The following is a 144,179-nucleotide window of genomic DNA, read 5'->3' as shown; positions in this document are numbered from 1 at the left end:
ACGGGCAGTTGGGGTCATTAACAGTTTGGGCTATGTGAAATGGCATGACTGGAATAATACTTTATAAAGGGAATACAAACACTTTAAAACATTCCTAAATACTGAAGTCTGTGGAGTTTCAGCTTCTGGTAACTTAGAGATATTTTTTTCCTGCCTTACCTCATCTTATACTGCACTTCAATAAAATGGACCTTTTCATTTGAGTAGTAAAATTCGGTCTATATTACTTGTAAAATTTGAGGATGTATCCTTACAAGGCATAGACTAAGAAAGGAGACAGCATGAACCAGGTCCTTGAAGAGAATCAGAAGGTTGGTGACTAGACAGCCTCTGAAAAATGCATTAATTTCTATTTTTACTCCAAGTGGACTTTGGAAGAGAAGGCAGTGAGACCAGGGATGAGCCAGAGATGTGCCCTTTGCTGACAGAACTTGAAGGTCCTGGCCGTAGATTCTGAATAAACCTGTCATGCTAATTATCATGTTCTGATTCTCTGGAAGAAGGCACAAAATTTAAGGGTAGGTCCATGTCATTTTATATAAAATAATATAAGAGAAATGAGGGAGAAGAGATGAGTTGAAAAATAATGGTGCCAACACATTTATTATAACCATTAGAGGGAAAAGTTTAATTTTCCCAGGTGAAGTGAAACCAGAAAATGAGTCTTCCTTGTACATTTGTGCTGCCTCCTTTTTCTTTTGTGGTAGAGAAATAACAGTATGGGGAGAGTCATATGGCCATGGGCTCCACAGAGTTTGTCTTGATGAACTTTCCTATTTGATCCAGCAAGCGTAGGTAGCCAATACTGCTTCTCTTCCTGCCTCTCCAGTGTCTCCTCTCCATCCCTGGAAACAGACCGAGAAGTTATAGTTTTGTTCCCTAAATCCTTCATATCTGTTTTCCTGCTGTGTCTGTTATATATATGAGTCATTTTCCAAATGTTTAAAAGACAAAAATATTGTGTCAGAGCTCATTGCAGCATCTTGAAATTCCTTGAGAAGGCTGAAGCCTCTAATGGAAACCATCTTGGACCAAGAGCCTTGATATTAGCCTTCTAGTTTACTTTGTCACTCCCTTGCTGCAGGAACTTGGACAAAGCAATGTGTATCTCTGGACTTTAGCTTATAGGCCTCTGTTGTAACGAGGGGATCAAATCAGATTAACTCTAATCATGTTTTATAGTTTGTTTGTTTGTTTGGGGTTGTTTTTTTTTTGTTTTAAAAATTTGTTTGGTTTTTGCTTGTTTCTTTGTTTGTTTGCTTTGTTTTTGTTTTTGTTTTTTGTATATGTGAGGACCCTTACTGAACTTTGCTGGTACACTTAGGGACTATAAACATACCAACAAAGAACTTATCATTCCAGAACTATTCACAGAAAGCAACTGAGAGGGAAAAAAAGAAGGAAGAAAGGAGGAGCAGAACCAATCCTAGACTCTAGGTCATGTGACTCCTCTTAGTATCTGAACTTTATTTGGACCAAATCAGATACTTCATTTGCAATATTGTATCAATCAGCTTAAACTAGATTATGCTCAATAATAAGTGACCCCCAAATTATCAGGGCTGTACACCAGCAACAATGAATTTTTCTTCAAATTTAAATTAAACATCCAGCATGGTTTGGTTTTGCGTCTGCTTCACATTTTTTTAATGTGAAGACTGAAGGAGCAGCCTCTATGAAGGATATGTCATCCTTAAAGGAAAAGAGCAAAAGGTGAAACCACCTGAGGATTTTTTAAGCTTAAAAAAAAAAAAAAGCACTCTTTCCTTCCACTCCCATTTATTGGCCCAAACGAATCACATGGCTAAGTCTGAATTCGATGGGACAAGAAATACAAGCCTCTTATAGAGAAAGTATCACATAACTAGTGACAAAACCAATCAATTACAGTAATATTTTTATGAGAATGTAACAAAGCAGTGGTATCATAAGAAAAATAATCAGCTTCTGGCTGATGACAGTCCGATCGTGTCATACCCAAGTATCATTATTGACTGGCTCTCTTTATATAGAGGAAAGAAAGTAGTGTTAAATGCTAGTCCAGCTTTCCTACAAACTCTGGCTAAATTTATACCACTTAAAACAACAGAACCACCATATTCTGTTCACTGGATTGTCCTCAACTGTACAACAACCTCTGCCAAGATTGTCCCTCACTTCCTCCCAATAGATCATGACTGTTCTCACTTCTCTCTTAACCCGCACAACTAATCTGGGTTATGTGCACAATTTTTTAAACTTGAAGTTCCACCTTTTAAAAGAGGCTGTAAAGCATGGTATTTGTTCAATACATGGGCATGAACTTGGCTTTCTGCAAAACAATAACAAATTAGCCCCCATAGGAAAGCTAACACTTCTGTAAATGGAAAATGTGTCACTTGTTTTGCATATCATTATTTCAGTCTTGCAGTATTTGAGTTTCTTGAACGTTGATATCACACCTGCGCTACTTAAAATATTTAAATAATCTAGGGCACGTTAGCTTTATAGCCTTCCAAAGACTTAAGTTCCTTAGTTGAAGGAGAGGAAAAAAATTGTACTAGAGGAAAATGAACTTACAGTTTTGCTACATATTTAAAACCAACTAATGATGGTCTTCCAATGTTTGTTGTGGCTTTGTTTTGTTTTTTAAGCAGGAAGGAACTTACACATAAACACATACATACTCTAGAGAGCATTCTTAATAGGGCTTTTTAATACTGCTTTAATTATGTACATAAAGTCTAAGTCTTCTACTCAACCTATATTAAAATCTCATTATCTTTTCATTAGCCAGTTAAGAATTGGGAATGATCAGAAATTAACCACTTTTATAAAGCGATTCTCTAGAAGAAGCAGGATTGGAGACCATTAGAGAGTCTTGCTCCTTCCTCTCTGTCACCTGATATTTAAAAAGCCCCACTGACACAGTTTTGGGGGAGTATATATGTAAACTTTCTGCTGATTATGATTATTTTGCAATCTCTCTTTTACTGTCTCCTTTCTCATCCTCTTTATGCATCTACTCCTGAAGATGCATTTTGAAAATGATCAGCAAACAAAATAATCTCACCCTTTCCCCAATTTCATCTTATTCTTTTCCCTGACCATGTTTTTGGTATTTGAAGTATGCTGCCCATGCAGCCAAGGTCAGAGACTGACTCATTGGAAGACTCCCTCCAGTAAAGCATTTCCAACTGTTATTTCTGACCACTCTTCATTACTTGCTGGCTTTATTGTGTTAAGATTCTGTTTTGAACTTCCTCATAATGATTTGTTACTTGTGGCTATTTTAGCCGTGTGATCTTGGGCCAGTTATTTAAATTCTCTTTGTCCTACTTTTCTTATCTGTATAGTGAGCAAAGTATGAGTATCTACTCATTTGTGTTGTTAGAAAAATAAATTAAACTATTGCTAACAAAGCTTTTGAAATAGTAAGTGTTCAATAAATGTTAACTATTACTATGGAGGCAAACACATGTAATAATCTCAAGCTTTAGAATTTGACTACCTTTCCACTAATGCTTTTGGAAATAAAAATATTTCCAGTAATATGATAAATAGTAATAAATATGTTTAACAATTTTATTTATAACACACTTTGCCTGGAATGATTTTGGTGAGATCCATGAAAGTAGGAATCCCTGGCTTCCTGTCTTGGTTACTGTGATGAGATGTGTCTTGGCATCTGTTGGCTGCATGAATAATAGAAAAATATTTTATCCTTGCAACCCTGGGTCTTCCGAAGAAATAATGATATATTAAACCAGTTATATTAGTTTGGTAGCACTACTTAGTGAAGTACGCTAACTGGGTGCTGAAACGACAAAAATTTATTTTCTCACAATTCTAGAGGCTAAAAGTCCAAGATCAAGGTGTCAGAGGTGTTGGTTTCTTCCAAAGCCTCTCTCCTTGGTTTAGAGATGGCTGCCTTGTCCCCATGTCTGTACACTGTCTTTCTTGTGCGTGTCTGTGTCCTAATCTCCTCTTCAAATAAGGACACCAGTCATATTGGATTATGGTCTGCCCTAAAGGTCTCATTTTAAATATAATCACCTCTTAGAAGGCCCTGTCTTCAAATACATTTCGGGGCACTAGGGAGGGGTAGGACTTCAGCGCATGAATCTGGTGGGAGGGGTTGCTATTCAGCCCGAAATACCAGGTAACACTCTCGCATTAGAGTCGCACATAGAACCGGATCTCTTTAGTCCACAGGCTCATTTTTCCTCCCTCCAAATGTTCTTTATCCTGGTAGCAGGTGCATGGATGGGCAAACATTTAGCAAAACAAGGTGTGGGATTAGAGACAAATCAAAATAAAGACCTGTAGGAAGAAAAATTACACAAAAGGCATAAAATGAGAGGAAGTAAGTAAGAAAAAAGGAAGAAAAGCAAAGACCAGCTAGAAAAGAAATTCATCCTCTGTTTTCAGAATATTCTTTTGCTTTCTTTTTTTTTCTTCCCTTACTGGCTAATTCCATGCAACATGAAAAGAAAGGTTATTTATTATCTGCCATTAATCCAAGAATTAGGGGAAAATGTAACTTTGGTCGTGAAATGTTCACCATCTTTCCCTATGATTAATCCTTTGCTACTTTAGAATCCCACGCAAACCATTTCTGTTATTATACATATCTCAGTCTGAAAGAACTGAATAAATTCATTAAAAAAGAAAAAATTTATATACACCGAACTCTCAACAAGCAAACAAAAGCAAAACTCATTTGTAGGAGTTTTATTAACTGACTCCATGTCGGCCAGCATCCTGTCAAAACCACCACAACTGTGATGTTCAAATCATACAGCTGAAAGCCTCAGCCTTGAACCAGTGTTCTCCACACTGCTTCTGCATTAATCCATGAACTTAATAAGCACTTGTCTCCCCAGTGGTGCCTCGCTGTCTAACTGAACTACTTATATCCTGTAAATTTGCAGTCTGTTTGACTTCTAGAAAACAAAGCAGTCAGGCTTGCCTGATCTCATCAGTTTAATCTCAGAATATCTAAGCTACTCAACAACCCATGTATCTTTATGTTAAAAAAAAATTGGCACAACGAGAGCTGTTATTAGAGACATGTGTTCCAGGCTGTGATCAGAAACTATTAGTCTTTCTGGAAGAACATGAAAATATGAAATTAATATATTAAAAATGAATGTGGCTAGTGAATTACCATGCGCTGAAATTACCACAGTCATCTGTAGTATGACGTCGTTGGGGTGTTAGCATTAGACAGAAAATGCATTTTGCAAGGAAAATGATTAGTCAGGCAAGTCCATAATCTGTCAGATAACCCAAGGGAATGAGTATATGCGAGTGCTTCTGATATATTCATTATACCTATCTTAAAAGTTTCTTAGCTTTGCTAATTTAAGTCTGAGAAGTGAGGAAATAAGATACATTAACCAAGGAGGCTTGATCCCAGAGATATCTGTGAACAAACTTGTACCTTTTCCTGAACTGCATCTTTAGTGACTTGTACCTTCTTGGTACCAAGCAAATGGTACTGTTGTCATAGAATATTACAGGAAGGTGGGACCTTATGTGGAAAGAGTATCATTCATTATAAGAAAAAAACCCAACCTTTCAGTAGGCTATCTTCTTGTTTCATTGTTTGTGAAGTACATCAGAGAACCTGTCCCAGTTTTGTGCTTGGTGCAGGGAAATAATAGGAATGGCCAGCATTTACCAGATACTCTCTTCCAGTCACTTCCAATCATAGGAATCATCAAATGTAATCCACATAATCACCCTGGGAATTGAGTGTTACCATCCTCATTTAAAATCTGAGAAGGGGAGAGTAAATAAATAAATAAATTTCCAAAGGCGGCATACTCAGTGAGTGGTAGAACTTGGCCTTGAACCCGGGCATTAAACACAAGAGCATGTGACTAACCACTATGCCACAGAGCAATTTAGGGCATTAACTTCCTGTTAATCAGGACTTGGCCTAAGAGAGAAAGTGCTGAAAAGGGGATTTGAAATGTCCTGCAGGTGCTACTTTCCACACACAACAAGACATGTGTGAAGTGGGGGCGCCTGGGTGGCTCAGTGGGTTAAAGCCTCTGCTTTCAGCTTGGGTCATGATCTCAGGGTCCTGGGATTGAGCCCTGCATCGGGCTCTCTGCTCAGCAGGGAGCCTGCTTTCCTTCCTCTCTCTGCCTGCCACTCTGCTTACTTGTGATCTCTCTCTCTGTCAAATAAATAAATAAAATCTTAAAAAAAAAAAAAAGACATGTACGAAGTGGTCTGAGTAGGATAGAGGCCAATTTCTTTCATAGGAGCATCAACAGTAGGACTCCCTCCATGTGGGGACCTTACTCTGTGAACACTCCAAGTACCTTTTATACATCCATGAAGAGTAAGGGCTCAGGAGAGCACAGGATGGACATGGAGTAATTCATTTATCTCCTGTGAGCTGCAGTTTCTTCACTATTTACTAAAGATAACAATAGTATTTATCTCCTACATTTGAAGAAGCAATAAAGACATTCTCATTTCATCTTCCCAGAAAGAGTGCTCATTTTATTACAGAGGGACACTTTGTTGAATTCATTTGACAGGTGAGAAAAGTAGGAAGCAACAAAGTTTAAATTAAACTCAATAATTTCTGTATTTCATGTTTTTCCTCTGAAATCATGCAGCCTACCATAAGGCACATTTTTCCAAGTTTCTAAAAACTTTCATGGGTTGGGAACCATCTGGCAAGGAACTAGAATTTAGTTGAAACAAGAGATGCGTGAGTCTCTTCTGGACCTGAGAGGCCTTGACTCTGTAACCACCCAAGATCTGACCATCTATGGTCTTGACTTCTTGGAAGTTTTTTGATTCTACTGTCAAATATCCTTCATGTTAGCAGAAAGAAGTAGATACAGCATCTCTCTGTAGGTAGTTAGCTGGTTATTTCATGCTTCTAATTACACTGAACTATTGAGTCCAGCAAAATATATTTATTGTACTGTGAACCAGTAAGTTTATGTTCCATGACTCTAGGTTAAATCCTTAAACTCACCAAGATACCTTGAAACACAAGTATGGGTGAATTAACTCCAATCTGTTTCAAATTCTGAGAAACAAACAAAAATATATGTACTGCTAAAGGCAACTTGGTAGCCTTATATTATTTCCTTATCCAGAGGATATTATTAACCCTTGGGTAGAAATCAACTCACTGCCAAAAGAGCCACATTTTGTGGAAGGACATTTCAGTTTTATCAGTTCTAATGTGGGATCTGCTTTCTTAAAATCTTAAATAGACCTGCAAGTTTATGAATTTTTACTTAAGCTACACCTGACATGCTAAGTGACTTTATTTTTAAACAGAACTTGTGACTAAATAAATAAACAAACATAATACTCGCATTGGAACACATATTTTAATGTAATTTACCATTCTGATACCATCTGTTGCCTTTTGCAGACATTATGAACATGTCAGACTAAAGGTAGATTCAAGAAGAAACCAGACTTCTCTTTGAACTATTTTATTGCGACTATGTATTCTGCCTCCATGGGTTATGTATGGTTTATATAATTTTGTTTCTGAAGAATCAAGCCTCTCATGAGACCTTTATTTTCTTTAATTTGCATTTATTTTTATGCCTATCATTGTTATTCTCATGCTCAAAGCCATACTCAGTTATCATATCAAATAAACAAGAAAAGATCAACTTGCATGAGTTGGAGCAAAGAAAAAATGGGCACATACACAGCATTTGCCAAGAGATGGTGGCATCAACTTTGTTCTAATTTTTCAGAGGTGAAAGTAAGACTCTCACATAAAAAGAGGGGGAGTTTCTTTCAATAAATCCTCATCAAGATTCTCAAGTAAACAGAAATTGTAGTAGTCCATGAAATCAGACCTAACCTCTAACAATGTCGCATTCAACTTCCACTTCCAGACATGATGCAGTTCTGCTTTTGGTCCTGACCACCTCCTCAGTCCTTGCTACAGCAAATAAACTTACAGCTGAATAAAATATGAAAAGCAACACTGTAAGGTATGGGACAACAGAAAACAGAAGGGTGTGATCCATGAGAGAAAGGAATATACTCGAGGAACTCCATGTTCCACCCAGGTTTTGCATGGAGGACCTTTCCAGACTGCAGAGTATAAGGAGGTAGAGACCACGTGGAGAACAGGGGCTCACTCTAGTAAAGAGGCTTAGATTAGGGTCTGGGCTGATGAGACAGCTGGAATTTGTAGGGCAAGATATCAGAAAGGAGGGAATTACCCAGAGTGAGAGGAGTCTACAGTGTTCATGGGATTCCCTCTCAGGCTTTCAGCTGAGAGTGGGTTTATACATGCACACACACACACACACACACACACACACACACACACACCACAAGCAGGATTCTGCAGGCTCAGCACAGTGTGGTGATGAATAGAGATACCAGATGTTGTGCAGTGGGGAGAGATGCTGGGTTTCTGGTCCAGCCGTGGAGAATAAGCCTTGCTGAGGACAAGGGCATTCAGGTGAGTCTCTGGAAAGATCACACCTTAAGAAAAAGACCACTCTCTATAGAGCATGGGTTGAAACCCAGAGCCAAAGTTAAAACCAAGATTGAGTTTTACCATAACTTATCACTTACTTATATTTCAATAATTCTTGTCCTTTTGCATACATATTCTTCATTTTTGATACATTTGATAGATAATTCACAAGTATTTACTAAGATCCTCTCATATGCATCAGGGCACCATGGTAAGAAAACTATTTTCAGCACAATATATAAAATGTATAAACAGATAAACAAGTATATCATGTATATACAGAACATGTATTAATCATATGTTATATATTTATATAAATTTAAATAAATTTATATAATTTATATTTAATATATTATTTTCATAAATTTAAATAAATTTATAAATTTACATATGTCAATAAATATAATATATTTATAGTACATATTTATATAAAATTATATAATTTATAACTTATATAAAATTATATAATTTTATATAAATGACACAATTTTATATAAATTTATATAAATATGTAGTATAGAAATACAGCATATATAAAATAGATGTAATATTAAATATATAAAATATCTTCCTGGTATTGTCTTCTCATCCATTTATTCACTAACTGTCCACAAAAACCCAAAGCAATTCATCTAAGCCTTTCTTTTATCTAATTTGAACATGATTAGTTTGAGAATCCCCAAACTAGAATGAGTGGAGCTATCACAAAGACAATAGGCAAACCCTGTAGCTATGACCAACCGGGAACCAACAGGAACCTTAAGTGAGTATATCAAGCATTTTTTGTTATGTGAGTATAGCTTATACCTGATTTCACTATTATTGTTCCAGATCATAAAAAATGGGCTTTTCCCACCCAATCTGAAGTGAAAGAATGAGAAATATAAACTTGCATTTTAACATGCCAACTCTATAGAAACACAAATGTAATGACATTTTGAATGAATTAAAATTCTTACAGTTGTCAAAGGACATTTATTAAGTAGATAAGTTCAACAGTTTAAAGTTTTTGGTATACTCTTGTTATATGTGCAAACATAAAAGGAGCATAATGACTACTGCTTCTCTTGGAGAGAGTTGGAAGCATAACTCACACATCACAATGATCACATTATTCTCCCTAAATGTTTTCAAAGCAGATATTTTTACCATTTTACAGATGGAAAAACTGAGATTAATTTTGCATTAAGTCATAAAATCCAGATTTCTCAAATCCAACTCAGATTGCACTGGCTTCCAGCAAAACAGCTGCTTGACTTTAGATTTTCAAGAGAACTGTTTTTTATTCAAGGCTTACATGCATCTGTTGTTGGAGAATTTCAAAAAAGGCAAGAGGCTCTTTATGTACAAGCTTCATTCTGGCAAATATATCAAGTGAATGTTACCATAAAATGGGGTGAAACCAGAGAAAAATTGCAGCTTATTGATTTTTTAATTTAATGAAATGATGAGTCTTGGGAGGGACAACCCTCATAGTGCTATAAAATATAGTTATATATTTTAATGGAAGAATAATAAAACTAAACCTGAATAAAAATCAAATGCTACTAGAAAAAAAATCAGAATTTATCTTCTTTACTCTGACACTTCCCTAAATTTGTCAGACTTTTATAATTTGGTATTTTTAATTGAGATTTACAAAGTATAAGTTTTCTAATATATACACATGTTAAATCACAAGAAATCATGACTTCTGGAAGCTATTGTGTATTACTTTAGCCTTCAGCTGTATAATTTAACAAACAAAAATCTCTGAGGCTTAAGCCTGATTGCCTAAAACCAGTCAGTGACTGTTTCCAAAACAACCTATCTTTGATGACATTTGAGAACAATTATTGCTTGGGATTAGTGATATAAGATACAGAAATTAAAGTCATGTCTTTCACTTTGGAAATCCGCGCGCCCGTTGGACCAGTGGTCTTGAAGCACCTTGACAATGTAGATGCCATATATTAAGAGAGGATACCAACATTGAACACTGGAAACATAAATTTATGTAGTAGACCAGTGGTTATCAGTCTCCGGGTGGGGGAGCAGGGAGGGAGTCTATGCCCAGGGGACGTTTGGCAATGTCTAGAGATATTTCTATGTGATATGTCACAACTTGGACATTGTTAAAAACAAACAAACAAAAATACAACTGGCCCAAACAAAAAGGAGTTGCTTATGCTAAACTCCACCTCACCAGAGATTTAACTTAGTGTAGTTTTAGGTCTTGCAGAAGTGGGATCTTAAACCAGTCAACCAAGAATCGCCTGATGAACCTCGGGGCGGGGAGGGGGGCGGTAATCTCATGATAGATCCCTGCCATCTCCTAAAGGAAAGTAACCTTGCAATGACCATCACAATTTTTTCATAGTGTAACTTCCTTTGTCCTGCTGCCTTCTGCTTTTGAAAATATTTCATTTTGTACTTGGGGTTCTTTTCTATTTATTAGCTTGGGTGCTGCTGAATTTGAATCAATTTTTGCTCAAATCATTGCTTATAATTTTTAATAGGCTTCAGTTTATCTTTTAACAATATGTACCTGGCATCTAGTGACTAGAGGTCAAAGACGTCGCTAAGGAACCCTCTGTGATCTTTGACTAGAGTTCAAAGATCTTTGACTAGAGTTCAAAGATGTCGCTAAGGAACCCTCTGTGACAGGATAAACCCCTACGACAAAGACTTATTCAGCCCCAAATTGCAGTATTTCCAAAATTAGCAAACTGTGAATTAGTTTTAGCAGTAGTCACAGGTTTTTTTGTTTGTTTGTTTGTTGTTTGTTTTAGCAATGAGATGAAACTATTAAATGTAAATAAAATTGTGGAAAAAGAGAATTTCTATGGAGTCTTTGCTCATGATTAAAAATATTATCAACTGTGGCACAGAGGTTGAGTATTTTGGATTCTTCATTGATCGAAATCGAAAGAACCTTTGAGTAGGAACAATAAATGTATTAGCGATAGTCAAAGGGTTATAGTTTAGGATTATGTTTAAATTAAATTCACTGAAAATTGCAGAAAAGTCAAATGTTGGTACAATCTTTAAATATAAATAATATTCTCAAGCACTTGATTTCCCAGCTAACGTGTTTTAAGAGGCCACAACCTCACTAAAAGTGCCAGGAAATTGATGTAGATTAACCAATGCTCAGAATAAAGTATACTCATTGATCAGGTGGGAAATGGTTTCTTGCAGAGCTCAGGCTTGACTTAGATGCCCCCCTGAGCACATTCTTTGATAATATGCCTGGAACAGCGTCCTACTCAATCAACCTTTGTTGATGAAAATGGTCTTATTGACAATTACTGTTCTTTTTTTTTTTTTTTTTTTTTTTTTTTTAAAGATTTTATTTATTTATTTGACAGAGAGAAATCACAAGTAGATGGAGAGGCAGGCAGAGAGAGAGAGAGGGAAGCAGGCTCCCTGCTGAGCAGAGAGCCCGATGTGGGACTCGATCCCAGGACCCCGAGATCATGACCTGAGCCGAAGGCAGCGGCTTAACCCACTGAGCCACCCAGGCGCCCGACAATTACTGTTCTTTATAACTTGAGAGCAACAATAAGTTATTAGTCCCAGACCAAATATTGTGCATGTCAAAACAAAACCAATAGACAAAAAAGGTTGTGGAAATTTTTGAGAAATGCTCTAAATTCATGCAGACTGAATGAAAACTAATTTTGATGCTGAGGATAATAGTAATGACATGAGTAGAGATGTGAAATCCATGTAAATTACACACAGCATATGAATACTGATGAGGAAAAAGCAAGACATACTGATTTTTCCCCCTGAGCTGAATGTTTACATTCTTGCTTTTCTTTTGAGAAGTTGTTTTTTTAAGAACTGAGATAAATTGAAACTTGCTTTTTATTTTTATTTTTCTTTAAGTTCATTTACTTATTTGAGAGAGAGAGAGAGCAACCACCAGGCGGTGGTGGGGAGGACCAGAGGGAGAGGGAGAGAGAAACTCAACAGACTCTACGTTGAGCATGGAGTTCACATGGGATCGATCTCATGACCTTGAAATCATGATTTGGGCTGAAACCAAGAGTCAGATGCTTCACTGACTACACCACTCAGGGGCCCCCATAACTTGCTTTTTAATAATATACTTTTATTCACAGCAATCTTAAGTTATTTATTCACCTTGATAAGTTACTGTTTCACTCTCTATATATGAAGTGGGAATAATATTGGGTCATTCTACAGATGATTTAAGGGTGAAGCGCATTACATAGATGCACAGCATTTATCAAGAGACTAGGCCTTATAACTTCCATGGTGATTTCCTCTGGGCTTAGCTAGTGGCTTTTCCATTCTTGCTGGATAGCCAGTAGGAGGGGGTGGGATCCTACAGGACCGCCCAAACTGGAATAATAGAAGGTTCCAAACACCATGTGCTGTCCTAGAATCCTGTGGGCCCTGTGGTTTATGTTGATTGATCACCTTTCACTCCTAAGCCTTTACATTGAATATCAAGTGTTTTAAATACTCTTCCTGAAGTGATTCCAAAGCTCTCTGCCATTCTAAAATGCTGTGATTCTCAGTAGGTAATATGGTTTCTCTTTTTCACAGCACAATTTCTTCCCTCTAGTAGACACTGCCAGATGAATCAATTCCTGAGCTATCACCAACATCATATTAGAAATCACCCTCCTGTCATATATCCAGACAGAAGAACTTTAAGATAAGAGCCACAGGATCAGGATCAGCGGTAACAAAGTCTGAATGTGTAAAAAGGCGTTAAAGCGCAGTGATTTTAAAAATTAAAAAAGAGTTCAATGTAGTGCCTTTGTTATGTCTTTTAAATATTTCTCTAATATGAGGGTTAATTTGTGAAAAAATATGTTAAGAAAACCATAACATAGAAAATCAGAGTTATTTAGACGTATGGTTTCTAATTAACATGTATTCAGTTTTAGGGCACTTTAGATCATCTAGAAAGTTCCCAGCTGAGCACTACCTAGTCCCTGATTCCACTAGATCTATGTTCTTAGTCAGAACCTAAAAATATTTTCTTAAAAAGGAATTTGGAAAGCTCTTCCCCATCAAAGATGGATTTTATTCCAGTACTTGTTTTGGAGAATGGGTATTGCATATATTTCTAAATAATTCATTTCATTAAAACTATTTCTGCTAGACAATACAAAGAAAAAGCAGGGTAAGATGAGACAAGAAGAGAAAAGAAAAGAAAAAAGAAAAGGAAAGAAAAAAGAGGGAAAAAAAGAAAGAAAAAAGGGAAGGAAAGAAAAAGGAGGAGAAGTCAAATGGAGAAGGGAGAAGGGAAGCAGCAGCCATTCAAAAATGTTCATGGACGACAGAGACATCTGAAGGGTTCTGCTTCTAATACTCCACATCTGTCTTTAAAAACATATCAATCACATGATCACTAACAGCTGTTGCATTAGACTTCTAATCAGCCATGATTTTCAAAAGGGAGAAAGAATGCCTTTGGATCAGTTGATGGAAAGTTATTGCTCAGAATGCACCAGCTTGGTACCGGCAACCAATTCAAAATTTAAAGAGACAAAACTGTACTGAGCACTGTAAACACTATTCATGTGTAAAGTGCTATGCTATGAACAACATAAATGGTCCCACATGTTTGGAAGCCTGGAGAAAACAACGCAGGTTGCGTCATGTATTCAAACTGATACATTTAATGTGATGTGAAGTGGGTGAAAGAAAAGAAAGAAAGAAAGAAAGAAAGAAAGAAAGAAAGAAAGAAAGAAAGAAAAAGAAAAACAACAGTGCCTACATAAAGTCAGGAAAATGCAGAAGCACCATATATTTTAATCACTGAACAGAATGAGTTCTCAAACTTTGGGGATCCTATTCCTTCCTAAGTTCCATGCAATTCCCACTCATGCTATTGGAAATTAATAATCCATGTGGGAGTGAGAACATTAGGAATTGTGGCAATTTTACATTCACTGGGGAAGAGGCTACTCCTGTTTTGAATTAACCTCAAGCTTTCTTGGAGATTACTTGTCAGGTCTGTAACATTTACCTTTCCATGCTAAGATATAATGGCATCACACTAAAAAGTCTTGCACTGGACGAGGGCATGTTGTTCCAAATTAAGGAGGTAAAAAGTATTCACTTAGAGCCCAGGATATTTCTTAATTCATCAATCATTTGCTGTTAGAACTGGTCACAGAAGAATCATTGGTGTCCAATAAGATTGAAAGAGAATTAAATTTACATGTGACTCCCTGGCAAAATAACTCACACCCCAGGAGTATGCAGAATGGGTCTGCTTCCCCCAGTGCCATATCCATTGAGACCATGGTGGTGATAATGTTTCATGTGTGATGGCTAAAATAAATAATTCCTTTTAAAGACAGATTTCCAGTCAGAAAGAATTCCTCTTCAACAACCCAAACAACTAATTTATATTTCCCCTTGTTTATTATAAATAAAAGGCTTACAATAATTAGAGACATGAATATTACATGGTCCTTAATTTCTTAGTTGTAATAGGAAATTATTTATTGTAATGACTCTAAATTATCCTACTATATTTATGAGAATCATCGTGATTGCTAACCACCATACCCTGCTCAGGAGCACAACAAATATTTATTGCAAACGTATGTGCCCATAACCTACCTCCCAAAATGATGAATATACAAAGATATAGAAGGACATGGCCTTTGCTTTTCTAGAGCTCAGTCAGAAGACAAAGCAACAATTTCAACCAGGATGCCAATGGAAATGAAGAGAGAACAATGATTTCTGTGTTGGTGTGGTGGGAAGATAGTGGGCTGAGAACCTGAAGAGCTTTACAGGTGATGGGATGTTTGTGCTAGACTGGGCTATGTGTGTACAAGGCTGTACTAGGGATGGAAAAGTGTGTAACCAGTGGCAAGGTGGACAACTGTGAGCTTCCAGCGTGGCTCTGTGGCACTCCTAACCTTAGAAAGAAGGAGAGAGAACATGAAGGTGAACACCTAAGTTGGAGCTGGATTGTGTTATGTATAGTGATTAATGCCAGGCCCTCAGGTTTCAATTTTTCAATTTTTATTTTTTTTAAAGATTGTATTTATTTATTTGAGAGAGAGAGAGAGAGTGAGCGAGAGAGCAAGAGTGGGAACAAGGGGCAGAGGAGGGGAGAGAGAAGCAGAACAGGTATCCCAAATTGGGGCTCAATCCTGGGACTCCAGTACCGTGACCTGAGCTGGAAGCAGATTCTTGTTTTCTTTTTTTTTTTTAAAGATTTTATTTATTTATTTGACAGAGAGAGATCACAAGTAGATGGAGAGGCAGGCAGAGAGAGAGAGAGAGGGAAGCAGGCTCCCTGCTGAGCAGAGAGCCCGATGTGGGACTCGATCCCAGGACCCTGAGACCATGACCTGAGCCGAAGGCAGCGGCTTTAACCCACTGAGCCACCCAGGTGCCCTGGAAGCAGATTCTTAAACAACTGAGTCACCCGGGCACCCCTATTTTAACTTTTTAAAACAAACATTGAGAGTCCATCTAAATACATCATTTTCTTTTTCTTTTTCCTTTTTTAAAGATTTATTTATTTATTTATTTGACAGAGAGAGATCACAAGTAGGCAGAGAGGTAGGCAGAGAGAGAGGGGGAAGCAGGCTCCCTGCCTAGCAAAGAGCCCGATGCGGGGTTCGATCCCAGAACCCTGAGATCATGACCTGAGTCAAAGGTAGAGGCTTTAACCCATTGAGCCACCCAGGTGCCCCTGAATAAATCATTTTCAAACTCTGCTTTGAGAGGCCGTAGGATTCATCAAGAGACTCACCAGAGACTTCCAAATGGATGAGATGAAAAAAGAAATAAGCTCCAGGATCCCACCACCCCCCTTCAGATTTCAGCCAGAGGTGAACCTTACTTACCCACAAAATGTTATTAAAGAAAGAGTCCTGCTGTGCAAAAAATAAATAAGTAAATAAATAAAGAAGTTGAAAAATCATTCTATTAAATATTTTGAAGTGGGAAAACCACAGATAGACAACGTTTCTGTTTGTGGTTGGCTGGTTAGTTCTTAAAGCCATTCTGACAGGTATGCCAAGGAAGGGTTTGAGGAAGACAGACCACTTGTGAGGTCAATGGAACAATTAATGTGAGAGGGAACAGAGGCTGAAAATAGGCCACGTGACAATGGAAATAAGACATATTTCAGAGGTAAATCCGAGGTACACACTACTTAGCACTCAGCAAATTGGAAGGTGAGTTGGTTGGGGGCAGGCTGCTTACAGGGCTACTCAAAGTGTGATCTGCGGAGCAGTGGCATCGGCGTCACCTGAGAGTCTCAGTCCACACCCCAGACTCTCTGAATCAGAATCCTTGGGGCTGGGGCAGATGGCAAGAGCCCCCAGACTGCTGTTGGAACAAGTCTGCCACTGATCGGTATGCATGCCACTGTTGTAGAAGCACTGATAGAAAGCACAAATGCCTAAGCTGGTGAGTCGAGTGGAGACTGATTGAAAAGAAGAAAGGTATAGATGTCTGGGTGGCTCAGTCGGTGACACATCTTCAGCATAGGGTCCTGGGATCGAGCCCTGCATGGGGGCTCCCCACTCAGCAGGGAGTCTGCTTGTCTCTCTCCCTCTGCCCCCTCCCTGCTCATGTATACACACGCTCTCTCTCAAACAAATAAATAAGTAAAAAATAAATAAAATCTTTTAAATAATGAGAAAGGTATGTTTGGAGACCAAGATAATTTTAGATACATTGTACTTGACTTCGAAAGAGTAGCCATGTAAATATTTAGAAATAGGGGTCTGGAGCTCAAGACAGGAGTTGGAATGGACCACTGGTTAAGGTAGTACATACCATTCTGATAGATAAATTCCTAGATTTCAATGCCTTCACCTGCAGGCATTTTTTTTTTTTTTTCCCCTCGTGTAAAGTCTGCAACAAGTATTCTTACTCAATGGATCACTGGAAGTTTCTCTGACTGGTGGCCTCAGCAAGGTCAGCTCCGGCGCCTGAGCCTCAGGCTGCAGAAGAGGAAGGACATAGAGGAGCATGCTTGACCAGCCGGAAAGATCTACATGTCCCTCGCATTCCTGTGCTTGGCCACATTTCACGGCAAAAAAGGTGGGGAATATATATTCTAGCTGGGACTCCAGGAAACAGAACTGATGAGAAATTGGCCAGTCTTGGCTTCTCTTGAAGATAGCAATTTGGGAATCAGAAAGTGCTTTTTGACACCCTGGAAGAGGACAGGATTGCCCAATACAACATGTATTTTGCCAATTAGTGCCATAAATAGCACGGAATGACATTATCGATATGCTCATCAGCTGATGGGCCATATTACATAATTCTGAGAAATAAATTCACAACACTCCCAAAAACAAATGTACAAAATTAGGAAAATGAACTAAAGTCAGTAATATCTGGATTAACAGATTCGTTTTTGTACTCTTGAGGAAAACAAGTTGTTTAGCTAAAGATTTGTTTTAGTTTGTTGAGATTGAAGAAAATACATCTAGTCTTTGGTCTTATCCTAAAATCAATTACTGTAAAATAAATAATACATACTGCTTTCTTGCACAGATGCAAAATTTACTTGGGATATGCTTTTTCATAGTATTATTTATGTTTAAGTCTCCTAGAAGTGCTCAGAGGGTTTTTCTTCCTTATATTATCTCATTTTACTTTTTTTTTTTTTTTATCATAATCTGGTAGCTAGGGTGGTAGATGATTTCAAAGTCGATAGAAGAAGGGCTTAACTGAAAAAGATTTTTATCCAAAAGCACAAGATAAGTGCAGATCAGTCCTATTCATCAAGGAGATTGAGATTTTCAGTGTTGATCTAATTTGATAGCTGGAAACCGTGATCCATAGAGCATTACGTTTTCTTCTTCAGAAAACATTCCACAATGGGCAGTTGGGTGGTTCAGTCAGTTAAGCGTCTGCCTTTGGCTCGGGTTATGATTGCAGGGTCCTAGGATCTAGCCCCTCGCTGGGCTCCCTGCTCATTGGGGAGTCTACTTCTCCCGCTCCTTCTGTCCCATCCCCCTTCTCATGCTCTCTCTCTCTCTCTCTTTCTCTCAAATAAATAAATGAAATCTTAAAAAAACAAAAAAGAAGAAGAAGAAAGAAAATATTCTGCTTAGTGGTGTGCAGATAACCTAAAACAATTCCTTTCTAGGGTATGCAAAGCATTTTCTCCAATTGATTTTTATCTCTTTGCAAACTTACTCACTTACATAATTACTGGCTTAATTGTTTCTCACTGGCATCCTCTGATCCCTCTCACCAGCCCCCAGCAGCCTTGAGTGGGGGCTTCATGAAAATCAGAGGGGTTTGCACAGCACCTTTGAAAAAGCTGGACAAGAAAGGAAAGCAAGCAGAGAGTCTGCAGACTGGACTTGCGAGATGTGTTTGGAATATTTTCTCTGTAATTTTTCCTTATAAGTTAAATGTGCAAAGTAGTTCACTCTCCTTATGTATTGGATATTTATATTTGAATACTTTTATTTATATTTGAATATCACTTGATAAGAAGCCCTTTCTTGTATGTGGGCTGATATGATGTGTTGTGTTCTGATGTGTTGTAAAGTACAATAGAGACAACAACCAAGACAAAGTGGAACTCAACAAAGACCCCAAATGACTTCTATTTTAGCATTTGGCTCCCATAACATCACTAGATACAATCTCCCAGGAGGGGGAGCTCAGGTTGATTGGAGGTGTGTCCTGTCCTCCTCTGCAGAGAGCGGCCACACTGCTGACTGGGGGAGAAGGGTTGCTATGGTTATCCTAGGGGGCCGCTGACCTGGGAGGGAATTGTGACAGCTGTTGCAATGTGGAGAGGCCCTTAACCTCTATAAACTTTGTAAAAGTGGTTTCCTTTGTGAAGAGCTTGAGATGTTACACCGCTTAATTTCATGTTGCCAGTGTATATCATGAGGTCAATAAAGTTGCCTTAGACAGTGTGAGCCAGACTGGTGTGTGCCTTCAATACATTACCCAGGCAACCAGAGAGAGGACACAGCTACTGAGAGGGGTAGGGGTGTCCTAGTGATCTTTTGTCTAGTATGTGCTTTTTCTCTTCCTGAGAAAATTCTAATCATATTTCAAACGTCGCTTCTTTCCTCAAGTTTGCCCCACTCATTCTCTCATGCCATCCCTCCCCCACCCAAATCGACTTCCCACTTGGAATTCCTACTGTGCTTTATTCCAAATTACAAACATGAAACAACTATGTTAAGGTACATTGGTAGAAAGGGTTGCTTAATTGTGTTACAAATTTAGTGTCATCTCATTTTTGTGTCTGTAATGCAAGTGGTCATCTGTTCTTTCTGAAAAAGTCAGGACAGGAAAAAAATTATTTCAACTAAGGTGCAGGCCATCGGGATGGGAGGGGGGAAAAAGATACAAAGCGAAGAGGAGAGCCACACAAACAGAAAGACCATTCCAGTGCTGATAATTAACAAGTGGCAGCCTTTCCAAGATTTACTGGAAGAAAATAATTCAGTTAGAAACAAAGAATAAATACACTGAATGGGCAATTTTTTACAAATAACCATGAGGGACCTAAAATAAGGAACTGGCTTTCCAATCGAGATCAATATCTGTCCAGGAAACGTCGGATTCTGGCATACCAAAGAAAGAAAAATCTTGATTGGACCAGGAAATGAACAATATCTTTAGGCCAGTTTTGTTTTGTTTTGTTTTTTGTTTTCTTGTTTGTTTTAGTTGTGTCATTATTATCTTATTTCTTCATCAATATTTAATAAGGTAAACAAGATTAATAGCTAACACTTATTGAGAGCTTATGATGTGTCAGATACTGTGTATATACATACACCTGTATACATATGTATATACTATATACACACTATATACATATATATACGTGTGATGTATACATCACATGTCAGATACTGTGAATATATATACACACACACATACATATGTACATACTACACATAAGTGTGTGTGTATGTGTGTATATATATGCACATATATATATATATATATATACTCGCTTAGTCCTTACATCAAGCATAAAACTAAGGATTTTTATTATTAATACCAACTCAGACTCAGAGTGGCTACACTATTGGCTGACTATTACAAAGCGAGTCCAGTGATGACAGCTGTGATTTAAATCCAGACAGTCTGGACTCAGAGTGTGTTCCCTTCATCTCACCATTGTATTCTATTTGTAAAGTCTTTTATGTGATTGTGAGGGCATCTGGGTGTCTCAGTTAAGCATCTACCTCAGGTCATAATCCAAGAACTCTGGGATCGAGCCCCACATTGGGTCTCCTCTCCCACTCCCTCTGCCTGTGCTCTCCCTCTCTCACTCTCTTTATCAAATAAATAAGTAAAATCTTTAAAAAAATGCCATCATTGTATCATGGGTGGAAGAAAATATGCGAGGAGCAAGAACCAGAGCCACACACCACAAAGTAATGGAATCACTGATGGGACAAGGTCTCCAAAGGGAGAGAAATGGATGAGAACAAAAGATGGTAAGTAGATTAGAGAAAGGAGGGCTTTTTTATACTTTTTTTTAAAATATATATATTTTTAAGATTTTATTTATTTATCAGAGAGAGAGAGGGAGAGCAAGCGAGCACAGGCAGACAGAATGGCAGGCAGAGGCAAAGGGAGAAGCAGGCTTCCCGCCGAGGAAGGAGCCCGATGCGGGACTCGATCCCAGGATGCTGGGATCATGACCTGAGCCGAAGGCAGCTGCCTAACCAACTGAGCCACCCAGGCTTCCCTTTTTTATACTTTTTAAACTTAAATTCAATTGGCCAACATCTAGTACATCATTAGTTTCAGAGTAATTGTATTTCTATAACTGACTTATTTCACTCAGAATAATACCCTGATAGGAGGAACTTATAATCCAAAGAGAGAAGGAGTTGATGAATAAGAGTATAAATCAGCTTCCCACAAGCAGCATATTAGGCACCCGAGCTAGTTCAGGCATGCTGCTTGGGGTCCTTTAGCTCCAGGTGCGTAGTTGAAAGGAGGAGGAGTAGGTATACCTTTTGTTAGGTACGTTGGCCAGAAGTGTGCTGCTCATAGTCTACGCGTAAGAATTACTCATCTTGGGCACCTGGGTGGCTCAGTGGATTGAGCCTCTGCCTTCAGCTCAGGTCATGATCTCAGGGTCCTGGGATCGAGTCCCGCATCGGGCTCCCTGCTGAGCAGGGAGCCTGCTTCCCCCTCTCCCTCTGCTCCTCCTCCTGCTTGTGCTCTCTCTCCTTCTCTCACTCTCTGTCAAATAAATAAATTCTTAAAAAAAAAAAAAAAGAATTACTCATCTAGCCTTCATTCATATGTAAGTGGAAGAACACAGGGAAATTGGGCACGATCTAACAGTCTCTAACAAACTCGCTAATGTGTTATAATCCAGAATTTGATTTATTTTTTAACAACTTTTTCAGCCCCAATCCAGCCAAACTGGATTTCTCTTTTTCTGTTATACAACACCAGGATTCCACTCTACAGAGGGCCTCATCACATGCTGTTTTCCTTCCCATTTTAAGGAGCAAATTCTTCTGTATTCTTCAAAGTCCATTTAATTCTAGCTGCAGGAAAGCTTTGTTCGTCTTCCTTTGCTAGAGCAATTCCTAGGACAAGTTCTCATAGCACCATTTAATATTTTTGATATAGTACCAATTTTGTGTTTTTAACTGACCAATCTGTTCCTCCCCTTCCCCCACTGAAATTTGAATGGAGTCTCTCTTTGGGTTCATTGTTTCATGTCCCAAGGTCTACAATAGGATTTATAATAGATCCTAGTTTATTGAATGACTGGCTGACCTACTAACTGATTGGTTGAATAAATAGATAGATAATACATTTAATAACAATTCTCTACTACTGGAAGTATTCAGGGATTGGAAACTCATCTGCTGGGAATATTATAGAATTGTTGGTATTTGAACTCAATGGATTATTTGTTTATTCATTCCATATATACATGTATGGCATGTCTGGTATATGAGAGGGAATCTTAGGCACCAGAGAGCTATCTAGGGTTCAGTGAAACTTTCCATGAGTAGACCTACCTGCCCTAATATCTTGATCTTTGAATACTTTTCCTTTTGCCTTTTTATCTGATAATTCTTAAATATCCTGAGAGTCACAGTTTAAATGAGTTTTATTCAGGTAAACATCCATAGGCCCCAAAGACTGTCTTAAAAGCATAGATCACTATATATCAGTTACTATTATAGCTACGATGAAGTTTATAGGATGACTGACAAGAGGGATGGTCGACTACTACTGATTACCCAATCTCCTTTCTTCTCCATTCACATACAATAGACTTTTAGCTGACCCCAGAGCCAGCAGGTGAAAAATCACATCTTCCAGCCCTTTGCAGCTAGCCGCATGAGACCATGTGGCTATATTCTTATCAAAGACATATGAATAGATGAATGCATGATCTTCTCAGGTCTTTTCCACATATATGATTGTACATATGGTCTCTCTTCATGACCTCTCCCTTTGCATTAACTGAAATATGGCAAAAATTGGGGCAAACTTCTTGGGTCGATGAGTGTTGAGGGTGATCCTGCCAGTCTATGAATAGAAATAAACATTTTCTATTTCTTTCTTTTTAGGCAGAGAGAGAGAGAGAGAGAGAGATCACAGAGAGTCAGGTAGAGATGAGGAAGCAGGCTCCCTGCTGAGCAGAGAGCCTGATGCAGGGCTTGATGTGGGGCTTCCTCCCAGGACCGGGAGATCGTGACCTGAGCCGAAGGCAGGGGCTTAACCCACTGAGGCACCCAAGCACCCCAATTTTCTAATTCATTTTTCTATACTTTGATGTCTCTTTGTTATAGAAGCTTAGCCTGTTCCCTGACAAGTACAAGAGATTATGTTTATATAGCTTACTTTTGTTTCTCCAGCTAACAAGCTGGAGATGGCATATACGAGGTGTTCAATAATTATTTACTAAATAAATGAATGAATAAATTGGTATTATCAAGATGAGCAGTATAATTATATAATTATTCTGGTGAAGGAATGGCCAGTAACCTGATGAATGTCTGAACCACGAAAAAATGATTGAGCTTGTTTATGCCCTGAAAACATATAACCTGATGATTATATGATGATTATTATAATTGTACATAGAGATATACAGATATAATATGCATAGATTTATATCTATAATTTACTCTAGAGGAAATCAGTTAATTATTTAAGGTCTGAGCAATAAGTGGGAATAACTGAATACCTAGGTCCAAAGTAGGAGCAAAAGACAGCTTTTAGCAAGTTTTTGAAGTCTTACTGTTTGGTTATCTTTTTTTTTTTTTTTTTTTTTTTTAGTAACTTTTTTTTTATTAATTAATTTTTTATTTTTTATAAACATATAATTTTATCCCCAGGGGTACAGGTCTGTGAATCACCAGGTTTACACACTTCACAGCACTCACCAAAGCACATACCCTCCCCAATGTCCATAATCCCACGGTTATCTTTTTTATATACGTAAGCTCATATGGGGGTAAGTCAATCTGTGAATTAGCTCCCTTTTTTAACTGGCCTCTATTACTTTCTTCTGAGTCTGCTAATATTTTTAAGCATTCGCATGCTTATCCAAGATCTAGTTGACCGAGTCGTTTTACTCTTAAGGCTATGTTTTATCCTCTAAATATAGTTTATTCATTCTTCATAATCTATCTTTAGCAGGTGTTCTTCTCTCCAATGCTGGTCACAGCTACTTCTATGCAATTACTTCTTTCATCCATCGATCCATTTACTTATCTGACAAAAATCTTAAAATGATTATGCTGATGTAGGCAGGGGAACCCTGCAATGTAATGAATTCTAAAATAGAAATATGCACAATTCTCTGTAGCTGCTGAACATTAGGGGAATCCTTACTCTTCCCTGAGGTGGTTTCCTCTCAGCTGATGTGAAAGCAGTTAGGTCTCTTAAGGCCAGGGCTTGAAAGTTCCAGAATATCAGTTCTACCACAGGTTATTGGTAAGAGGCAGGCACAGGTAAGCTTTGATTCCAGCAGGCGGGAAATCCCTCCACCTCTTGATGTGAGAAGTGGCCTGGAGGTGGGGAGGGGAGTGTGCTTGCCATTCACCTTCACTATGTGCCAGGCACTGTCGACCCTAGACATCCAGAATTTCGTCTCCCAGTATTTCACAAAACTGGGCTTCAGGATTCACCTTCTTCTATTTCTCTTTTTATTAAGCACGTTTTTATTTATTTATTTATTTATTTATTGGGTAGATTGGATGCCATTGTTTACTTTCTGTAACTATCATGTTTCCTTATTACTTAAATTATTTTAAAATATAGATATTTTTTAACTTTGATTTTTCTCCCTTGAAATTTCCCCATGCTCCTAATTAGGTGTTCAACTTCTTTTGCATTTTGCTTCTTGAAGTCTTTATTTTCCTCCTTTATTTACTTTCTGGCATCTTCCCATCCGAAATTTTAAAATGTCATGTTTTTCTTTGAACTCTACTTTAACTACAAGTTTTCCTCAGCTAACAATCGGCCTAAGTCCCAACAAACATATTTTAAGTTGAAAATATCATAAGTCGGGGGCCTGGGTGGCTCAGTTGTTAAGCGTCTACCTTCGGCTCAGGTCCTGGGATCGAGTCTCAAATCATACTCCCTGTTCGGTGGGAAGCCTGCTTCTCCCTTTCTTACTCCACTTGCTTGTGTTCCCTCTCACTGCGTCTCTCTCTGTCAAATAAATAAATAAAATCTTTAAAAAAAGAAAGAAAATATAAGTTAAATGCACTTCATACACCTACTTACTAAACAGCTTAGCTTTGCCTAGGGTACCTTAAATGTATTCAGAACACTTACATTAGGCTACAATTGGGCAAAATCATCTAATGCAAAGCCTACTTTTATAACAAAGTGTTGAATATCTCATGTAATTTATTGACTACTGTGCTGAGGGGGAAAAACAGCATGGTTGTATGTGTACAGAGTGGTTACAAGTGTATCAGCTGTGTAGCTTCCTGATCACGTGGTTGACTGGGAGCTGCCACTGGCTGTCCCTGCCCAGCATGGGCACAAATGGCTAGCCTGGGAAAAGAACCAAATTCAAAATTCAAAGTATGGTTTCTACTGAATGAGTATCATGTCCACACCATCCTAAAACTAAAAAATCATAAGTTGAATGATCATAAATAAGGGCCAAAGGTACTAGAAACAGTAGATCTAATAGATCTTTTCACAAATCCCTTTGAGTTACTAGGGAATATCTTTGGGCATGTTCTCCAACAATTTCTTAGTGGTGATATTTTTTCACACCTGTATTCTTCAATGACCACTCTCTTTTGTCATTCCTTCTTCTCTTTCCAAGTCATATTTGTGTCTACATATTGTGTTGTATCCTTTCTGAGTATTTGAAGGCACCATCAATTTTTGGAAGAACATTGTGAGAGAAGAGTCCGGGCATGAGGAAGCTTACTTGCCCTCAGTGGCATGTTCTTCAATGCAAGGTTTTATGTCTATACATTAAAAAAAAAAAAAAAAAAAAAAAAATCCAGTTACACTTTCCTCATATTGTCAGCTGGTAAACATCAGCAGCTGGTCACAACTTGTAAATCCCATATCCTGCACTCTGCTTCCCCATTGCCGAGATGACACTCTGCACACTTCCTCTCTCCTCCTAGACATGTGTTTTCGGTACACACTCCGCCACAGCCTTCGGTGTCCTTCTCTCTTCTGTCTTCTTCCCCCATCTCTCCTCACTCTTCTTTACCCTCAGGTCTTTCCCACAGGCAGCAACATGCTCCAAAATCATTTTCCCAAACAGTAAGTCAGTAGTTTTAACCCTTGGGGACATGCAATACATGTGCTTTTCCACTGTTTTCCCCAGTGGTCTCTTCTAATGTTTTCATTTTCCCTGGTTGTTTTCTTATATCCTGAAGTTCAAATTTCTGTAATAATCAGTAATATCCATATTTTAAGAGCTTCAATTACTTCTTGAAGTATTGTAGAGTATAGCATCAGAATAAATCTTCTCTTCTCATGTATGTATGGATGGATTTAGATATATATTATATATAAATCTTCATATATATCACATAGATAAATGTTTACCTATGTTGTATATTCACTTACATATTATAAAAGCAACATATATATATATATAATATATACAAACACACACTAAATATATAATGTAAGTAAAAGAAGGCACAAAATGTCTGAGTCCTATTCAAAGAAAAATAAACATTCAGTACCCAACATCCACCTTAAGAAATAGAATATTAACAGTACCTTTGATGCCACTGTATGTTTTCATCAACTGTATGTTCCTTTCCCATAGCCAAATGTAAGTGTGCCCTGAGGTTGTAGCTGTTGGTTTACTTGTTTTTATTTATATTCTACATGTCTGCATACATACACAGATTCATACATGTATATAATATTTAAGCTGTAAATTATTTACTTTTACTTGTTTTTGGACTTTGTAAAAATTAAATGATTGGGGGGGGGGTGTCTGGGTGGCTCACTCAGTTAAGCGTCTGCCTTCAGCTCAGGTCATGATCCCATGGTTCTGGGATCGAGTCCCATACTGGGTTTCCCGCTTAGTGGAGAGTCTTCTTCCTCTCCCTCTGCCCCTCCCCCACTCATGTTCTTGTTTGCTCTCTATCTCTCAAATGAACAAAGAACAAAATCTTAAACAAATTAGATGATTCAGTAAATACTCTTCCACAGTTGTTTTTTCTTTCTCTTTTTCATACCTGTAGCTGTCGTTCTCTCATTTTCATTCATTTTATAATTATGTAAGATGTTTTCAAGCATCTATGAAATCCCTAGGTTATAAAGCATGTACATCTTAAAATTTGCACGTTTAAAATTAAGTGTTTGTCACAGCAGTTGCATCAAGGAACATCACAGCAGTAGCCGAGAGTTCTTCTTGTTCCTCACCAGCCTTTGGGTAATATCTTTAATTTTTTTTTCTTATTACTAATAAGGCTAAATATTCTCTCACATATTTAGAAACCATTTATTTCCCACTCATTATTGTATAAAACCCTCCTAACTCTTTTTATTTTTATTTTTATTTTTTCCACTTTTCATAGGGTTTATAAATATGTGTATGTTTATATCTGTGAGGATATGTGCATTAGTATTTAGATATTACTTCTGCATTGGTCATATATGTGACAAGTTTATACTCCAAGCTTGACTCATCTTTTCACTCTTAACACAGTATGTTTCAATGAACAGAAGTTGATATTTCTAATGCAATGAAAATCCTTCTATACTACCCAATGAATTTATGCTCCTATTTATTTATCTAAAAGTTTAAATTTCCTCCTTTTGCATTTAAATCCCTATACTAAATGGAGTTAATGTTTTTGTATGGTATGATATTAGATACAATTTAATTCTTTGTCATCTGCCTAATTATCTTGGCAGTTTCCCCCACTGATCTGCTTTGCTAGGTCTACCATGAATTATGTCTCCCACATATCCATATATCTGTTCTATTGGTCCATCATGGCTCACCACCGCACTGTATTAAACTGAATAGCTTTAATACATATGTTCATATCTAATGATACAAGTTCTTCATTTGGTCTTTCTGATGATCATCTCTGTCCTTCATCTTTGTGGTCCCCTTTCTTCTACCTCCCTCCCCCAACTTATTCTTCTCCCATCTTTTTCCTTCTCTCTTCTTCCTTTCTCTTTCCCCACATCACTCCATTTCCTTTTTCTTCTCTTCTTACAATTCATTCTATTTCCTTTCTCCATCTCACCTTTTCTCCTCCTTCATTCTTTATTCTCAGATGCCCATTCCATTAATTTATTCTTAAAGTCAGTAAGAACTGGCTTGCCACTCCAATAAATGCCAACTGAGTGGGAGATAAAAACATGAGTGAGATTTGAGTGGAAATCACTTCCAAGATGGATAAATCCAAAAGAAGAGGGAAACAGAATACATAAGTGATTCTCATAGTAGACAGCATTTTTGTTAGGACTTAAAATGACAGGTCACTTTTAGAGGGCACATCTCTATGGTCAAAGCCTTCTAAGCAGGAGAATACACTGAAATAAGTTCTAGGAATCTAAAAGATAGATGATAGTTACTATGCAGTAAGTAGACAGTTCAGCTAGTACATAGGGTGTAGATGGTGGGGTGTCAAGTCACCACGAGAGTGACATTAATGATCTTCTCTTGTGAACCACTGGAGATCCTCAAAAAAATAATGTTATGATCAGAGATGTATTATAGGAATGTTACTGGATAGTAAAGTTTTGGATAAACAAATGATGAGAGCAAATGGCATCCAGGATACCATAAACTGGTATTGATATAGTCTAGTTAAAAGGTAGTAAGAACTTCTACAGGGCTTTCATAGCAGGTATCAAAGTAATGGATATCTGCCTGGTCCTTTGAAAAAGGAGAATCAACTCGTTTTGGTGATCCTGGGCAGTGAGGGAGAGTAGTAAATCAAAGACAACAAAGAAGACATCATCCTGGAACTCTGGGAGATTTTCAAGTCCATTTACCAAGGTTAAAGGGGAATACCCAGTACTAAATTGCAAATGAAAGTTTGGTGCCTCAGAGCAGTAGTTGATGTCATACATTTTGGTATAGAAGCCAATATATATGTCTATTGGTCTATCATGGCTCACCACCACACTATATTAAATCAAAGAGCTTTAACATATCTGTTCATATCTGGTGATACAAGTTCTTTGTTTGGTCTTTCTGATGATCATATTTATGGCCTCTAAACCAAAATGTATGACACAAATAACACCATCCATAAAGGAAAAAAACAATCATACATTTTATTACATTAAAAGTTAGAACTTTTGTTCATTGAAATATACCATGTTAAAAGTAATACTGTATTGTAGAGGAAGCTAAGGAAAAATTCACTTCATCAATGAATACGGTCAAAATTGGTGTCGTCATCCGATAATAAGGAAAAGGCTAACAAGACCTATCGTCCTTGGGGAAATCAATGCCTTTCTTCTAGGTCCAATGGTCAGTTTCCAGGCCATGATATTGAAAAAAGAGTAGTGGGCTGCTGGTGTCTCTAGGCCCAGGTTAGTGGGCAACAGGGAGGGAGGAATCAATGTGTATAGTGTCATTTGCTATGGAAGTCAAATAGCACAGGACTAAAAGAAATCACTAAATTTGACAATCCTGAGGTTATTTAATTTGCAAAGGTTGGTGTCAAGAGTTGATTTTGGGATAGACAATAAATTTCAAAGATTTGAAAAGTTGGTAACGAATGAAGACATCTAGATAGCTGATTTATGCCACTATTTGGAGAATTTGGAGTTGATCAAGAGGAAGCTGCATTGGGAGGAGCTGGGGGGAATGGTAAGGGAGAAAACTGTGCTTAGAATGGGAGAAAACTCGTTTGTAGTTCAGCAAGAGCAAGGAAGAAACACATTTGAAGAAGTAGAGGCTGATAAAGTTTTTGAGGGGATGTGAGGCCCTGGGGCAAAGGACACAGAGGTAAAGGGGCCCTATGGAAAAAAAGGATTGAGAAGCAACACTTCATATCCCAGGAAGAAGGAGGCTGAAGGAATTAAGAGAGGGATTCTGAGTTAGGAGAAGGCTTGCCAAGGAGGCACATGGAATCATCCTGCTCTCAGTGAAGCAGAAGGAAGAGTCATCTGCTTTGAGTAGTAAGGGGGTGGGTGGACTTGATGCCCGGAGACTCACAAAGGATTGCAAACAATAGCTCTGCAAAATGTGATAGCGATTTAATCACCTATCTGTGGTGGAACCCACAAGCACACATCTATTTCTCTCTCTCTCTTTTTTTTTTTTATTATTACTGTTGGTTTGTTATTATTGTTACATTTGTTCGTAATTTCAGAGATTTACTTCCCTAATAATATCAGCACTGAGTAGTGGAGGGAAAGATTTCGGTTTTCTGCCTCAGCGCTTATAGAATATGTTAATAGGCAAAAATAGAAATCAAAGCCATCCCTCTCTCTCTCTCTCTCTTTAATGTGAAATTACAGAGTACCCGTTTAAAAAACAAGTTTTCCTTTAACTCTAGAGGCAGACCTAAATCTCGAGGGGTATAAAAAAAAGGCTTCACACGGAAAGCTGGATTTTTAGGCTAATGAATACAACTCTATTTTTGATACTATGCTGTGTGTTTATATAAAATCGAGGAGCATTTTAGGCCAATTAGTGGCTTGCAAACCCTATACTTTTTCCAGCAAGGGCTAAGCTTGACGAACTTGAGAAGTTAATACAGAAAAGCGTTGGCAGTGAATAATGCGGTTGGCTTGATTCAAGGCAACAAAGCCTTCGCATAAATTAGCTTCTATTTGTTAAAAGAAAAACAAATTCTGTTTGTTTTTGTAATACAGTTTGTTAGTTCTTTTAATTTGGGGGAAAATTTGGGGAATTCCAGTTCTCCGAGAAGTGAGAGGCTTAGGCCGGCGTGAGCCAGGTCCTGTGTAAACACCCACACGCGTCTCCCTGAGTACACCTCGGTCAGGGGCCGCAGGGCGGGCCTGTTATGCCTGGACCTCAGCTGAACCAAGCGTGCCAGCCGGACGATGACTGCTGTGTGAGCCACACTGCAGTATTCAGACCACCGAAAGGGAGCTTCTGGCACTGTCCCCGCCGCCCTTGCGTCTTGACTTTCATGTTGTGGCGTGAGAGACCAAGATCTAGAGAATGCTACTGCAGCGGTGGAATCTGAAGATGGGGTCTTCAAATTTCTTTGCCTTAGTTGTGCAGGTAAGGAAAGCGAAGATGGGACCCATAGCGGGGCGTCGTCACAGCAGATCAGTAGCATCCTCGACAAAGTCAGTTCCCAAGTGGAAGCGGTCTCGCAGGAACTGCGTCATCCGCAGCCGCCTTCGTGTGGCTGGTCACGTGACCAGAGCCACAGGAAGCCAGGCGCTTTTTTTGGCTCCAATCCAGAGACGATGACCTACGTGAAAGTCAAAGGACTCGCAGCCCCGCCAATGGTAACTGCTCCTAAATTCAGAATTCCCGCGATCGTTCGGCGCTTCACTGGGCAGCAGGGTCTATGCAGGCCTCGGCGGCAGCTCCCGGCTGACGTGACACGTGGTGCTCCCGGGGAAGCTCGATGTGGTTGTGGCTACGTTTGACTTCTGTTGATGAGCTGGGACAATTTCAGATCGGTGGGATAACGGTTTCTTTAGAGGAAGTCTGCAATTCCTGTTAGCTCAGTGTTTTTGCTTAGGGACCACAGAGATCTCGCCGGTGTACAATGCAATTGATTCTTGGGACAACCCTGAAGTGTGGTGGCAGAAATTGCTCGTTGGCTCCCATTTCTATGTGTTTTTGTTCCCCCATAGCAATGAAGTTTCTGTATTTGTCAGGATTCACCAGAGAAACAGAACCAATAGGATATAGATATAGATAGATGTAGATGTGGATAGGGATGCCTGGGTGGCTCAGTCAGGTAAGCATCTGCCTTTGACTCAAGTTCATGATCCCAGGTTGGTGGGACCAAGTCCCACATCAGGCTCCCTGCTTCTCCCTCTGTGTGCACTCTCTTTCTCAAATAAATAAATAAATACAATGTAACAAAAAAACAAACAAAAAAACAAAAACAGTGTAGATGTAGACCTGTAGATCAGAGAATAATAGAGATTTATCACAAGGTTATGGAAGCTACAAAGGCCCATAATCTGCCTCCTGCAGGCTGGAGAATGGGAAAAGTCAGTGGTATAATTTAGTCCAAGTCCAAAGGCTTGAGAACCAGGAGTTCTGATGTCTGAGGGTAGGAGAAGATGGATAGTTTTGTTCGCTTGGGTCCTCAATGGATGGGATGATGCCTGCCTACAGGGGTGAGGGCGGATCTTGATAACTTAGTCAGCTGAATCAAATGTTAATCTCTTCCAGAAATATCTTCACAAACAACCCCAGAAATAATATTTTGCCAGCTATTTGGGCATCCCTTAGTCCCGACAAGTTGACACACAAAATGAACAATCACAATCCCTAGTTTTGATATGCGCACAAATAAAGATCACATGTGCGCCCCCCCCCCCTTTTTTTAACCTAGGTGTGGCCATATAGCTAAGTTCTGGCTACTGGGATAAGAGTGAAGGTAATGAGATGTGGGGAGCATCCACGTGTTCTGCTTTTGCATTATGCCATGGAAGGGCAGTGGCACACCCTCCTCCCCTTCTCACTTCCCACTAGAATGTAACATGAATAGCACCAAGCTTGAGAAACTCTCTTCTAGGTGATTTAGACTTATCAGTGAATAATGAATGCAAAAGACTGTTAAAAATGTTAATAATCCTGTGACCTTGAGCACATTAATTTAATCATTTTAAGTCTGTTTCCTCAACTTTGAGGAACTTACCATTGCCTTGAGGGATAGAATTCACATCGGAGGGGATGGATACAAAGTGCCAATCCCAATCACATTCTTGTCAACAGCAAATGGAGCCTGGTTTGTTGTGAGCCGCAGAGTGGAAAGGACTAGGGACGGGAAAGGTGGAGAGGCCACTGACGTTTGGGACCCGTACGGTGGCCAGCATTGGGAGGTTTTCCTCTCTTCTCTGAGACCATTGCGGGGGTTTCCTTAGTGAACAAGACAGGACTTTGTGGTCAGTGCTGGAACTCTTTGTCCTGAATTCACAGTAACAGGAAGAGTGACTCAATAACCAGCCTCAAAGGATGGAGAAGCTGAGTCTGGTTTGGAACTTCCTCCCTCAAGTCAGGATAGGACTGGAAACCAGAAGACGATAGCGGAACGTTTGCATGATTCATAGAGACCAGTGGGCCCAGCTAAGGCAGTGGGGGTGGGAAATGAGGCAAAGGAAATGAGAGGGTGCCTGCAGCACGGATTTATGAGTCTGGTGATGGGGCTCAGTTTTAATAACTGATGGCCCTATGCTTGAATCCCAGATCTCTATTACTTAGCAACTGTTACTGATACCAATTTCCACATCTTTAAAGTGGGGATAATAACTACCTATTGAGGACTGTTAATAAGAGCCTTTATGCACTGAGTTCTCAGTATAAGTCAATCACTCTTGTAAACATTTTTGTCCATTTTATCAGGTAGCCTTCACAACAACCCTAGGAGGTAAGAACTCGTGTGATTTCTCGGTTGCAGTAGAGACAACTGGGGCTTGGAAAGGTCAAAGAATAGGACCGCCATCAAACTCTACCACTTGGTTGCTTTTCCATTTAGGATCAAATGAGAAAATCTAAAATGCTTAATACAGTGCTCAGGCTGTTGCCTTGAATAAATGGTAGTTTTTAAATATTGTCCCAATTATAGAGATGAGAAAGATTGAAGCTAAGAACAGTGAAGTAGCTTTCTCCCAGTCATGTGACTGGGTTAGCAGGATAAGGCCCAAGCTTTCAGCTGCAAAGCCTTTACCTACCCCCACACTCTGCTTTGCACCTCAAGAGTGTCCAGTTGCTTGAAGCAGCCCTCTCACCAGAACGGAGCAGCCATGTTCAACCAGCTCTCAGAAGTTCAACAGAATGCCCGGATTCTTAAGGACACGACCTTATCCTTCTTAGGATGTTTTTGTTGTTTGATGCATCTTAAACACAGCAGCCAAGAGAAGTCTCTGTCCCAGTGCCGCTGACGCCCCTCCTTTCCACAGATCCAAGCCGCCTGGAGTGCTGGGGTCACATGATCTCTCCTCACTTCTGTTTATGGAGTTTCTCAGCCAAGAGGAAAACCATTAGGTGTCAAATTGCAAGTAGAAAGCATCCAAGAAGCTGCCTATTCCAGCACGAGTTCCTGCCAAAGAACCTTAAATAAACTTGGTGGAGGGAAGATGTCTAAACCTATTCTGTGTGTCGTATATTTAATTCGTGAGATTAATACATAGAACTTGGTCTCATCTAATTCATTAATTTGGGTTCTAAAAGCATATAAAAACTATAGGCTATATATTTTTTTCTTTCCAGTTCTCTTCATGAGTTTCTTTTGGATAAAAAGCTAGTCAATACCTTACTTAGGCTAAAAGAAAAATCTATGTAAAGAGTTAAGTAACTCTTTATTTATTTATATTTTTAGCCAAAGGTGAGAGGTAAAGTCAAGCAATTTCTCTAAGAATCAATGGCTGTATACAGCTGTAATATAGATAGAAATGAAGATTTGAACACATTAAAGGAAAAAAAATCAATACAGTTAAAAAGTATAATTAAACACTTAAGATGCTTTGCCTCCACTAAAAAAAAAAAAAAAAAGTCTATTGTTTCAACACAAAGCTTTCGGAAACAATCTGAACAGTTACCCTCTTTTAAAATATGTATATATATATATATATATATATATATATACATAATAAAGTCAAATTCCCTTATGTTTTACATGACTTAATGAACTTCATGCTACCTGACTAATTTCCCTACCTCAAGGTGCATGAATATAAATGACTCTAACTAAGCAAAGGAAGCTGGAGGCAGAAGCTCCCCTCTAGTCTCCAGAACTCCCCATTAGGAAAGGAGGGTGAGCAGGAGTCAGGCGAGTCCTGATTCCTAAAACTGAAAATGAGGGAGAGCTGGGAAGGAAACAGAAGAAAACAAGATCTGACATTTTACCTTTAAGCAAAATTTATTTTCTCAGAAGAACATTCACATGGAAGAGAGAACAGATTTCCTCTACACTCGTTTATCTAAATGCTCCAGGAATCATTTTTAGAGCAACGTGGGTGGAGTTCAAGATAGATGCTTAGACTTTCTGGAAACCCGAAAGTAGTCAGAGACCATTCAGTATGGAAGGGTTTGAGAGACTAAAAGGAGATGCTCCAAGAAAAACAAGGCAAGAGTTAAAATTTTCAAGAATCAAGCACAAAAGAATTAGATACTTGGGGGCACTTGGGTGGCTCAGTGGGTTAAGCCTCTGCCTTCGGTTCAGGTTATGATCCCAGGATCTGGAGATCGAGCCCGCGTCGGGCTCTCTGCTCATCCAGGAGCCTGCTTCCCCCCTCTCTCTCTGCCTGCCTTTCTGCCTACTTCTGATCTCTGTCTAATAAATAAATAAAAGTCTTTAAAAGAAAAAGAATTAGATACTTGGATATCTAAATAGTGAGAGTAAAGAGTAAAGCAGTGGACAACTCCTTGAGTATAGAACAGGCAAGGGGTCAGAAGGGCAAATAAAACCGTAAAATAAAGAGTGGGGAAGTTATAAATACAAAAGTAGTGAAAGGTCTAAAATCCAAGCTGTGAAATCAGCTGGTTTAAAGTGCCAGTCATGAATAGTGCATTAAGGAAAACTTACAGTACTTAGAACTGATAAAACGAATATCCTTCTCCTGAGACAGCAGCGGCTTAGAGAAAATGCATTTGTATAAAAGGCAAGGTCATTTTCCTTTTGGCAGGAAGGGGTGGAAAAGGGGAGAATATTGGGGAAATAGGAAAAACACCTTAAAGGAAAGGGTCTCTCTCCCCAGGGCATACTCCACACCTCAGGATGAAAGTCTCTTTCCTCCCCAGGCCTGAGGGCAGTAGGTACAAATAGTCCTCAGCGGGGATGGGAGAGACCATAGACCCTCAAACACAAAGTCTGGATCATTAGGATCTATAAATCAGAGGCACATATACGCAATAGCGAGACCCAAATCAATACAGTTCTTAAGGACACATGGATTGATCCTAAGATACTCTGCAGACCACAATCCCTTGACCCAAGTGATAACTGATGACAGTCCCTCATAAGGTACCGCTTCCCAAACGTGACCACCCCATGAGCAGAGAGCAAATAAAAGTACTTAAAAGGCACACTGGAGTAAACAGCAAATCGAAGAAGTCAGAGTTTTTACACGCAGATTCTTATCCCCGCAGATGACCAGCCTGAAGATTCTTGTGGCTTCAGAAGCCTATGAGGATACTGAAGATCAATGTCAAGGTACATGAACGTGTCCCACCCACCTATTTGGGAAGTTTTGCCTTAGGGGAAGGTTTGAGATCTCCTGAGATAATTATCCTCAGAGGCAAATATCCACATGTTAGAAGAGGTAGAAACAAATATCAAAGTTAAATAAAAGCCCTGAAAACTGTTGTAGAGAGAAACCAAGCCCAGCACGGATTAAAGAGGTTTTTCAAGTTCAAAGTACAGCAAAAGGAGTCACAGTTCTTTGGATGGAGATGGAGACACTCTTCTTTGGCTCTTCCTTTCCCTCTTCTTGTTCCCGTTCTTTTTCAGCGTGTGGAACGTACCGTGTACAAATGTTCAGAGACAGATGAAAAGAAGAGCAGCCCAGTGGACCGACAGCCACAGTTTCATACAATGGAAAAAGCATTTGTAAAATGCAGTGTAGAGATGGGAAATGTTCAGGCTGCCAGTGTGTTTTATCAAGGCCAGAGCCACGTTTTCAAAATAATTGAATTGGAGTGCTTTTGTGGGTAGGACATGCATTTTTTCTGGTTTTGAAGCTGCCACCACTTAATATTTTATAAACCTTTTTCATTCATTTTTTTTCCAAAAAAAAAATGTTTCTAACCTTTGAAGATATCTGAGATTGTACACTCCAGCTTTCAAGCAGTTCTGGGAAGGCCTTGAAGCCAGCGTTTTTAGAGGCATGACCTCTAAAGATGGTCAGCCCCGCAGAGATAAGTTTGGAACTTAAGGAAAGGAATGTACGAACACAAGATGACAATAAGCATGAAGGCGGAAATGATTTCTAATACGGAAATACTGATACTAAGGGTTATCATAACAGTTTCAAAATTTTTATAATAAAACACACAGGCTTATACACACATATTTTCCCTAAAAACTATACTCCTAAATTATCTTTTCAAAACCGATATCTAAATTACCATCATATTTTATTTCGTTCTCTTCAATTCTTTCATTTCAAAAGGTATCCAAAGAGGATGTTGAAGTACCTAAATTTACACGGACTCAATCCACCATCTGATAAATGTCTAATTGTCTTGGCAGAAACAGTCCTTGGGTGAGTCTTCCAAGTATCCCAAAATATACAGTATAAATTGGCTTCAATGGGTGTATTTCTATACCTTGTTAGATATGCAGGTTTTTGTAACATTGTTCTGACTTGGGGCAAAGCAAAATATGAGTCAGCCTGGAGCTCCTTATATGTTTTTTTGATAGAAAGGAGATAATATATGGGACAGATACAGGAATACGCTTATAAAGATTCTAGAGAGAGAGAGAGATGAGGTCTACCCATGGAAGCTCTGATCCTGAAAGGTACTCTCTTCCCAGTGGTTCTGAAAGACCCGCGGATCCCCTTACCCAAGAATCCAACACTGCCACTGGATGCAATCAGCAAGAGGTTCTTTATTGTTACGCAGGCGCCTGCGGGTGGTCAGCGCGCGCCTGCGGGTGGTCAGCAGCTCCTGCTAGCTGAGCACACCTAGCTGGGGTGGTGCCGGGTTTTTATAGACAGGTACAAACAAGTTTTGGGTGGGGCGCAACTGATTGGTTGACAGTTAGAACTTTTGAAAAAGGCATACGTGGAGTTTGCTGATTGGCTTTGGGGACCCGTGCGCGCGAAGAGAGAGGCGGGAAGGGGGAACAAGCTGATTGGTTCTGAGGGCCCGCGCACGGGAGGAGAGAGGCAGGGAGGGGGAACAAGAAGGGGGAAGGTAGGAATGCCATCATGGCGTCTTCTATTATTTCTATAAGCCAAGCAGTTACAGAAGGGCAAAAGAGCAATTAATAACCTAATTTACGCCTAAAAGCCAGGGGTTCACAGAAAAGCAAACAAGCGGTTAGTTATCCTATCTATCTTCTAGGGGAGGGGTCTTTCAGTTCCTGCTCTCAGAACAGTGAGATAGAAGTGGATTTCTATAATGGGTAAATGGAGATCTCATACCTGGCCCCCTTTAGAATGATTGTATGGAATATGGTCTAGAGAAAAATAATTTTCTGCAGAAAGAATATGATTGGTTTATCTTAGTAGTACCATTCTTAAGTAAGTGGGATTGAGCTTGATGTTATAAAATACCAGCATGCACATGGAATGCAAACATGTCTGAATGTACAATATAGTTTTCAGACCTAACACACATATAAGTTGTAGCATTTAGAAGCACCCCCTCCCGCCTCCTTCTGAATAAAACCATTGCAAAGGTTTTAGCACAACCTGGTGGTCATTCTACAATAAGGTAATGGAAAGCATTCAAATACATGTAAAAACACTTCAGCTTAAGAAAATTATAGCAGAAAAAATGCAAATTGGTCTTGTAGAGTTTACTGTTCTGTTACTTAATGTTAAAATATGAGCATTGGTCAGTAAAATAAACATATATTTTTTCATATTTGTTTTTATTGAGCATGCATTCAGAAAGAAAATATGTATTTTAGATGAAGTATCTGGCTAAAAGTCCAGTTTTCACAGACTATTTTTTTTTTCAGAGAGTTAGCTATTTCGATAGAATTGATTTAAAAAAAATTTTTTAAACTAATGATTTGGTCTTAGTCAAAAAAAGGAGAAGTTGGAGTTTAAAAATAAGTTGATGGTAGTTTGTTTACACAAGGAAAAAGTTTTAGAAAGTCCAGATTTAAACACTGAATATTTATATTTTGTTCTACTAGTAAAAGAACATTGCATTTAACCTAATAAAAAAGTTTAAAATAATTGTATGATTTGTTTGTCTGGTTTTCTTATCATAGCCTGCAAATCCCACTAAAATCATTTATGTTATGTGTGAAGTTCATAAGCTTTAAAAAAAAAAAAGTTTTCTATTTTTCATAAAGCAAGGGATAGAATAACTAAAATGACCGAGATAAGGATGGGGCTGCCAACATAGAAAAGATTTACTTTCCAGGAAGGATTCAGAGACATTTCCTCTGACATTTTAGATTACAAATTATTGGGGTCAGAACTGTTTAAGCCTAAGAATTTCGAATCTTCTTCTAGGATGTTTTTATAGTTTTTGAAGAAAATTTTGATTAAGCAAGTGTATCAGTAAAGCCCAGAATCTCCTCGTTCCAATTATTATGAATCTGCAGCCCTACCTCTTCGGTGATCTTTACATTTTCTTTAAAGATTTGGTATGATTTTTAAAGCATTAAATAGCAGCTTATTTCTGAGTTAACAAATTCGTGTTAAGAATTATTGGTGAAATATGACAATTTGAATAATTGAAAAATGACTATTACACTGTAACTGGAGTGGAATATGTAGCACTATTTCATGGGCTGGCCGTGGCCCAAACTGAAGAGTTTTTACAGTAAAAAAAAAAAAAATTTTTTAGGGGTTCCTGGGTGGCTCAGTGGGTTAAGGCCTCTGCCTTCGGCTTGGGTCATGGTCTCAGGGTCCTGGGATGGAGCCCTACAGGGCTTTCTGCTCAGCGGGGAGCCTGCTTCCTCCTCTCTCTCTGCCTCTCTGCCTACTTGTGATCTCTGTCAAAGAAATAAGTAAAGTCTTTAATAAATAAACAAACAAACAAATAAATAAATAAATAAAATTTTAAAGCCTTATTTTTTTAATACTACAAAGAAATTATACTTTCCCTTCGTGAAATTCATTTATTTTGAAGATTATTTCTATAAGAAGGATATATATATCAACTTATAAGTGCCCGTTTTATTAAAAATACTTATGAAAGAATCACCAATGTTTTAAAAGCCTGGTCAGTAGTAATACCACTTCACCGAGATCCTGTAAAATTCATACAACATTACATTATCTGGAAGTTAATCACATATTTAATTTTGCACATGGGAAACGCCATTGGAACATCTGAGGCATTGCATTTTAGTAGCTGTTTCCAAGCAATTCCCATTTCTTATCTTAAAATTTGTAAGTAAAATGTGGAATTATTTGTGAGGTAAAAACACTGGGAAGAAAGGACCTAAAACCCAAAAGCTTTCCCCCAGGGCAAAATGTCCTAACAGAAAGAGGCTGCAGATCAGCAATTCTAAGTGTATTTAGCATCATTAAGTTACTCCCATTAAGTTCCTCTCTGAGTTCCTCACTGATCCATCAGCTTCCTGTGTGAAGGCAGGAAGATGGCCCGAGGCTGCAGGCCACTGTCTCCTGAGCAGTTAAGCTCTGCTTTCTGGATGGGGTTTGTGGCAGACCACAGAGTCCCCCACAAACTTGCTTCCTTCCACCTAATAACCCTTTCATTAAAAAGTCCCTGGAGTCTACCATGTGATAGGTACTTGAAATACATGGACAAGCACCCTGAGGCTTGAGCTCTGTGAAGATAAACCATGATGAGGCAAAGGCCCAGGGGCTAGAGGAGGTGTTGGAAATGATCAGCGGTGGGGGAGAATGAAAGCAGTTAAGAACTCTAGAAGCAGGAGGAGAAGAGCACAGCCCTTGCTCTAAAACACAGAACTAAAGTGTGGGGTACTTGACTGAAAAAACATGGTATCCATTTGAGGATCATCTATAGTAAATATTTCAATTGAGGTTGACATAAATTTATACTTAAAAAAAAAAAAAAAAGGAACGCCATGACGGAAATAGATGACAACTTATAGCCTTTAAAACATGCCTACCCACCATTCCAATAATCTTGCTACTGCAAGTTGCTGCAGAAAGGATACACAGGTGGGTTAAGATATAGTTCCTGATTTTGAGAAGCTATGTTCCCAGAGAGAGACACTTATACAAATGTTACAGTGGAACGTGATCTGTACTATGGTAGAGATATAATCACTGTGGTGTGTGAATCAGATGAAGGGAGCAATAAACTCTGGTCAAGGTAATAAGGAGATATTTAAAAGTTTAGTGATATTTGTAATGTGTCTTAACATAAATATTTAGCCATCAGTGGTGAGAACTTAAGTTATCACATCAGAAAAGGAGAAAAGTCTGGAGTGAAGCAAAGATAACATAGATGAAAACAAAGACAATATCTGGGATAGGATAAAAATTATAATTAATATGCCCAGAGAACTAGTCTCATCATAAAGTATCAACGTGATACTTAATGTGTAATCAACATTAAAAATGAAGATTTTTGAAGATAAATAAATAAATCAGTAAATAAGAATTCTTAGGGTTTCTGGGTGGCTCAGTTGGTTAAGCCTCTGCCTTCAGCTCAGGTTATGATCTCAGGGTCCTGGGATGGAACCCCTATGTCTGCCTTCCTGCTCAGTAGAGAGTCTGCTTCTCCCTCTGTCTCCTCGCCGTTGCTTGTGCGCTGTCTCTGTCTCTCTGAAATAAATGAATAAACTCAAAAATTAAATAAGAATTCTTATAAATAAAATTATATTTTAGAGGGAATATATCAATATTAGCTAGAAAAATAAAGTTGAAGACTCTCAGAAAGATACTAAAAAGACACCAAGATTAGAAAAATAGCAAAGTAAGTGTAAGAAAGGGGATTTGGAGATTCAATTAAAAAAAAAAAAAAAAGGCAACCCTCACCTACCTCCAACAAATATACAAAACAAAAAAATGACAAGATGGAGGGAGGGGAGAGGAGAGAAAGACTAAGAGTTAAAGAATGGGAAGGGAACAGGGAAGGAAATAATTGAGGGAAATTTATCCAAACTCAACAACATTCATTTTCATATAGATGAGTCTGCCAAGAGAGTAAAACAATGAAATCAAACATAAATAAACAAAACCTGCCCACATCTTGTCACCTTGTGAAAATTTAATTGATGGTAAAGAATAGATCCCCAAGATTTTGGAATAAAAACAAAAACAAAAACAGGTCAGAAACCAGGAATCAGGAGTGAAGGGGCTTCAGGAATTTATTCTCAGAAGCAAAAGACAATGCTGGAGAACAAGGGAAGCGCCTTTCAGAATCTGGAAGAATCCTATAGATGTGGAAAGTTGAACAAGATTCCCTGAAGGAAACCGACAACATGGACAAAAAATTCAACGATTCATTAATTGAAAAAAAAAAATATGAAAACATTAAAATCTGTACCTAAGGACTGAAAGTAATCATTGTGCCCCAGGAAGACTGCATACGATAGATCAAGACTAAAATTTGGCAGAATGATGTTCTGAATTTCAAAGATCAAGAAGGAATCATGAAATTATCCAGAAAGAAAACACAAGTTATTGCTTAAAAGAAGAAACGTTTGGGTTGGCGCCAACATTCCACTGCATCAAAGACAGAACTCAGTGAAACACATTCTATAAAATTCTTCGGAATCAAAAATGTGACTCCTGTGTTTTATACCTCCTGCATACTCTCCTTCCAGTATAAAGACAACTCTACCAGATCAGAGGAAAACAGCATCATAAAGAATATCTGATAAGACTCATTTTACAATGAAATCAAGCTAATTAGAGGTGTCCAAAGAAGACATTCAGAAATTTAGAAGCCCTAGTGAGGATTCTAGACTCTGGCTCAGTTCAAATAGAGGTCAAATTCACTACCAGTCAACTTGTGTTGTGAAATTAGCAATACAAATAAGAGAAGTATCAAGAGGCAGAAAGTCAATGTTGGAGGAAATGTGGACATGAAGATTTTTTACCTCTAATAGCAGAGAGTTAAATAACAGCTAGGGAAGTTAAAACAGAAATTTTTATGAACTTTGCCTTAAGTTCAATGTCAAGTCATTTAAATTTAATAAAAAAGATCTGTTTTTTCTTTAAGTTTACACATACCTGTGTTTTATTAAACTTACATGCTGTGCAGTTATCATCATAATCCAATTTTAGGACATTTGTGTATGTGTGTGTGTACATGTGTGTGTATGTGTGTGTGTGTGTGTGTGTGTTTAAAAAAAATTTGTATTTTTATTGTTAGAGGGAGAGAGAAAAAAAGCGGGGGGGGCACTGGAAGAGGCAGAAGCATGTTCCCTACTGAGCAAAGAGCTCTATGTGGGACTTCATCCTGGGACCCTGGGATCTTGACCTGAGCCCAAGGCAGACACTTAACCAACTGAGCCACCTAAAACAAGTGGCTTCCCTGAAAAAGAAAATTTAAGTATGGGTCAAAATTTATTTCAACTCATTCAAGTCCCTCTTTGAATAAATTCAATTGAATTAAACATAATCCCTTTTATAAAAATAAAAAGAAAATCTCTGTTGTCAAATTTTTGTTATTCTAAATTTTTCTACATTTTTCCTAATCTAAAAAATTCTTATTTAGACCTTCTTCCCTCCCTCTTTGCCTCATTTCTTCCTTCATTCCTAACTTCTATGTATATATGGAGAAATGACTACAACAATATTCACCAAATTGTCATGATATTTATATCTAAAGTCTGTTCGGGAATTTTTAAGTTAAAATGCATTGTTTTTCAAATAGGTAAGACTCAGTTAAAATCCAAAATAGTATGCTAAGATATACAAGCTCCTAGTCATGTCACCCTTCCTCACTAGCCCCTCTAGATAAATACAAATTTCCTTGAATGGTAGTACCTTAGGTTATTTATCCAGCTGTCTATAGATGGACACTTGGGTTGTTTCTAATAATTTCTAGTTTACAAGAAAGATATAATAATTTGTATATGTAACATTTTGTAACTTTACAGATATTTCTGGATGATTAATTAAGAGGTGTGGTGTTTCTAGGCTAAAAGCATAAATTTGTCTGTAAATTCGCAGCTGTGGCCACATTGCCTATTGTAGGGCTGTTCCTCTGTACTGGTCCTTATTTCTGCACAGCCCTGAGAACAGCATATGGACAAGCTTTTGAATATTTATCATTATGAACTATTTCAATGTCGTTTTAATTTGCATCTTTCTTCCATGAGTGAGTTTGAGTATCTCTTCTTATGTTTAGGGATTTTTGTAGTACATGTTTTGTGAACTCTCTTGACTAATTTTCAGTTGGACTTGGAATTTTTTTTTTTTTTACTTTTTATTGGTTCTTTTCTGATTGCTAGTTTTTATGTAAGAATATATCAGCTTTATAAAACAATGCTTATTCTAAAAAAACATACAGACTCATGAATAATGAATTTGGCCTGATAAAGTACAGGAAAACTTCCTCTGATAAAGGAAAGAAAAAGTGAGTATGGTAAGAATGGGAATATATATTTTTAAGTGAATAAGAAGAAATTCAGGTGAGTGGCTGCTGCTTCCTCCTCCTCTTCCTCCTCTTCCTCTTTTTCTTCCCCTTCTCCTCCTCCTTCTTTAGGAAAACAATGACATTTGATGAAAGTAGGAGACTTGGGGTTGGTTCAAGCTTGGAAGAACACCAAGGAAGACAGTGAAACAGATCAGTTTATAGCAGAAAATATTCCATTCATCACATTGTGGTCCTGAATCAAGTTTGGAACCATCCATATTTAATGATACCAATAGGTAATTTAAGTGTTTGTTGTTGTTGTCGTCGTCTTAAATAATAATAGTCCCAAGCAGAGAAGCTGCGGAACTGGAAATGGGAACAGATGGGAGAAATCAGTTGAATGCACACTTAATTGTCAGTTGGAAAGGAGTATTTGTGGGCCAAGGTAATGCAAGGACCTGATGATACTGTTGCATAAATGTTTGAAGTCAGGGTACAGAAAGAAAACAAGAATCAGGGTGGGAAGAAGGATTAGTGTTATCCATGGAGTACCGAGAAATCCCAGACCATACCCAGTTCTTCTTCCTTTTTTTTTGTGAAACTTAATACCAAAACATGTCTTGCACTTGTAATAATTTCAGAAGCTACACAAAATCACCAAACATAAAGCTCAGATGATAGTCCCAGAGAAATATCTTATATGTAAATCCCCATGGAACTACGTTAGATAATGAATAGCCTATCATCTTGCAATGTTACATAAAATTAGTCTCTCTCTTTAACGTTGTGTAAATGTAGGGTTGGTATTGTTTCTAAAATTCACACATTCCCTGAATAACTACAGGGCATTGAATTGAAACATACTAAAAAAAAAAAAAAAATCTGTTGAAATTCAGTGGGTTTTAGTAATTCGACTAAACTTACCATTGAGTTGACTGATTTTGACCTTTTACTAACTTCCTGCATTTAAATTGTGAACAAATATTTTGCTACCTCTTGAAAGAACAAATAGAGCTCATTTCCTACTGATTCTCATCAAAAAGAAATTTGACTTCCATGATTTAATGCTACTTTAAACAAAAAGAAAACTGCCAAATCATGTTTTATTTGCAAAAATAACTTGTTTCATTTAAGAAGTCATTTCATAAAACTAAAAAGGACTATGATCCCAGATGAGAAACATTTAGACCATCTTAAGGGAAATTCACATACTTGCACACACACACTGAAAAATCCAGACCAAAGTTCTCTGCATTTATATCACTGATATATATTTGCTCACATAATTAACATAACCCTAAGCTGTTTGAAAAAGTGCTTCTTGTATGTTGAACCAAGTGTGATCCTTTATGGTGTCCTTCAATAGGGATGCAGAGTTATTTAGAATGACTGGATATTCAAAGATATTATGGGGATCCGAGTCAAGGTACAGCTTCTAGGACAAAGATCTCATGGTTTATTAAAGACTTGTCACCTAATCAGCATGTATCTCTATGGGAAAAGAATAGTGTGTGGGAGAAGGAAAGCATGCTCTTAAAAGATGATGTCAAAATAATAATTGTTAAAATGTTCCACAGAGTGTTCAACTTTAAATAGCTAACAACTGTTTGCTATTCTTTATGATGGTCCATCCCGAGATTTACTGGCCAAAGCAACTTATTTTTTAACTTTTTGAAAAAGATTTATTTGAGAGAGAGCGAGTGAGGTGGGGAGGGACAGAGGGAAAGGAAGAGAATCTCAAGCGGACTCTCCACTGAACATGGAGCCTGATGTGGGGCTCAATCCCACGACCCTGAGATTATGACCAGAGCCAGAATCAAGAGTCAGATGCCCCACTGATGAAGCCACCCATGTGATTCGTGGCCAAGGCAATTTAAAGTAACTCAAAACAGATAATAGATGACCATTAAATTTACTTTTTAAAATTTCCATTAATTATGAAAAAAATCCAAATTTATAGTATTAAATCCTCTGCATATCCTTTGTTTACCAACCCTGTCTTTAGGTTAAGCTGTCGATGCAATGGAAGCAAGTAATTAAATATAAATGGAAACTCCTTTATAAAGGGATTTATTACATGTGAATTTCTTATAAATATAATAATTCATTTCTCCCCTTTCTGCTTTATGACTTATAACACATAACAAAAGCCATGAAATGTAATTCATGAGGGATAATAGAGTCTGAGTTCATGAAAAATCTGAATTATTGATTACTGGTAAAAATTCTCAGTACACAGTTCCCTATGTATACTGCAAAGAAATCTCTGCTTTGAGTCTGTGTCAGCTAGTGTGGGAGGGGGGCAGATCCTGTGCGTGTCCTGGTACGACCCTACTTTTCATTCCATGTATTAATAACAGGCAGATTATTTCCCTTTCTAGTGCCGCATCTTTTCCCCACTTCCCAGCCTGAAAAAAGATTATGCAAGCATAAAAATTCAAGACAATACTTTTCTCCTTTGATAGTTCATCAGCCCCTGAAGATCTGGATTGTCTACTATATGTGAGTGATATTAATGGACCCTGTAAGCTCTCCTTTCTAGGAAAATTAACTATGTGTACGAGAGGTCCCACTTTTACTATGCTGAGAAGGTGCATATGAATCAAAAAAGCACTGTTTTTTCTAGAGGGAAATGCATGTGTGACTTTACATAGGATGTCCATTTCCAGTTACATGGTCTCCTAAGTTTGGGGACAGCTAGGTCAAAAAAAACAAAAAAAAAAAAAACCAAGCTCCCTTGGACTCACCAGAGAGAGTGAATGAGTCATACTTACCATAAATGTGGTTTGTATTTTATGGTGCCCTGTTAACTTGTTTCAAATACTGATTGATGGGTTCTCTGACAAACATACTGAAATGTGATCCAAACGGTAAGAACTTGTTCTGATTACCAAATTGAGAGACAATGGAACAGTGACATTTGTGATTTATTGTTAGGCTTTATTTCCTGGCACTCACTTTAGCGATGAAGTGATCTTTGTTCATATGTATTATGAGAATAATCCTTTCCCATGGATGTTTAAGAGTGTGTTTATTTTGTACAATAACTTCAATGTTGTGAATTCAGCTAAGCTTATTCTGTTGTACAGTGCTGTTGAGAGTGTGTAACACGTGGTTTTGTTTTTGTTTTAATCATGGATAGAGAAAAGACATAAAATAAATTCATTATTTTCTCCACTAATTTTTCCAAACACATGAACAACATTGATACTCAGAGCCAAAAGAGCAAGTTTATGAACGCAGCCTACGGTGCCAGCAAGGGCTGGTTCAAATCTTGACTCTGCCATTTACTAGATGTAGTACAACAGGCTGGCTACCAAACTTTACTAAGCCTCAGTTCCACTACAAAGTGGAGATACTAAGAGTCTGTGTGGCATAGAATCTGTCTTGATAAACAAACATAGGTAAGAATTAATAAAATAGCAAGCATGTATTATGCCTCAATAAACATTAGCTATTACAATAATTATTGCTTTTTTAAAAAAAGATTGTAATTTTTTTTTTCAGTGTTCCAAGATTCATTGTTAAATTTAGAAGTAATGACACAGCCTGCACACCCTTTCACTGGGTCAGTAGTGAACAACAACAACAAAAAAAGTGCCAAGAAAATGTAAAGAGACATGTAAGGAGGCTTTCAAAAGAATGATTACGGAAAATAGACCCTTAACAATACGAATCTTTTCACCTGAAATAGGAAATGAAAAAGCTCAATTCTGAATGTGTCTCTTTGAAGAACCTTCAGCTTGTTCCAGTTGTAAAGTTTGTATAGGAGAACGAAAGCATAGCCTATTCTACTCATTTGAACAAATATTCTTTTCCTTTGAAGTTGTACATTTGAAAGTCTTTATGTCAAGAAACATGTTAAAGTTAAGCAGGAGCAATTACCACACATTTAATTTGACCTAATATACTGCAATGAGAACATTTTAAAACAAATCTCTGGTGTAAATTAAAAATTAAGATCAGTCCCAGTTGGTTAAAAGAAACAAACTTTGTATTCGGTGTTTTAGGGGGAAGAGAGCAAGCAAGCATAGACGTGAAAGTTTCACTGTACATGTATGAGAGTTTTGATTAAAAGCTTATTTTCTAAACTATCATTGCAAAGACATTCAGCTCATCACTATAAAACACGGCTTTATAATTTCAAGGGACTATTACAATATATGTATGTTTTCTGCAAATATTTATTTGTTATAAAAATAAATGGCTTGGGAGCTGAATTTTAAGAACAGTAAATGTATCTTTTATTTCCAATGAATCCTGGTACCAGAAATAAAATAAACTTTAAAAGAAACATAGTCTCTTTTTTGCCCAATAAATGTACAATGATATCCAGAGCCTTAACCCTAGAATGGGCCAGCCTTTATTAAATTGGAAATTTTTGTTAAATTTCTCTAACTAGGCCTTGGAATTACTAATGGCAATGCCAAACTTTAGAAAACGAATCTTTTATATCTCATGATAGATTCTCTAGGAATGCAATCTATAGTTATGGGTCTATCATTCACATATGATTTTCTTTTTAAAAATAAAAATCATATACATATAATTCCATGTTCTAATGCAATGGGTTCCAACTTCTGATTGAAGAGTAAAGGTCCTTCTGACCTCCCTCTTCTAGTTCTTCATTTACAACTTCTCATTGTTAAATAACAGAAATTGCCATGGCTCTATTTTGTAAGTATTTATTTTGTGTCTTCTCAAAAGGGGAGACTCAAGTGGAAAATACACATCAAAAACACACAACAGCCCCATTTGGAAGATGTCACTTGCCCCTAAAACCTCAGAGGGACACTGCATTTGTAGACTATTTAAAATTCAAAACTCCTGCTGTTCGTATTTTGAAGAAGCTCACAAATAAAACGGGCTCCTGCAACACTAGTTTGCCACATACAAAAACTGTACATCTTTTTTTTTTTAATTTTTTATTTTTTATAAACATATATTTTTATCCCCAGGGGTACAGGTCTGTGAATCACCAGGTTTACACACTTCACAGCACTCACCAAAGCACATACCCTCCCCAATGTCCATAATCCCACCCCCTTCTCCCAAACCCCCTCCCCCCAGCAACCCTCAGTTTGTTTTGTGAGATTAAGAGTCACTTATGGTTTGTCTCCCTCCCAATCCCATCTTGTTTCATTTATTCTTCTCCTACCCACTTAAGCCCCCATGTTGCTTCACCACTTCCTCATATCAGGGAGATCATATGATAGTTGTCTTTCTCTGCTTGACTTATTTCGCTAAGCATGATACGCTCTAGTTCCATCCATGTTGTCGCAAATGGCAAGATTTCATTTCTTTTGATGGCTGCATAGTATTCCATTGTGTATATATACCACATCTTCGTGATCCATTCATCTGTTGATGGACATCTAGGTTCTTTCCATAGTTTGGCTATTGTGGACATTGCTGCTATAAACATTCGGGTGCACGTGCCCCTTTGGATCACTACGTTTGTATCTTTAGGGTAAATACCCATTAGTGCAATTGCTGGGTCATAGGGAAGTTCTATTTTCAACATTTTGAGGAACCTCCATGCTGTTTTCCAGAGTGGCTGCACCAGCTTGCATTCCCACCAACAGTGTAGGAGGGTTCCCCTTTCTCCGCATCCTCGCCAGCATCAGTCATTTCCTGACTTGTTGATTTTAGCCATTCTGACTGGTGTGAGGTGATATCTCATTGTGGTTTTGATTTGTATTTCCCTGATGCCAAGTGATATGGAGCACTTTTTCATGTGTCTGTTGGCCATCTGGATGTCTTCTTTGCAGAAATGTCTGTTCATGTCCTCTGCCCATTTCTTGATTGGATTATTTGTTCTTTGGGTGTTGAGTTTGCTAAGTTCTTTATAGATTCTGGACACTAGTCCTTTATCTGATATGTCGTTTGCAAATATCTTCTCCCATTCTGTCAGTTGTCTTTTGATTTTGTGAACTGTTTCCTTTGCTGTGCAAAAGCTTTTGATCTTGATGAAATCCCAATAGTTCATTTTTTCCCTTGCTTCCCTTGCCTTTTGCGTTGTTCCTAGGAAGATGTTGCTGTGGCAGAGGTCGAAGAGGTTGCTGCCTGTGTTCTCCTCAAGGATTTTGATAGATTCCTTTCGCACATTGAGGTCCTTCATCCATTTTGAGTCTATGTTTGTGTGTGGTGTAAGGAAATGGTCCAATTTCATTTTTCTGCATGTGGCTGTCCAATTTTCCCAGCACTATTTATTGAAGAGGCTGTCTTTTTTCCATTGGACATTCTTTCCTGCTTTGTCGAAGATTAGTTGACTGTAGAGTTGAGAGTCTATTTCTGGGCTCTCTATTCAGTTCCATTGATCTATGTGTCTGTTTTTATGCCAGTACCATGCTGACTTGATGATGACAGCTTTGTAATAGAGCCTGAAGTCCGGAATTGTGATGCCACCAACGTTGGCTTTCTTTTTCAATATCCCTTTGGCTATTCGAGGTCTTTTCTGGTTCCATATAAATTTTAGAATTATTTGTTCCATTTCTTTGAAAAAGATGGATGGTACTTTGATAGGAATTGCATTAAATGTGTAGATTGCTTTAGGTAGCATAGACATTTTCACAATATTTATTCTTCCAATCCAGGAGCATGGAACATTTTTCCATTTCTTTGTGTCTTCCTCAATTTCTTTCATGAGTACTTCATAGTTTTCTGAGTATAGATTCTGTGCCTCTTTGGTTAGGTTTATTCCTAGGTATCTTATGGTTTTGGGTGCAATTGTAAATGGGATTGACTCCTTAATTTCTCTTTCTTCTGTCTTGCTGTTGGTGTAGAGAAATGCAACTGATTTTTGTGCATTGATTTTATATCCTGACACTTTACTGAATTCCTGTATAAGTTCTAGCAGTTTTGGAGTGGAGTCTTTTGGGTTTTCCACATATAGTATCATATCATCTGCGAAGAGTGATAATTTGACTTCTTCTTTGCTGATTTGGATGCCTTTAATTTCCTTTTGTTGTCTGATTGCTGAGGCTAGGACCTCTAGTACTATGTTGAATAGCAGTGGTAATAATGGACATCCCTGCTGTGTTCCTGACCTTAGCGGAAAAGCTTTCAGTTTTTCTCCATTGAGAATGATATTTGCAGTGGGTTTTTCATAGATGGCTTTGGTGATATTGAGGTATGTGCCCTCTATCCCTACACTTTGAAGAGTTTTGATCAGGAAGGGATGCTGTACTTTGTCAAATGCTTTTTCAGCATCTATTGAGAGTATCGTATGGTTCTTGTTCTTTCTTTTATTGATGTGTTGTATCACATTGACTGAATTGCGGATGTTGAACCAACCTTGCAGCCCTGGAATAAATCCCACTTGGTCGTGGTGAATAATCCTTTTAATGTACTGTTGAATCCTATTGGCTAGTATTTTGTTGAGTATTTTCGCATCTGTGTTCATCAAGGATATTGGTCTATAGCTCTCTTTTTTGGTGGGATCCTTGTCTGGTTTTGGGATCAAGGTGATGCTGGCCTCATAGAATGAGTTTGGAAGTTTTCCTTCCATTTCTATTTTTTGGAACAGTTTCAGGAGAATAGGAATTAGTTCTTCTTTAAATGTTTGGTAGAATTCCCCTGGGAAGCCGTCTGGCCCTGGGCTTTTGTTTGTTTGGAGATTTTTAATGACTGTTTGAATCTCCTTACTGGTTCTGGGTCTATTCAGGCTTTCTATATCTTCCTGGTTCAGTTGTGGTAGTTTATATGTTTCTAGGAATGCATCCATTTCTTCCAGATTGTCAAATTTATGGCGTAGAGTTGCTCATAGTATGTTCTTACAATAGTTTGTATTTCTTTGGTGTTAGTTATGATCTCTCCTCTTTCATTCATGATTTTATTTATTTGGGTCCTTTCTCTTTTCTTTTTGATAAGTCAGGCCAGGGGTTTATCAATTTTATTAATTCTTTCAAAGAACCAGCTCCTAATTTCGTTGATTTGTTCTATTGTTTTTTGGGTTTCTATTTTATTGATTTCTGCTCTGATCTTTATGATTTCTCTTCTCCTGCTGGGCTTAGGGTTTCTTTCTTGTTCTTTCTCCAGCTCCTTTAGGTGTAGGGTTAGATTGACAAAAACTGTACATCTTAACATTACCTAGTAAATGGCAACTGATTGCATGTTAGTTGGAGAAATCAAGGCATTAAAAGTTTGATTGACTAAAAACATAATAAAATTAAAGTTTGAGTGACTAATGAGAGAAGTGAAAGCAAGTTTTCTTTCTTCATGGTACCCATACTAGATGATTCTAGACCCCCTTTTCTCATTAATATGTAAGGAGATAGTATGTAAACTCAGTATAAATTAGAAACTAATGTTTCATTTTAAAATTCACTTCTTTTCATATGTTAACAAGGTACTATCCAAAAAAGTAATAATTAATTGCTAATTTCACGTTTCTAATAAAAGAATTAGAAAGATGAACACAAGATAAATTGAATTGAATGGAAAGCAATTGATGATACATAGTTAAGACACTTAAAATCAGTCAGAGAGTGAAGATTTAGAAAACCAAGTTAGCCTAAATGCAATGTGTGACTAATGCAATAACCTCATGCAGAATTCACCAAAAAGAGTGTTCATTAGTTTTTGAAAAATGCCATTTTTCTTCAATTTTTTATGATTCTAAACAATTTTTAGACTATGGATCTTTAAAAGAAAATTGAGACTTGTGACAGGCATCTGGGTGTCGCAGTCAGTTAAACATCCGACTCTTGATTCTAGCTCAGGTCATGATCTTAGGGTTGTGGGATAGAGCCCCATATTGGCCTGGGCACTGAGTTGGGAGTCTGCTCAAGAATATCTCTCTCTCCCTCTGCCCCAGTTCCTTGTGCATGCACACACTTTCTCTCAAATAATAAAAAAAAAAAACTTTAAAAAAATTGAGATCTGTGACATTGTTCTACAAAGGTTCATTGCATTAAGCCTGTGTTTTAATATATGCTTATATAATTCATATAAGAATACATAACATAATATATTATATATGAGAAGATAATGATTAGATTTTATTATGATTATTAATGTCAATTTCTGGTAAAAGCAGTCTAATTATTTTTTTTAAGTTTTGATTTAAAACTCCAGTTAGTTAACACAGTGTAATATTACTTTCAGGTATACAATACAGTGATTCACTTCATTACATCACCCAGAGCTCATCACAACAAACATACTTCATAATGCCCATCACTTATTTTACCCATCCCCCACCCACTTCCCTTCTTGTAACCAACAGTTTGTTCTCTATAGTTAAGAGTCTGTTTCTTGGTGGGGCGCCTGGGTGGCTCAGTGGGTTAAAGCCTCTGCCATCGGCTCAGGTCATGATCCCAGAATCCTGGGATCAAGCGCTGCTTCAGGCTCTCTGCTCAGCAGGGAGCCTGCTTCCTCCTCTCTCTCTCTCTGCCTGCCTCTCTGCCTACTTATGATCTCTATCAGTCAAATAAAATAAATAAAATCATTAAAATAAAAAAAAGAGTCTGTTTCTTGGGGCGCTTGGGTGGCTCAGTGGATTAAGCCTCTGCCTTTGGCTCAGGTCAGGATCTCAGGTCCTGGGATGGAGCACCGCATCGGGCTTTCTGCTCAAAAGGGGGCCTGCTTCTCCCTCTCTCTCTGCCTGCCTCTCTGCCTACTTGCGATCTCTCTCTGTGTCTAATAAATAAGCAAAATCTTAAAAAAAAAAAGAGTCTGTTTCTTTGCAAGCTGGAACAACTGCTCTGAAAAACAGTATAGAGTTTCCTTAAAAAGTTGAAAATAGAGCTACCCTACAACCCAGCAATCACACTACTGGGTATTTGCCCTAAAGATACAAATGTAGTGATCCAAAGGGACATGTGCACCCAAAAGTTTATAGCAGCAATGTCCACAATAGCCAATCTATGGAAAGAACCTAGATGTCCATCAACAGATGAATGGATAAAGAAGATGTGGTATACATATACAATGGAATACTATGCAGCTGTCAAAAAAAAGAAATCTTGCCACTTGCAATGATGTGGATGGAACTAGAGGGTATTATGCTAAGCGAAATAAGTCAATCAGAGAAAGACAATTATCATATGCTCTCTCTGATATGAGGAATTTGAGAGGCAATGTGGGAGTCAATGGGGGAAAGGGAGGGAAAAGTGAAACAAGATGGGACCAGGGTGGGAGACAAACCATAAGAGACTCTTAATCTCAGAGAACAAACTGAAGGCTGCTGGGGGTAGGGGGAGGGATAGGGTAGCTGGGTGATGGACACTGGGGAGGGTAAGTGTTATGGTGAGTGCTGTGAATTGTGTAAGACTAATGATTCACAGACCTGTACTCCTAAAGAAACTAATACCTTATATGTTAATTAAAAAAAAAAAGAGTCTTTTTCTTGGTTTGCCTCTCTTTCTTTTTTTTTTTTTTTTAAGATTTTATTTATTTATTTGTCAGAGAGAGAGCAAGCAAGAGAGAGCACAGGCAGACAGAGTGGCAGGCAGAGTCAGAGGGAGAAGCAGGTTCCCTGTGGGGCAAGGAGCCCGATGTGGGACTCGATCCCATGACGCTGGGATCATGACCTGAGCTGAAGGCAGCTGCTCAACCAACTGAGCCACCCAGGCATCCCTGCCTCTCTTTCTTGCCTTTGCTTATTTATTTTGTTTACACATGTGGTATTTGTCTTTCTCTGACTGACTTATTTCCCTTAGTATAATAGTCTCTAGCTTCACCATGTCATTGCAAATGGCAAGATTTCATTCCTTTTTATGGCTGAGTAGTATTCCATTGTGTATATATACCTTAAGTTCTTTATCCATTCATCAATCAATGGACACGGGCTTTTTCCATAATTCAGCTATTATAATCTAAGCATTTGAGAAATTCAAAGTCAATGCACTTCTGTTGTGATAAATAGAATTGTTGAATCAATATATTGTACACCTGAAACTAGTAAACACTGTATATTAACTATACTGGAATTATAATAAAATAAAATAGATTTAAAAAAACAAAGTAAATGCACTTGGGTGAAAGTTAAGCATGAATTTTAAAATGGAAAGTATACATGTGCAATATTATATTTCTCATGTCAGTGTTGTATTCCATAAAAATAGTAAGATCGGGATTCAAATTAAATATTTCACACAAATATGTTTGCATAATTCTATTTGTATCCCATGAATATTAATATAAAGGGCATTTGTTTAAAGATGTTTATTTAAATTCAGCTGCAACAAACATAATTCTTGGTCAAAAGTATCAAGCAATGAATTTCACATATTATACAGGGAATAGTCCATGCTACAAAATTATAAACACCATATGAATATAACAAGATAAGCTTGCTTAAAAATTTTAAATTAGATTAAATGAGCTTGAAAGGTAAGGACTAAATGCTAACATATGGAATGTAAGATTTCCAAATGTTAATTTAGTTAACTTTCTTGTAGTAACTACACACACACACATACTACTTTTATGTCTATTTCTAAAAATAAAATAGTAAACTACGAGATATATATGAGTAGAACAAGGAGGACATCTTGAGGTCATTCTAGAAATGCACATTTTTGCATTTAATTCACACACAATTCATGATTTAAAAAATAGGTCATTTAAACTAAGTTAATATATTCAGTATAAAATGTGTTTTTTCTTCAAATAAGAGGGCAAAATTTCTCAAAAGCGTTTAAATTTACTTAAAAGCACCCTCTCTCCCATTTCTGTTGCTGTTTCTATCTCACACACACACACACATACACACATCCAAAGACTACAAAGAAGATATTTTTTTGATGACTAACAGGTAAAATTTTAAAATATGAATAAAACTGTACAAATGTTTTAGCAAAACTGTCTTAAATATGTTACCTCAGTAGTAAAAAAAAAACTTCTCAATTATCTGTCCAAAGTACTTCATTCATTAATCCACTGTATATCTACTTTATCCTCCTACTTTTTGAAAAATAGAAATAATACTTAATACAATGTTTTGAGTCCTGCATATGTCTTTCCTATGCACTTTGAGTTAAACCTGGACTCGGAGGACCATTGGCAGAATGTTCTGGCTCTTCAGGGCCATTCGTGACTTTAGTACCTTCATCTTCTTTGTTTCCTTCATTGGCCTTATCAAGGGCACCAGTTGAACCAACACAATTAGCACCCTGTTTTGCATTGTCCAATTCATTATCAAATTCGATTTTATCTTCTTGGTTGTTGCTTTTCTTTATTTGTCCATTCTGGGCAGGGTAAGTGCTAGCAATGACATCATACAGGAATTGGTATTGCTCCTAGTAAAAGAAAGAAGCAAAAAAGCTTATGTAATTATTATAAAGAAAGTTTACGTATTTATTTTCATGTCAGATGAAAATTAGCAAGAACTGGTCATCTCCTTGGAAGTCTTGGATAGCAGAAAACTACTCTTTTTTGTTTTTATAAAAAGAACATTTTAAATGGCTTAGTCCCCCTATAGTTCCAAAGGACTGACTGCAGGGTATTCCTCAAAGTTTACCTTGGAGTAACACCAAACATGTTCATTCCCCTCCCAGGCCACGTGGGGTCTCATTTCTTTGCCTTGGCCCATGATGCCACTTTCTGGGCTTATCCTTCTTGGTTTAATGCCTAAGCATCATTCCTCTAAGTATCAGCACAGAAATCACCTGCTTCCGGAAAGCCTGTGCAGATCCCCATAGGTTAAATTCAGTGCCCATATTCATGTTCTTTGTATAATCTCTCTGTCATTTCAATTACTACATTGTTTAATAAATATCCACAGTTTCCTCATACTAAACTGTGAGTCTCTTATTGGCAAGAGCACATAGTAGGCGCTCAGGACATTTTTATAATCAACTATATGCAAGCTCAGTGTCCTGCACCATTAAAAGCTGCATAGATCTGAGTGAGGGGTTAAGCTTATATGATGACTAGTTATGAATTTCTGGACTACCTGGAACATCCAGGTTAGATTGATTACAAAATGCCACACTTGCTAGTGTCACTGGATCCACACTTCTTGGCAAGGTGACTTTGCAGACCCATTCAACAAGAAGTGGAGTCAACTTCCCCATTCCTTGAATCTGAGCTAGCGTGGTGACTCGTTTGGATAAGAAAATGCAGAGGACAACAGATTGTGCCAGTTTCCAAGCCTGGTCCTCAAGAGATCTCGCATACTGCTGCCCTGCTTCTCAGAACTCTGTTGCCTTAATGGGAATGTGCCTGGGCTAGTCCTCCAGAGAAGAAGACACCTGCGTTCTACTCACTCTTGTTGCCAGAGCTAAAGTCTTGCAACTGCCAATCTGTTAGTAGGGATCACTTTGGATGAGGCAAATCCCAGCAGATACATTAGCAGTGGCAAACCAGTAAGTGAGCCTTGTCCACACTGGTTGACGCTGATGTGATTGGCAGAACAATTTCATTGCGCCAATAGACTATTGAACTGTAATAGTTCTTTTTTTTTCTGCCACTAATTTTGAGGTGGTTTGTTACACAGCAATTACAAATTAATACAGGAGTAAAGATGGGGAAAATTAGGGAATTCATGAGCATTTGAGGAGAAGTTCTTTATGAACTGCCACAACAAACCGCTGGCAAGCTCTAGTTAGTTCTTTTATTTACATTAATAATAATCTAGGGAAGCCTGGGTGGATCAGTCAGTTAAGCCTCTGCCTTCAGGTCAGGTGATGATCTTGGGGTCCTGGAATCGAGTCCCATGTGGGATTCCCTGCTCAGTGGGGAGCCTGCTTCTCCTTCTCCCTCTGCCTGCCACTCCACCAGGTTGTGCTCTCTCTCAGATAAATAAATGAAATCTTTAAAAAATAAAATATAATAATTTAATGTGAATTATCATGTAGAAAGGGAGGATAGGAAAGAAAAATCGAAAGGTAAATAGAAGAGAAGAAGAGAAGAGTTGAGGAATAGGGAAGACAAGGAGGGAAGGAAAGAAAGAGAAGAAACTGTTAAAATAAAAATGCAAAAGACATCGAAAGCAGCTGCGAGATCTACTTACAAGCGTGGGAACCATTCCTGGTCTAGCTCTGCGGAGAGATTTTACTACTTGAAAAACATCTATTACTTCTTCTGTTTCTGCGCTTTCCAAGAGATTTAGCAAAGCACAAAATAGTCCCGTTTGCTGAGATCCATCTCTATAAAATGAAGAGAAGTTTTAAAAAGAAAATAATGCTACATTTGATGGAGAAGGCGATATTAGAATAAAAACTGAGAGAGATGAAATGCATTCTTCACTTCATGTTTATGGTAATTATGTCATTCCAATCTCTTAAGAGCAAAACGTTTCCGCTCAATGCATTTTTTGGAAAACTTTTTTCAGTTTGAGAATATAATAATCTTATAGTTTGAAAATACTTGTCTCAGGCTTCATAAATATTTTTTCTTCTGTTTAGTCCCTTATAGATTATCATGCATTTTTATTTCCATCTGAAGTTGTAAGGAAGTTGTCAGGACAAATATTGTGATGCCAATTTGACAGATGAGGACATCAAGACGTAGGGAAGATAGATAGAGACATGCCCAGAAAGCAATAAAACCAGAAATATGGGACCAAATATTTTGTATATTGCTAGAATGCATGCTTTCTCTTTTTCTCTCTTCTGCCTCTCTAATGCTTTTTACAAATGTCCACATTTCTGTATCAATAGAAAAATGATACCTGGTATAATTATTCATTAATAGAGGACAACTCAATGATTTACTTACCTATAAAAAGCATGTTACATTATAATAAAGATTCAATTATGTTATTAGCAGGATTTTATTTATTATACATAACTAAGGGACATATAATAGATATTCAGCCATATCTTAAGAAACACATATAATTTTGAAGTTTAACCTTGCCTACTTTAGCTTTCTTTTGCACAAATATCACCTTTGAAAACTCTAATAAAGACTGAAAAGTCGTGCATCTGTAAGGACTTGATACTAGTGTATGCAATTCTAATAATAATAATGAAGCTTTCTTGAAATTTCTAAAAGCATCTCAGTAAATTTACATTTCTCATTTTCCTTTTTATTTTTATTTTGCATTTACTTTAATATTTTTATGTAAATATTTTATATTATGCATCCTTCTTTCAATATCTCTTATTTAAGGTAGCTATGTAGGCATTTCTCACACATGAAAGTCAAGGGTCGGGACATCTGGGTGGTTCAGTGGGTTAAAGACTCTGCCTTCAGCTCAGGTCATGATCTCAGGGTCCTGGATTCGAGTCCTGAATCAGGCTCTCTGTTTAGCAAGGAGCCTGCTTCCCTTCCTCTCTCTCTCTGCCTGCCTCTATGCCTACTTGTGATCGCTGTCTGTCAAATAAATAAATAACAACTTAAAAAAATACTTAAAAAAAAAGTCAAGGGTCTACATAGTAGAAATTATTAAAGTCAAAAATTATTATATATAATATTAAAGTCTTTTCAGGTAATATATAACTTGAGATGTTTACTGAAGGCAAAGCATCCATTCCTTTAGATTGTGTTAAGACCCGATAGGGTGGATCAATGCATATAAGCATAAACAAAATTGATATCCATCCACCTGTCTGTTCATGCATCCTGCCACTTATTCATTAATTCATCCAGGCCATAAGACACTCAGATTCATTGTGAGGCACTGGGAGTCAATGTGACACTGGTATTAAGAAACTTATAGACTAAAACTACTGCACTATAATATAATCATTGCTATCATTATTTTTATAACAGTCATAGAAATTGCTCTGTATGTGCAAGCAAAACTGAGAGTGACAGATTCCACAAGAAGCTTTTGCTGTGGTCATGCATTTTATATATCAGGATAGACTTTAACAGGAAGTGTAAACCATGAAGTCAAGCATTATGCTGATTTTTAGAGAATATCTTATCAAATCCCACCCACCTGCAGTGAATGAGCAGAGGAGCACTCTTGTGATGCTTATTCCCTTCAGGGGAATTCTTGGGAAGATTTTCTTTGAGAGTCTGAATCATAGAGATCAATTCTTTGGGTTCTGCAGGAAGCTCTGTCACATTCCAGTTATTATACTGGTACTGGTACACAGTCCGAGAATCTTTCCTCTGAAACCAGAAAAGAAGGGAACATTAATTCAAGTAAGGTTCAGTCCATTTAATAATTTAATAGTCACACTGTCTTCACAATTGCTTTCATTTAACCCTTAAAGGTTTACTCTAAAAACATTATACAGATTTCTCTTTGCTTTTATAGAGTTAGTTATATTAGTTTTTCCACCAGATCAGTTACCAGAACAAAAATACGTACTCCTGAAATTATTTACATACCTTGGAATGTCTCAATTCAAATACACGGAGGGTGTAAGCTGGAGATTCTTTGGTATCTTTCATATCAACTTGTATATCTCCATATGTTTGCTTTTCTTCTTCCCAATACTGAGCACAGGCTTCCTGGATGACAAAGAACACAATTCAACAATCCCCACACAAGGGTTCTGTTTGCTTTTTAATATATTCAGAACATCTCTTACTGTCTCTGTCTCTCTTTGCCCTCTCTCTCTTTCCCTGCATTCTATTAGATTGAAATTACTGTGTTCTAAAATGGAAAGCCACACATAAAACTCTAAAATCTAACTTCAGTATGGTGGACATCCATTTCACAACATCTGGTGTTTCCTTGTGCGAATCAAGGGAACTGAGACATAACCAAAGTGGCCAGGACACCACAGGAACGGCTCTATCACCACTAGTGTAGGTCTTGGAGATCTGTTTCTTCCTTCCATACCCTTATTATCAACACTTCTTCAAAATTTATAGATTGAGCTGATGTTGATCATGACCCTTGCAAGAAGTGTCACTATCTTTCCGGTGGTCCTTGTGGAAGGAGACTTCATCTTTTGGAGTTTTGTCTCCGTATTTTGAAGACCAACACCCTGAGCACCCTTATATAAATTGACTCCATACCTAAGTAAAGAGTCAGACTGAAAAGCAGGTGGACCACAGAAGTATGTTCTCTCTGCAAATGGTTCTGCACCCATTACCATCACAGTTGCTGACAGTGTTAGGCATTCCTGCCTCAACTAGCGTTTTAGTTCCTGGCTTTCACAATTTAGGTGAAAGAAAAGAGTGCTTGAATTCCATGCTGGAAATCTGAACATGTTACTTCTTTTTAAAAAAAAATTTTTAAAAATCATAAAATAAAACGTGTCCTATATCCAGGCGTAAGGCACCAAAGAAAAGACAAAAAGAAAAGGCATATAGATGCATGCTTATGAGACTATTCACTAAATAAGCTGTAACATATGCCAGGTAATATGTTAGGTACTAAAACTAAGTAAAATCTACTACAAGTGAGATTTTGATAATCCAAGGTACTAAGGAAAAGATCAAATAAATGTCACAGGCATTAAATAGATCAAATTAGATCTTAGGTTCACCTCCAACTATAAAATTTTGTAATAATAAATATTACATGAACATAAAGAAGGCAGGATTTAGATAAATTTTTCAGGAGTTCTAGAAGAAAAGGATCAAAATGGAAATAAAGGACACTTTTAGACATGGGAATTCCAGTAAATTAAGTCTCAGTGATGAAAATGCAAATGGTGTGTCAAGATTCAGTCAGAAAACCTACTTGTCCAGAATAGAAATCATGGAAAACATAAAAATATGAAGAAAATGGAATTATTTTTGAGGGTCTGGTTATTGAGGGTCTTAAACAACACACTGAGGAGTTTGATTTTCATCTGAGGAAAACAGAAGGAAAATGTGTCTGTAGTTTGTTGTTTGTAGCAAGGAGTAACACTGGGATTGCTCTGCATGAGTTGATCCATTGATGGTGGGTAGGACTGGAGAAACAGTAGCATGAGAGACTGTCAAAACCCAGACATGAGTTTCCAAAGACTAACACCTGCATGGAAGGTGGTAAGAATAAACAAAGGTAACTTTGTGACAGAAGGGTCAAAAATCCTATGGTTGAGTTGAGAATCAGGAAAGTAATTCCTGAGAATCAGGAAAGTAATAAGAATGGAAAATGATATTTTATGACAGAAATACAAAAAATATATATATTCTTAGAAGTACAAACCTGGTCTCCATTCTTCAGCTGTGTCAGCATAACAATAACTCTGACTTTTCTTTGGAATACCATCTGCCAAAAGTCACCAATGGTCTCTTTTAGTGGTCCCTGAGCAGCAATCATCACTTCGGGTTTCCAGTAACTCTTTAATAAGAAAGAGAGACCGAGTGAGAGAGAGAGAGAGAGAGAGAAAGATTCTGTTACTCTTGCTCACTGATGAGAGAGCAATGGATTCTTAAAATAATCATTTGGAAATATTGTCACTTAATTTGATATCAATTCTGTAACATAAAAATATTAAGATCCTTAGAACCAAGAAACAATGTGATATCTATATGTAGTTAGTTAATGATACTTAGTTAATCATAATACTTAGCTAATAGTGTGAAATCAAGTTTAGAACATATGATCTTAACAAAACTAACAAGTTTTTCCTTCCAAAACTAACTTCAAAAAAAAAGTAAATGTGGTTGTAAAAAGAAAATATGTAAGCATTTCAGATTATCTTCACCATGTCTCTCCACTTTGCTACCTACACAGTCTTATGATAACTCTGAATTAAACTAATATTCTACAAGTGTGTCTTAGAGAAATTTGGAAAATAAATCCAACTTCATGTACATGCAAAAAGAATTTACTGAATGACTATGGTTCCTTGTTAGAATTTTCTGCTTACTGAAAAAAAAAAAGTTATGAGACAGACTCTTTAATAACTCAGATAATCTGAATGAAATGTTTTAGCTATGCAAAGATGCAAATTCTTATTTGCCTAAAATTTGGGTATCTGAGTAAGTAGAAACATTTTCAAATACTTATATTTGCTCAAATTGTATTATCTGTATTATTTGGAAGGGTCCTACCGGTCATAAATTATAACTAATAAGCATTGTCTTATTTTGTATCAACACACTAGGTTTTAATATCAGTCTTTCAGTAAGCTAAAATACAGTATTAAAAATGAAAATTTTGTGTCAATCAATAATTATTGTCAAGCTCATCATTCTTTTATAAAATTACTTAATGAATGACCATAAAAATATAGATTTTTATAATGTATTCTACAATACATTTTTTTAAAGGGTTAGATCCTGGGCTTGGGAAATGCAAGTACTTACCATTACAAAAGATGCATTAATGTATCTACTTGTTTCCTCGGAGTCACTGTCATCATCAGAAGATTCATCTGAATCATGCTCACTCTCTTTGCTCATCTCCAGTTCATGTTTGAGTGGCACTCTGTTAAAGTCATCTATGTAAAATAAATTAGTGGTAAGTCTTTCTTTAAAAAATCAAATACCCTCTTGATTGTCATGTAGAAATTAGTGAAGTAACAGACTGCATAGTGTAAATTTACTGAGGTACATGAAATGAGACCCTACATAAAATTCAGTGTGTATTGATTAACAAAATCACAAAAAAGAAATCTAAGAAAAAGCAGCTTTCCAAAAAGTTCCTAGGAAAAAATGGGATATAGCACCATGTTAAACAATAAATAGATATAATATTCTATATAATCATTTAGTCTTTGACACATATACTTTAGTTTTCCATGGAAAATGGAAAACTAGTTTTCCATGGAAAATCATCATTCTGCTAGATATGTTTAAAAATACATACATAAGTTTGAAAAAATACATAGCTTAGGTAAAAACCTAATTTCTCATTTATATCCTGTTAATATCAAATTAACAATCTTAATTACATAGGTATCCCAGGTGACTTATTATTCAATCAAGAAAATTATTTAGTGCATAATTTCCAAGTGTTTCTCAATTTCTTTAATCTATAATATCCTGACAAATGATCCGATTAGCTATATCATCATCAATTCTAGATTTTGAACTAATATTTAGAAGGACTTCAGCCAAATATACATCGATATGATTTATTTGGTTGTCTAGTTTGTTAGTTTGTTATATTTTCTCCATGCTGATTTATGCAAATTTCTCCATGCTAGTTTATGCAAATGAATAAAATGAGAGTTGTACCAGGCATGATCCTATAAAATTCTTAAATAACAGAATTCAAATATTGAAACTGTACATATGTTGTTAGTCTACTAAGTCTGATGATTAACAGTTTATGGGGTGCTTTTTACCTACGGTCAATCTCCCAGATAGAAGGAAGGGAAAAGGAGAAAGCATAAAGGAAAAAAAGGAAGTAATGGTTGCTATTGGCAGTTACCCTGAAACAAATAACTGAAATAAACTCAACAGGAGAGAGAACTAGTAAAGTGGACTTGGCCTTTTTTCTCCCAGCTTCAGAGGTTACATCTTTCTGGAAAACCCATTTCTGAAATAATTGATAGAAAATAGTAAATTGGTAGAAAATAGTGTATACAGTCTATCCTCCAAAGTCCATTGTGAATGTATGGGGTGCAAAATATTTTCTATAATTAAATTTAAATAGCCCATTAGTTATTCCCTGCTCTGAACCCGATGTTGAAAACTTGCCTCAAAATCATTTGTGTGTGTGCATGCAAAAAAGAGTTTAATTTTATCTGATACCAAAGAATAACACAGAATGAGCTACATACATGGAATGATGTAAGAATTCCTGTTTTTACTTTTATTCTGTTCTTGATTTCCAATGTGCTGTGTCCTCCAGCTCCTATACGAAGGAAGTCTCTGAGGGTGAAAAAACAGAACCGAACACTGCTTTTAAAATGCAAGTTGTGCTTTTGTTTATTATTGTGGCAAAAGATGTTCCCTAAAGAAAAGTATTACATCAAATTTTGTGGAAATGTGTATTCATTGCCTATAGTTCACAAGTTTTAAGTTTTCTTTTTAATTTTTCAGGCATTTCATATTTTTGACATGGTGAGTTTGAACTCAAGATATACAATCATTTAACAAAATAGGTTTCCCACTTAAGAGTTGCTGGAGAGCAAAATAGCAATGGCTTGGTCCTATATAACTGAAGCACTACTGTATCGATGTTGATGATTATCCATATTACAAGAGGCAGTGGTATATTACTGGAAATGATCAGTAATAAACTCTCCAGATACAGCATTCACAGAAGACTTGGCTCATGCTTCAAATAATTGATGCTTCATTTGCTTACACCTTCCGGACCGCTTTCCTTCCCATTCACAGCAGATGATCTAGCAACAAGACCTCTCCTGTCTGCTGGGGAAGCTCTCAAACCCTTTTGCATTTCTGTTTCTGCTTTTTACCGTGTGCACTTCCATTTCTCACTTGAAAACATCAACAGTTTCTTAACTGGTCTCTTTATCTTCAATCAATCTCACTTGTTCTAATCCTTTTAAAACAGGAAACAGAGTCCCCCTGAGGCTCTCAGCAGTTTGCCTTAACTAGGAAGCATTCAACTGCACCAAAAACCCTTCAGGGCTGCGCTGTTCAATGCTGGGACCAGCCTCACCCTATGCTGGTTCCCTTCCACTTCAGCCAACCAACTTCTTGACTCTGATAAGGGTGTGAGTTGTCCTTTAACTTTTATGAGTTCTAGGCCTGAGCTACCCTTTTCTCTTGTCACTCTGCTCATTTCAGACTTGCCTTTTAACTCTCAGTTTAAAGATTTATTTATTTATTTGACAGAGAGATAGAGGGAGAGCACAAGTAGGCAGAGTGGCAGGCAGAGGCAGAAGGAGAAGCAGTCTCTCGGCTGAGCAAGAAGCCGGGTGTGGGGCTCGATCCCAGGACTCTGGGATATGACCAAAGGCAGAGGCTTAACCAACTGAGCGACCCAGGAGGTCCCTAACTATCAGTTTAAATGCCATTTATTCTGGAAGATCTCTCTGCCTGTAGCCCTTTCTTTGCATTTGTTCTTAAGTATTTATCAAATGAATGAATAATCTAAACCGAAAGAGCTCATCATATACAGTTCATTAGGATTTTATATACACGCAAACATATGTGCATGGGATGTGTGTGTGTATGTACATATATATGTATATATATATTTTTTTAAATATGGTATGCTCTTTATATTATATGTGTGTGTGTATACACACACACACACACACACACATATATATATATATATTTTTTTTAAATATGGGACGCTCTTTCAAACTAAATATGGTTTGATACCCCGTATCAAACCCCATGCATTGCTGTGTAACTGAGTGAATGAAAACCTCATTTTTCAGGGCGCCTGGGTGGTTCAGTGGGTTGAGCCTCTGCCTTCGGCTAAGGTCACAAGCTCGGGGTCCTAGGATCGAGTCCCACATCTGGCTCTCTGCTTAGTGGGGAGCCTGCTTCCCCCTCTCTCTCTGCCTACCTGTGATCTCTCTCTCTCTGTCAAATAAATAAATAAAAACTTAAAAAGAAAAAAAAGAAAGAAAGAAAACCTCGTTTTTGAATACCAGGCTGTTTGAACTCATGGAGGCTAATGCTTTGGAAAGCATCATACTTTTTGTCTGTCAGAATGGTCACCCAGTGGCCCTTGCCCTCTAGCCAATACCCACTATTATAGATAAAACTAATGGCTTACCCTCATCTAAGACAGGAAGGGCTTTTCACACTTCCAAGCGTATCCATATCTGCTAGAGCTCTATTACTAAATAATTATCTAAGTCGTTATTCTCAAATTACAACTCAGTCTCTTACATCTCACCAGTCAATGTCTTCCTCTCTGCTCTCTGGTACTCAGGGTCTGTCATCAGTAAACTGCCACCCATCTTAATGCTTTTCTCCCAACAGTTCCTTCACCTTTTATGCTTGGGGGAGTAGGGGTGCACCAGGTGAAACCCAAGGGTCTCTTGAGAACACCACCAAAAATGCATTAGTAGGTCTTTGGAAAAAAAAACAAACAAACCTGAATTCCCCACATACATCACAGCTTGAAGGAAAGATATGTTCTGTCTTTGCTACCTGTTTCTACTTATTTCTCCTCCTCATCTACTCATTTCTCCTTATGAGTCCTACTCATTTCTCTTTCAAAAAGCCCAACTACTTCGATTTTTCTGACACCATGTCATATAGCTTTTGACCTTTGTTGGAGGCTCCAGGTACTGATTCCTGGATCGCTCCTTGTCATTTAGTTTTAGACTTGCCTAATTTTTCTTCCCAGGTCTATCATCATTCTTGGTTACTTCAATATTGACAAGGATGATCTATGCAATGCTCTAGTCTCTTCTTAGCTTCTTTACCTCCTGTGACCTTTCCCTCCACTCTTCTACCAACCACTTTCTCCATTCCACCTCTGTAAGTTTCATTTCCAGCATTCATTTAAAAATTACAATTTCAATCATCTCATTATTGAAAATTACCTCTTTTCTCCCTAGTCATTTATTCTAGTATCTCCAGTCTAGCATTGTGCAATCCTATCAAAATCTTCCACATACCACCCTTACCACTGTCCTTAAGTGCCCCATGTCCTTCTTCAGCCAATTTGCTCTTTATCATCCACCACTCTATCATACATTTGCAAACAACCTCAATTACTTTGCCTCCGACTTTCAAACAGTCACTTCAAGAAATCCTAGATGGGCTTAAGCCAATTGTCTGTATACACAGCCCCTATTTTCAATGTTTCTGTAGAAAACAATAAAACCAAAGGACTCTTTAAGTTCATGACCATAAATTTGAAATGATGTAACAGTTTCCTTCAATCTACTACGTTGCCTAGAGAGATGGCTTTCCTACTTTGACAAAGCCTTTCCATCTACTTTCTCCTTCCTCAAGTGTTTTTTGTCCTATTCACTCCTGTCCCCCTAAACTTTTAACTGATGATCTTGCTTCATACCCTCTTTAGAAAGAAAAGACAACTGACAAGAACAGCCTTAACTTCCTATCACCAAATCTAGCAAGTGACCTGCATCTCTCCTCTCATTTCTTTTCTTCCTTTATGCTTAAATGAAATAATTTCACTATTTCTATAAGTTATAGTCACTAGCTGTGACCTGGGTTACACACTCTCACCATGTCCACTGCAAATCACTCTGACTCTTATACCCAAAACTGTATTCGACACAGGGCAAAAACCTAATCATAATTGTTTGGTCACAGAATTTACTCTTTCTTTTAGTGACTTTACATGAGAATGTCTAAATTACATTTATAAATATTTCCAAACATGGATCAAATATATGTATATGTGGTTTAGCAGAGTTAGTGTACTGATAGGTGGTTGATCTGTCAGCTAAAAGGGCAAGAAAAAAGCAAGATTACTCTGGCAGGCTGCTGGTCCTTCCACTATGCTTGGGTCTTTTAGGGGATTGTGTTACCTGCTGATTATTGGATGCTCTACCTACCCCCTCCTCCACACCTCATCCTCATTTTGAACCAAAACATTAACCAGTTCTGCATCTGATTAAAAACGTATTCCTGGTCTTGTGAAACTCTCCAATTTGGCCAGTTTGGTAGTTTACAATTCATTTCAGTAAACTGGAAATCATAAGAGAAAAGTTGCAATTTTTTTTTTTTTTTTTTTTTTTTTTTTTTTTTTTTTTTTAACAACTGAACTATTTGGAGATAGCTGTGAGAATTCTCTGAGTGAGTGAACTATATCCTAAGCTAGCTTTCCAAGTAATAGCCCAATAAATAGGTTAGGACACATGTATTTATCCTTTAGTTTCTGTCTACCAGCTCCAGCCAGTTAAACTTTCTAAGTAGTCATAAACTCCTCTAATTATTTCCTTTCCAAACCAAACCAGATGTAGTTTTAAAAGGTGAGATGCGACATTGCCTTTGGCAGAGCAATTTTGTACGTATATACTATCTATTATTTTGACACTATATTTTATACCACCTTAATGAGAAATTGTTAAAAGTGTGGGCTGTAGACACATTTCTAGGTTTAAACAAGTTTCCTTTGTAAGAGCTTTTCACTTTCGGGCATTTCTCTTAAACTCTCTCTGTCTTAGTTTCCTCGTCTGTGCCCCATTGGTTGTGGGAAGGGCCAAATTCAAGAACCATGTCAAACATAAAGCGCAGCACTAGAAAATAGCCCTCAGTGAAAGTTATCCATAGCTATGATTATTGTTATCACTATTATTACCTGGAATTCAGCCTCTAGTGGAGATGGCTCACTGGGTGGATCTCTTTTCTTCATGTTAAATAGATATGGATGTAATTCAGACAAACTCACTTCTGTTTCCCCAAATTGATTGTATTCCACCAGGGCCTGATGGATCAGGATATACTGTGCCTACAATTCCAAAGGAAAATATAGATAATTAACTGACAACTTACAGTCCTATAAATCACATTTAAATAAATTATACACCTCCATAACTTTCCTCATATTGGGACAATGTATGCAAAAGAAAACTGATACCTGTAACACTTGAATATTGTGGAATGTGGCTCTCACAGTTCTCTAGAATGTGGGCAAATTCCATGACAGTTTTTTTCCCAGTAAAAAATAGCTTGCTAAATAGATTAAATATCTACTATATAGTGCATAACTTATATTTTATTTCTAAAAATCAGAAAGCATTGTCTGTTACTTCCTTCAGTAATTATTATTGATCCTTCAACTCAATTCACTAATATATAAAACTATAATAAATTTCGCACTGTACTTAAGAGGAAAAGAACACAAGTTGATAGTCCCTAGAACACATTTTTTAAAAAGAGTTTCCTAGAATTACTTAAAATAGAGGAAATTATTTTTTAAAAAAGCACTATGCCAAATCAACATTTAACAACTCCTAACTTTTTATCATATTTGAATCCACTATTTTTAAATAAATGACATATTTCTGATAAAGTTCAAGCCTCTTTAACCACTAACTCCAGCGCCCTGACTTTGACTGTATCCTTTTACCCCATTTACTTTTTCCATAGGAACTATTTTTTTTTTTCCTGGTTAACAATCTATCTTTATACTTCTGCACTTACATTTATGTATCTATAAACATTGTACATTTTTATGTGCTTCTTTAAAATTCTATACATTTTATCTTACATGTTTCATTCAGTGATTTTATTCACTCATGGTTTTCATCTGAGCTTCTAACCACATGGATGGATACAAAGATTATCCCTTTCAACTGCATAGCATGCGTTGTCGGGCATCTGTATGTCTACATTTCCCCCCTTTCTCCATAAATATGAATAAAGTCTTGTCTTGTCTTGTCTTTCCTTCTCTCTCTCTCTTTCTTTCTTTCTTTCTTTTTTTTTTTTTTTTGGTTATTCTATCAATGTTTAATTCAATGAACATTCTTGCACACCTTTCTTAATGTGCACATTTGCAGGTGCTTCTCTTGGGCATAAACATACATGTGGAATTGCTGGGTCAAGTGCAGACAGTTTCATTAATAACCCTCACTTACAAGTACTGGCTACATACATGTCCCGGGGACTTGCCTACATACTTTCCTTGGAATACCTTTTCATCAAAACTCCATAGAGTGAATAGGTCATTACCTCCATTTTACACATGACTTAACAAAGGCACAGAAATATTAAAAACTTGTGAAAGGATACACAATGTTAAGAATTAAAGGCAAGATATGAACCTTGGAAGTGTAGGTCCAAAATCTGGGCTCTAATCACTATACTATATTGTCCTCCCTGGTATTAACTTTATGAGATTCTGCCAAACTGGTTTTCAGTGTTTTATTTATTCTTTTTTCCTTTCTGACACCTGTAAATGGCATTTTATTATTTATCTATGTGTTTGTTTATATAATTAAGAATCATCCTTCTTCTACCGTACTTTTTAACCACTAATGCAAAATACTTCTAACGGGTGCTTACCAATTGATTTAGTTTTCAGGAAATTAAAAGAGAACTATTTTCACCCACTGTTTAAAATTTCAAAGACTCAGGATTTCTTTTAAGATCACTGTTCCCCCCCCCCCCACAGGAAAATTTCCGTCAAAAAGCAAAAGGGATATTGGGGGTTGAAGGTTGGCTCATACCTCCACTTGAACCATCAGGCATCTCTGTCGCCGTAGCTTGACGACATAACCATAAACATCTACTTTGTTTTCTGCTTCCAGACCTTCTAGCATGGCATCAATTCCAATATAAGTGCCCGTGCGTCCAACACCAGCACTGACAAGGCAAACAAACAAAGTGAAGGCATGATCGTGGCAGGGAAGTGAAGGGAAAAGCTGACGGGGTGAAGCAGAGGAAGGAACGTCAGTTTCTCCTCACAGACTGTTGTCCAAAGTAGCAACTGCCAAAGGGAAGGATGTCCCTACCAGCCTCAAGGCGAGGACTGGGATAGCTCTGGCACCTGCCGTGGGGCTCCATTTACCTGCAGTGCACCACAATGGGGCCGCTGAAGAAGTTGCTGAAAGCGTTCACTCTCCTCCGCAGCTTGAGGAGCAGGTGTGGGTCTTCAGGCACCCCATGGTCTGGCCAGCTGGTGAACTGAATGTGAGTCACCTCTCTTCCTGTGGCTTTCTCTTTTTTCTAGGCAAAAGATATTTTCTTTGAATTTTTTTTTTTTTTTTTTAAAGCAAACTACCTGACAAGTAAGTGAAAGGAGGGGCAGGACCAAGAACTCCTCATGCAAGTGTTTTTCAACCATGGTGACATTTTCCTTTCCAATGGATAACCAGCTGTTGAGACATCATGCAGGGTTGGCAAGCACTAACCGGTAAGCAAGAACTCACCAGGAAGGCAATAAGCTGTGGTAAATGAGCTGAGGCTTCAAGGAACTTCCATGCTGCCATGCCAGAAACAAACAACAGAAACACATGCATGCACCAAAAATGGGGGTGTGGGTGGGTAGGAAAAGATAGAAAGCAAAGGCCATTCTCAAATTATTCTCAATTATTCTGAAATAATTCTGTCTGATAGACCAGTAAATTTTCTTCAAGTGAAGAAAGTCTGATAAATTATTTGGTTAATGCTATGTTTTGTAGGCGTCTTATATTAGAAATGTTAGCTCAGACTGTGGGGAGACAAGTGAGGAAAGTCAGCCCCAGACTATGGCTCATATTTGTCCCAACTTCAAGATAACCCCTTATTCAAGATGAATAATTCATACTTCCCTGAGCTGGTACGAAGAAGAACCACCTACATTTAGATAGCAGAAGAAACAACAAAACTTGGTTGGTTGTAATCTTCTGGTAGGAAATAATTATATTAATTAAGAATAATAATGAGACCAATCGATGTAACCTGATCTACATATGACCCATGTATATGGACTGGGGTTCTCATGCCTAAGTCCTTCATGTATTTTACCATGAACTATCAGTGGTGGAACCATTGCCCCACAGCCCTCTGTGGTTATCATAGTAACGCCATGGTAGGCTAAGAAGGCCTTGGAAGAAATACACAAGGGGTAGGGGTATGTTTTGCGTCTTTATCCCTCTTTAAAATATATTCACATACCATAAAATTCATTCATTTAAATGATAAAGTGTTTTATTATATTCTCAGAGTCATAAAATCCTACTACTAGCTAATTACAAGACATTTTCATGACCTTGCCAAAGAAACCCTTACTGATTAGCAGTCATCCCTCCTCCTGCTTCCCACCGCCCCTCAATTTCAAGCAATCCTAATCAACGTTCTGTCTCTATAAATTTGCCTATTCTGGACTTTTCATAACAATAGAATCCTAGGGGGTGCCTGGGTGGCTCAGCCAGTTGAGTGTCTAACTCCTGATCTCAGCTCAGGTCTTGATCCCAAGGTGGTGGGTTCAAGGCCCATATTGTGCTCCATGCTGGGAATGAAGCCTACTTAAAAATAAATTTAAAAAAATAATAATAATAATACAAAAACTCCCAAAAAACCCAAAAAACTCGGAATCCTATAACATGTGTAAGGACCTCCATTTTAACTATTATCTAAGGCCACAGTGACAATTTTCTTTTCCAAACTAAACATTTTATCTTTGCTACATAGTTAGAACTTTGTATTTCTTCTTTTTAAAAGATTTTATTAATTTATTTGACAGGCAGAGAGAGAGGCAGAGGTTGGGGGGGGTGCGGAGAAGCAGGCTCCCCGCTGAGCAGAGAGTCCAATGTGGGGCTTGATCTCAGGACTCTGAGATCATGACCTGAGAGGAAAACAGAGGCTTACCCCAGTGAGCCACCCTGGTGCCCCAGAACTGTGTATTTCTTACAGTATCTCTAATTGTGCCATTTGCTTTTGTTTTTCTTTTCATTTTGTTTCGTTTTGTTGTGGTTTTTTTTTTTTTTTTTTTTTTTTTTTTTTTTTTTTTTTTTTTGGTGCTAAAAGGTAATTTTATTAAAGTACAAGGCCAGGATCTGTAGGCAGAAAGAGCTCTCTAATTGTGCCATTTGGTTAAGTATTCTCACCATAATGGTAATGGTAATAGACCCATTGAGAAAAGGGCCATTTTATCATTCATTCAATAATCCAATCATCTATTCAACACTATTAATGAGCTCTTCTCTTTATGTCAAGGGTCACAACATTACTATATATATTTGAGTGGGAGACTGGGGTGGGAAAAAGAGGAAGAGAGAATATGACTAGCATGGAGCCCAACGCAGGGGTTTGATCCCACAACCCTGAGATCATGACCTGAACCAAAATTAAGAGTTGAACACTTAACCAACTAAGCCCCTCAGGTGCCACTACAGATACTTTTGATATGACTTGGACAAATACTACTTTCTCCAGTCATTTAACTTGACCCTGTTGTTGTGTTACTGTTCTAGGGCAACCCCTCCTCCCGTAGTTTGTTAAAATAGTTTTTCTTAGATAGATTATAATTTCTTACATTTAATTTCATTCCATAATTGTACTTTTAGACAACCTATATGAAAATAAAAATCATATAATGAAACAAACTCACATTTGTAATGTTTAACTTCTGAATGATATAATCTGGACATCTTTTGTACTCGGTGATCTTTACAATGACATCTCCAAAAGCCCGTGTGCCCTCTTCCATTGATGGCCAGTATTCTGCACACTTGTTCTATATTTCAAAAAATATTAAGAATTTTGGTTTTTCATTTAAATAAATTTGTTTATTGAAATTAAAAACACAAAACAAAAAATATTCATCTGAAAGTCTCACAACATTTATGTACTCTTCTTCAAGCACATATACACCTCAAACTGTGATGTTTGAAAAGTATTTCATTTCCCATTAACATGTCCTGAAATATTTCTCCATGCTACCTAGCAGAAGGATGCTCTTCCTAGGCTTAGCTGCATATTAAAAGAGGATGGGCTCAGTTGTCAGCAGAAATGATGTGGTTGCATGCAGTTAATTTCAGGCTGCAGGGTAGGGAGGTTTTCACGCTTCCTAAAGTCCTATTACATGAATTACCACCTATCTGCCCAAGGACAGTCTTGTTTTAAGTATTCATGAGTGCTTGTGAAATCAGCACACTGAAATGCACTAAACTCATAACAATGCACTAAACTCATAACAATACTGCAAAGAAATGGGAATCAAATATAAGGCCAGCAATTAAGCACAAACACTTAAACTTCATTCATATATACATATATTTAAGTATGTACATATTTTATTATTCTACATGTAAGAAACGTTTAAGTTTCTGATTAAAATAGAGAACTGTCTGTTTTTGTCATCAAGCAATATGTGTGTTTTGTTTTGTATTTTGAAATGCGATTCAACATGCTCTTTTCCTCACCCCCATCTTCATCCTATGTCACTTACCCTGTTTCCTTCTTCACATCGAGTGACCATGACAATGACCGTGGCTTTCTGTTCCCAGATCATCCTCCAGAAATCATCAACAGTTTCATCCCTGGGACCTAGGAGGTAAATAAATACTAACTGATAAATATCTTCTGATAAAAGAACTATAAAACATTTTTTCAAAAAGAATGTTAGACTATCAGGTAAATTACCTTGTGCAGCAATGTATTTCCTGGGTTCTTTGAAGCCCTGTTCAAAACACATACAAAGGTATATCATTTAGTGAACCCTCAATTACTCATTTACATGCAAAATTGTGAGTTAAAGGAGGTTGATTTAGAGCCACCATTTCTTGGTTGTGGATTTTTCTGAACATTTTCAAATTATAAGGGGGGATTTTATTAACTCGTGATCACCCATTAAACTGTGCCAAACATGTTAGCATTTACAAACCATATTCATGGCTTTCATGTATCTTTCCCATATACCCAAAACAATTTTAGAAATCAGATTTCATCCTCATCTGGGGTAGTGCAGCAATTTATAAAAGGAATCCAGACATTCTTATATTTTATGTTCTGCCAACTCTTACAAAACCATCTGTTACAATTTAAACCTTTGTACAAGCCGTATATTTGCTTTTGGGATTTTTACTCAATTTCTTTCAATAAATCATTCTGAGATGATCCCCACATTTCTACCTTTTAACTGGTGCTGGGATAGACCGCAGATTCCCTAGACTCCTTCTCTGCCATTGTAGATAAAAGATACAATAACTTTCATTTCATTACCTACATATCTGCTTTTTCCACTCCTATTACCAAAGTAAAGAAGGAGTACAGAGGCAAATAAGATATTGTGCTAATTTCTTCCAAATTATCCCATATTCCTTAAATTTACCTCAGCAATCAGAGAAGCCTTCAGAGAGATAACCTCTGCCCATTTGATGAAATATGGTTACATGGGCCACAAAAATTTGGGGTTAAATCAATAACTTCTTGAAACGTCTATCTCATGACATAGTGTTAGTCATATATTAACTTATTTCACACTTATTTATTGAGGGACTACAATATGTCAAGTAACTATGCAAAAGCTGAAGACATGCTTTTTGGGAGCTCCCAGCTCTGGTGGAGAAAAATAAGTATTAATTCAATACCATAATTACCATAGATTTTTTTTTTTAAAAGATTTTATTTATTTATTTGTTTGACAGAGAGAAATCACAAGTAGATGGAGAGGCAGGCAGAGAGAGAGAGAGGGCGAAGCAGGCTCCCTGCTGAGCAGAGAGCCCGATGCGGGACTTGATCCCAGGACCCTGAGATCATGACCTGAGCCGAAGGCAGCAGCTTAACCCACTGAACCACCCAGGCGCCCTACCATAGATATTTGAATAGAGATTATAAGTTTTTTTTTTTTTTCCAGAGACCAGCTAAATTCTTATAAAATCTGTTCTCAATTTTCTTCCAAAAACAATGTGAAACACTATGTACTAAAATAAAGTTAATCAGTGATAGTTGTGAAAGCCTACAGAAGTTACTTACAGAATCAGTTAAAATAGAGGTCAAAATTATGATGCAGTACTCATAATTATCTCTAGACTATGACCTCACATTTGTAAGTGTTTGCTCATTATTATAAATAAGTCTTTTGTTGATCATATTAAAAAGGAATAAAGTAAGACATTTTATTGTGGATATCATGAGTATATGTTGATGAAAGAGGTATTTGTTGCTTGGGATCGAACTTGCAGAGACAACAGTAAGCAAGGATACAAAAATTGTCATGTATTAAACAAAGTGGATGGGAGGCAGGATATATGTATTGGTTAGAGTGCCAACTCAAGGGACAGAATGCTCGAGAAGATAAATCCCAGCTCTGCTTCTACTTGCAAAAATGGTGAAGGTGCATGTTTCATAAATGATCCAAAATTTTAAAGTTTTGCTATAATTTTACATTATCTGTGTGTAGAGGATTGAATAGCATTCTTCAAAACCTCATTTCTAGTCAGAATGTCAAAATATGATTTCATTTGCGAAGAAGATCTTTGTGGAAGATGAGGTTCTACGGACTGAAGATGGGCTCTCATGCTAATGACTGGAGTCTTTATGAGAGAAAGGGGGCATAGTGATGTGGAATCACACAAGAAAGAAGGTCATGTGATGATGGAAGCACAGATTAGGGTGATAACAGCTGCAAGCCAATGAAGGCCAAGGATTATCAGGAGCTACTAGAAGCTAGAAGAGGCAAAGGAGGGTTTCCCTCAGATCCTACGGAGGGAGCACGGCTCTGCTGATACCTGGATTTCAGACTTCTTGCCTCCAGAGAATAATTTATGTTGTTTTAGGGCACCCAGTTTGTGGTGTTTTGTTATGTCAGCCCTAGGAAACTAACACATCATGTTTATAAGTAAATAAATACGATTTGACCATTTTACCTATTCCACTGAAAGTTTATATATTCACGTAGGTCAAAACAAACTTCAATTTCAATTTTTTTCTTTAAGGAAAGTTTGTGAATTACCTCATAAACCAGCATAGAGAGCAGCATGATATACACTTTGTCAACCATTTGACTGTCAAAACAATTTTTTGTTGATTACTCTTTTGGCGGTCTGTGGAAATAAGCCCTCTTCATACACTGCTGGTGGCATGTAAATCAGTACAACCCTAGTGGAGGACCATTTGGAAATGTCTTTTAAAATTTCAAATGCATATTCTCTTTGACTTAGAAATTCTTCTTTTAGGAATTTATCCTATATATACTAAAGCCCAGTGTAAAATAATGAGTCAAGATTATTCATTGAACCATTTGTTTGTAAAAGCAGAAGATTAGAAAAGGCATTTAATGTCCATTAATACAGGAAATGATTAACTAAATCACAATTCAGCTATAACCATGAATGACTTATAAAGTCTGAGAGAAAGGTATAGAAATACTCTATGTCCAGGGTCAGCAAGCTACAACTTGTGCCTGATTTTTTTTATTAAGATTTTATTTATTTATTTGACAGAGAGAAAGAGAGATCGCAAGTAGGCAGAAAGGCAGACAGAGGAGAGAGAGGAGGAAGCAGGCTCCCCACTGAGATCGATATGGGGCTCAATCCCAGGACCCGGAGATCATGTGAGCTGAAGGCAGAGGCTTAACCCATTGAGCCACCCAGGTGCCCTGTGTCTGATTTTGGGGAAAAAAAAAAATTCAATACATTCACATTGTGTATTATCTCTGGATGTGGCCACTAAACTTCAGACCTAAGTAATTGTGACAGAAGTTTTATGTCCTGAAAACCCAAAATATTTGTCGTTAGGCCCCTTACAGAAAAAATTTGCCAATCCCTTTTCTTGTAGTGATTATATATATAAATTTTTTCTGTGTATACACACACACATATACATATATGTGTATATATATACGTACATATACACATACATACATGTATATATAAATCTTACATATGTATATAAAGCATGGCACAGAACAATATGAATATTATGTTAACATTTTTAGATAAAGAAGAGGATAAAAAAGTTGGCATTCTCTTGTTTATAAAGAAACCGGCTGGATCAATAAGAAACAACGTGAAGGTTACCTGTTGGGGTAAACGGAGACATGGGGCAAAAGGTGGATTGTGTGGAAGGAGAATTTTTTCAGTCTCTCTCTATTGTTGCACCACTTAATTTTTTAAAAAAATTGTGCGGTCCATTATTTATTTAACAATTATATAATAAATAACATTTTTAAATATTATGGATACATTAACCGTATGCAGTATTTGGTTTTGGGTAAATACAATGAACACATGAGCCAGGTCAATGAAGAACATCTCTGCTGACATGAAATGTGATACAACTGAAGCATCATAGTTTGGAGTCAGGCAGACCTGGGTTTGAATCCCAAGTCAACCTTTTACTAATTGAACGAAGACAAGGACAACTACTTCCCCAGAGCCTCCCAGCCCTCACCTCTCACCTCTACATGAGCATGAATGGTACACATGGCCAGGGCCAATGTGGGGCTCTCATGAGCAGTATATACATAGACCATTTAATCTAATATCCAGCACATAGTACGTATCAGAATATTTTAAGTATTAGTATCATCTTTTTTGTAGAAAAAATTCTATAAAATACCTAGTACCAATAACAAATAATAACTATACTTGCGGTTATTAATGATTTTGTTGTTTATCTCAGCAACCTTAGGGGTTTACTTCAAACTATTTCTAATAATATTTCTAAAATTTTGCCATGGTAAAGAAGGAACTGAATGGAATGTATAGATACAAGAAAAATGAAAACGGTCAATGACAAAACAACAAAGATATAAAATCATCTGGGAGTTAGGCATTTTTACTCACATCAATATAGCTGGCATTTATATAATTTGACCCTGCATCTCCATTTATATCAGAGAGTTCAACACGATTATAATCATCTGTTTAAAGAAAAGAAATATAAATAAATGAAATAATGAAAAATCCAATAGCCTAAATATATGGAAATCCCATTCTCAATGACTACGTACAAGGAAGGATGTCAACATAACGGTTTTTATTCTGGTTAAAGGGTTTTCGAGCATCCTTGATAGAAAACTTGCTGAACACCCGTGGAATGCTCTGAAAGACATAAAGATACTTTGAGTCCAGGAAGATTCAAGAAAAATAATTTTCCCCTTGTCACTTGTCATTTTGAGCAAAAGAAACATCCTAAAACGTATTTCCTTTATGCTGATAAGCAAGCTGTGTCGCGTAATTGAAATTAACATTGTTAGAAATTATGCAAAAAAAAAAAAAACCCTAAAAAATGAATGTTGGGCTGGCCACTTTGAGAGTAAAACCCACAAGTGAGAGTAAATTCAGAATTAATTACCACTGTAAAATTCATTTGGAAACACAAACGGATATTTACCTAGACTGTAAGTACAAAACTGGCCAAATATGTTTTGTGTCACAACCTCAAAACTGATAATGATACAATGAAGAATTATTTTTGAAATGTTTACTTATTTCATGACTATAAGTATCTCTTCTGTTCTGAAATTTCTTAATAATCTCTGCTTTGACTATGCTGCAGTATTACGTGGGATAAACTACAAAGGCAAATAGTTATGTAATACATTTGAAATGGAATGATCTTGACGATTGAGTAAATTTCTCATCATATATCAAGAGGAGCACGCACCTGAAATTCAGCCAGAAAAAGTCTTCCTTCATCGGCAATCTTCCTCTTGTAAGTTTCCAGCAAAATATCGGCATGGATTGGCTCTACACTCATCAGCTGTTTTTCATCATCTTTAAACATATTAAGGATTCATGACCAGGGTTATATCTATCTTTCAAGTGTTCATACAAATTCCATTAAATTTGTAGCTTGGATTAACCCTTTGCTCCTTTCCTCCTCACACATATTCCATCTGGCAAATCTCCCTTGCCTACAAAGATTCACCTACAAACCCATGATTTCTAAATTTTGGGCTCCAGCCCTCTTCTGGGCTTTATATTAACCTTTCAGACCATCTCCCAGATTTTCCATACAGTTATCCCCCATGTATCTCAAAGTCAAAATGTTCAAAGTAAAAATCATGTTTCCTTGACTCTAGTACTTCAAATCTCAGTAAACAAGATCACCATTCACAAAGTAACTTAAGATCGAAACTTCCACATGATCCAAGATATCCCCCTCCGTCACTGGGTGCTTTTGATCGCTCTGTGAGTGGTCGGGGCAGACAGTCCTCCTCATGCACGCAACTACATCTTCCAAACTCCTCTCCTTGTCTCTAGTTTTTCCTTATGTTGACTTTTCTTTTAAACTTCCCCCAAAATTAGTCTTCTGAAATACCAACATGAGCAGGTAACTCCACTTGTTAAAAAATTGTAACACTATTATTAGTGTTCCATTGCCTAAATCTAAGGTTTGACTACTTCATTAATAAAACAGTTACTATACTTATGTGCCTATATTATAGTTATTATTTTTTCCTTTTTCCTTTTTTAAGTTATTATGAAATATTGTGCAGATAAGAGCATATGATTAATACCCTGATAGTCAGGATTCAGCTTCATTGGATATTCCCTTCACACTAAACTCTAAACAAGTTGTGCTTATCTGTTATGCCTCGAGGGTACAAAACACATTATATGCTATGCTTTTTTAATAACTTAGTAAGGAGTAAAATATATAGAGAACTACAGTTGTGCATTGCTCCTAAAAAACAACAGTTTCAGAAGAATAAGAGAATGTAAACTGTCACACATATGAAAAATATGTTTCTTCTCTTCAGGTTAATGTTCTCTACAGGTAAAGAAAGAAGATGTCTATTAGGATTGCACATTTATCTTATTGTCTGTGGAAACAGTCTATCCAAATACTCTTAACAAATTAGCCATGTGCAGTTGTTTCTTTGGGTTGTTGGGGATCTCTGATATTCATTTATTCTGAATTTAGAGCCACCATTGAGGTTAAGTGGAGTTTGGGCAAGTTCTAATGCATGCAAACGGACAATCAGCATCAACTTTGACATAAAAGGCTTCTTTGACCCTTCCTAGTCTGCACGGACACCCTGAAATTCATTCCCCTTCTCTACTTAGGGGCTTGTAATTTTTGTACTCTTCATTCTTCCCTCTGTCTATCAGAACTAACTTTTAGAACATTTTACCTTATTCATGCATGTATTCAAAGACATGTTTTGAATGTCATATACTCAGATAGGTACTGGGGATTGAGCAGTGAAACGAGAAAGAAAAATCTCCCTGTCTTCATATCCCTAGCTTACATTCTTAGTTAGGGGAGGAGAGTTATCAAACAAGTAAAATATATAATACAATATCAGGTAGTGATAGATTTTGCAATGGAAAATAAAGTCAAGGAACTCTGAAGAACCAATCAGTAAGCTTTTGCTTACTGATTTAGACCCTGCTCTTACAGAGGAAAACCTGTCAGAAGTTCCAATAAGACAGAGGAGTTCTTAAATTTTTGTGGTCTTGAATATGAGACAACAAATCATTTTCTTTATTGTAAACATAGCTTCAATCTTTATCTCCATCTCCTTTTACCAGATCCAAAATCACATTGAAAGAATTAAAGAAATAGTGTAAAAGTTGAAAAAGAAGAGAAAAAATGGAGTTCCTTTTTCTCACCTAAGTCAAATTGCAATTTTTTTGTCATGCTCATAAATGAGCCTTTAGGGAAAAGCCACCATCCCATCCTGGCAGAGACTTGACCACAATTACCAATTCCTCCTCTATGAGACTTTCCATCTGGTCTTCCATCCACCACTCCCTCATTTGTTGATCTACTGTCTCCCCACAATCTTAGAAGACCCAGATGCCTGCCTTTCCCACTCAGCCTTCTATCTTTCCATAGCATCATATACATTCAATCACTATGGCAACTACCAAATGGCTTTCGTACTTTCTCGATATTTCTGTTTTCCTCTATTAAATTGTAAACCTTTTAAGAGCAGAGTCTATGGCCTATAATTGCCATGTTTTCAATGCTGGCACAATATTTGGCATATGCTTGGAAATTCATAGTACTTACTGATCTAAATAGAATATATATATATATATATATATATATATAAAATATATATTTATTTTATTTATATTTTACATATATATATAGAGAGAGAGAAATAGAGAGAGAGAGACAGAGAGAATAAATGAATTTAAGTTTCATGATTGTATCAACAGAGGAAGTCCACATTATATTTTTTTTAAATGTTGAATTCTTATTTAAAATGAATGGATTCAAATGTGAAGGGGATATTCACCAGTAAAAAATATCTCCACTTACCCCTTTCAACAAGTATAACCTCTTCTTCCATATTGCTGTGAAAATAAGAAATGGAAGTTTATATATTTTTAAAGAAGCATAGAGTTCAGTTGGGATTCAGTTTACGTTTAGTGAATGTGTTGAGGAAGGAGGGCATGTTGACAGGGAGGATAAAGGGGGAAGGAGAAGAGAGGAGGGGGAGGGAGGAAGGGAAGGGGAGAGAAGGGAGGAGGAAGGAATACGGCAGGGGAGGACAGAAAGAATGAAGGAGAGGAGATGCTGGAGAGAGAGAGGAGTAAAGAAAAATTAAGGGAGGAAGAAACCAACTAGGAGTTGTCTGTCAAATGCAATTAAGTGACTAATTTTTTTGTTTTTCAATTCTTGTTTTTCATAAAATGTAGCTACATTTTAACAGCTACATATATTCATAACAGCTACATATATTCCCTGGCCAAGGGAATAGATATAATTCCTTAGATAGTTCTCTCTTTCCTTTTTGCCTTTATCATTTCTAGATCCCTCTGACCTACTTTTTACTAAAAGAATAAATATTTATTCATTTCATTGGCTATTATTTTTAAAAATCCATAACATCATTAGTAAATGTAGAAACAATTAGTATTTACTAAAAACCAAGAAGACCACACTAAGTTTTTGATCAAAAGTTCACTGACGAACTGAACTTCATGCTACTTCCCCTTCTTTACTTAACTGGTTCTAAAGTTGCCCCATATATGGGTGCTTTCATCATTTTTACTATTATTTTTCATTTTGAAATCAACTCTTACCTGGACCTCTTGCTGCGAAGGTCATAGATTTTATAGAGAACAACGAGGAGGGCTAGGAATGTCACAATGATCAGAAATACCAGAAATGTAATCAGTGCTCTAGAATTATCTAGAAGTAAAAAATAACACATGAAAAAAGTTTATTATGACAAATATTTAACTGGGTTTTTTTAATATCACTTTAAAGTACTTTCATTTGGGGGCATCTGGGTGGCTCGGTGGGTTAAGCCTCTGCCTTTAGCTCAGGTCATGATCTAAGGGTCCTGGGATCGAGCCCCACATTGGACTCTGCTCAGTGAGGAACCTGTATTCCCCCCCTCTCTTCCTGCCTCGCTGCCTACTTGTGATCTTTCTCTCTGTCTCTGTCAAATAAAATCTTTTTTTAGAAAAAAATACTTTCATTTTAATATGTTATCTTCTTTTGAAGTTTTCAAAAAATAAAGTTTTTAGAATGAGACCAAATAGAAAAAATTCTTGATTTTGTGTATTTTGCCTACATTACTCAAAACAAACAAAAACACCTAATATTTTAAGGGAATAATTAGAACATAAAAGAGAAACTCTCTTTTCTTCCCCCAGATACTGTTTCTTTATGCAACACAATCCTTTAGGCTTAATTCTCTTTCTTTCAGCATTCCATTTTGAAGGGATAAGAGAGATAATCTAGTTATTACAAATCTCGGAGAAAAACTCACATAGTATAACTTTTGTGCAGAAGCAGATAGCTTCCCAAAAGGATCAGAAAGACTTCTGTTCTACAAAGATAAAACTTCTCATCTACTCACTAAGGCATAAAATCAATTAACCAAGGGACAAAAACTGTTTCATTCTACCATTAGGATTACTTATCCTGATGTAAATTCTCACCAGAGTTTAACATGAAATCATGCCCTTTCCTGGAGAAAAGGAAGACGAAAGAGAATACTAGCAGAGAACACAGGCAGTAAACTCTTTGACCTCAGTAGTAGCAACTTCTTATTAGACACATTACCAGAGGCAAGAGAAACAAAAACAAATTATTGGGACTTCGTCAAGATTAAAACCTTCTGCACAGCGAAGGAAACAATCAACAGAGCTAAAAGGCAGCCTATGGAATGGGAGAAGATATTTATAAATGACATATCTGATAAAGGGTTAGGATCCAAAATTGAGAAAGAATTTCTCAAACTCAACACCCCCCTCAAAAATAATCCCATTAAGAAATGGGCAGAAACATAAATAGACATTTTTCCAAAGAAGATATCCAGATGGCTAACAGACACATGAAAAGATGCTCAACATCACTCATCATCATGGAAATACAAGTCAAAACCACAATGAGATAACACCTCACACCTGTCAGAATGACTCTAAAATTAACAACACAGGAAACAACAGATGTTGGTGAGGAGGCAGAGAAAAAGGAACCCTCACACACTATTGGTGGGAATGCAAACTGGCGCAGCCACTCTGGAAAACAGTATGGATATTCCCCAAGAAGCTAAAAATAGAACTGCCCTACCACCCAGCCATTGCACTACAAGGTATTTATCTAAAGGATATAAAAATACAGATTTGAAGGGGCACATGCGCCCTGATGTTTATAGCAGCATTATCACAATACCTAAACTCTGGAAAGAGTCCATGTGTCATCAACTCATGAATGGATAAAGAAGATGTGAAAAAAAAAAAATATATATATATATTCATATATAAATTTGTTTATTACATATGATGGAATATTACTCAGCCATCAAAAAGAATGAAATCTTGCCATTTGCAATGATGAGGATGGAGCTAGAGGGCTAAATGAAATAAGTCAGAGAAAGACAAATACCATATGATTTCAGTCATGTGTGGAATTTAAGAAACAAAACAGCTGAACATAGGGAAAGAGAAGGAAAAATAAAATAAGGTAGAAATAGAGATAGAGGCAAACCATAAGAGACTCTTAACAGTAGGAAACAAACTGAGGGTTGCTGGAGGGGAGGTGAGTGGTGGGACAGACTAAATGGGTGATGGGCATTAAGGAGGGCACTTGAGATGAGCACTGAGTGTTATATGTATGTGATGAGTGACTAAATTCTACTCCTAAAACCAGTACTACATACACTGTATGTTAACTGACTTGAATTTAAATAAAACTTGGACAAAATTTTTTAAAAAAGAAATAAAAAATAGATGTTATATAAGTAAGTAATAAAGTAAAATTCTATTTTAATAAACAGAAAAAATAATAATACAAAGAATTCTCAGTCAACAGCTCCTCTAAGGATCACAGCACTTCTCTAATCAACTTCTCCTGTTGTCTCACTATAGCTTTGATCAGACTGCTGATAAGAACCACACTCTCAAGGAAACTCTCAACAAGAGAGGGGGATTCCAAAATAATAAACTGATTTACAGTTTCCAAAATGTGACTAACAGGAGTGCCAAAAGGACTACAGGAAAAAAAAAAATAGAGCAAAAAAAATTTCTCAGAGATATAAGTCTCCAGGACAAAAAAGCCAATAGTATCAGGAAAAGAAATGAAAAAAAGACCAATGCAAGACCAAGAATAAAGAGGAAACCCTAAAAGTTCCCAAGAGAACAAAAATATGAGAATATAGAAAAAGACTGAGAAATGGGAAGGCATTAGTAAGTAATGCTGGCAGCGACTGAGTGGCGGGATTGAGCACCCCCACTGCCCCGCTGCCTGCCTCTCTGACTACTTGTGATCTCTCTCTCTCTGTCTGTCAAAGAAATAAATAAAATTTTTAAAAAAGAAGAACAAAAAGAAAGTAATGCTGGATGCAGGAGAACAAAACAGAAATCCTTTTTTAATTCTTGATTTTTTAACTTAGAATTCTATGCCAGGTCAAAATATTGATCAAGTGCCAGGGTAGAATCAAGCATTTCATTTTTATATGTGCAAGCTTAAAAGATTTTCTCCTTACACTAGAGAATATATACAAGTAAATTTTTTAAAAAGTTAGATTCAGATGTAGCAAATCTGAAAGAGGAAACTAATGAAAGAAAATTTTACTTCAGCAGCTTAACTGTACACCTAGGGAGTCCAAATCAGAACAAGAAGAAAGGGGCCCCAGGAGTTCAATTGGAAATGTTGTCAAAATATAAATGAGGAAATCTTATGCCGCGGAAGCTCAGCAATACTTTTCTAGTATTTCTGGTTGGCAAGTGCCAGCCCCAGACCTCTCCTGGAGAAGATGTCACTATTAAAACGTCATTATAACTATACCTTGGCTAATTGAATTTAAATTTTTAAAATAGTGTCTTACTGCTTATCTCTAATGACAATGCCATTGGGAACAAAAAGTCAATAAAACTTTTTCTGCGTTACGGAAAAAGGACCTTGGGTTAACTCTCTAGCCCCACTGACAGGAAAATCTGAGAGAAGTGAAATATTACCTGTGTTAAAAGGCAACGTTGCCAATGGTGAAAATGATCCCTGATTGCTAATCTGGATTGGGAAGTTTTTGTACCAACTACACGGTCCTGGGGGAAACCCTAGCTTTAGGTTTTCCTGAATGGAGTAACCCAGGGCACATCTCATTTCTGGCCCTGGCCCTGTTGTCACGTCTGGAAGCTATGCCCCTGAAACTATTCTAAGAGATACTGATTCCTTTCTTAACGTGGGGGTTCTAAGCCAGGGCAACTCCCACCCCCATACACGTGGTCTGATTCTCTTCCCCCGCCTCTGAGGGGTGGCAGGGAGGGTCACAGAATGGTTCTCGGACCACCATGCTCACTGCTATCGCCATTGAGGCTGATAGCCTCCCTCATTGGCACCCTGTGTTCCCCGTTCTGTGTCTTTCTGAGTGAAGCGGTCTCACAGCCGGCCTATTAAGATGTGAGTGTGAAATGTCCCCAGTTGAGTCTTTGAACCCCAAGAGTAGGTGCTGCAGCTATAAGCTATCTGCACGCTCGGGGGAAAAAAAAATCAATGAAGCTGTTTTTATTGTAAAGAATTACAAAAGAAAAGTACTTAAATGGTAATAAAATCAAAGCTACTTTGCTGAATTTGGTGGGCATTTCACATTGGGAATATATAGTTTGAGCCTCTGAACAGAAAGAATGAAAACTGTACATGGGCCTTAGGAAAGCAGCTTGGAACAGGAGCTTTTATCTCTTTCCTCTTTTTCAAAGACTTCGGAAAAGAAGGTGTTGGTCATCGTGCAGATGCATATGTGTAAGAGAGAGAGGCTGAGATGCTGCAATGATAGCATCGGAAACAGCCTATGGTTGGTAACACAACACATAGAGATTTAAATAATTTAACTTAATTTACAAGCCAAAACAATGAACCAAGTCTTCTTCCTTCATAGGATCAGGTCAATGGGCAATGTTTATATTAGCTCTAGATAGAGTAGCAATATTCTTGACATAATAGGGAGAGAACTATAAGGAAAACCGAAAACAGAAATGGTGAAAATTCGTCCTCTCCATGAGCAAAAAAGAGAGTGGGGAGTGGTGACAGGTACCTGTTATTTTCATTATCATGATGACATTTAAATTTAAGTGATTTTTTAAAAGATTTTATTTATTTATTTGGCAGACAGAGACACAAGTAGGCAGAGAGGAAGGCAGAGAGAGAAGAGGAAGCAGGCTCCCTGCTGAGCAGAGAGCCTGATGCGGGGCTCGATCCCAGGACCCTGAGATCCTGACCTGAGCTGAAGGCAGAGGCTTTAACTCACAGAGCCACGCAGGTGCCCCTAGGTGATTTTTTTTTTCCATCTGCAACTTTATTTTGATTTAAATATGTAAAATATTAATGATAAAAAAATCAAATAGGCATATTGTTATTAAGCATTATCTTGGCTTTAGTTATGTAAATCAGGACAGATTTTTTTCTAATGCCTACTTCTACCAAGCTTACCTTGGACTGACAGAAGAAGATAAAATAAGTAACAATCTCCAAAACAGTACACAAAACAAACATGAAAACCTAATCATAATTTAAGTCTATATAGATAAATCCTCTTGTGAATTATTTTATGAAATCAACAATCCTTGAATCCTTGAATCTCCTAATGGAATTTAAAATATTGTATTTTACAGGGAACAAACTGATGGTTGTCTATGAGAAGAGGGGTGACGGGATGAGTAAAACCAGTGAGGGGAGTGGGAGGCACAGGCTTTCAGTTATGAAATGAATTAATCACTGGAACAAAAGGCACAGCATAAGGAATAGAGCCAGTGATATTGTAATAGTGTTGCATGATGATAGATGGTAGACACATTTGAGGTGAACATAACATAAAATATAGTTGTTAAATCACTATGTTGTACACCTGAAAATAATGTAACATTGTATGTCAACTATACTCAAAAATTAAAAATAAAGTAAAATATTGTATTTTATTTACCTATACATCTTTTTACAGGCAACTTAAAATATTGTTTATGGAAAATGTAAACATTTAAAAATTAAATATTAGTATGAATGAATAAAACTTTGTAAGTGTTAATATATGTTTCGATGTAAATAAAATATAATAAACAGCCACGTAATGACTTACAAGATGTTGATCGAGAAACTCTTTCTACAGGTCCCTCAAAGTGCCCATTGTTATAGTAGACCTGAATTTCAGTAATAAAAGAGAAAAAATTTTCTAATGTAAATTTATTTATCATTATTGAAACACATATATTACTTCTCATACAATGCTATTTATTTTAATTTAAATATACAGGTTAACTTTCAAGTTGAAACCAAGATTATGGCAACATTTTGTTATCAAATATTATTTTTTTTAAGATTTTGTTTATTTATTTGACAGACAGATTACATGTAGGCAGAGAGGCAGGCAGAGAAAGAGGAGGAAACAGGCTCCCTGCTGAGCAGAGAGCCTGATGCGGGGCTCGATCCCAGGACCCTGAGATCATGACCTGAGCCGAAGACAGAGGTTTAACCCACTGAGCCACCCAGGCGCCCCATCAAATATTTTTTAAAGACATTATTTAACAGTGAAAAAGATAAAGGAAATCTCAACCTATTTAGCTATAATCATCATAATAATAATGGTTATAATCAACAAGAATAAGTGAAACTGAATGAATAAGATCCAACACAACAAAATACTCAAATCTTAAAGCTAAAATTCCCTACCTAATATCTTTACATTTTCTTTAAAAGGGAAATTCTATCATATACTGTTTATAAGGGTTATAAATAAAATGCACACACAATTTATAAAAATAAGTAGAAATAAGTATCACAATATTTATAATAAAGTGATATTTAATTCACAAAGATTAAAATGATAAAGATTGGCACCCTCAAGTGACACAGATTAAAATCTACAATGTTGACCTAACTAGCATAACTATCTGTGTCTCGTAATACTGAACACAAATAAAACCAACAAAATTTAGTGATACAAGGAAAGCTGAAAGGAGCAAGAAAGCAATAAGAGGCTTTGGCAAAAACAAATTTAAATAAAAATAAATCTGAATAGTATCATTAAAAGGTAAACATGACAAATTCGGAAAATATATATCTAAGTTTTTACCCTTTGGTAAGATTTGACAAATATAGTACTCACAGAATATTTAAAAACATTCATGATACATTGAGCTATAGAAAATACTTTATAAATTCCAAAAAGTCGGAATTGTAAAAGTTGATTATCTTTTAAAATCTAACAATTAATAATCATAAAAATCCAAGCACCAAAAATGTAAAAACAGTCTCCTTAAAAACAGATAAATGAAAAATTCTTCCTAATTGCAGTTATAAATTCCTTGGAAATTATCAATAATAAAAACATTCTACTCTAAAAATCCACTCGTTAAATTTTGTCAGTCATTCAAAAATTAGTAATAAACATCACAGACATGGTTTACAGCCAAAATTTTACCAAAGGACAGTTCGTATTTTCTTTTGTTTTGTTTTTAGAAAATAAAAAAAGAAAGAAATGGAGAAAAAAACACTTTCAATCATAAATTACCAGAACATAAAAATAAATCTACAAAAAAGAAAAGTAATAAATTAAGAATGATAAAAACAACTTTATTATTCTATTAACCAGAGATCACAGTGATGATAAAAACCAAAATGACTGGTACCTTGTGATGGCATAAATGTTGTAGTAGAAACAGAAAGAAACATGAAAATGAATTATGGTACATGCAATGAAGAAAGCAGGAGACCATCTTTTGGAGGGTAGGGAAAAATGGATAACTAGATAATAATATACTAATTTGAATTTGAAGATTGTATTTTAATATGATGTTTATATATATTTTTCCAGAGTAACTTATATTGACAAATGGGAAAAGAAAATTCTAGAAAGAGAGAAGAGCATCACGTAAAGTACCTATACAGATGTGGTTGAGAAACTGAAAAGAAATGTAGCTTAATGGGTGCTAGAAAAGTAATGGGAGATGACGTATAATGGACGTGAAATGCAATAACAAAATATTTCTTTTACATGGACTATTCCTTGAAAAAATAAATACCACCCTCACAAAGTGTAAAATATGTGTAAAGAACAATAATATTGGAAGAAAATGTAAATGGTTCAGAAGGAATTCCTGTGTTAAAAGGATTAAAACAAATTATTCAGAGAACAAATCATCCCTATATTAAAGTTATAAAATGTACAAAAACAGGAAAATGTCTCCAATATGCTTTATCAGGTTAGCATAAGCTTTGTACCAAAATATATTAAGAATGGAGCATGCCCACACCTATACCAAATGGCTATGCCCACTACTTCTACCCACTTATTGAATGGTCTCATTTATGAATATCCATTCATAAAGACTTAAAAAATTAAGCCATTGAATTCAATAATACTTTAAGGAAATAATACATAACAACAGAGCAAGCTTTTTTTCTTAGAATATGACATGGTTTAGCATTACAAAACCTATTACTATAATTCACCATATAAACAAATAACATCATGTCATCACAACCATGGCATCATCTAATATAGTACAATAAAAACATGTGATAAAGTTTAACCTATATCTCTGATGAAACAGAGAAACAACAAGAAAGTTTATATATTTATATATATTATTACATATACATAAACATTTCTTTAAGTGATTAAAGATATGAAGCCAGTTGCCAACATTATATTGAACAGTCAACTTTAGACTGTTTAAATGTCCATCAAATCAGAAATAAAACTGATAAATTTGACTGAATAAAAAGAAAAGGAAAAATTGTATATGACTCAGTGTTCTAAATAAAATTAAAAAGCAAACTGCAAATCAGAAACAAAATGTGCAACTTATATGACAAAGACTTTCATATCATCAATATCCAACTTCCCCAAATAAAATTGGGCAAAGGAGGTAAAAAGTATGGTACCACAAGACCAATAACAGCAACAACAAAAACCATGTTTATCTTCATCAGTAAATGAAGAAACTCCATTCAAACAAAAAGAGATGTTAATAGCATATTTCACCTACTACACATCAAAGAAAAAGAAGGGCATGCCCAGTATTGTGAGACTTAACAGCAGTCACTTCATATACTGTTATGGGAAGTGTAATTTGGTAACTTAGAGGAAAAAAAATTATCACAAAAATTCTTAAAATACATGTAAATTATTTTTAAACCAATACATTTATTTCCGGGAATTTATTTAAACTGAAGTGATTAAAGACAGATTCAAAGATTTTTCTGTTTACCAGTAAGTGTGTTTATTGATTATTGTCTACAACGGAGATGAAAACAAGCACAGTTAATAGAATGTGATGAAGCCCTAGGATAGAATCTTACACAGCAATTAAAAATTGCATAGTAGCAGAATATTTAACATGGAAAACTGTCCATGATACAGTGATATGTGAAAAACTGCTGTTCAAAATATTGATAATATATGTGCTGAATGTATATAAATATGCATTACACGTTATGGAAGTTGTGAGGTAATGGAAAATATATACTGGTCTTTGCCCTTGGTTCATGGCATAGAATTCCTGAAATCCTTATAATTTCCCTGGTGATATGAGTGTCTTTCATTCTAATGAGGTGATTAGTCACTGGAAAGATAAAGCCATGAGTAGAAGTTTGGAATTTTCAGTCCCGCCTCTCATTCTTTTGAGAAGGTAGAAGGGCTGAAAATGAAGTTAATGATTGATCACATCTTCATGATGAAGGCTCCTTAAAATCTCCAAAGAACAAGATTTGGGGAGCTATCAGGTTGGTGAACACATCTACATCAGGAGAATGGTGCATCCCAACTTCATGGAGACAGAAGGTGCTGTACGTGGGGCATTCTCAGACATCGCCCTTTCTCTTCATCTGACTGCATCTATATCCTTTATCACATCCTTTAATAAATTGGTATAAATAAATAAATAAATAAATATGAATAAGTGTTTCCCTGAGTTCTGTGGGCCACGCGAACAGACCTGAGGAGAGGGTCATGGAAATGCCCAATTTACCACATTGAACAAAAGTTGAGGGTAACCTAGGGTTCAGCTACTTGCAGTTGGCATCTGAAGAGGAATAGGAACAGTCTTGTGGGACCAATCCCTTCACCAGTGGAATCTGCCACTGTCTCCAGATAGGTAGTGTCAGATTTGAATTAAATTGTAGGACACCCAGCTGGTGCCACAAAGACCTGTTGATGTAGAGAAAAGGCTCCACACATTTTGTGACTAGAAGTGTCAGTTTAGTGTTGCATGTGAAGAGAGACATGTGAACAGGAGACTCACAGAGAAGAACACACAAGAGAAGACTGAACTGAGGTTTTCCCCTACAACCAGGAGAAAGACTGAGTTTTTTCATTTTAGGAGTACATTCACGAAGTATGATCAGTGCACAGTAAGCTTATAGATGAGTTTTTTTAATTCTCTATGTTCACCTGTATTTCTTAATATTTATTTCTACTCTTTTCCAACCTCAGTGTACCTGTAAAATATTTTGTAATTAAAAAAGTCATGTTAATAAAGATAAATTCAAGGTAAATGAAAGATTTGACAAATTAATAATCCACTGCATGAAAAATGTTGTGCTTCTTGACAGAGGAGCAATAATTTTGCTTTAAGTAAATCATATTGAAGGTCAAAAATATTCCCCCCAAAATATTTGTTTGAAACCACTGTTTTTAGAACTGGGAATTCAAAGTTTGAAGTCAAATATTTAAGACTTCAAAGTTTGATTTCATTAGACACAGTTTCCAAGCTCACATGAACACTGGTCTTAGTATGATTTACGTATGACATGACAATCATTATAATGTATATCAGTACTATAGTGATTATAGAAATTAAAATCTTACCTCAAATTCATATGTTGTTGAATATTGAAGATCTTCTACAGAGAAATTACAAGATTTTGATTTATTTTCTTTAACATCACCACCTCCAGGTTTGACTTTCAGAAAATAGTAGCCATTGCTGGGGCCATTATATCTGGTAGGAGGCTTACAAGTCACAATTATACTATTATCTGTTTTCAGTAAAGCTTGTAGGTTGTTGACTGGGTCTGGAGCTATCAAAATGAAGAAAGATTTGTTACTTGAATCACTTTGTAAATGCATATTAAAATCACTTGGCAATGTATATGTACAATATAAATTATTGTAAGTGTGAATTTGGTGGTTATAGATGAGAAAGTTATAATAGCACATCCATCAAAATGTTGTGCCAAAACACCTAAAAATAAATCACCTAGTCATTCAGTGAATATTAGCATCTGTGTTGTACTTGAAATCATGAGAGCTTATGCTCTCCCCTATGGGGAGTATGTAGAATTATAGAATAGAAGGAAACAGAGGAAGGTGAAGGGGAGGGGAAGAAAGGGGAAAGGAGAAAAGAAAGGATGCTATGGGGACCCTGAAGGTTTACGTACAGTCCAGCACCTGCATTGTTTTAAGATTTTTATTTGTCAGTAATCTCCGCATCCAACATGGGGCTCAAACTCACAATCCCAAAATCAAGAGTTGCACTGTACCAACTGAACCAGCCAGATGTCCCAGCTTCTCCATCCTTGAGAAGCTTATGTTATCCTAGTAACCACCTCCCTGGCTGCATTCTTCAGGAGCAGCGACAAATTATCTTCATCTTTTGTGACTTCACAGAGATTTAGAAAAATAATAAAACCATAAAGTTCAAGGATCTGGACTTTTAAAACCAGAAACTGAATGACCTTAAATTTCACTAAGAGCATTCTGCACCCAGCCCTAAATGACAAAATTTTTCTTCATAAGCCTGGTGACAGTGAGGATCTCTGGAGCTACAAATACTACCTTACACAGGGCTATTTCTTCCTTCCTGACTTAGTGGAGTTAACATTCACCTCAGAGATAGATCTAGCTTTAGATCTTGGAAACTATGGAAACATCATACAGGTGGCAAGAGGCAAATGCCTTTGAAAGGAAACCTCAGATGGAAAATGTGCCAAAAAATAAAAGAGTAGGTGGTTCAGTATAACAAAGAGAAGAAAATGCCAATAAAATATTATGTTTTATAGAATGTTTTGTGAGGTAAGCAGAGGTCAGCAAGTGAACACTTTGCTTTCAAAGTGAGACATTATTAGGAGTCTGACTACAATTGATATTTCTAGATGATAAAAAAAACAACAGATAATGCATTTCTATCTAAGTTGATTAGGTACCTAAATTGCCTGAAACCTTAAAAATTGTACCTGTTAATATGCCCTCTGCTTCATTCTTACAATTCTATAATGATATATGAGATATACAGAAAACCCAGGATAACAGTTATGAAATTACTGTATTTTAAATTATATAAACCCTAGATGTTAACACATGTGCCTTCTCAATGTGTTTCCTAAATGAAGCATAAAGACAGATGGATTGTATCCTCAATAGTTTACACTTTGCACCTTGCCATTCACAGAAAGAAGCATCAAAGCTTAGATCTTACCTGTTGCTGCTGTAGGACATACAGTCTCCACAGGAATTCCATTACGTTGTACTTTTCCAGTGGCATAGGCATTTAATGATATCTTGTAGACTTCATAAGGTACCAAATCTGACAATCTATATTGGGTCTTCGTCTTATCCAGATTTATGCATTCTTTATTTTTATCACGGGGAAAAACGTAAACATTTATTAAGTCATTAAAAGTCAGGATTGCCACATATTTAATTTGGACACTACATTAAATCATTTTTTAAAACATTTTATGTATTTAATTTGACAGAGAGAGAGAGAGAAAGACAGTGAGAGAGGGAACACAAGCAGGGGGAGTGAAGAGGGAGAAGCAGACTTCCCGCCAAGCAGGGAGCCTGATGCAGGGCTCTGAGCTGAAGTCAGAAGCTTAACGACTGAGCCACCCAGGTGCCCCTCTACATTAAATCATTTTGAACCAACTCCAAACTGAGAGATTGAGAAAGATATACATCCTTGGTATTCAGAAGTACTGTATATACAATTATCAACAAATGTATTGAACAAATTCATTTATTATAAATAAACTCAAATATTCAAAAATATAATTTCATATAATTGATTTGGAACATAAAATATTTAACAAGTTCAAGTATATTTGTGAAGGTGGTCTCTTTCCTTTCTGAGAAAACACAGCCCACAATGACTTTTATAAAAGTCTTGAGTTGTATTGTTTTAGAAAGAGTACTTTTTAGGGAGTCTTTTCTAATGTGCAGCCTTTGAACTTTGAACACTGATATTAGTTACTGTTATGGATTTGAGGCACAGAATCCACTTAAGGACTAATAACTATGTTGGCATAAGGGATAAAAGAAAGCATTACAAATGAAAGAAGAAGCATTCTGAACGTAGGGACAAGCCTGACGAGGATACCAGATTCTGGTCAGGGAGGATTATGGCAGGTAGGATCTTGTTTAAATATGTTTTGACATTCAGGCAGAAGAGTTAGCATTTGTTGAATTGAAAATTCACTAGCCACCATTTTTGAGTAGCTAAAGGTATCAATCAAAGCTTATTAAAAGACAACCAGGATGTAATTAAAGGAAGATTAAAGTTGGCAGCATGATGCTGGCCAGCAATTATAGTGATAATAGTAATAATAATAAGGTTGATGATAAAAGATAATGACTAGGTCATTCTATGTGCCAAACACGATTTTACTTGGTATACATGAATGAATTAGCCATCACCACAATTCTATAGGCTGGCTCTCTTAGTTTCATCCAATTTTACAGATGAGAAAACTGAGCCATAGAAATGTGAAGCAATCAGTCTATGATCTCACAGGAAAGGAGGAACAGAGCCAGGATGAGACCCAAGCATTGAGGTTCTAGGGTCTATGCTCTTGCTTTCCCCACTGTGCATATTGTCTGCTGTGGAAGAAGGGACAAGGTTTGCAGTGGGGCCAAGTTGATTTTGAACCTGGATACTTCACTTCTCTGGTCCAGCTTGACATGTCTATGGATTTGCAGAAACAGTATAAGATCTAACCTGTTAATTTCTTGTCTCAGATACTTATCAATAGTATTGAGATTGTAGTAATATCGTGACCTTACCATGGAATGCTAAATAAAAAGTAAGATAAAATGACTCTTCTAAATTGATTAAATGTCTATTTTCTCAGAAATCCCCAAAGCTGGAGTTAATTGATTTATACCTGACAGCTCAGTTCTATTCTAACCCTAGGGAGAGTTCCATTTGAGGTCAGGAAAGGTGTTAGCTCAAGAGAGGGGCAGGTATAACTCTCCCTGACCCCTCACTCAAAACTTCTACTCACTCCCTATATAGATTGTTAGAACAATACCAGATAAAATCTAAACATCAAGATGCTATTTTCAAGGTCACTCTGGCTTCCATTTAGTGACCTAATTTTGTATGTTTGCATATGTAACCTGACAACCATTCTGCTTCAAAATGATTGATTTATGTACCTCTGTAAAGATTTTATCTTAGCAAATTTGATAGAAGTCAAATTGATGATTTAATTTATAAGAATGTGTTGTTCAAAAGATACTGCTGTTTGGGATTAAAGTTTTCAGTGCTTAGAAGGGTGGTTGGGAATGTTCATTTCTGATTGCAAAGGGTTTCAAGCTTTGGTTGAAATGTCGAAATACTTTATGTGAATATCTCTGCCTCTTCCACATATTTGAACAATTTTTCTCAGGACTTTGACAGCAGAAGTATAATATGAAACACATTAAGGACTTATTTGACATAATGCTTGAAATTTGTCTTTTCTTAGAGCAACAGAAACATGAAATTTTAAGGCATGCATGTTGACTGGAAAGGGTTAGAAAGACACTGGCTTTCTCACTTGTCACTTCTTTGTTTAAGAAGAAAAAAAAAATCCTTGGGAAATCCACAGCTTCTAAGACTACTCTGAAGTATCTTCTTGAACACTATGCCAAAGAGTATAAATCTATTGATCCCCACAGAATTTTGTGCTGGAAGGGGGAAAAAATATCTTTCTTCTTAAAAAAAAAAGGAATACACAAAATTTCCAGCAGCATTGTTGTGGTCTTGAAGGGTACACACTGGTTTCAGTAACTTCTGAAAATAGTACTTGGGGTGCCTGGTTCTCGGGTCCTGAGATTGGACCCTGTGTTGGGCTCTGCATTGAGCATGGAATCTGCTTCGGATTCACCCTCTCCCTCTCTCTTTGCCCCTCCACCCGCCCACCCTTCACACACACACACACACACACACACACACACACACACAGAGTACTTTGGATATAACAAAGCATAGATGGCTTTTTCCCATTAGTGGGGGAACGTCTTGTCACTTGTTATCCTTAAGTTAATATAAAATACACAGTTTCTCAAAGTAGCTCATGCTAAAAATATGAACAACACAGTAGCCAAAAGACCACAGTTCAAGCTGTTGAATTTGAACATTTATCAGAAGTTCTGTGATCCTGAGTTGCATCACATGAACAATGGCTACATTTATTTTTTCAGAGTTATTATTGAAATGCTTAACAAAATCTTAAAATATTATGAAAACACCCAACGAAGAGGAAACTAAGTCAATGTAGGAAACTATATTTTTGTTCTCCTTCAATATGTAGCTTTCAGAGACACTGAAATGATTGGATTATGAAATAATGAAATCAAATGTAATGCCCAACTAAAAAGCAATATAATCTGCAGTAGTACTTCATAGACTTTACTCCTGTGGATTTTTAATAGTGATATTACTTGAAATAATGAAAGTAGTTAAAATACTCATTTTAACAATGTTAAAATCCTATCAACTCCCTGAAAAAATTGAAGAGGATCTCATGGCATATGTTTGAGATGAATAGAATAGCAGAACACCTTTCTTCTTATGACAGTTGATTTGGAGGGAAATGGAGGAAAATATGAAAGGTGAAATAGAAGGACACACATAGCCTGATTTTGGCCAGCTCTCCCTTCTTTTCCCCCCAATCCTGTTCAAATGTTACATTTAGATAGCCATATATTTGGTGGCACTAAATATAAAGGAGATGTACTAGTTGCAAAGAAAATAAAACTAAAATAAAACGAAACTTGTCAGACAGCTAATAATTACATCCTCCTTAACCTGATTATTAAAGTAGACATTTTTTAAAAGCTGTGCAGAGTACAAAGGAGCAATAAACACCACTCATAAATTTTTACCGTATATACTCTTCCATTAAAAATACTCCATAGGAGAGAGTTTGGAAAAGGAAGAGTACAGTAAGGAATAGTGAGTAGACTCAGAGAAGAGAAAAGAAAGCCAAACAATGTGTTCATACAGAATCCAAACCAAGGAAGTTTGTACAAGAAAGGTCTGAGCAAGTATCTAATTGTCTTGCTGTTTTGTCTTCCTGTAATTTCAATTTTCTTTTCCCATAGATCTAACTTTTGAAATTACCATTATAGCAAGTAGAAGGCATGTATTTCTTCTCCACAGCCTTTGAATCCTCTTAATTTGAAAATGCATGCTAATTTGAAAATGCATGTGTATTTAATTGTGCTTTAGTAGTTTCATTATTAAGAGTCAAACAACCAGCAGGAACAATGTTATCAAAATATAAACTAATACGCTAGAAACAAGCCATTTCAGCATTTTAACTGTATGTGGGTTTCTTTCCTACCAAGCAAAGAGATGGAATTCTGTACGATATTCAGCTCAGGCCTACTTTAAGCTACAAGTAAAGGATTGGCAAGTGAGCTCTCACATGCTGAGTTGGCTGGGCAGGGGCCCAGTGATGCCTACAGTTTTCTACAAGCATTTTGGATACTTTAAGTTATCCAGGAGATGTTTTTTTCCCCTTAAATAGAGTCTCATTTGGAGGGCTCATGGCTGAACTGGTCGTAGCACATTTTTTGAATGACATTTATTTCTACAAAGTCTACCTAGAACTATGTTCCAAGATTCCTCTGCCATTAAACTGGCTTCCATGGCTAAATTAGGCAAGGTTTCCTATTTATTCATCCAATATTTTGTGCATACCACCAGGAGCAAGTTTTGAGAGGTATTTGTTTTTTTTGTGAGCCTGAATAAGGAGTTTGAACCATGCAACTTACATAATATTTGGAAAATAATAATGAGTATTATTTGCAGGTATTTTTTTTCTCCAGGCTTTGGAGTGTAAAGATTTGAACTAAAACAGATCAAGAAAGACAAGCAAATATAGGGGACGTTCTAGGCATTAGTCATGTCAGAGACTGGAGAGCCCACAGAGAGTGGAAGACATCACAGTCACTCACTAGCTCAACCCCCATTTCTAGCTTTTTTCACTTCCGGAATTATCTTTCCTGATATGGAATTATATCTTACACAAATTACCTGTATTCTTATAACAAAGAGTATAATTATGAAAAGTATCTGTAGGGGGTTTCCAGGTGAGCAGGATGCTAGTTGCACTTTTATCACTGCAGTTAAAATTCCGAGGTGAGCCTGGTCCTGTTAAAAGAATAAGAATATAAAATATGAAAAAAAAAAGACATGGAAAAAACCATTCTTCCTATTATAATTATGATGATCAATAACCATATTTTAACTATGAATTAATCGTGAAATTAAAAGAAAGACATCTGGTCTTACCCAATTTGCTTTCGAGGTCCCTTAACAGAGGAAATGTCACTCTAAAGTGGCACCGTGGACCTGAAAGAGTCCACTGACCTGAAGACCTCCAAGAATATCCTCTTCCTCTTATATATATTATGATTCATCTTGGGATTTCTAGATTCCACTGGGCTGGAAATCTGTCATTTGTAGTACTGATAAACTTAATTGTCATTATTTGGAAGCCTCCAATAACTAGTCATCATAACTTGAGATGGAGAATGTAATAAATGCCTAGATCAAATTTATCAGGTACAATTTACAGTAAGACATACTAATTCGAGGTAAAAATGTATGACTTTTGACAAATATATGCATCTACCTAACCACTACCACAATTAAGACCTAAACTATCTCTATCATCCCCAAAAAGTTCTGTGACACTTCCCCATCAACTCAGCTCCCTTGCCCAATCCCAAAACCCTCTGAACTGCTTTGTTACTATAGATTAAATTCATTTTTTCACTCATTTCACATAGATAAAACCAAGTAGTAAGTGTTTTTTTTTTTTTTTTTTTTTTATGTTTTAAGAAATACATATATTTTTGTGGTAAATTCTTTTTTTTTTTTTTAATTTTTTTTTTTAATTTTTTATAAACATATATTTTTATCCCCAGGGGTACAGGTCTGTGAATCACCAGGTTTACACACTTCACAGCACTCACCAAATCACATGCCCTCCCCAATGTCCATAATCCCAACCCCTTCTCCCAAACCCCCTCCCCCCGGCAACCCTCAGTTTGTTTTGTGAGATTAAGAGTCACTTATGGTTTGTCTCCCTCCCAATCCCATCTTGTTTCATTTATTCTTCTTCTACCCACTTAAGCCTCCATGTTGTATCACCACTTCCTCATATCAGGGAGATCATATGATAGTTGTCTTTCTCTGCTTGACTTATTTCGCTAAGCATGATACGCTCTAGTTCCATCCATGTTGTTGCAAATGGCAAGATTTCATTTCTTTTGATGGCTGCATAGTATTCCATTGTGTATATATACCACATCTTCTTGATCCATTCATCTGTTGATGGACATCTAGGTTCTTTCCATAGTTTGGCTATTGTGGACATTGCTGCTATAAACATTCGGGTGCACGTGCCCCTTTGGATCACTACATTTGTATCTTTAGGGTAAATACCCAATAGTGCAATTGCTGGGTCATAGGGCAGTTCTATTTTCAACATTTTGAGGAACCTCCATGCTGTTTTCCAGAGTGGCTGCACCAGCTTGCATTCCCACCAACAGTGTAGGAGGGTTCCCCTTTCTCCGCATCCTCGCCAGCATCTGTCATTTCCTGACTTGTTGATTTTAGCCATTCTGACTGGTGTGAGGTGATATCTCATTGTGGTTTTGATTTGTATTTCCCTGATGCCGAGTGATATGGAGCACTTTTTCATGTGTCTGTTCGCCATCTGGATGTCTTCTTTGCAGAAATGTCTGTTCATGTCCTCTGCCCATTTCTTGATTGGATTATTTGTTCTTTGGGTGTTGAGTTTGCTAAGTTCTTTATAGATTCTGGACACTAGTCCTTTATCTGATATGTCGTTTGCAAATATCTTCTCCCATTCTGTCAGTTGTCTTTTGATTTTGTTAACTGTTTCCTTTGCTGTGCAAAAGCTTTTGAACTTGATGAAATCCCAGTAGTTCATTTTTGCCCTTGCTTCCCTTGCCTTTTGCGTTGTTCCTAGGAAGATGTTGCTGCGGCAGAGGTCGAAGAGGTTGCTGCCCGTGTTCTCCTCAAGGATTTTGATGGATTCCTTTCGTACATTGAGGTCCTTCATCCATTTTGAGTCTATTTTTGTGTGTGGTGTAAGGAAATGGTCCAATTTCATTTTTCTGCATGTGGCTGTCCAATTTTCCCAGCACCATTTATTGAAAAGGCTGTCTTTTTTCCATTGGACATTCTTTCCTGCTTTGTCGAAGATTAGTTGACCATAGATTTGAGGGTCTATTTCTGGGCCCTCTATTCTGTTCCATTGATCTATGTGTCTGTTTTTGTGCCAGTACCATGCTGTCTTGATGATGACAGCTTTGTAATAGAGCCTGAAGTCCGGAATTGTGATGCCACCAACGTTGGCTTTCTTTTTCAATATCCCTTTGGCTATTCGAGGTCTTTTCTGGTTCCATATAAATTTTAGCATTATTTGTTCCATTTCTTTGAAAAAGATGGATGGTACTTTGATAGGAATTGCATTAAATGTGTAGATTGCTTTAGGTAGCATAGACATTTTCACAATATTTATTCTTCCAATCCAGGAGCATGGAATATTTTTCCATTTCTTTGTGTCTTCCTCAATTTCTTTCATGAGTACTTTATAGTTTTCTGAGTATAGATTCTGTGTCTCTTTGGTTAGGTTTATTCCTAGGTATCTTATGGTTTTGGATGCAATTGTAAATGGGATTGACTCCTTAATATCTCTTTCTTCTGTCTTGCTGTTGGTGTAGAGAAATGCAACTGATTTCTGTGCATTGATTTTATATCCTGACACTTTACTGAATTCCTGTATAAGTTCTAGCAGTTTTGGAGTGGAGTCTTTTGGGTTTTCCACATATAGTATCATATCATCTGCGAAGAGTGATAATTTGACTTCTTCTTTGCCGATTTGGATGCCTTTAATTTCCTTTTGTTGTCTGATTGCTGAGGCTAGGACCTCTAGTACGATGTTGAATAGCAGTGGTGATAATGGACATCCCTGCAGTGGTTTTTTATGTTTAGCATATGGCACTCGATATAATGTTCTAGAGAGTCATTCATGTTGTTGCATATATCAGGAGTTGGTTCTTTTATTTCATGAGTAGTATTCCACTGTGAGGATACACCACATTTTATCTATCCACCAACTATTATTGGGACATTGGGGTTACTTTCAGACTTTCGGCTACTGTGAGTCAATCTGCTATGAATCTTCATTTAGAAGTCACTGTGAGGACATATTTTTTTCTATTTTTTAAAATATTTAATTTATTTATTTGACAGAGAGAGAGAGAGAACACAAGCAGGCAGAAAGAGAGGGGAGGGAGCAGGCTCCCCGCTGAGCAGAGAACCCAACGACGTGGGGCTCGATCCCAGGACCCTGGGATCATGACCTGAGCTAAAGGCAGAGGCTTAACCAACTGAGCCACCCAGATGCCCCCATGGTTTTTTTTCTCTTTAGCAAATATCTGGAATAAAATTTCTAAGTTATTACCTTACATCCTCCACCAATAGTACTGTCAGTCTTTTTAACGTTAGCCATTTTAGTGGGGGTATAATATCATCCTCTCATAGTTGTTTTAAATTGCATTTCCCAGTTGACTAATGATATTGAGCATCTTTGTATGTGCTTATTGGCCACTTGCATATCTTCTTTTGTGAAACATATGTTCAAAATGTTTGAGTATTTTTAATTTGGTCAGTTTGTGTCTAATTTTGTATTTGGAAGAGTTCCTTATATATTCTGGAGAAACTTCTTTTGTTGAAAAATTAACTGTGGATATTTTCCTATCGTGGCTTGATTGCTTTTTATTTCCTTGATGGCTTTATTTAAAGAGAAAAACACTCAATTTTGATGAGGTCTAATTTATAAATTTTTTCTTTATGATTTTTGCTTTTTGAGAACTAGGAAATCTTTGCCTGGACCAAAGTAGCAAAGATTTTTTTCTACTGTCTTTGTCTAGACGTTTTATAGTTATAATTTTAATGTTTACATCTGCAATCCATTTTGAGTTAATTTTTGTGTTTATTGAGAGGTAAAGACTGATGTTTGTTTTTTCTTCTATAGGGATACCTGGATCATTTGTTGAAAAAGACTACCCTTTCCTCCATACTTTTTATAGAAAAATATGCTTTTACTTACAAAAAAAATGTTCCTAGGATTTCTATTTTCTTTTATTTATTTATAAAGATTGCAACAATTTTGGTAATTAATATTCAAAAAGTATTAAATTTTTTTAGGTATGCTAGGAACATAATTTTAATGTAGTTTCATTTTTCTTCTTGTGATTTTGTTTTGGAGGGTTATCGGGAGGCAGATTTAGGCAACTCCCTTAGTCCTTAGTTAGCCCTTCCATATGAAATTTAGAATCATGTTAGTATTGTGTATCAAAAATTCTGTGATATTATCATTAATAAACAAGTTCAGTAATGTGGCTGACTGCAAGATCAACACAGAAAATCAACTGACAGTATACGATGTAGAGCATCTTTTCATATTCTTATTTGTCATTTGTATCTCTTTTTTGGTATTTATATATTTTTAATACACTAAAGGATTCAATTTTCTAATGCTTAAATTATTATTTAGTATCTATGTTCATAGGAGAAACTGGCCTATGGTTGCCTCCGTTTTACTCAAGTTGCAAATCCACTGAATGTTTACCCTAAGCCTATCCTAAACCCTAAGAATAATTAAAATGAATTGATAGACTTCTGTGTCTTCTGCCCTGTTGAGTAGTTTGGATAAGATAGAAACCAACCGTTCTTTGAACATGTGGCAAATTTGTCTTCATATTTTCTTAAGGGCAGGTGAGGGAAGCAGACAGTGAGTGTGAAATGAGTAGAGAGACATTGGATGATACATTTAATTCCAATTTTTTAATTCTTCCCCAGTAAATTTTCATAATTCATAAGTTCTAGAAAATTTTTCATTTTATCTAACTTTTCATATTGGATGAAAAGTGGCTTTATGGGCGCCTGGGTGGCTCAGTGGTTAAGCCGCTGCCTTCGGCTCAGGTCATGATCTCAGGGTCCTGGGATTGAGTCCCGCATCGGGCTCTCTGCTCAGCAGGGAGCCTGCTTCCTCCTCTCTATCTCTCTCTGCCTGCCTCTCTGCCTACTTGTGATTTCTCTCTGTCAAATAAATAAATAAAATCTTTAAAAAAAAAAAAAAGAAAAGTGGCTTTATACTTTGTTAAATATCTACTTTTAGGGTTTTTTTAAATCAATAGGGACATTTCATTTTTTGCTAGAGGTCTATTTTAGCATTCTTTTAAAAATCAAGCCTTTAAGTTTGTGAATAAATTCTTAATATAATTTCCTATCTTCTTTCCATAACTTAGTATTATAAACTTAGCTATCTTCTCCCTTCTACCATTTTTGCATTTGTTGTTTTCATTCTTACAAGCACTCTCCATTGACTGTCACTCAGCATACAGCAAAATGATAACATTTCTCCTAAAATACCACTTGGTCTCCCTTCAGGCTGTGAAATTCCTCCACAACATGTCTTTGCTCAAATCTGAGTATCTGCGTTTCAAAAGGTAAATTGAGGCCATTTGTATTTATGACTTTTGACTTTTGATATACCCTGGCATATTTCTGCTGTCTTACCTATTTAGCTTTCCACTACTATTTCTTCTCACCCTTTCTCTTTCCCTCCCTACCACTTCCATGTCCTCTACCTCTTCCTTCTTTCTCCTTCTTCCTCAATCTTTCTCTTTTCCTCCTCTTCTTTTTCCTCCTCTTTCCTCTCCTTCTGTTTTCTCCTCCTCCTTTTCTCCACTACCTTTTCCTCCTCTCTCTTTCTTTGGTGGTTACTCCTAAGTTGTCATACACATTATCAACATTTTTTTTTCCCCTAGCAGATTCTACATGTCATCAGAATCTCCATGCTTCCACTGAATAAGAGTGGAATTTTAGCACTCTTCCCTTCCTTCTCCGCTCCAGCTCCCAAATGCTATTATTTTCCAGAATGGTACTTTCCAACTGTGATTAGCTATTATAGTCTTGTTAATATTTATATTGCTAGCATTTTATTCATGCTACATACTAACTTGCCACCAATATTTAGATTTGCTGCTGTGTTTTAATAGCCCTGTGCTCACTTCTGTCAAAGGCAGGGTTTGATAGAGGGGCAGAGGGTGCAACACGACACCACAAAGGGATTGAGGCTGCTGAGGAGACGGGAAATGCATGAAGAAACCGTATCATCTATCTTGGTTTTGTTTCCACCATAATCTCACAAGGGCTTACAATTCACAGTTGAAATAACAACAACAACAGACAAACAAAAAAACAAAACAAACACACAAAAAATTTGACAAAGCTTTGGATCTTCTGTCATTCATTTTGAAATTTTGCTTTAAAAATGGATACATATCTATTTTTCTGAAACCCTTTCTCCAAATCTACAGCATCATTTCCTGTGATTTTCAAAGAATTGCAAGCACATAAGAAGAAATTTTACATATATATATATATATATATATAAGTAATATACTCACTTCCCAAATCTGTTTCAATAATTTTATTTAAGAACAAAAACTTATGGCCATCATAGGATGCTTGTAAATCACAGTAATACTTTCTCTGAGGTAAAAAGCCTTCACAGTAAATTTCCTCCCCAGTAGATGGAGTACAATTTTCTGAAAGAAATAAGTATCATATATCAGTAAATGAATAAAATATATCACACTTTGTCTTTAGATTTCATATCTATAATAACTTAGTATCGATCAGATTGAAAGCTTTTGCAAATAGTAAATAAGTAAAAGATACTAAAAACTACCATCATAACGCATGGTTTTGCCATACTCCATTTTAAAGATAATATTAAAAAGTCTAACTGAATTTGAGAGTATCTCTAATTTTACTGATGGAATGAGCTCTCTGTTCAGAAACTGAGATTGCACCTGAGTTAACTTTTGTCCAATAAATATTTTAGATACATCATTGTTCTACCATCAGTTCATCAGTTTGTTTTTGCTTTCCTTGTACTACTTATATCATAGCCATTAATCTTCTTTATAACATGATGATTACAACCGCTATCACACTGCATCCTTTGTGTGTGTGTGTGTGTGTGTGTGTGTGTGTCTTGCCATATATGGCTTAGCAAATGGCTTTATGCCAAGGAAGGAGCTTCCATCTTAATAAATTCAAATAAAAAGGAATAAAAATTCATTAAGTCATTAATTATTAAAAATAACTGGTATCTCAACTTTGCCTCCCATATGAACACAAACCCATATTCTTAGAGGCAATTACTGCGTTTTTCCCACTTGTCTTTCATGTATGTGTTCTTGAGGTTGTCTATGAATTTTGGTGATTGAGGGCTGACCACATAAACTCTTGAATCACATGATCTTATGCTTGTTTTTATTTTAACAGTATGTGCATTTTATTTTTCTGTAACATCCTTCTCTGATGATCCCTTAGCAATACCTTGTGTATAATAGTTGCCAAGAAAATCCTTGTAAATTAATTGACTTTTACTTTTTCAAAGGTTATATTTTAGGGAAAGAGAAACCTTTTAGGAAAAGGTTATTTTTTGTGAATTTGAGTGGTATATAGAATACAATATTTTGACTCAAAAAAAAAAAAGGGAAGGGAAGGGGAGGAGGGAGAAAGAGAGTAGCAGGGAAAGGAAAGGGGGAGAAGGAAAGAAAGAAAGAAAGAAAGAAAGAAAGAAAGAAAGAAAGAGTAGGGAGGGAAGGAAGGAAGGATTAGATCTATCTAGAACAACTCTCTACCAGAAAAATACTCTAATCAAAGCTATATTCTTACCACATTGAAATCTGTATGTAATTTTATTTTTATCACAAGTGAAGTTGTTTTGTATTTTTACTTTTAAATGAAGAGAAGTATCTGCATTTTCCTCCTTTGTACAATCTTCCAAAGAAAATCTTTTTGGATCTGTCAAAAAGAAGATATAGAAATAGATGTTTAATGTTTCATAATGTGTGTCATATGCTCAATTCAAGTGACTGAAATTATATGCATGACACTGTCTTTGGCAAGTATTTAGAGTGATTTTGATGAAATCTAATAATTCAGGGGTTTGTCCATCTCCATTATTTAGCTTATTCTTTTTAATATCACACATTTTGGCAGCATTTTATTTAGAATTTACCTTACCTTTAAAAGATGGGACCCAAGCAAATGTCTAGGTGATATTGCATTTTTTGCATATTTTAACACACTCACTTCATTCCTTTTCTTAATTGTGCCAGCAATTTTTTTATTGACTCTTGATTTTTTTTTTATTAAATGATTATTACACAGAGTATGTGGGGCTCTGTCTTGGGGAATGTGTTTTATAAATTTCATTTCTGTTTCTGATTATTAATTTCAATAATTTTTCAAGAAAATCATTTTAACCTATGTATTTTTTAAGTTTTTATTTTAATTCTAGTTGGTTAATACAGTGTAATATTAGTTTCAATATAGCAATTCAACAACTCCCTACAATAACAGGTGCACTCCTTAATTCCCATCACCTATTAAATCTCCTTCCCCTGTGGTAACCATCAGTCTGTTCTCTATATTAAAAGTCTGTTTCTTGCTTTCTCTCTCTCTCTTATTTTTTCCCTTGTTTGTTTTTTTCTTAAATTCCATATGAATGAAGTTGTATAATATTTGTCTTTCTCTATTTGCTTAGCATTATACTCTCTCATATACTCTCTAGCTATATCCATATTGTTGTAAATGACATATTCAATAAAAAGTTAGTATCCAAAATATATAAAGAATTTATACAAATCAACACCCCAAAACAAATAATCCAATTGAAAAATGAACAGAAGGCATGAACAGACATTTCTCCAAAGAAGTGATGCAGATGGCCAATGGGCACATGAAAAGATGTTCATCATCACTTATCATCAGGGAAATGCAAATCAAAACTTCAATGAGATATCACCTCACACCTGTCAAAATGGCTAAAATCAACAATATGAGAAACAACAGGTGTTGGTGAGGATGTGGAGAAAAAGGACTCCTCATGAACTGTTGGAGGGAACGCAAACTTGTGTAGCCACTGTGGAAAACAATATGGCAGTTCCTCAAAAAGTTAAAAATAGACTATTTTATGATCCAGCAATCTCACTTATGGATATTTACCCAAAGAATATAAAAGCATTAATTCAAATGGATACTCCTATGTTTAAATCAGCATTATTTACAATAGCCAATATAGGAAAGCAAACTTTAACCTACTGAAATGTTAACAAATCAATACTTTTGAATTATTATATGATGTGAGAGAGTCAACAAATGTACAGCTCCTAAATCTCTTTTCCAAAACATATTCTATTAAGATACGCTTTACAGGGGTGGGCTTGATACCCTGGTCCCTTCTCTCCTGCAGGAGCTGAGCTGGCAAAACTGGCTTGGTCACCTTAACATGATCACAACTCTCCTTCTTGTGTGTGAAAGTATCCTTGTTTTTTTCCACAGCCATCAAATCCTTGACTCTGTGTTTTCACCCTATATACTCCAGACTCACCTGTATTCATTTAGTAGGATATGTAGGTGCACATATATACTTAATGACTTGAATTAAGTGTGTGTTGGGGGAGAAAGCTTGTGGATAATCGATTATCCACAGTGGGATAAATAATACTTAATCTACATAAAACACTGCGTAGAAGAAGTGTAGGGAGGAGAAAAGAATTAAGAAGGCTTATAGGAGAGCAGAAAGCTCATCCACTTGCCTCCTGCAGACTTCCTGTCCCTCATCATTGCTGAGGATTACCTGACAGATTCCTGCAACCACTAGAATGCAAGACACGTGGAATTGTACAGTTTTGTAAATATACAAATAGAAACCAATTTATATTTACCTGGTGGTACCTCCAGGGTTAAAATTTTATTTGGACCAACACACGATTCGTGACTTATAGTAAAACTTGCATGTGAACATTCTGTTAGGTTATAGATCATATTGTTTTCACATGTGACATTCTCACAACTCACTGAATCATTATTAGCATTTAGTTGTGCTTCAAATGACTTATTTTCTTTATAATGATATTCCACAGAGATATTTTTATACTTTTCATCTGAAAGAAAATGAAAGAGAGGATTACCTTTTTTAAAAAGAATTTCAGAAAAAATAAACTTACAGCAAATGTGAACACTTTAGTAGAGATTTTCAAAAATATGAAAATCTAACAAAATATGCCCAGGAACATGAAGAAGAGAAGAAACATATCAGGTGTGTCCATAATTAATTTTCAAAATTTCCTTTATATCCTATCAAGGACCTCAGCTTTTAAGTTTATCCTAGAAGGATTAACAGATTAATGTCTGTCTTCCTGACTGAACTGTATATTCTATGGCAGTAACGGCCAGTTTACTTTGCGCATCAACCTAAATCCAAGTTGTTGCATAAAAGCTGTCATTAGTAGGGGCTTATTTGTTTGAATTGCTTGTTGAATTGATGCACAAATGACTGAAGTATCTGACAAATGTCTTCTCCTTGCTTTATCATTTCTCTTTCCTTCTAAAATGCAGTTCTTGGTTACTTGTTTCTCCAGCGACATTAATTAATTCAGGGACCACAGGCCTCATTATTCCTTTACCTTGGTAAAATCATCAATAATAAACTCTCCTAAGGATGTCCCCTTGGTGACATGTCACATTCTCTCCTTTATTTAAACAAATTCAGTTGACTGGTAAATATATATATTTTTTCCACAAATGCTAATCTATTCATTCATTTTAATCCAATGAACATTATTAAGCCCTCAGTATCTTTAAGGCATTGTCCCAAGCCCTAGGAATATATATGATCCACTCTTAGAAGCATAGAATCCTATCATGGAGACAAGCATAGACACGAGTTGCAGAAGACATGCAAACACCTAAAATAAGATTATGCACCAAATAATACGAGAGTAGGGTGGGGGGAAATATAGGCAGAGTGCAGGGATAGGAGAGGCTCTCCAGAGGAGGTGGGTGACTCAGTTTGTGTTTTAAAATATGAGCAGGATGTAGGGAAAGAGATGGTGGGAGGGGGTGCCCTGGATGAGGGTGGAGTGGAGTTCTAAGTGTAGCTGAAGCAGAGTAGGAGGGAACACAGAGGCATTACGTAACCACTATGTGCTTAGAACACTCTAAATAGTTTCAGATTAGTTAAGGGAAGAGTGTAAGGAGGCAATAATATAGGACGAACATGAGCATAAAAAATTGCATTAATTAAGCAAACTTTTGAAGACTGATCTTTACATTAAATGTATGGGGAGCTACTGAAGGCAGAGACTTCCGCAGGGAGACTCACAAACATGGAGGGTGAAGCCCCCGCCACGAAAGACCTCACTGAGAAGAGGATAGGAAAATGGAGACAGGGTTGCATAAACTGTTCTCAAGCACCTGCTTTGATTGATCATGAGGTCTCCCCTGACAGGTAAGTATTCAAGCACCTGCTTTGAGCCAAAACTCTGACAAGACAGAAAGACAGAGAGGCGGAGACAAATACAGATTCTTTTTCTTCACAAGCCTGGAAGGTATTCTCCACATTTCACATGTATCATTAGCTAGTAATTCTTAATCCTGACACTCAAAACTAGGTCTGAATATAACATCAAAGCTTCTTGCTCCTGAAGGATATGGGCTCTTTTGTTCTTTTTTTTTTAAGTTAACATATAATGTATTATTTGCCCAAGGGGTACAGGTCTGTGAATCATCAGGCTTACACACTCCACAGCACTCACCATAGCACATCCCCTCCCCAGTGTCCATAGCCCAACCACCGTATCCCTCTCCTCCACCCAGCAACCTCAGTTTGTTTCCTGAGATTAAGAGTCTATTATGGTTTGTCTCCCTCCCTGGTCCTATCTTGTTTCATTTTATTCCTCCCTTCCCGCCATGAACCCCCACCCTGCCTCTCAAATTCCTCATATCAGAGAGATCAGGTGGTAATTATCTTTCTCTGATTGACTTATTTTGCTTAGCATGATACCCTTTAGTTCCATTCACGTTATTGCAAATGGCAAGATTTCATGTTTTTTGATGGCTACATAGTATTCCATTGTATATGTATACCACATCTTCTTTATCCATTCATCTGTTGATGGACATCTAGGTTCTTTCCATAGTTTGGTTTATTAAGGACACTGGCTCTTAAAATATGGAAATATTCATTGCTGGGAAGTGAGAGCCAGTAAAGTTAGCTTGCTAGTGGGTTTGGAGGCTTAGAATGAAGAAGGAAATAATTCAAGCAATATTCTAAAGTGATATATCCTCCCTCTAGATAAAAAAAAAAAAAAAAAAAAAAAACAAAAAACAAAAAACAAAAAAAAACAAAAAAAACTTACCACATGCTGGCTTAGATGTTGCAGGAACTGCAATAGAAAAAAAAAAAAGAATGTAAATTATTAAAATTTCCTTTACAGTATCTCTGCTATAGTCACTTTGGGAAAGCATGGTTTTACAATGTTTCAACTTCATATACTGTAATGTCTATATGTTAGGTTTAACAGACAGTGCAGGGTTTGTGATGCTCAGTACAATGTTTTAATCTGAAAACTTCAAGTGTTAAAAACTAATGGGCTAGTTCTATAAAACATTTCATGAAATTACCCAATGAACATGATTATGATAATTACAATATTGGTATTTTTGAACACACATTTTATTATGGTGTGGGGACATAGCTAACCATACATGCAGCCAGAACATTTAAAGATACTCATCCCTTTGATTAATCTCCAAGTAGATTTATAGAATTATAATCCCTAGATATTTCAGTTTCCACCTTTGTTTAAAAACATCAGAAAACAGACAAAGGATGCTTCATTCCCTAGTTTAATCTTTTGTTAAGTTCTTTGCACATACACTGGATCCAGAGTAATTAATAGCTCTTTTAATGAATTGAAACATATCATGGGTGAAGAATATATATTTCACTGAAGAATGAGTGGAGATGTGTTTTGTGAAAGCTGAGAGATCTCTGCTAATCTGGTCTTTGAGTTGGAAGAATTTAGGAAAGAACAGTGGGCTTGCAGGCTCTGCCATGGCCGACCCACTGACTGACGTGGCCCTTCTCTCGGCTCATTCCCTACAGGCCCCTCGCTTTGCTTCCATGCTCCATGTTACATGACTGGGGCTCTACAATCAATCCTCTGTGAACCACCCCTTGGAATGGAGAATCCCACTGATAGAATTTTTCTGTTTCCTACTAACACCTAAACCCACTCCCAGAGAAGGAAGTCCTAGTATACTTGACTATTTTTCTATGCATTTGCATAAAGTACACAACTCTTAGTGGATGTTATAATGACTTGATAGGTTATGACAGTGACATTCTGCCCCAACCTCACCAGTTGTGGCCTTGCTAAAAGAAGGGTTACAAGACTGACCGCTATTCCACAGCCCCCCTGATTAGAATACTCAATGGAACTTCTCAGAAAAAGAGAACCAAGTGTAGAGAAAATGGAAGACCCTTCTATGAGTACATCGCAGGTACATGACGGTGGTGTGACTGCGTGGTTGAGAGTAAGATTGTCACCTATTGTTGTGGGAGCAGTTGTAGGGTTAGTGCTTGTTGCAGGTGAAGTGGACGTAAGAGACACATCTGCAAGGAAATGAACAGAGAATAAAAGTTAATGAGTTTGTCATAATGAAGGACAAGGGAAAAACTCGTCAGCAAAGATACTTTCCCAACTGAATCTTTACTACAGGAGACTTCACTGAAATTAACACTTGCTCCTCTTTAAAATAAAAAAGTGAATCAAAGTGTCATCTACCCATAGCCCTTGAAGATAAACAATAGTTCAAATAATTAGAACATGACATTGAATAAGTTGAGAGAAACTATTCATTCCTTGGTGTAATTCTTACCTGATGGCCAAACTACTGCTTTCTCCTTCAATTACAGCTTCCTTATTTTAATCACTAACAATGATACCACTTACTCTTTTTTTAATATTCACTGCCTACCGGCCTTTTTTTTTTTTTTTTTTTTTTAACATACTCAGTTCTCACATCAATCCTATAAAATGAATATTATAATACCCATTTCACAGAAGGGAAAGCTGACACACAAATTATTAGTAGCATGTGCTAAAGTCATCCAGAAAGTTAAGGATTTGATCCCAGGGCTATATGACCCTAAAGTCTATTATCTTTCTTCTTTGCCATCAACGTTCCTACTATGAATAACAAAATAAAGTATGCTCCCCCACCCAAAAAAAAAGCTTACTGGCAAGTTTGTCTAATTTATTATCAATATATGAAACTCGATAAAACAGGAAACCCGTCAATAATATTTGGTATGAAGCAAAAGAGCTGCATTAAAGTTTCAAGTTTCCATCTCATTATCCATAACCTAAGACACCTCGAGCATCATGGTCAAACCTGAGGAGTTATCATTGGCGGTGGTGCTGGAGATGCGTGAAGGTAAGGCAGCAGAGCTGCTGTGTGCAGGGCTGAGGGTGGCTACTTGTGTGAAAGTTGGGTCTACATGGAAGATGCTGGTTGTGGTCCGCTCTCCTGGGGAGCCTGCAATCAGAAAGGCCATCGTCACTGTCATTTATTTCTGCCCCTCCAAGGGCAATGGCCAAACAGTCAACATACGCAGATTCTTGAAGCAAAGGCCAAGCAACAATCAGACCCTTTGCACTATGCATTCTGCAAAACTGAATGAAACGCAGCAAGCTTTGTGGCAGAGGCAAGTTTAACGTCAGGTGACTCAGAACCTGTGCAGCACTGTCATCAGAGCACAAATGTTAAAAGTGCCAGCCTTCACAACTCAGGGAAGCCAAGCGCCCTGGCTGAAGGGAGTGAGAATACAGTACAATGAGACTGCACCAAGGCGACAGAGTGGGGTGCTGGCTTGCGGGTGCAGACACCACAGGGATGGGAGTGGAGCTCTGGCTATAAAAGTCTGTGTTAAGGTTGGCAGAAGAGGAAGTGCAATCTGCCATGCCCTGAAAGCCTCACAAGGGTGCACCTCTCTGGGGAGGAATTTCTGGGTGCATGCTGAGGTCTACTTTTCTGAAATCAGAGCTGAATGGGCTTCTGCCCTGTGCACCTGCTGAGCTCAGGGTTCTTCCTTTCCAGCTGAAGATTACAATTTGACTTTCCCTATGTAGGGAAAAAGCCCTGGCCAGGAAAAATCAAAACCAAACCGGCTTAGAACCAAAGAACCAAAGAACTTTCACATTATCCTGACACCATTTCCTTTATTTTCCAAGTACATCTAAGCCAACTGGTATAGAATCAGGTGTCGCCGCTGAAGAAACAGCACAATGTATTTGGTTAGGGCTTTTCATTGTCAAGCATCTCCCGCATATGACATCTTCCTGCAGACATCACACCCAGAATTATGGCGCAAGCCATCAACATGTATGCATTGGATGCCTATTAGATGACTAGCACTCTGACAGTTGTCATGGCGGAAATAACAGGAATATTGACGAGCCTCTCTCTAAGCTTGTTTGGTTATTTCACTATCAGGCTCCCTAGGGTCCTCAGTTCAATGATAGGATATCAGCCTTGCATTTGCAGTAAGATTCACAGTGTCTGAGCAGAGTGAAACACGCACGCGTATTCTGAAAATGGTTTCGAGGCCTGCGTGCAGACACCCTCCAATTACACACTGAGGGTGTGTATGACTTCGCATCTACATCCATTAGAATTAAAAAGGCATCTTCTAAAAATTTGACTTCGGGTTCTCAGTCTTCCTAATCCATTCCCCATTTCCCCATTTCACTAAACCATCGAGGAGAATGAATGACATAAACATCACTTCTTCAGTTCTGGATCCCCAGAGAAGGGCTCCAACAGAACCAGAGAAGGGCAAGAAGATCTTTTAAAAACCAGCAAGTGTATCTTTTGCTTCCTTCCATATTCTTCCCTACTTCTCTTTCACAAGCTTGTTCTCTTCACCTTCCCTGAGTCCCTTGTCCTCCTGTTCTTCTGAAACCCCCTTCTCCTTCCCCTAAATTCCCTACCTTCCTCCTTCATGTAAAAACTACTACTCCCTTGTGTCGGTAATCTCAGTGCTGGTTTAGAAGTGGCTTTTACCATTTTATTTTAGGTTAATTAATCCCAATCAATTTTTAATTAGTGGAATTAGCCACTTGGAGAGGAAGAATTTCTTCAGGAGGGCCAATACAGTGGATTGTGTGACTATCAGCCCCCCTCAGGTCAGTCTTCTTTAATTCTTTTACAGCTCCTTCCCATCCACGACTTCTGCGTCTGCGGACTTGCTAAAAGCTCCAAATCTTTTCCTGAGGTTCTCATGGCAGCTGGAGCAGGGGGAAATGAGGCAGGGAGGCAAGGGCAGCTCTGTCCTCAGTTGTTTTAAGCTTGTGCATTGCCTCTAAGGATTTTTGTGCCAAGGGAAGGGTTCAATCCCTCAAAATAATGATCATTCTATTGGATAGGTTTGACTTCTATGTTTGATTCATACTTAGAGCAAGGCCACTTTAGCCCAGCTCTGTAGGCTGCCCCATTTCTATCTTTAACCTTCAGGACTCAGGCTCCTACAGTTTCATATGTGTCTATGTGGATTTTCATTTTTTGGGACCAAAAAAAAAAAAAAAAAAGGCACCATGAAATGACTTAGATGCTGATTTTGGAAAGACAAGGGAGGGAACATTTTGCATTGCTTTATATACAGAGATGCTAAGTTCAGAGAATCTTAATGTTTGAATGGGGAGTACAAAGCATCTACTTCTTTTTTTTCCATTTAAAAAAAAATAATTAAATTTTAGTTACAATTTCTTACTGCCCTTCATTGATGATGGAAATCATCCAGTCTTCATGATTTTGTTTATTGGTCAGGGATCTTTAAGCAATAATTCATATATATTATTCTTTATTAGCAGCAAAAAAGTTCTCACTTTGCAATGATACTTTCCCCAGATATAAAGAAACATAGAGAGTATACTAAATAACCGTTTCCTCTGGAACAGGTCTTTCTTTTATTCTTGTGAGTCTCATTCTTTATGATTTTGTCTGTATTCCAAGGAAATAGTTATGTGGCCTCACAAACTACAGTAACTATGGAAATATGAAATTCCACATTCACCAACTAGCAAGTGCTACACGTTTAACAAGTGGCTGGATTCCCACACACTGTTCTTAAACACAGGCAGTTGTCATGCTCTCTTCCTATCTGCACAAGTCTAACAGCCCCGCAAACCTGATGTGTCATTCCCGCCCAGAGCACGGATGAGTGGGGAGAGGGCAGCAGCGCTGCTGGGTGTCTGCGTGTCAGATCCGGCAGAGGACATCTGCAAGACTGCATGCGTGGGGTGGAGAGGCGGCTGTGTAACACCTAAGGTAAGAAAGTGAAATCATTTCAGTGTTTCCTCACTCTAGATGAAAAATACAAATACTAGGAGGTCATAAGTATATTTGTTTACCAAACCGTGAAATGACTCAGTCTATTAATATGTTTGTCTGCCTCTAGTCAAATTGGCCTGGCAGGAAGGTGGCACCTGTGTTCTTGATTTACATATTCCCAGAGGCTCCTTCTGGGCCATGAAGTCACAGATGACTCAGGTTTCCAGGTGGCTTTTTTTTTTTTTTTTTAAACCTCTACATCCCTATGAGCTTTGTGCACCCTCCTGCAACTTTACAAACTGAAAACTGGTATATTTCTTTGTAGGCAGAATCAATAACAAATCCCTCAATATACAATAGACAAATCATTAAAAAACAATGAACCAGACATGTAATAGACATCTAATATATGCAGTGGCCAAAAAGTATATGGAAAAATGCTCGTCAGTATGAAATTTGTTTCAATGTACAAATGTAGTATTTTAACTGTCGTGCTGGCAGAGTTGTAAAAGATTAATTAATATCTAGTACTAGAAAAGATGTGGGGAAACAGCTGCACACACATATACACACACTCTCTCACAGAATCCCATGTCCAGAGTCTGGAGGTTATAACACAGATAAAACAGTATCTTTAAGAATCGGGATTTGGAGAAATAGTATTTTCATTGTGTTTGTATGTAAAACAAATACATATATATATATATATATACTTATAGAAATAAATATATGTATTTATAGAAATACTATATGTATACATTTTAGTATTTATAAGCGTAAGTATATACTTTGTATATGCTTCTATACTGATATTTCACAACACCCATAAAATATTTTTGTAAAATTAAGCTTAATGGTTTTTTAATGATTTTGCTTCATAATGAAGTTTATTGATTTTTGAGTAATTTTGAAAATGTATGAGAACATTACAGTGTTAGGAAAATGGATCAAAGGATTTTTTTCACTACATATATCTGTAAGCCTGAATATTTTATTGTATTTCACAATAGACATCAATTACAAACAAAAATTAAATAACATATATACATTTTATCCCAGTAGATAATTAAAATATCACCTGATAGCAAGACTTTTTTCTAGGGGGCAAAGTTTATTTTTTTATTTGAAAGTGTAAGAAACCTTCCAAGCTAATTTCACCATCAGTATTATTGTGCCAAAGCAAGTTAGCATTTTAATATTACTATAATATTTTTATCATTATTCGCCCTAATCTATTCCCTTTTAAACATTTCTTCTCACATTTTGCTTCATCTGGAATGTTGTATGCATGTATTTGTGTCCAAGAAATGAAATGCGGAAACTGAAATTGAAAACTCTGCGTGACATTTACTCAGTAAAAAAGTTAGTAAAAAAGTTTAGCCTGAACTGTTCTGCCTAACCATCAACATCCTCCTCCTCACCTACTTTTTGTTAAAATTTAGGGCAATGAATTCAAATGCTTGCAATGTTTAGATAGGTCCTAGCTGCTGCTCTGCTAGGGGAACGGGGAAAATGGGAGGAAAGAATGGATGTACAGTCCTGTAATCAACATGCAGAGGCAATTTATCATTTATTTAACTGCTTATTACAGCTAATAAACTTCATCAGTATGACACTCCAAACATTATCATGTACTCCCCACCAAAGTTTTGAGAAAGTGTTAGACATACTTGTTTTCCAAACCAAGATGAATGGCCCTGTTAAGCAATTAGCTTAATCTCTAATCAGAATATGTCTACAAACCTGTTTGCCTCAGAAAATGACAATATAGTGCATTCTTTCAGAAAAGGCATGAACAACCCTCTTTGAGAGTTGATTTATGTACCAAATACACTGGCAGACCTAACGATATATAAAAAATGAACACATTACAGATTTATTGGGATTCTGAAGAGTCTCAGTGGTCTTCCCTGGCGAAAATGCCCCCAAATCACTGATATTTTGCTATGAATGTCACCACGTTACCTTAAATTCTACCATTAGGACCCACAACTTTGATTATTTTTTTTTTTAAATAATGCAAATATCCCTGGGGGAAATCCAAGTAGCAAAGCCGGATTATTAATCCTGTGTGGTTTTTTAAAAACTAAATTGTATGTCTCCAGTAATTTTGTGATATTGAGAATCTGGAGTTGAACAAAGAAAGAATTTGCTTTGGAATTCCAGCCAGGGAGAATCCCTCTCCCACACAAAGTTCCTTGTGGGGGCTTCCCCACCCCCAACCCTTTCCGACGTCTCCTCAACAGCGAGCATTCATTACTTTGGCCAGTCAATTTTTCATGAACACCTAGATGTCCCACCCTTAGCATGCCTGAATAAAATCATATACATAGATACTGCACATGTAATTTAAAGAAAAACCGTTTGGATAACTTTAGAATTCAAAAAGAAAGATTAGTTCTCCTAAACTCATTTCAGTTAACATCTCTGTGCCAACCTGTCACAGCAAGAGTATTATTATCCAAATGGCTCCAGGATCTTTCAGTTGGAGTACTGTCTGGATTAGAAGGAAGTGGGGTGGTCTCTGAGGAGTTATTTTCTCTTTCAGAGATGCTTGGGTGTGAGAATGCAGTGGTGCGGGCAGGAAAGGGGTCGCCAGAAGTCAGAGCACTGGGCTCTTCTGTTAACTTCAGTCCTATTATATTCATGGGGGAAGAAAGAAAACAAACAAAAAAATATGTGAATCATATCCTGCAACATATACTCATCTGAATTTATTAACTTCCCAGTCCATTATGGCATGTATATAAATATATAAATATATATATGTGTATATACATGCACAACATAGACAAGATCTATGGTGTGTGTATATGTGTATACACCGTGTGTGTATATATTAGTAAATACATATACATATATACATGCATATATATAAATATAGATGCATACAGAAGTGTAGATATGTAAACTTAGATATAAAACAAGTTACAGAACAGAAGCTAAAGATACAAATGGGGAAATGAAATTGAAAGCAACTTCCCTGCCTTCTTCCCTTTCCATTGCTGGATTCTCAACTGTCCAAGGCAAATGGGTTCAGAAGGACTCCAAGAAACAAACTGAGGGTTGTGCAAAGGGAGGTGGGTGGGGGGATGGGGTGACTGGGGGATGGGCACTAAGGAGAGCATGTGATGTGACGAGCACTGGGTATTATACGGACCTAATGAATCATTGAACACTATGTTAAAAACTAATGTACTGGGGCGCCTGGGTGGCTCAGTGGGTTAAGCCGCTGCCTTCGGCTCAAGGTCATGATCTCAGGGTCCTGGGATCGAGTCCCGCATCGGGCTCTCTGCTCAGCGGGGAGCCTGCTTCCTCCTCTCTCTCTCTGCCTCTCTGCCTACTTGTGATCTCTCTCTGTCAAATGAATAAAATAAAATATTTTAAAAATAAATAAAAAAAAAACTAATGTACTATATGTGTGGTAATTGAATTTAAATTAAATAAATTAAATAAAATAAGGATGGAACACACACACAAATAAAATTGATGAACAGAAATTGTAAAAAGAGAAATGTAAAGGACTTATTAATGAAGAATAGAGGAAGATAAACTCCAAAGGAGATTATTAGGAGGACAAGTGTTCCAGGAGGGGAAAAAAAAAAAATGAAAGATAAAGTCCTAGGGACAAAGTGATTATTTTTTAATAAATCAAAGTCAAAGCAGATTAAGTAAAAGGCAGGGAAACAAAAGTCTCAAACAGATATACATATGACCCAAGTCTACAAAAATGTTTTCAATTTTTGATGACATAAGACACAATTTGAGATATTGAAATAACTTTTTCCACAGTTTCAATTCACCTCAGAAGAAAAACAATGTCACAAGGCAGTGTTGAAATAGATACAGGCACAGCTGATTGAAGTATACATTTGATAAAAAAAAAAAAAAAAAAAACTTCCTGCAGGCACATCAGCACCTGTGTTAAAGGCCTTTAAATTTTTGGTGGTCTCTTACTCAGAATGTGGATTTCTTTATTAAAGAATGGGGGGAGGGGGGCTTGTGAAGAATACACCAAAGATTGTTTTAACAAAAAACACATTGTGACTTCTGGATATTGAGGTTATAGTGATGTGTTTTTTCTAAAGTATCTGTGTTTTACATGTATTCACTTTTATGAATAGCCAAATTGATGTTTTTCAATATTTAATTAACAAAAATTGAATTATATCACACAAGTATTTCAACCATTCAGTGCAACAAGAGTGGGTAAGAGAAAATAGCATGAACATGAGAAAAGGAAGAAGGGGAGAAACTGGAAATGAGTAGAAGTGATAAGAATTAAGAAGCGAAATTAAAGGATTACTGAATAGTGAATTAAGAAAATGGAAGTTGAAAGGACACACCGAAGTCCTTGCTTCATTCATTTAATGTCAAAGGTGAAGTGAAATCAGTGTTTACTAAATATAGATTAAAAACCATCTAAACCCGGGGCACCTGGGTGGCTCAGTGGGTTAAGCCTCTGCCTTCAGCTCAGGTCATGTTCCCAGGGTCCTGGGATCAACCCCCACATCGGGCTCTCTGCTCAGCGGGGAGCCAGCTTCTCCCCTCTCTCTCTGCCTGCCTCTCTGCCTACTTGTGATATATAAAAATATATATATTAAATAAATAAATAAATAAATAAATAAATAAATAAATACAATCTTTAAAAAAAAAAAAATCTAAACCCTATTGAACTTCCCCGAGGCCGTGCCCATGAAATAAGGTGGAACTCTGCTGTGGTTCAGAAATCCAAAGTGATAGTACAGTTGTTACAGTCCTTGTTTTCCAAGGAAAATTTCCAAAATCTCTAAAATTTCATGACCCAGTCACTCACAAATCAATATATTTACTAGCAAACTTTCACCCATAATACAGGCCAACACATCTAGCTATGTAATAGGCAAGTAGCTCCTTCTGGCTTCCGTGTAAAATTCTAAGTCTAACTTGACTTATTCTCTCACCTGTGCTCTTTGTTGAATAAAAGGAAGGGAGGTGGGAAGAGGAAAAGACAGCATGAAGAAAGAGCAGAAGAGAGAACAGGGAAGGGAGAGAGGGAGGAGCTTAAAATTCTGCACAATAACATTAATGCACTTTCATCATTATAGACTGAACAATTACTAATTTGTTGTTTTTAGGTTAAACTGTCTTTGGTTTGGGCAGGATTTTGATGATCTGTTCTGTTTGAAGAGAAATGTGGTGATACTTTCCCTTTATCACATTTTTTTTTAGATTTGAATTACAAAGAGAGTGAAGGGAATATCGTTCCAAATACCTAGTAAATTGTGCTAGGCTTTGTTGAAGAGTAGCATTCCTAAAGATTACACCCCATCAAGCAAATCCACTCCAAGGTCTATGAAAAAGGATGTTCAGAAAACTACCCTCCTACCTAGACGCCTTAATATGCTTGCACATGACTTAAGCTCAGTGAGCATTCCTTAATTCAATGAATAAGAATTTAATTCACAGTTAGAAAGCACACTCCAGGGGCGCCTGGGTGGCTCAGTGGGTTAAGCCGCTGCCTTTGGCTCAGGTCATAATCTCAGGGTCCTGGGATCGAGTCCCACATCGGGCTCTCTGCTCAGCAGGGAGCCTGCTTCCTCCTCTCTCTCTGCCTGCCTCTCTGCCTTATTTTCTCTCTGTCAACTTGTGATCTCTGTCTGTCAAATAAAATCTAAAAAAAAAAAAAAAAAAAAGCACACTCCAGTTGCCACTTCTATATTATCCTTCATCTTTACTTTGGAGATACTACTGGTTTCCACTGATCATTTTCTTTTTGGCAGTATTTGCAAGAAGACATTCTCATTTGCATTTGGGCTTGCTATTTTGACTTACCTGATGTCATTTGGAGGCTTGTTTTAATAGTCAGTGCAGAGATAATGGAAACTCAGTAAGATGAGTCATCTACCATTGTAAACATTCACTGCCCATTCTACCCATTCCCACTCCCTCCTGAAACAATAATCAATTTATATGATTGAAATGAACTTAATTATTTGTAAAAAGTGGAGGTGCTACAATGCCTGAGAGTAGTTGGCATAAACCAATCACGTCTACTATGCATTAAATACTTTTTTATGTATTTATAAAAATTCTCTGCTGTACTATACAATGATAATATCCTAATACTACATCTTTAAAAAAAAAAATAAGGGAGTATGTTTCTTATGAAGATTCAGGAACATTTTGTTAGTTTCCACATAGTTCTTTGTTTCCATAATTTGAAGTGAATTTTCATTTAATTTAAAAAATTCCTTTAATTACCCAATCTCGGAATATTTTGAATGAACCTAAGCAGAACTGTGCATTTTAATTATCAAAACAGAATTATCTTAGTGGCTTTACTTACCTTCTTAATGCATACTGTCAACCATATGATGAATCAGGAAATCAGTAATAAATTTTAAATAGCAATAACGTTTAAGAGATATAACTTATTTTCTCTCTTATTTTGCATGTAGTATGCGTGAATTTATTTTTAACATTTTCATTGTTTAAATTTAATTTACCTCAGGATTAGAATATTCATTAAGATTTTTTAAAATTTCTATTTATTTATTTATTTATTTATAAATTTTTCATTTTTTCAGCATAACAGTATTCATTATTTTTGCATCACACCCAGGGCTCCATGCAATCTGTGCCCTCTCCAATACCCACCACCTGGTACCCCAACCTCCCACCCCCCGCCCCTTCAAAACCCTCAGATTGTTTTTCAGAGTCCATAGTCTCTCATGGTTCACCTCCCCTTTAATTCCATTGTGACAACAGAATTTGATTATTATAAAATTTCTTACTATTCTCAAAGTGCTTCTTTTATATAAATGTATATATGTATAACATATATAATATGTTTAGAACTCTAATTTCTCAGATAACTCCTTAACCAACTTTTGAACCATGAAATTTTCTGGTCTAACTTGAATTGTTTGTAATGTTAAAATTTAAAAAGAGATTGGAGTCTGCCGTGCAATTTATTGTCAAGTTTAAGAAAAGCTATAATTTATAAACAATAACATATATACAAATACTTTCAAGTAGTTGTCAATCTTTACATCTTATAAGCAAGAATATTAAGAACAAGAAAATATCAAGAACCATTAATGATTATAACATTTATCCTTATAAAATGATTTTACTGGATAATAATAGAAAATTCTATCAAAATTAAATATATAAACTTTGAAAGAAAATAAAATAAAATAAGTAAAATGCAAATATTAATTCTTACCAGTAGAGGAACTAACGTCTCCTGAAAAAAAGGAAAAAAATTCTCTTAGAAAATTTCAAATTTCCCACATACTTATATAAATATAAGTTAGATATATATGTATATATACACGTATATGCACATATATATATATTCAACTCTATGTTAGTGAATATTCACAAAGTGGCAATTTTCATTACCCTTTTCCCCACTGAAACTACATTCCTTCTCTTAATGTCGTGTTTACGAAGCCAAAATAAACATTAAAGTTGTGCTATTAGCTTTTGAATTCTCAGATAAAATAAGAAAAATAATAGAATAAAGGGGAAGTATTAGAATTAATTTTAATTCTAAGGTCTTGCAAAAGACCTTAGACATTTACCCCCAAATCAATTCATTTATTTAGATAATGATTGTTTACTGAGTGCCTTCTAAGTGCTAGACATCAGGCCACATTCTAGGACTATAATACAACCAAGATACAGGAATTTCCTGGCCTCAGTGAGCTGAATTCAGCGTGAGATACAGATCAAATAAAAAGAAGAAGAAGAAGAAGTCGTCATACAGTGTGATAACCAATGAGACAGAATGTGTTATAGAGCCACATAGGAAGATCAGCTAATTTAGTCTTCTGGGGTTGGTGACCAGCTGGGGGAGGAGATGACAGAGAGGTTTCTTGGGTTCATTAAGCTGTGACCTAAAGAATTATGGACAGTTTTAGCTTAGTGCTAGAGGAATAAGAAACTGGGATTTGTTTTATAGGCTTTAGAAAACCTTCAGAGGAGGGTGTTTAAGGGGAGGTCTAATGGAGAAGCAATTCAATTTTTTTATTGACCTTGTTATAAAATGGAAAATAGTTTATCAGATGGCAAAGCTGGGGACAGAAACATCAGGAGACTAAAAGAAAAGTATATGAGGAAGATGATGTTTTATATGAGGAAAATGGTACCAAAAAAATGAAAGAAAGAAAGAAAGAAAGAAAATGAAAAAAATCTGTGAAACACTTTGAAAGTTGGCATCATGACTTTGTAAATGTTCTACAACTAAAGGAGGGCAGACTGAGTAAGAAGGAAAAGCATTCAGGTTGATAACTCAACAAACTAGGCAAATGCATTAGGTAGATTTTGGAAGCTTTCATTAAGCTGAAGAAGAAATAAAAGACAAAGAGGAAAATTTGGTATGCTTGTGACTTGTATGTAAAAATGTTTGGTAATGTTTGGAGGTGGAGGTTGGTAGCTCAGGATATACATCTGGACTAAGGCTACGGATTAGCATATAGATGAATATTGTAGGTAAGAAGGTGAAGGGGACTCCCCAGTCATTAAAAAAAAAAGAAGAGTGTCCAAGATAGAATTCTGAAGTTGAATAGATATTAAAGGAGAGGGACTGCAAAGGTGACCTAATTTTCTATGTAGGAGGGAATTGGAAGTCAATAAGGGTTATGAGTAGAGGGTGTTTCAAGAAGGAAATTAACAAGCAGCTCCTGGGTGGCTCAGTCTGTTAAGTGTCTGCCTTCGGCTCAGGTCATGATCCCAGGGTCCTGGGATCAAGTCCTGCAATCAAATCCTGCGTTGGGCTTTCTGCTCAGCAGGGAGCCTGCTTCTCCCTCTACCTCTACCCTTCTCCCCTGCTTGTGCTCTCTCTCTCTCTCTTAAATAAATAAATAATATCTTTTCAAAAAAAGAAGGAAAAGTGAAATCAAATGAGATGAGAGCTAACATTGGACTTCTCAATGAGGTTCATGGAAATGCTGGAGAGGCTGGCTTTATTGTTGCGTTGGGAACTGGATTCAGTCTGTAGGGAAGTGAAACATGTTTTCATTCCCCCTCTTTGAAAATGATTATTAAAAAGATCATAAAGCTCTTTCCCAAATGATAGTCAACTGATGTGAAAAGGAATCAAGCATTGGATAAAAGAACAGCTTGGCTAGTATTTAAGGAACCTTCCTGCCTTGAGATTTTGTTTTCCGCTCTGAAAAAATTTTCTCCCCTCAGAAGTGCCATCAGATGTGTATGACCTCTAGTATTCTTCAATGACATTCCCTGGCTTATTCCTTGATAAAAAAGTATTTGTGTGTTATACATTATATATATGTTATGTATTTCATATGTAAAAGTGTAATTATTAAAATACATTATTAAAATGCATATTGTATCAAATATTTTCTCATTTAGTTCTCATTATAGTTCTCTACTGTTTTTCATCATTCAAACTTAAATACTGTTTTTAATTTACATGATGTGGATTTTTGTTCCTCCTCTTGTTTAGTCAGTTTTTACTTTTTAGCTCACATAAAATATTTTTATTTTTTATTTTATTTTCATTTTCCTATTAGTAGTCTTCTCTCTTTTCATGTGTTTTTATTTCCTTCTAGATTCAGTTCTTAGAATTGTGTTGATTTGTAAAAGAAGTAATAAGAAAAATAATAAAAAATTATGGGAGTTTTTAACAGCTCTTGCATTTTAAGTGAAAGAAAAAATTATCTTCGTGATAAATGTAGATAGCTTAGCATATTGCTACATTCAAAATATTCAAGTTAGTTTGAGTGTACTAGATATAATACATCTACATATTCCATCTAATACATCTCTCTATTTATCTAAGAAGTATGTAGTCTTTTCAATATTAAAACTATTTTTGATATGTCCCTTCTCAGTATAAACACCCAATTCCTTGGAAATTCAAACAAATTAATTTGATTCAGTTAAATAAAAAAAAATATTTGTTGCTTTTCTGGCATGATATTAGGTGCTAGGTTTGAACATGTCAAAGGCATGGTCCTTTGCTCTGAGAAAAATTGCCATCTGTGATATATCTATATCCATACTGATAGAAATCTCCAAGAGTCTGAAAAGACATTTAGGTCATAGATGAACTTGATTAGGACTAATAATTAAAATTCCTTCCATTGGATATCAGCAAGAGTCACACAATAAGACGAGGGGGAAAAAAAGCAGCCATAGATATGCAGCTAAAAGTGCTGCATATCATAAGCGGTCGATACGTACTTGCTGATGGTTCTGAGCATGAGGAAATGCAAGGGAGAAATCAAAGAGATCTGATGACACCACCTTTGGAAGAAGAGCCAGGAACAAGCCGTATAGGGCTATGATGAAGAGATTGGATTTTTTTCCTGAGACAGGTGGAAGCCATTGGATCAATAAATGTAGAAGAGAAATCAGAAAGTAGACTTAATGACAGAGAAGAGAGGAATCTTAATATCACCTGTCATAGAGCCATCACTAATTCCACCAACCAATATGCTCTGTTGTTCTGGGTTACTGGTTTATTGCCACCAAAACGTGTAGCACCAATGACATAGAACATGTTATAAAAAGTTTGCAATTTGTTACATATTTATTATGGAAATGAAAAAGGAATGTTGGGATAATAAGGAAGCTTTCATTTTAACATAAGAACTATCAATACTAGAGTACATATGCTAGAAATGTTTCTAAACAGTAGACTATCCATCAGGCCACATATATGTTAAATGCCCTAGAGATAGTAGTTTAATTCTAACTGCTTCAAACGCAATGAATGTTTTTAGAGGCGCCTGGGTGGCTCAGTAAGTTAAGCGTCTGACTTTTGATTTCGGCTCAAGTCATGATCTCAGGGCCCTGGGATTGAGCCCTGCATCAGGCTCCCCACTCAATGTAGAATCAGTTTGGGATTCTCTCTCCCTCTCTCTCTGCCTCTCCCCACACTCATTCTCCAAATAAATAAATCAATAAATGAACAAATAAATAAATTCTTAAAAAAAAAAAAAACAATGAATCTTTTTAAAAGAAATATGTAAAAAAAAAAAAAAAAGGACAGATGTGATATATAGTATTTTAATCCAAGTATTGAAAAGAAGAGCAGGGTAAATTACCAAAATGGAGAAGACAACTTCTACAGGTATATATTTTTAAAAGAAAAATTCAGAAATTATATTTTTATTATTATTAATCGCTAATATGTATTGAGTGTTCATGGTATGCCCGGTACTATAGTAAGCCTGTAGCTTATATTTTCTATCATAGGGATCACAACACCCTCAGAAGCTTAGAGAAGTCAAGTGCCTTGGCTAAGTTCACAAGGCTAGTATATGCTGGCCCAGGCTTGAACCTGAGCCTGTCAGACTCTGCAGATAATGCTGTCTACCGCCTGGCCTCCTGCTTTCCTCTTTCATTTGTCCTTACCACCTTTCCTCTCCATCTAACCTCTCAGCATGGAAATTCTTTTAGCCAATGTTTTAAGTTATATAGAAATCGGTATTTATTAAAAGCTCATAAGCTAAATAAAAAAGCATCTTAATCAGGATTAGACTATGAAATAAATTACTAATAGTGCTATGAATGCTAAAACAAACTTGACCTTAAATATAGACATTTTGGTTAAATTATAGTCTGCTGGATAAATGCTCTATGTATGGTATAGGTAAATACTAGAGAAAAATCAGAGGTATGTCAATTTAATTTACTACAGAATATTATTTTGACAGGAAAGTCAACCAAACTACAGTGACATCAACAAAAGTATTGTAACTCACAGACTTTGTGTTTATCTGTGAAAAGACTTCTGTAGATTGGAAACAGAAAAATAGCTTCTCTCTATATGTTTATCTACATCTATGTATTTCTGGTCTAATCATGGTCCCATTCAACATTTCCCCAAGTCCTTTAATTTTCAATGCAAAAAAAATTTAGCATCCATGGCAAACAACATAACATCTAAAGAGGGATCACATCTTCCTGTCCTCTGTGTTCATACTTACTTTCCATAAAGGCTTCCCAAATTGAATATGTCTTCTCTTTTATCCCCATTTATCTCAGGATCTAATTCTAAATTCCTCTGCTGACTGATTTTCAGGCTATTTTGAAACACTGTACCTTATTTTGTTTTATTTCATTTTCTTTTTAAAGTATTACACACACACAGAAGTCTTTTATCCCTTTGAAAGAAAATTCCAAATCTTCAAATCACAATTTAGACTCAATATAAAGCTAAACTTACTTATTCTCATTGTCACAAAATCTCTATAAACAGATTTTTGCTCTCTGTAACACTTTCAGTCAACATGACAAATCACAAGAAAATTACTTAGGCACTCAATAAATCTTACAGAAACACACTAAAATAACATTTGAAAAATAGAAACCACTTCCAAATTTAAGTTATTGTCCTTAAGAAAATATTCAGGAACTACAGCCCTGCAACTTGAAATGACATTAATTTCAATAAACCATATCTACTAGATTACATAAATTTAAAAGATTTTCAGTGACTTTAAAAATATCAAAAAACTTAACTACAAATCTCAAAGAAGGGATATATATAAAGATAACCTACATGATGGGGCACCTGGGTGGCTCAGTGGGTTAAAGCCTCTGCCTTCACCTCAGGTCATGATCCCAGGGTCCTGGGATCGAGCCCCGCATCAGGCTCTCTGCTTGGTGGGGAGCCTGCTTCCCGCTCTCTCTCTGCCTGCCTCTCTGCCTACTTGTGATCTCTCTCCGTCAAATAAATAAATAAAATCTTAAAAAAAAAAAAAAAGATAACCTACATGAAATAGCCTCATTAAAAATCTAACTAATATCTAAAGGACATATCCTCTCAAAAAACCACTCTAATGACTTACATAAATATAAGCAGTACAGGAACAAATACATCCATGGAGACTGTCTACCTAGGTAGAAAACTGTTTCGGATAAGGTAGATAGAGAAGTCACCCAAATATTTAGAGAGGAGACTGCCAAATGTCTGCAGTACTTTTGTCAATATCTCCCATCACATTTTGTAACATTTCCTAAATTATATGAGCAATGACTTCAATTGTCTATTGTATTTTACATATGCAGACATTATCAGAATGTTACCCAACTCATAGAAGAAGTGACTATGCTGAAGCTTCATTGTTTTTTTTCCTTTTAAAGATTTTGTTTATTTAGAGAGAGATCACAAGTAGACGGAGATCACAAGTAGGCAGAGAGGCAGGCAGAGAGAGAGAGAGCTCGGGAAGCAGGCTCCCTGCTGAGCAGAGAGCTGAATGCAGGACTTGATCCCAGGACCCTGATATCATGGCCTGAGCCGAAGGCAGTGGCTTAACCCACTGAGCCACCCAGGCGCCCCTGAAGCTTCATTGTTGAACAAGAAGACCTGATCAGACTGGTTGCATGAAATACTTAGTTAATTCATGACTTACTCACTCTGCTTCAGTATATGGTGACAGAGTGATCTCCTCAGCCAGTGCCAAGCAAGAGAACTAATGGAGTTATCTCAGCTGTTTGGCATAGGCAGACAGCACTGTACCCTTTATGCCCTAGTTCATGTATGACTTAAAGCCATCATATATTGTTAGTGGACTCAAATCGACATGGAAAAAGCAAATAAATATCTGCAGAAAGTACTTAATAATTAGTGCATAATAAATACCTATTTAATATTAGGAGATTGTATAAATACAAATAGTGTTGCCATATGTGGGAACCTTCCATATGAACAGCGCTGGTGTGGAAAACAGGTAAAGAAAAATAGGTGAAATAGCAGTGGGGATACACGTGGGACACTAAAAAGAAAGCATCAGTCCCTCTAAAAGTATGAACTGCATTGAAAGCTCTTAAATTCTACAAATGCAGGAAACAAAATGTAATAAAAGAGAGCGTAGTAAAACTCGGTGTTTTTATATATTACCTTTTTACTTCACTCTTCTGGGACAACATTTTCTACATTTATTTTTTAAGGTAAGTGCCTATTTTTCATTAATAAGACAAGGGAATATTTAGAAATATTCCAGTAGGTGGCACCATAGCTCCAAAAATCTGTAAATCATTGAGCAAGCACTCATTTCCATTACAATCCTGTTGTGAATCACCAGTGGAATTGACTAAGTACATTAAACAGATGAAAATGTAGATAACAGAGCACTTGATTTTCAAAGCTGTGTTATTCTAACAGATGTATTGTTACTGAATTTACTTTTCCCAATATGTTTCCTTTAGGACTCAAAATGTTTAAGTGATCACAAATCAAAGTTACCTTGAAGTCACACTCCTAAGTCCCTGATCAGAAATTTCAGTAAAAACTGGGAATCAGTTGAGTGAAAATGGCATTTCAAAAGGCATAGTTGGGCTTTAAACACCACCCATTCTCACCATCACTTCTACCCCCAATCCCCAACCTCCCCAAAACGAAATAGAATGTCATTTCCAAAGGGATTTAAACATGTCTAGTTCAGCAAATCTAAGAAAAGTACAAGGACAGAAGGGTGAAACAGAATAGATGAAATAAATACTTAATCTCAGCATCTGCCCTAAAATTAACAGTGGCATGTTTTGAAGGCTGAGAATACTTATCTGACCTCTATAAATACAAAGGCCATACAAAAAGTGAAAAAGTGAAAAGTGAAATAAGCACAACAAGACCAAAAAAAAAAAAAAAAAAGGGTCAGATACATGCATGGTTTTCTTTATTTAGTAAGGCATGATAGTAATAAAGCACAAAAATAAAAGTAAAAGTATCCTACTTTTACTTACTCTGTAAACCTGGTATGTGGTCCACAGAATTTTGCAAATTCTAGGATTTGCAAATCCTATGGAAATCATGACTATCTATGGAGTAAGCACTCCGTGCAAGGGGCAAACAAGGTTTATCTGGATTTCAGGGAAACATAGGAAATAGTCCTTCCTTCATTAGCTTATTAGTAAATATAATAATGACAGCAGCAATTTACTGAAATGGTATTAATGAGACATGCTAACAACCTTGCATGTTTTTGCATTTAGTCATCAAAGCAAGCAGGTGCATTAGCAAGTGTTTTTCCCATTTTATAGGGAATGAAACAGACTCGGAGTTTAGTAAATTGCTCATAGTCACATACCTAGGAAGTGTTAGATTTGAAGGAGTGTTTGTCTCATCATAATTTCCCCTTTCTTTACTTGAACTGTATGTTAAAACATTGGTTGTATTGTTATTATGCCTGGAATCTCATGGATAAAACAGCTACTGCTTACCACCAGAAAATAATGTTAGAGATTTCTAGTCCTATGGAAACAGAGGATGCTAGTATCTACTGGCATGTATTTCATTTGATAGATAAGGAAACTAAAACTTGGGGAGCTTCAGTGCCTTTCTCATTTCATGTAATTTAGCAAGACCCATGATTTCCAAACTCCACCAATCACCATAGAATTGCAACATACTTTAAAAACAATGGACATTCAAGAAACACTAGATCAAAGCCTCTAAAAAGAAAGACAGAGACCAAGATAAACAGAAGAGGGATCTAAGAGAAACAGAGACAATACATGGAGCAGAAGAAACCCTGAAACCAGTAATTCATTTCTCAAAAATGAGACAACATGGCATCCATGACAAGAGCAAACGGTATTAAAAAGCAACATTTCAAGATAAAGAAAGGAAGCCAATAGAAACTGGATAAAATGGAAAAAAAAAAAAAAAACAGAGCACAATAGAAAGCACCATTTAAAATGCCAAAATATCTCAAAGTGCTTATGTTTGCTTCTGGAAAGCAGGAATTGAGGATGGGAAGCAGGAAGGGGACAAAGGGCTGATCTTCTTTACTACAAACCTAATAGTACAATTCAAACTTTCAAAACTATACACACACACACACACAATTTGAATAAAAATACAAATAAAGTTTTCAGTATGTAAAATTAAGTTGAGGGTAAAGAGGGCAAAAGCATAAGGCCTGGGATAGAATAAAATCAAGGAGTTCATTATCTTTAAATATAGAAATCAGGGGCACCTGGGTGGCTCAGTGGGTTAAGCCGCTGCCTTCGGGTCAGGTCATGATCCCAGGGTCCTGGGATGGAGCCCCACATCAGACTCTCTGCTCAGCAGGAAGCCTGCTTCCCCCTCTCTCTCTGCCTGCCTTTCTGCCTACTTGTGATTTCTGTCTGTCAAATAAATAAATAATCTTTAAAAATAAATAAATACATACATACATATAGAAATCATACATAACTTTCTCCTAAAGAATTTTTATATAAAACATCACAGATATTCTCATTCAATTATCGTACATATGAGTATGCAAACACATTCACCTCTAAAACCAGGCATGCATTCATATATCTTTCATGTTTGGTTTAAAACACATTATCAATTTCAGCCATGTTGATTAAACAAATCACAACAAAACATTAATAAACATAAGATGACCATCTATAAAAGATTGGTTACTTTGCCTGAATTTTTATCTTAAAATATTTATCTCTAAGTCATAGGGAAAGAAAAAACAAAAGCTAGATTATCTCTTCCTGAGTAATGATGGTCTTTCTGAGGTCTTTAATTTAGATTCATAAGTTTTAAAAAAAATTCCCACAGTCAAATTTGTTTCAGAAGTATTTCATACTACATGTTCCTCAAAGACCTTTATAACGTGTTAACAAATCAAAGGCAAAGAGAAATTTATGTAGTTTTATTTGACCCAGAATCTTCCAGAAGAATTTGCCAACAACCCATTTTTTCCCATGGACATAGTATAGACACTGTCATGAAACAAGAGCCCTGCAGAAACTCAGTGGAACACAGTTTATGATCCTCGTTTGTATTAGTTACATAAAACTTTACATATTTATAAAGAGAGAGAGAGAAAGAATGAACAGTATTATAATTCTAATTAATACAAAATCAAGACTTGTATTTGCACCAGACTAAAATTTCAGTTTAAATTCAAAATTCTGGGTTCCACCTCTCCAAGTTCTGATTCAGTAAATTTAAGGTGTGATTTGTGCACCAGTATTTTCTTAAAGCTCTAAAGATGATTATGGGGAGATAAGGGGGGGGGAGACAGGATTAAGAATGATTGGTAAAGATACTTCCCTTATCTATGTACAGTTAACCCTTGAACAACACAGATTTGAACTGCCCAGGTCACTTATGTGCAGATTTTTTGTAGTACAGTGTTGTGAATGTATTGTCTTTGTATTTTCTTAATAGCATTTTCTTTTCTCTAGCTGACTTTATTGCAATAATACGGTAATACACATAATAATAATACATACAATACACATAAAGATATAAAATATGTGCCAATAGACTGTTTTTGTTACCAGAAGGTTTCCAATCAATCCAGTTAAGTATTGAGAGAGCCAAAAGTTATACTTAGATTTTTGATGGTAGAAGACAGTTAGTACCCTTTGTCCTTTCATCATTCAAGGGTCAACTGTACTCTGAAAACATTTCTCTGAATAAATTTATAGTCCATTCCTCAGAGATACTGCAGGTTCACTTCCAGACCACCACAATAAAACAAATAGTACAATAAGAGAGTCAAATGAATTTTTTTGTTGTTTCGCAGGTGCTTATGTTATGTTTACATGATGTTGTAGTCTATGAAGTGTGCAATACCATATGGCAAAAATGTACATACTTTAATTTAAAAATACTTTTATTCCTAAAAACTTCTAGTCACTATGTGAGCTTCGGTGAATTGTAGGCACTGATCACAGATCACTATAACAAATATAATAATAATGAAAAAGTTTGAAATGTTGCAAAAATTACCAAAGTGTGACACAGAGACACGAATTGAGTAAATGCTGTTAGAAAAATGATGCCAATAGATTTGCTAGAAGCAAGATCATCACAAACCTCCCATTTGTTAAAAAAAAAAAAAAAAATCTAGTATCTGTACAATGAAATGAAGGATGCCTGTATTCTCACATTAAATGTCTTTTTGTTTCTTAAAATAATGTCTATGCTTATTTATCTAAATCCAGGAATAAGTACTTTATTTATAAAATATATCTCAGCTAGCAAAAACTGTCTAATTATATTAATCCCTTAGTAGGTGTATGCTTTTGTAGCTGTGGCTTTCTCTAGGATTAGAATAAGATTATGGTCAAAGAAATGCAAAGAATCAATAAAGGATGTTTGTACAAGAGGTGAAATTGTTTTATTAGTGTCCTTAGTAGCATTCATGATAGTTACTGTTATAATAATCAGCTACTATGTAGATGGCACTACATGAAATAATTTTACATATTACTTCATATAATTCTTGCAGAAACCCTGTGATTAGACAGCATTGTCTTCTTTCTACAGATGAAGCCTCAAAAAAATTAATTTGTGCAAGGCTAAAGAGCTTGGTTTTAAATGCACATTTGATACCAAAAGCCTCGTGCTTATTCAAATATACTGTGCTCTAAGGGAAAACTGTGTATGCTAAATCCAGTAGTTGTGTGAAAGTCCTATCAGAGACCCAGACATGAGAAAATCATCATGGAAGAAGCATTATGTTAGTATTCGGAGTTAAGTCAGACATTAAAATTTATTTTTAAGATATGCAATTGCTGAACAATGACTATAAAAGAATTAGGAAGAAAACATTTCTTAAGGGAAAAAAAACTCGGGGGCGTGTGTGGACAGGCCTGTGACAAAGTAACACCAAAGTAAGGACTTATTTTTACCCAAATCCTCAAGGAAGGAAAAATAAAACGTGCTTGAAAATGGTTTACTCTTACTATGTCTGTGCTTTAAAGCAAAACAAACCAACACAAAAGCTTGTGCTGATGAAATCTATGCTCAGTTGGTGAAGCCTCCGACTCTTGGTTTTGGCTTAGGTCATGAGATCAGGGTGGTGGGATCCACCCTTGCCTGAATGAGGCTCCGCCCCTGCATGCTTGGAGTCAGCTTGGGATTCTCTCCCCCATCACCCTCTGCCCCTTACCCTGTACACTCTCTCTCTTTCTCAAATAAATAAAGAAATCTTTTTTTAAAAAATGCTCTTTAAAAAAGAAAGAAATCTGTATCTTGTAGAAGCAAAGGATGCAAGAGTGAATGGATAGGTGAGGCGCCATGTGGGGCAGGAAGCCAGTGAGGAAGGGGGATACTGGGCATTTACTTTACTTCTGAAGTCCATGACTTACAGCATCACCCACAAACCTTTTTAAATGAACAGGGACTGAACTTTAAATGATAGACATTGTGTGTGTGTGTGTGTGTGTGTGTGTGTGTGTGAGAGAGAGAGAGAGAGAGAGAGAGAGAAGTAAATGCAAGATAATAAGAACTAAGCAGAAAATAAATACTAGGTTTGGGGGAGACGGCCTACCAAACTGGGCTCTTATCTCACAAACAGAATCACACTCTACATGCATTGCACAAAAGCCCCCTCTCCTGAAGGGAAGGGTAATAAAAGCAAAGACTGATAAATGCACCACTAACTTCTCATTTCCCCTTAATGAAAACTCTGAACAGAACCTTTGATTTACTTTCAGAATCATTAAAGGAATCCCAGGCTTAGCGGGAAAAGCTACACTTTCAAATAGAAAAGGTTTTCAGTATGTTGTTCTCACAAGTGTGCTGTTTGCACAGCTAAAAGCTAACAGCAGTGTCTTGACTGCTCTTGTGGTTTCTTCTCTTCGGTGTACTTCTGTTTTTCTGATTCTAAGTCTTTATAGGAAAGGAAGAGGTGCAGCTCCTGCGGTTAAGCACACACGCAGTCCGCATGGTGAAACGGGTTGCCATAGCACCGGCATAATCGGCTCTATCTCAGGGTTAAACCGCAACTTCTCCAGGGTACGTTGAAGCTGTCTGATTAGACATTTAACTGCTACAAAAGAAAAGAAAGAAAGTAGGGAGGAAAAAAGAAAAAGACAGAAAGACAAAAAGACAAAGAAAGAAAAGAAAGAAAAAAAGAAGAAGGAAGGAAGGAAGGAAAGAAAGAAACAAAGAAGAAAGAAAGAGAGAAAGAAGGAAAGAAGGGAGAGAGAAAAGAGAAAGGGAGAAAGAAAGAAAAAAAGAAAGAACTGAATTTCAGTTTGATTTGTTTTTGCTTCCCTGAAAAGGTCCTTCAAAGAAAAGGTTGATGATTATGGTGGTGATCCGTTTCACTGAGAAAAGACTTCGTTTGAAAAATGTTTACAAATGATATTTTAATGAGAAAAAAAAAAAGATTCAAACTTATCTGTCATAACCTAACAAGTCAGCATCTCTTTGGCCAACAACTCAATTTGATTACTTAGTCACCTAATGAAACTGGAAGAAAGGAGATGACCAACAAACAAAAAAATAAGAGAAATAGGCTTATTTGTAAATAGATTTCCTGTTCTTTTTACTTCAAAATGAAGAAATGACCAAACAGAGAGAAGGAAGGACATTTCCTATGTGTGCCGAATCCCTCATCAGCACGCACGAGCGCTGCTCTACCACTAGGACATTCTGCGTCGTACCCTTTGCAGGCAAATGTAAATGAGCTGAGTGACTTCCTTAATACCACACTTGAAGTCTCATGAAAGGTAGTGCCAGAAAACACAAAAATGTATGGGAGCATCTTGCTTCCTGCACGGTACCAGGCATGCTTCAGCCCTGGCTTGCAACAACTTTCCAAGCGGAGAACTTCTACCAATTGTCTCATATTTTGACTAAAAACAATTGTTCATGATAGAGAAAATATTTAAATAATATATTAACACCCATTAACTATGTATCCTGGAAAAGGCATGAGATAATTTTTTATTTAACTTCTTTAGAAAAATTTATATTGGATCAGTTTTTCATGCCCCTTTCATGTCAGAAAATTTGTCCTCTCTGTAGAGTAAAAAAGAAACAGTTTTTGAAGACCTCCTCTTCTTATAATATCTGTATGAGCTAAGTATTACTCTTGTTTTAGAAATGAGGAAATGAAGACATTGACAGTTTGTATAAATTGTTCCAGTAGAGAGTAACAATGCAAAAAAAAAAGCCCCATCCCAAGCCCATGAGATGGCAAAGCTCCTACATTTTCCAGTAACCACGTTGGGGCAAGTGGGAGGACAGGATTCAGATCATTCATTTCATAGCATCGTTTTCAACTTCAGTACCGAATCGTTGAATATCTAACACCCAGGGTCTGTGCTTCCTTTCACTTTCCACTGTTTCTACTATAGTCCAAGCTCTGGTCATGTTCTGTTTCACCGACTTGTTCGTTTGTTTGTTGGGTGAGCTCTATGCTGAATCTAGGGTTTGAACTCAGGACTAGAGATCAAGAGTCACGTGCTTTGCTGACTGAGCCAGCCAGGTGCCTTGATTTTACTGACTCTTAAACTCAGTTTCTAAACTGCAACTTCCTCCCTCCCTTCCTCATGCAAGCTAGAGGTTGCCACACCAGCCCGCTTTTTAAATGCACTGATATGTTTCCTGTTAAAATATTTTAGTAGCAGATTCCAAAATCTTTATTCTTATTATGGAAAGGCCTTCACACTGCATTTGTAACCTGCCTTTCCAATGACGTTATCAATATGCTTAAATGAAATCAGTTTTTTCATTTCAAACTCTGTTCAAAGGCAATTTCTTGTAGCCCAATAAGATTTCAGCACGTGCCTTCTCTCTCTCCCTTTCAGTTAAACATGACCCTGTCCTGGAATATCATTTAAAGATCCTAAATCATAGCCGTTTTCTGGATGTGGTTCAAATTCCAATTCCATGCCAGTTTACCTGGTCTCCCCAGACCACCTACTTCTCTTCATCGTTTAGAGCGATGATCACATATACCATTCATAGGGATACATACCACTTATGTGATTAGCTATCTTTTTACATGGAGTGTTCCAGTTGAGATCATAGACTTTGAAAGCAACACACAAGAATTTGGTTCTCTCCATTGCAACTCTTTAGCTATGTGGCCTTGGGGAAAACGACTGTCTCTAAGCATCTGTTCTTCATCAGTTAATTTATAATATCTACTCATAAGGTTGTTATGGTTATTAAATAAGACAGGACAATGTGAGATACCTAGTAAGTAAGCAAGCACAGAGCACCTCCTCACTTGGAACTCAGTAACTGGCACTAATCATTGTTGTTCAACATCATGATTACCACCTTTAGGCACTGACATATTAACTCTGTTCGTGTTTCTTAAGGGCACTGGTGACATTGGCATCCCTTTTATCCTGATAAGTATTCTTGGTTTTAGTCTTAATATTGTTTGGGCTTATAGTCCCATGTTAAGAAAACTTTGAGCAGCATAATTTTGAAACTCATTGTAAGATGTGACACCTGTAATTTGTCCTTTCATAAGATGGCATTGCATTTCCTCTTGGCATTTTCATATGTTCTCAAATTTTCATATGTATCTATATTTATGTCGTGCAAGGAAGAACAAAATGCAAAACTCTACCCAGAAAGAGCTGGGCTTTGCATTGTACTCAAACTGACATGGGTTTGAATCCTAGCCCAGCCAACTAGGGCCTTCCATGGTTAAACAATGCTTGGGAACTTCATTCTCCTTGTATGTAGAGATAGGATTGTCATAACTACTGGATGTATAGGTTGGTATGAGGATTAGATGGAGTAATATTTGCAGAGGGCTTTACAAAATGGATAGCAAACATACAGGAGATGTTAAACAAATGTTCTTTGCAGTTAGTACCACCAGTCCATTCCTCTGCCCTTTCCACATGCTGTCCATCAGTGGATAATTTTCAAATATGAGATTCAGAAATCCAGTAATAGTTAAAACTCTTTTAAGAACCTATCAGGGCTGAGCCATCTATTTGTATAATCAGCACACAAAATCTCCTTTTCTTTTTAATTATGAGTTGGGTAAGAATCTCTATGTGGCTACTGTCTCCAGTTCTAGAATTGGGCATAATTTTTCTATGTTGATGCAATTTTTGCTCAGCAAGGAATAAGAGTTACATTGTCAGATTATGGTATTTAGCATGTCCCCTTAGCTTGAATGTGATTATCACATCTGCTGCTGTATTTTATCATATTCCGTTTGCACTCTCCCTCGTCCTTTGGAGGGCTTCGAAGAAATTTTATCAAATTCTTAGGAGTCACAGTAAAGATCTCAATCATCAAAAATACATGATTTTCCAATGACCTATCATCTAGGACTCTAGCTTCATGCAAGCAATGGAAATGGCTGCATCCCACAGGTTTGAATCCAGAGTTGCCCTCACAATGGTACTCAGACGATGCCTGTGCGTTGCAGTCTTGAGGGCCAGCTTCCTAGCAACCATCCCCAAAACTACCTCAGAACTCTTTCACTGACTGATAGAGATCTACCATCTGTTTCTTAAGTTTGACATCTGGACACAAAAAGTTTTCATGACTGAATGGAAAAGGATGTGACCCCCTTTCTACTTCATATTTAGTTTACTTTTCCTTCTTATTGGTTGGCTGAGGCATTCTCAAAAGGCAAAAGAACACCTTAGGCTTATGTTATGCCTATGCTGAAACAGCCACCATTTTAAAACCTTGGGACATGGCTCCTTTGGGCTTGGGTCCTCATAGTGTCCAGTGCTAACCTGGACCTCATAGACCACACCAGTACCGTGTCTGGTTTGACTGAATTAAGTTATTTACTTATTCTTAGTTATTTATTTTTTAAAGATTTTATTTACTTATTTGACACAAAGAGAGTTCACAAGTAGGCAGAGAGGCAGGCAGAGAGAGAGAGGAGGAATCAGGCTCCCTGCTGAGCTGAGAGCCCAATGTGGGGCTCCATCCCAGGACCCTGGGATCATGACCTGAGCCGAAGGCAGTGGCTTTAACCTTCTGAGCCACCCAAGCACCCCTTGACTGAATTAAGTTATTTAAAATCAACCACAGCATTTACAATTCCTTCAGCCACATTTGGAGATCCCCGTGGAAATGCAATGGCCTGAATAAAAGGACCCATGACTCATCTAGTTCTCATTTCAACCATTTCTTTTACTCATTTTTATCCTTCAGGTAAAATTGTAATCTTATATAGTACCCACAGCCTCAACTCGAGGAGAGTAGTCCTTGATTTTGAGGCAGGAATAGTATGCTGGTCATTGGCACAGTTCTAGGATAAATCTTCTAATATTCTCTAGTTATCCTTTTAAATGAAATCAGCAGTTACCACAAAAATCACCCCACTCATTTCAGATCCAGGAATGTAGTCATTGGTCAGATGAAGCTAAACATGAAAGAAGGAGACACCTGCATCCCTTCATAGTAATAAAACCTCCTAAGAGTAAAAAGACCCCAAATTTTGAATTATCAGCTTATTAGCATTTTTATAACTTATGTCTAAGCTATAGATATTAATAGAAAAATATTTTTATGCCTGATCTATGACAAGGGAAATCTGGCTCTTGACACAATATGTCATTTCATGTTATAAAGCAGAGTAAATTTAGACTGAAATAATTCTTATGAGAAATCTTATAAAAAGTTCATAGATTTAGTTTTTTTCTTCTTGCATTACTTTATCTCTTTATGATTTTCCACTTGATCCTAATGAAGTGGGGCTAAAATTAAGTAGGTTCTTATTCTTAATGGGATATTACCAATGGCATGTACTTTTTAGAAGAACAAAAGCTAAATATTGATAAGGAAATAAAGGTAAATTTGAGACACATTTATTGAGAAAATGTTAAGATTTTCTAATAATAAATACTTTTATTAGTCCCAGGAAAATTCAAATCAATCCCACATTGAGATACCATTTTACAACAGTTAGAATGACAAAAATTGATAAGGCAAGAAACAATAAATATTGGCAAGATTGTGGAGAAAGGGGAATCCTCTTACACTGCTGGTGAGAATGCAAGTTGGTACAGATACTTTGGAAAGCAGTGTAGGGTTTCCTCAAAAAGTTAAAAATAGAGCTACCCTATGACCCAGCAATTACACTACTAGGTGTTTACCCCAAAGATACAGATGTAGTGAAAAGAAGGGTCACATGCACCCCAATGTTCATAACAGTGCTGTCCACAATAGCCAAACGGTGGAAAGAGCTGAGATGTCCTTCAACAGATGAATGGGTAAAGAAGGTGTGGTCCGTATACACAATAGAATAATACTCAGCCATCAGGAAGGATGAATGCCCAACTTTTGCACCAACATGGATGGAACTGGAGGAGATTATGCTGAGTGAAATAAGTCAAGCAGAGAAAGTCATTTATCATATGGTTTTACTTATTTGTGAAACATAAAGAATAGCATGGAGGACCTTAGGAGAAGGAAAGGAAAAATGAAGTGTGGGAAATCAGAGGGGGAGACGAACCATGGGAGACTATGGACTCCGGGAAACAAACTGAGGGTTTTAGAGACAAGGGGGTGGGAAGATGGGTGAGCCTCGTGATGGGTGTTAAGGAGGGCATGCATTGCTTGGAGCACTGTTGCAAGTAATGACTCCTGGAATACTACATCAAAAATTAATGATGAATTGTATGGTGACTAACATAACATAATAAAAAAAAAATACTTTTTTCATAGTCTATCACCTACTTCAACAAAATTAAATTTTCTTTAAAATCTTTTCATAGACTACAACCTACTTCAACAAAATGACATTTTCTTTAAAATTTAGTTGTTTGTTTCTCACAAACATTAATTCCATGTCAATAAATACAATTATGGGATGCCTGGGTGGCTCAGTCAGTTAAGCATCTCACTTGGTTTCAGCCAAGGTCATGATCCCAAGGTCACAAGATCAAGGCTGCCCTGGGCTCCACGCTCATTGAGGAGTCTGCTTAAGATTCTTTCCCCTCCCTCTTCCTCCTCCTCTGCTCTTCCCCCGCCAGTACTCTTACATGCATGTGCCCTCTCTCTCTCAAATAAATAAATAAATAAATAAAATCTTTAAAAAAAAAACGACTACAATTCCTATATTCACAAAATGAATAGAACTGAGAAATATTCAATTTTCCAAGGATGACTGCAAAATTTGTTAGAGTCATTCTTGAAACCCTTGAAATCAGGCCTTCAGATCAGAAAGTGGTGAAATTCACATACTCTGCGAGTTTAATAAATTTTAAAAGGTTTTGCAAACTAATGGTGACAATGATCAGTCTCTGAAAGTGGAGTGTGAGTTCCAGGAGAGTAGTTTTACCATATACAGTATAATTAGATAGTTTGGTAAATTAAAAACAGACACTTTGATGCATACATGGGGATGGAAGAAACACATGCATCATTATATTAACATTAACTCGTAAACATGATAAACCGTTAACATTATTATCCATCTAACTCACATATTTCTGTGTTTAAATTGTTAAAATGAACCTATTAGATTCTTAATTAGAAAATTAATGTTGATTGTGTGTGTCTGAGAGAAATTTATTTAAAACCATATTTAATCTCTATTATTTTCTGCTAATTGGTTTTGACAGAATGATTGAAAGAAAACAAAAAAGAAACATAGATGCTTTTAGAAGGTAAGGATTATGTTTCATGGACCTTTAATTTGTAGATGCCTAAATAATATGCTGACACATTTCTAATAATTCAGAGCAGTTACTCCACTCAGTATCTCAGAACCCAGAGCAACATACTTTTAAGATGGAAGATATAAAATGGCAGAATTAGGAAAATGAGAAAATACTTGAAATCACTTGGAGCTTATCCCTGGTAGTTGAGATAGTGGCTGTAATAATAATGACAATAGTTAATACTGAGTCCTCACTATGTGCAAATATTACACTGATGTGTTTAAATAGACCTCCCTTCATGTCACTTTCTACACATTCTTTGGTAGTATCGATAATTCCCCTCCTTTATTGTTCCCTCATATATGTCTCAACCTAGTATCTCTTCAAGATCATTATCTCTTTAATATACATCCTGGGAGAGGCTAGACAGTATGCTACAATTATCCTCAACTAGAGGGCCATATAGACAGAGTGCATGGTCCTCTATCCATGGTAATATGGTAAAGACTCTGTCTCTTACTACTGCTGGAACAAAGCCCAGAGAGTAAGGTTTGCTTTCTTATCTGAAAACTGGGGAGATAATACCTATCTTGCAGTGGTGTGGTAAAGATTAGACGTA

At 36.6% G+C, this 144,179-nt stretch overlaps 1 protein-coding gene across 3 annotated transcripts; it reads right to left on the bottom strand.

Annotated features, from left to right (window-relative positions):
* Nucleotides 1-55,400: 55,400 nt before the first annotated feature.
* On the bottom strand, nucleotides 55,401-124,477 carry PTPRC (protein tyrosine phosphatase receptor type C). 3 transcript variants are annotated; one of them, XM_059146723.1, is made up of 30 exons: nucleotides 124,461-124,477; nucleotides 117,108-117,242; nucleotides 114,314-114,457; nucleotides 113,466-113,531; nucleotides 112,273-112,299; nucleotides 109,798-110,016; nucleotides 107,741-107,869; nucleotides 106,459-106,599; nucleotides 99,980-100,096; nucleotides 95,153-95,305; nucleotides 93,544-93,755; nucleotides 88,813-88,873; nucleotides 83,315-83,423; nucleotides 82,548-82,582; nucleotides 79,935-80,044; nucleotides 79,279-79,369; nucleotides 79,112-79,188; nucleotides 74,967-75,003; nucleotides 74,773-74,870; nucleotides 73,933-74,058; nucleotides 71,410-71,567; nucleotides 71,069-71,204; nucleotides 69,199-69,348; nucleotides 64,769-64,859; nucleotides 63,348-63,481; nucleotides 62,242-62,376; nucleotides 60,483-60,605; nucleotides 60,085-60,260; nucleotides 58,207-58,342; nucleotides 55,401-56,491 (listed from the first exon to the last, which is right to left on the bottom strand). In XM_059146723.1, exons 2-30 carry the CDS (start codon nucleotides 117,196-117,198, stop codon nucleotides 56,216-56,218), a joined length of 3,558 nt encoding a protein of 1,185 aa, XP_059002706.1. In that variant the 5' UTR covers nucleotides 117,199-117,242; nucleotides 124,461-124,477; the 3' UTR covers nucleotides 55,401-56,215. The 3 variants fall into 3 exon arrangements, with proteins under 3 accessions (XP_059002706.1, XP_059002703.1, XP_059002704.1); XM_059146720.1 differs by lacking the exon at nucleotides 124,461-124,477 and adding an exon at nucleotides 119,688-119,968; XM_059146721.1 differs by lacking the exons at nucleotides 114,314-114,457; nucleotides 124,461-124,477 and adding an exon at nucleotides 119,688-119,963.
* Nucleotides 124,478-144,179: the final 19,702 nt, after the last annotated feature.

The sequence above is a fragment of the Mustela lutreola genome, chromosome 14 (assembly GCF_030435805.1).
Source record: "Mustela lutreola isolate mMusLut2 chromosome 14, mMusLut2.pri, whole genome shotgun sequence".
Lineage (NCBI taxonomy): Eukaryota > Metazoa > Chordata > Mammalia > Carnivora > Mustelidae > Mustela > Mustela lutreola.
This window is presented reverse-complemented; position numbering and strand designations above follow the sequence as displayed.

Coding starts and splice junctions, on each gene's coding strand:
- PTPRC (XM_059146720.1), bottom strand. CDS start 119,898: ATGAATATAATAGGACTGAAGTTAACAGAAGAGCCCAGTGCTCTGACT. Junction 107,870..109,797: donor AACCCTGGAGGTACCACCAG/GTAAATATAAAT, acceptor TCTTTTTGACAG/ATCCAAAAAGATTTTCTTTG. Junction 106,600..107,740: donor TACATACAGATTTCAATGTG/GTAAGAATATAG, acceptor TATTTCTTTCAG/AAAATTGTACTCCATCTACT.